The sequence below is a fragment of the Nyctibius grandis genome, chromosome 2 (assembly GCF_013368605.1).
Source record: "Nyctibius grandis isolate bNycGra1 chromosome 2, bNycGra1.pri, whole genome shotgun sequence".
NCBI lineage: Eukaryota > Metazoa > Chordata > Aves > Nyctibiiformes > Nyctibiidae > Nyctibius > Nyctibius grandis.
Genome location: NC_090659.1, coordinates 103,865,480 through 104,009,658, shown reverse-complemented (window position 1 = coordinate 104,009,658; position 144,179 = coordinate 103,865,480). Strand labels below are relative to the sequence as shown.

The window sequence follows — 144,179 nt, the reverse complement described above, 5'->3', positions numbered from 1 at the left end:
CCTTTTAGGTATGTACCTTAGATGCGTGCTCAGGTGAGCTCCCCGCTGACCTCTTCAGCCTGCAGATCCTTCTCATAAATTCTCATTCTTTAAGGGCAGAAGAGAACCACAAATCACCTGGGCAGACTGCCTGTCTGTCACAGGCTATTACATTTCACTTGCTTACCTCTGTCTGGAGCCCAATTACTTGTGTGGGAACACAGGCATCCGGCCGTGAGCTGGAGATAGCTGTTGCCTTTGGCACTGAGAGTTGATGGTTAAGCACCGTGGCTGGTGAAGGTCTGCGCTCCGCTCCCCAGCTGAATTTGTGTGACTGCGGCTTCGTTCCTTAGTTCTTGCTATGATTTTCTCCTCTATACCATGCAGTCCCTTTGCAACCCCTGTTTTCTCTCTGAACAAGTTCATACAAATTGTAGCAAGGTCAGCTCTCAGTGTCCTTTGTAAGCTCTTCAGGTTTTTCACAGCAGCATTTTCTCCAAGTCTTTGAATTGTATTTTTTAGGTAAATTCTTAAATAATGAAAATCTTCCAAAATTGCAGAGGCCAGAAGTGGATACAGTATTAGGGTCATCAACGTGCACGGTGTCACGGTTTAAAGCTGGGCTGACTATTAACCCAGTGGCAGACGCTCTCTGTTAACCCTCTCCCCCCCCACCCTAAGGGAAAGGGAAAAGGGAGAGAGACTTACAGGTTGGAAAGTTAAAACAGTTTTAATAAACTATAGTAATGAAAAAGAGTATAATAACAATAATAATAGAAATAATCAAATATATACAAATATATACAAAACCAAGATTGAGAGCTTGGAAATCCTCCTCAGGCAGAGCTGCTCCCCCCCAGCACAGGCAGAAGGGAAAATGCAGTAGCTCCCCCTGCCATCACACCTGCAGGCTTTTAACTGGAAAATTGGCAAAGCTGGTACCAATCAGTGGGAGACAGGAGGGCCCCTCCCTCCTGGGCCCCACCTCCAGGAGGCAGTGGGTTAGTGATAAATAGGAAAGTGAGAATGACGTGTATGGGATGGAATACCTTGTTGGTCAATCTTGGGTCACCTGCCCTGTCTGCTCCTCCCTGCAGGTGCGACCCCCCTTCGGCTCTTCATTTGTAAGCAGTGAGGAATTTAGCAGTGACCTTGGTTTTTCTAAGACTAATTGGCCTGGTTTGGGCCAAACCAGGACATTTCCACCCCTTATTCCATACCATTCACGTCATACTCAGATCACCACTACCTTTTCATTTTCAAATATATATACACATATCACTAGTTTATGATTCATCTTTATGCAAAAAGTTCATCAAGTTCATTTAGTTCAGGATTGTGGGTTTCCATCTGGCTAGCAGTCTCTCAGGGCAGGAGAGATGGTATGAGTTTTGTCATGGTTCATGCCCACGGGTTGCAGGTTCAAAATGTCAGTCTTGAGGAGGTTACTGGACGCCACTTGCAGCTAGCTCCGGTCTCATCACCACTGTCTTAACCTGAAAGACACTTATACAGCAACAACATACAGTTCAGAATTAAGTAGTCTCACCCAGAATCAGATCACCTTCAGGGACACACTGGACTTCACCATCTTGCAACATCACCCACCAAGTACATCCAGGTCCCTGAGCAAAAGCAATCCCACGAATGGGTTTACCTTTGCCCGTTGCAGGAAGAACCCAGACAGTTTTTCCCAATAGATTCCTTTCATGCACCACAGGGACTTTATCTCGTTCTACTGTATGTAGAAGGTCTGACTGAGCAGGGCCAGCTCGATTGATAGATCCCCTGGTGTTAACTAACCAGGTAGCTTGTGCCAGATGTTTATCCCAGTTTTTAAAGGTTCCACCCCCCATTGCTTTCAGGGTAGTTTTTAACAGCCCATTATACCGTTCAATTTTCCCAGAGGCTGGTGCATGATAGGGGATGTGATATACCCATTCGATGCCATGCTCTTTGGCCCAGTTGTCTATGAGACTGTTTTTGAAATGAGTCCCATTGTCCAACTCAATTCTCTCTGGCGTGCCGTGTCGCCACAAGATTTGCTTTTCAAGGCCCAGAATAGTGTTCCGGGCAGTGGCATGGGGCACAGAGTATGTTTCCAACCATCCGGTGGTCGCCTCCACCATGGTAAGCACATAGTGTTTACCCTGGCGGGTTTGAGGGAGTGTGATATAGTCAATTTGCCAGGCCTCCCCATATTTATATTTCAACCACCACCCCCCATACCACAAAGGTTTTAACCGTTTGGCTTGCTTAATTGCGGCGCATGTTTCACAATCATGGATAACCTGTGCAATAGAGTCCATAGTTAAGTCCACCCCTCGGTCACGAGCCCATCTGTATGTTGCATCTCTCCCTTGATGACCTGAAGTGTCATGAGCCCACTGAGCTAAAAATAGTTCACCTTTATGTTCCCAGTCCAAATCTATTTGGAACACTTTAGCAGCTTGATCCGCTTGTTGGTTGTTTCGATGTTCCTCAGTTGCCCGACTTTTAGGTACGTGAGCATCTACATGACGTACCTTCACGACTAGTTTCTCTAGCCGAGCAGCAATATCTTGCCACAATTCAGCAGCCCAAATAGGTTTACCTTTGTGCTGCCAGTTGCTTCGCTTCCACTGCTTTAACCACCCCCACAAGGCATTTGCTACCATCCATCGATGTCAGTATAAAGATACAGCCTTGGCCACTTTTCTCATTCAGCAGTGTCTAAAGCCAGCTGGATGGCTTTACCTCTGCGAATTGACTGATTCACCTTGTCCTTCTGTGGCTTCTGTGACTCGTCGTATGGGACTCCATACAGCAGCTTTCCACTTCCGATGCTTTCCTACAAGACAGCAGGATCCATCGGTGAACAGGGCATACTGCTTCTCATCCTCTGGTAGTTCATTATATGGTGGGGCTTCTTCAGCACGTGTCACCTCCTTTTCTGGTGGCATTCCGAAGTCTTTGCCTTCTGGCCAGTCCATGATCACTTCTAAGATTCCTGGGCGATTAGGGTTTCCTATTCGAGCCCTCTGTGTAATTAATGCAATCCATTTACTCCATGTAGCATCAGTTGCATGATGGGTAGTGGGAACCTTACCCTTGAACATCCAGCCTAGTACTGGTAATCGAGGGTGCCAGGAGAAGTTGTGGCTTCAGTACCAATTACCTCTGAAGCAGCTCTAACTCCTTCATATGTTGCCAGTATCTCTTTTTCAGTTGGGGTGTAATTGGCCTCAGAACCCTTGTATCCTCGACTCCAAAATCCTAGGGGTCGACCTCGAGTCTCCCCTGGTACTTTCTGCCAGAGGCTCCAGGTAGGGCCATTGTCCCCAGCTGAGGTGTAGAGCACATTTTTAACATCTTGTCCCATACAGACTGGTCCAAGGGCTACTGCATGCACAATCTCTTGTTTAATCTGTTCAAAAGCCTGTTGTTGTTCAGGGCCCCACTGAAAATCATTCTTCTTTCTGGTCACTTGATAAAGAGGGCGTACAATCTGGCTGTAATCTGGAATATGCATTCTCCAGAAACCCACAACGCCTAAGAAGGCTTGTGTTTCCTTTTTGTTAGTTGTTGGGGACATAGCTGTTATTTTGTTGATCACCTCTATCGGGATCTGGCAATGCCCATCGTGCCATTTAATCCCTAAAAACTGGATCTCCCGGGCAGGTCCCTTGACCTTGCCTCTTTTTATGGCAAAACCAGCTTTCAGAAGAATTTGGATTATTTTCTCCCCTTTGTCAAAAACTTCTGCTGCTGTATCACCCCACATAATGATGTCATCAATGTATTGCAAATGTTCTGGAGCTCCACCCTTTTCTAGTGCAGTCTGGATCAGTCCATGGCAAATAGTAGGACTGTGTTTCCACCCCTGGGGCAGTCGATTCCAGGTATACTGGATACCTCTCCAGGTAAAAGCAAACTGTGGCCTGCACTTTGGTGCCAAAGGAATAGAGAAAAATGCATTAGCTATGTCTATGGTGGCATACCACTTGGCTGCCTTTGACTCCAGTTCGTATTGAAGTTCTAGCATGTCTGGCACAGCAGCACTCAGTGGTGGCGTAACTTCATTTAGGCCACGATAGTCCACAGTTAATCTCCATTCTCCATCAGACTTTCGCACTGGTCATATAGGACTGTTAAAGGGTGAGCGAGTCTTGCCAATCACTCCTTGGTTTTCTAATTGTCTAATCAGTTTATGAATGGGGATCAGGGAGTCTCGATTGGTGCGATATTGTCGTCGGTGCACCGTGGTAGTAGCAATTGGCACCTGTTGTTCTTCAACCTTCAGCAACCCCACAACAGAAGGATCTTCTGAGAGGCCAGGCAAGGTAGACAGCTGTTTAATGTCCTCAGTCTCTACAGCTGCTATACCAAAGGCCCATCTATACCCTTTTGGGTCCTTAAAATACCCTCTCTTGAGGTAGTCTATGCCAAGGATGCACGGAGCATCTGGACCAGTCACAATGGGGTGCTTTTTCCATTCATTTTTAGTTAGGCTCACTTCGGCCTCCAATACAGATAACACTTGAGATCCTCCTGTTACTCCTGAAATACTGATAGATTCTGCCCCTTTATGATCCGATAGCATTAGGGTGCACTGTGCACCAGTGTCTACCAAGGCTCGATACCTTTGTGGTTTTGATGTGCCAGGCCATCGAATCCACACAGTCCAATAAACTCGGTTATCCCTCTCCTCCACCTGGCTGGAGGCAGGGTCCCCCTAATTAAGAAATGGATTCGTGCTACTCACAGGGACTGGACCTTCATTTCTCCTATTCACACTTGGGAAAAAGGAATTTGAGGCCCATCTACCCTGACTGGGGTCCTGCTCACTGGTAACTGGAGCAGCCATCCTTCTAGAAAAATTCTCTCTGGTATTTCTTTTAGCTTGCAACTCATGTACTCGTGCCTGTAGGGTACTGGTAGGTTGTCCATGCCATCTGCTCATGTCCTCCCCATAACCACGCAGGGCAAACCACAGGATACCTCGTGATGTGTTCCATTTCCTTTGAGCTGGTCCTGTAGGAGAGCGTTTTCTCCTAACGGCTGCAACGCGTGCCTGTGTAGGTAGAGTCAAGTTTATTCTCGATCATGGACAGTTTGTCTGACAGTTGTTTAAATGAGTCCTTGTTTTCCTTAGTCAGTTTTTCCACAGCCGAGATGCGTGCCTGCAGTGGGGAAGAAATACTATCTTCATACTGTCTCATACAGTTAGCCATTTTACCCACAGTAGAACGTGCCATATCATCTTCTCCCCATACTAATATTGACAATGTATGGGTATATGTCGGTGGAGCATTCTTCACAACCTTCCGGAACATGGATCGGTTGCATTCCACTTCATCAGGATCTACAGGATCTACAATGTCCCGTGGGTGTCTATAAATGATCTCTTGCACAGCTAGTTCTCTAAGGTAGTTAATACCTTTTTCTATAGTGGTCCATTTGCTTAGGTGGCTCATAACATCATCTTCATAGGGATACCTGCTCTTTACAGCTGACAAGAGTCACCTCCAGAGACTGATAGTGTTTGACTTTCTTGCAAGCGCCTTATCAATACCACCATCTCTGGACAGGGATCCCAACTGTCTGGCTTCTCTGCTATCTAATTGCATGCTATCTGCCCCATTATCCCAGCATCAGAGCAACCAGGTAATAATAGGTTCACCGTCATAACGGCTGAAGTCTTTCCTTATATTTCTCAGGTCCTTCAGGGATAAGGAGTGGTAGGTTATCTCTACTTCCGAGTCCGAGTCCTCCTCTTGTGATAGTTCTGCCGTAGAAGGACCTTTCTTCTGTGATGGGTCTGCTTTAAAAGGACGATGGAAGAAACCCCCATCTGTGTCAGGCCCTAACTCTGCCTGAGAAGGGCCCTCACCTGAGTCATATGATGGCTCTGCCTTAGAAGGCTCTGAGTCATCATCCTTCACTTTACTAGCTCATTTCTTTTGGTATTTCTTCCTGGTTACAGGAGCAATTGGTACAGATTCGATAGATGCTGGGGTCTGAGTAGATGCAGTGGCTGTCGTGGGAGTGCTGAGAGTCTGAGTAGCTGCAGTGGCCATCTTGGGGGGTGTAGCAGCTGTGGTGCAGGCTGCCGAGGTTTCAGTGGATTTAGTGGCTGGGGGGTGTAGCAGCTGTGGTGCAGGCTGCCGAGGTTTCAGTGGATTTAGTGGCTGTAGTGGCAGCACACGCTGTAGGGTCTGAGGTGGCTGCATAACACCTACAACTGTCCCTGCACTGATATTTGATCTTATCCCACATCAGAAACACATTCAGGACAACCGAAAATAAAAACATGCCACCTAGACAGCACCATCCTAATTTCGCAAAATCTAGTGGATTCAGCTTGGCAGAAAAGGAGAAGGTACTATTTCCCAAAGTAAAACTGGAAGTGTAATCATTAACAGAATCAGCTAAAGGACGCCTGGAGCGTGCAGATGAAGTTGCTGCTACTGGTTCGCGATTAAAGCTGCCCATCATTGTGTCTTAGAGATAAGAGATCAGAATATCAACTGCCCAGTTTATCACAGCATAAATCAGTATCAAAGCCCATACCAAAACAATACATTTCGACCAGCGCCCACTGCTAAACTGCATGTAAACATTCATAAGAAGCAAGCAATAACACAGTGCCCACGGCAGGTAAGGCATCATTGCAATACTCAATTGTGAAAGAAACTCTATAAAAAGACGAGATAACACAGCATTCAAAAATGACATCACCATCTTCACTATCTGTTTTAATTTCCAACCCCTCGTAAATCTCAAAGGAAGAAATCTGATACTCTCTCAGCTGAGCTCTCTGGGTCTCCTCCCACCAGAGCCAGGATTCAACTTATCAGAGCAACCTGTTGGAGCTTCTCTCGAGCCCCACGTTGGGCACCAATCAATCTGTCACAGTTTAAAGCTGGGCTGGCTATTAACCAGGTGGCAGATGCTCTCTGTTAACCCTCTCCCCCCCCACCCTAAGGGAAAGGGAAAAGGGAGAGAGACTTATGGGTTGGAAAGTTAAAACAGTTTTAATAAACTATAGTAATGAAAAAGAGTATAATAACAATAATAATAGAAATAATCAAATATATACAAATATATACAAAACCAAGATTGAGAGCTTGGAAATCCTCCTCAGGCAGAGCTGCTCCCCCCCAGCACAGGCAGAAGGGAAAATGCAGTAGCTCCCCCTGCCATCACACCTGCAGGCTTTTAACTGGAGAATTGGCAAAGCTGGTACCAATCAGTGGGAGACAGGAGGGCCCCTCCCTCCTGGGCCCCACCTCCAGGAGGCAGTGGGTTAGTGATAAATAGGAAAGTGAGAATGACGTGTATGGGATGGAATACCTTGTTGGTCAATCTTGGGTCACCTGCCCTGTCTGCTCCTCCCTGCAGGTGCGACCCCCCTTCGGCTCTTCACTTGTAAGCAGTGAGGAATTTAGCAGTGACCTTGGTTTCTCTAAGACTAATTGGCCTGGTTTGGGCCAAACCAGGACACACGGTTAAAATATCCCTTCCAGCCCCAGCTGGATATGCAGGGACCACAAGAGCCCTTTAGGCGCACAAGGGACATGTTTTCCCACTTTTCTCCTGAATTCCTCATCACTCATTGGACACAGTCCTGCTGTCCTGCTCCCTTCCCTACTGCTTCACCTCTGGCTCTGGGATTCAAAAGCCTTTTCTTTGTAGGGCTTGGCAGACTGAGAAGTCCAGCTTATGGGGCACTTCCATCCTGTGACTTCCACTGGTCCCTGGGCCACCGGGAAAGGTGCTGCTCTCCTGGCCACCAAGGAGACCACCAGGCCCTGCCGACTCCCAGCAAAGCACAGAATCACAGAATGTTAGGGATTGGAAGGGACCTCGAAAGATCATCTAGTCCAATCCCCCTGCCGGAGCACGATTACCTAGATCATACCACACAGGAACACGTCCAGGCGGGTTTTGAATGTCTCCAGAGAAGGAGACTCCACAACCTCTCTGGGCAGCCTGTTCCAGTGTTCAGTTACCCTCACCGTAAAGAAGTTTTTCCTCATATTTATGTGGAACCTCCTGTGTTCCAGCTTGCACCCATTGCCCCTTGTCCTGTCAATGGATGTCATTGAGAAGAGCCTGGCTCCATCCTCATGACACTTGCCCTTTCCATATTTCTAAACATTAATGAGGTCACCCCTCAGTCTCCTCTTCTCCAAGCTAAAGAGATCCAGCTCCCTCAGCCTCTCCTCATAAGGGAGATGTTCCACTCCCTTAATCATCTTCGTGGCTCTGCGCCGGACTCTCTCTAGCAGTTCCCTGTCCTTCTTGAACTGAGGGGCCCAGAACTGGACACAATATTCCAGATGCGGCCTCACCAGGGCAGAGTAGAGGGGGAGGAGAACCTCTCTTGACCTGCTAACCACACCCCTTCGAATACACCCCAGGATGCCATTGGCCTTCTTGGCCACAAGGACACACTGCTGGCTCATGGTCATCCTGCTGTCCACTAGGACCCCCAGGTCCCTTTCCCCTACGCTGCTCTCCAACAGGTCTGTTCCCAACTTGTACTCATACATGGGGTTGTTCTTGCCCAGATGCAGGACTCTACACTTGCCCTTGTTATATTTCATTAAATTTCTCCCCGCCCAACTCTCCAGCCTGTCCAGGTCTCTCTGAATGGCTGCGCAGCCTTCCATTGTGTCAGCCACTCCTCCCAGTTTTGTGTCATCAGCGAACTTGCTGACAGTGCACTCTATTCCCTCATCCAAGTCATTAATGAATATATTGACTAGTACTGGTCCCAGTACCGACCCTTGAGGGACTCCACTAGATACAGGCCTCCAACTGGACTCTGTCCCATCAACCACCACTCTCTGGCTTCTTTCCTTCAGCCGGTTCACAATCCACCTCACTACCCGATCATCCAGACCACACTTCCTCAGTTTAGCTGCGAGGATGCTGTGGGAGACTGTGTCAAACGCTTTACTGAAATCAAGATAGACCACATCCACTGCTTTACCATCATCTGTCCACTGGATTATGTCCTCATAAAAGGCTATCAAGTTGGTTAAGCATGACTTCCCCTTGGTGAAGCCATGTTGACTGCCCCTAATGATCCTCCTGTCCTTGATGTGCCTAGAGACAGCACCAAGGACAAGTTGTTCCATTACCTTTCCGGGGATGGAGGTGAGGCTGACCGGTCTATAGTTACCCGGGTCCTCCTTCTTGCCCTTTTTGAAGACTGGAGTGACATTCGCTTTCCTCCAGTCCTCAGGCACCTCTCCCGTTGCCCACGACTTAGCAAAGATGATGGAGAGTGGCCTAGCAATGACTTCCGCCAGCTCCCTCAGCACCCGCGGGTGCATCCCATCAGGGCCCATGGATTTATGGACGTCCAGGTTGCTTAATTGGTCCCTGACCCAGCCCTCATCTACCAAGACAGATTCCTCCTCTATCCTGACTTCTTCTGGGGCCTCAGGGGTCCAAGGCTCCTCAGGACAGCCTCCAGCAGTATAGACAGAGGCAAAGAAGGCATTCAGTAACTCCACCTTCTTTTTATCCTCTGTCTTCAGGGCACCCTATCCTGCATGCACTCGCCGAGTTCTCTGGCACTGCTGGCTGAGGGGTCAGCAGCTGACTCGTTACTCCTTTCAGGTGTGAAATTTAAAAAATAATTTCTAAGAAATTCCTTTTAGCATCTTTTAGAGATGGAGCGATGCAAATAGTCTGGCCAGAGAATGGAAAATGCAGGGCAAAGCACAAGGGCCAAAGATGGTAACAAGGCAGAAACAAAAGTGAAGGTCCCAAGGTCTCGAGCATATACCTGAGTGACCAAGCTCACCAAGCCCCTGCTGTGTGCTGGCTGCTGGGCTCCAGCTGCTCCTGGGTGAGCTTTTAGTCAATGGGCGTCATCAGGGAGAGTCTCGCCTTCCATGAGCGGTGGGAGAACAGGGTCAGAAAACTGCTGCAACCCAGATGGGATGGTGTAACCTGGCCCAGCACGCTTGCCTGGTTGGGTTTTACATCTGTCTCGGGGGCCTGAATAATTGCCCCCGGTAGCTGCTCCAGCAATTCATAAAAACATAGAATCATTTTGATTGGAAAGGACCTTTAAGATCTTCGAGTACAACCAGGCCCCTGCTCTGAGTGCCAAAGCACTGATTTAGGAGGTTACTGTAAAAACCCATTAAAAATCATCCCGGTCCAAGAGCTCACAGGACCTTTGCTCTTGCCCGTGCATCCCCACGGAGCCTGAGCATCTCCAGCCTTTGGAAGGAGCTGGGAGCAGGGTGGGCGATTCAGCCTTCCCTAAATTGATGGATGCATAGTCCATCGCAAGGACATTGAGCCACATTTGCACTGGTGCAAATAGATGCAGCTCCTGTTAAATTCAGTGCGAAACCAGGTATATAAACCAAAGCTGAATTTCAGTTGGAGTCCCTTTATTCTGTAATAAATTCCTAAATGGATTGTCAGATTTGATATTCTCTCATAAATGTCTAATTAAGGAAAAAGCAAACCTCTGCTTCATAAAATCCCTGACTGATAGTACTAATAAAATATCATAAATGCAATGAATGTTGTGATAATGCTTTTAGAGACTAATTGCCTTTCATTATCATTAGCACAGAACTGATCAGCACCCAGACTAAGATACGCGGTGCTGTAGTGGCATTGCCAGATGCAGGACAGGGACTGACCAGGAGAAAGAGGAGAAAGGAGAGGTCTTTGTGTCAGCGGCTGGGTTTGGTACCTTCCTCAGCTGGCCCTGGGCTGGCGACCACCTTGCAGCCCTGGGAGCAGGGAGCCCTGTCCCCAGGCCCTTGGGAGTTCATGAACGTGGGTAGTCCTCACTCACGGTCTGTCCTCTACCCTGCGGAGCATTACCCTTGCGGCAGGGAGCTGAGTGTGAGGATTGTGGCTTCCACCATGGCAATTTGGGGACCCCCCAGCTCAACCCCTCAGCTGTGTTTGAGGCAAGGAGGAGGATCCCGTCCTGACTCACATGCCCCCTGGCAGGGATGCAGGCAGAGCTTTGCTTTGCTACTCCCCCAGCATCACACCAGTGAGGTCTCCATGCATCCCACGCTCGCCCCCACACCCCAGCTGACCAGGGGCTTTAAAGTTGTAGATGGCTGCATGGAAATTATGTGCAAATATGCAAATTATTTCATTATGTCGCTGGCATGAAATGGCACACACAGAGTGGATAAAAGCTTAGCAGCTACAGAAATGGGGAAAGTGAAAAGGAGTTCAAAGAGGGATGCTAAGCTCCCTCATCCTCCTCTTGCCCTTCACATGAGTGAGCTGCGGAGGGAAAAAAGCTTCCAGGCTGGCCTGGGAAAGCGTGATATCTCCACCTACTTTTCCATGGCAGTCTCCATCATGCTTGGTTAATGCAGCTGAGCATGAACGCTTTGAATGGAATTTATTCACATATTGAGCCGCACCCATGCCGCGTTTGCAGTATGTGTGTATTCTTTCTGGCCTCGTCTAGTAAATCGTGAGTGGTGGAGAGATGGAGGGACCAGGAGCTTCTGTTTTCTTTATCCTCCAAAGCAAAAAGTCAAGACTGGCAGTAAGAAAAGATTTTTTTTGCATAATTTGTTGTCTAACAGAGCAGTGCTGGGGGTCAGGAAGGGATGAGACAGCACATGTGAAACACCTGGAGTTACAATGCCAAGGAAGTTTTGAAAGAATATGCATAAATCTTTCCAGCACACATATTTTCCCACCTCTGCCTGGTGTCACACTGGCTGCTGGTTAGATGGCTGCACCGATCTGAGACCAGAGGCTGCCAACTCTGACCGGCCGTCCCTCTCGCCCCGAGCGCCGCAGCTGACCCGGGAGCCTGCCTGCTCCAAAATCCTAACCCTGGCCGGCTTCTGTCGGCCATGTCCAGCCTCACGCTTGGAGCCTCAGCGATTAGATCATTTAATAAACCATCTTTTGTGTAAAGCATTTTACCTGGCTTTATTTCTCGCATTGCTTTGTATTCCTTCAAACTCCAACCCCGCAAATCGATGCAGTGCCGCTGTTGTTGCCTCTAAAATGTTTACTCCTGGCTCTCTTTAGGACCTAAAAGGCTGAAAACTGCATCGTAATTGCCCAATTAGTCCTAATGCTGTGTAGTGTTGACTGTTTAGTTACCATATATTGTGTACAGAACTAATTGTGGTGAAAGTAAATGAATGTGAAGGAAACAAACAACCTACTAGAAAATAATTACTTGGAGTGTTTCTTTTTAGTACCTGTACAGCAGATTTCATTATAGTCAACAGCTTCTAAAGCTGCTTGAAATAGCGGTATTTGTCATTTTCATAGAAACTTGATAATGACATTAATTTATCTTAATGGTCTGTTCTATTGTTATAAATAGTAAAATTAGCTTAAATTGTCTTGCTTTTGCTGGTTTTGGATGGCTCCAAAGGGCCCCACAACAGCAGATGAGTAGATAATTTGGTGTGCTTGACAGATTTCCAATAATTTGTTATGTGGAACATGAGGTAATGCTAGTACCATTAATGTTCATTTTCCTCTAAATTCATTACTGCCCTTTTCCCTTTTATCTTTTTTAATGTCTGGGCCATTTTTCTGTATTTCAAGTGGAGCTACAAAGCCTATTCATATTCAGCTATAGTAGCTATTAACATTCTGCACATAGAGAACATCATGTAGAAAAACAACTCTTTATGAAATGATGAGGCTATTTATGCTGGAAAGTAGACAAAATGGGTTGTTTGCTGGTATTAGGGATTGGCTGTAATTAAGTCAAATGTAATTTTAAAGAAATTTAAATGTTTTCATTTTTATAGCCAAGGTAAAACACAATTCAGGGAAATTCTAAGAAGGTGTAAATGCATTAATAAAAACTATTTTTCCTGTTTTCTGCCACTCCTGTTTAAACTTCACTGAGGATTTTATGCACGGCTGGGTATTTGCACAATATTTTCTACCCAATTTAAACCTAATTAGTCTTGGGAAAGTATTAAAATTAACGGTACTTTTATGTGGGTTTGCTGATATGGTAATGATCTGAACAAACAGGAGAGCTTTCCATAGGGGAAGAATTATTTTGGCTTCTTCTCCTTTTCTTTCTTTTTCCTTTTGTATCTAACCAGCTTTGGCATCCTCTTCCTCTCCAGGTGCAGAGCTGCAGAGCAATGGAAGGGGAGAAAGGGGATGAGGTTTCGCTGTCCATATCTTGCCAGCATGTACATAGCATATATGAAAACCCAAGCAGAAGCAGCGAGACACAAGGCTGGCTGCTACGGGGTGACTATGGAGGGATGTCCAACACCACAGCCATGTCCCCATCATGTGGCAGGGGACCAGGGGCAGGCCAAGAGGGGAGAGGGACTTTGGTCTGTAGGAGAATGCCCTTCCTTCAGCCCTGGCAGTGTTTCCCTGGTGAATGGTGGTGGTGGTGAACCCTTGTTCAGCGAGGTGGGATGGGGATGACCCTGTGGGCACTCCCTTTCCGCTGGAAAGCACTTGGTGAGCTGTAGATCTTGGCAGGCCAATGTGAGTGCTTCCACCAAAGCATGTCGTTTTGATGAAACTTCAAAGAGAAAGCGCTCCTGAGAGATGAAACTATTTTTGAAAATTGCCATTCTATGAAATCTCAGAGTCATCTCTCAGAAAAAGCTTCATCGGGAACATTCTTCATTTTTGTATTATTTTTAAAGAATCCCAGAATGGTTGAGGTTGGCAGGGACCTCTGGAGCTTATTTGGTCCAAACCCCCCCTGCACAAGCAAGGCCACTTCAAGCTGGTGGCCCAGGACCATGTCCAGATGGCTTTTGGATATCTCTAAGGTGGGAGCTGATATTTCTTCAGTTTAGGCAACATGCGCCTCTGAGAGACGACGAATTAACGTGATAGTCAAAACAATGTATTATTTTAAACTTGACTTTGAAATCAGCCACTGCTTATGTCTGATGTAAATGTCCACCCTTTAAGTCTACGTCCCAGCATTGCTGCTTGGTTGTAATGGTGTGACAATGGGACCGCCTCACCCAGGTTAACCCCCTCATTGTTCAGGTGGCATGAAAGGCTCCAGGGCTGGCCCAGCCCTTGCTTCGGCAACCATCTGAGTACATGGAGCGGCGCAGCAGCGAGAGCGACTTGAGGTTAGTGCGGGGGCGAGGGTGGCATCGGGCTGTAACCGGGCGGTTTTCGTACTCTTGACCCCCTGGAGCAGCAGCCCCGAGCTGCTTCCCCCCCCACCCCAGACCCGGAGGTTCCCGGCAACGAATCAGGAGAGGAGGGAGCGTTGCTGGAGGCACCGCGGGCGATTTAAACGCACCTCCCCCTGTTGATTGGGGGTGGTGATTGACTGGGTGATAAAAAGCCTCCTGGAGGACAGGGACTAGTCCCTGGCCAGAGGGGAGAGTGACTGGGTGTGTCCCAGGGCAGGAGAGGCTGCAGCCGTTTGCAGCTCGTTGGGGAGGGCGCTGACTCCCTCCAGTGCACAAGGCGAGGAAGGTGCCAAGGAGCTGTGAACCAGGGGTGTCACCAACAGGTATTTCCCAGCTCAGTGAAAGAACAATGGTATCTACCCGGCAGAAGAAGACCAAAATGGATGTGGGAACCCAGACAGAGCTCCCACGGAAGGAGGCGATGGTGCAGGTTGCCGGCTGCAGGGAATGCTACAGCGTCTCTGTGGTGACAGGGGGCTGTGTGCACTGTGAGCAGGTAGATGATCTGCTCGGCCAAGCGGCACAGCTGCAAAGCCAGGTTGAAAGGCTTCAAGCCGAAGTAGAAAGGCTTAGGAGCATTCGGGAGGCTGAAATGGAGATAGACCGGTGGAGCCAGGCTCTGCCCTCCCTGCAACAAAAATGGGAGCACCTGCCGGAGAGCTCCCAGGATCGAGGGACCCCTGTACTCTGCCCCTCTCAGGTGGAAAACAATAACCTAGAGGAGAGGAGTGAGTGGAGGCAAGTCTATGGCCGTGGCAAAAGGCGAGTGTCCTCCTTGCCTACCTTGCCTCCACAGGTGCCTCTGAGCAATAGATATGAAGCCCTAGTGGAATACAGCCGGTCCAATGGGGATGTGGTGGAGAGGCAACCTATATCAGAGGTCCCACCACAGTCAGAAAAACCTGACAGGCGTATAGCTACCTCCTCCACAAGGAGGAAGAGAAGAGTTTTAGTGGTTGGAGACTCCTTCCTAAAGGGTTCTGAGGGCCCAATATGCAGAGCTGACCTCCATCACAGGAGCTGACCTCCATCACTGCAGCCTGCCTGGAGCCCGAATCAGGGATATCACCAGGCAACTCCCCAACCTGGTGAAGGCCACAGACTACTACCCCCTGCTGATCTTCCAGACAGGTGGGGAAGAAGCTGCATCCCGTAGTCTGAGGGGGATGAAGAAAGACTACAAGGCCCTAGGACGGTTGGTGAAAGAGTCTGGGGCACAAGTTGTTTTCTCCTCCCTACTTCCATTTTCAGGTGATGACGTGGGATGGAATAGTAGGATTCTCTCTATTAATGCCTGGCTACGAGACTGGTGCTACAGGCAGGGCTTTGGGTTCTTTGATAATGCCTGGTTTTATAAGACACCAGGCGTGATGGTAATACATGGGAAAGGTTTATGTCGTAGGGGCAAAAGTGTTCTGGGACAGGAGTTAGCAGGGCTCATTCGGAGAGCTTTAAACTAGATTCGAAGGGGGATGGGGTAGTAGCTGGGCTTGCACCACTGGGGCAACGGTCTAGTGTTGAGGTAGACCAGGAGGCCTCCCATCCCCCTGGGGTGAAATCGGTGTGCTCAGCTCGCTCCCTGAAATGCCTGTACACCAATGCGCGCAGCATGGGGAATAAACAGGAGGAGTTGGAAATCCGTGTTCGGGTCGGGGGGGCTATGATCTAGTGGCAATTACAGAGACTTGGTGGGACGCCTCGCATGACTGGAATGTGGTCATGGATGGCTATGTCCTGTTCAGGAAAGACAGGCCAGTAAGGAGAGGTGGTGGAGTTGCTCTTTATGTGAGTGAGCAGCTAGAATGTATTGAGTTCTGTCCAGGGGCGGATCAGGAGCGAGTTGAGAGTTTGTGGGTGCGAATTAAGGGGCAGGCTGGCAGGGGTGATACTGTTGTGGGTGTCTATTACAGGCCACCGGATCAGGATGAGGAGGGTGATGAGGCCTTCTACAGGCAGCTGAGAGCAGTCTCGCAGTTACAGGGCCTGGTTGACGTGGGGGATTTCAACTACCCTGATATTTGCTGGGAGGCCTACTCAGCCAGCCATCCTCAGTCCAGGAGGTTCCTCCAGTGCATTGATGATAACTTTCTGATGCAAATGGTGGATGAGCCAACTAGGAGAGAAGCGCTGCTGGATCTTATCCTCACTAACAAGGAGGGTCTGGTTGAAGAGGTGAAGGTTGAGGGCAGCCTTGGTTGTAGTGACCATGAGATGGTAGAGATCAGGATCTCATGTGGCAGGAACAGAATAGCTAGCAGAATCACAACCCTGGACTTCAGGAGGGCCAACTTTGGCCTTTTCAAGCAATTGCTAGGGGAAATCCCATGGGACAGGGTACTAGAAGGTAAGGGGGCCCAAGATAGTTGGTTAGTATTCAAGGACTGCTTCTTCCGAGCTCAAGATCAGAGCATCCCAGCAGGTAGGAAGTCAAGGAAGGGTACCAGGAGACCTGCATGGTTAAACAGGGAACTGCTGGGCAAACTCAAGTGGAAGAAGAGGGTGTACAGATCATGGAAGGAGGGGCTGGCCACTTGGGAGGAATATAAGTCTGTTGTCAGAGGATGTAGGGAGCCAACTAGGAAAGCTAAGGCCTCCTTGGAATTAAGCCTTGCAAGAGAGGTCAAGGACAACAGAAAGGGCTTCATTCAAATACATTGCAGGTAAAGCCAACACTAGAGGCAATGTAGGCCCACTGATGAATGAGGTGGGGGCCCTGGAGACAGAGGATAAAAAGAAGGCGGAGTTACTGAATGCCTTCTTTGCCTCTGTCTATACTGTTGGAGGCTGTCCTGAGGAGCCCCGGACCCCTGCGGCCCCAGAAGAAGTCAGGACAGAGGAGGAATCTGTCTTGGTAGATGAGGGCTGGGTCAGGGACCAATTAAGCAACCTGGACGTCCATAAATCCATGGGCCCTGATGGGATGCACCCGCGGGTGCTGAAGGAGATGGCGGAAGTCATTGCTAGGCCACTCTCCATCATCTTTGCTAAGTCGTGGGCAACGGGAGAGGTGCCTGAGGACTGGAGGAAAGCGAATGTCACTCCAGTCTTCAAAAAAGGGCAAGAAGGAGGACCCGGGTAACTATAGACCGGTCAGCCTCACCTCCATCCCCGGAAAGGTGATGGAACAACTTGTCCTTGGTGCTGTCTCTAGGCACATCAAGGATAGGGGGATCATTAGGGGCACTCAGCATGGCTTCACCAAGGGGAAGTCATGCTTAACCAACCTGATAGCCTTTTATGAGGACATAACCCGGTGGATAGATGATGGTAAAGCTGTGGATGTGGTCTATCTTGATTTCAGTAAAGCGTTTGACACGGTCTCCCACAGCATCCTCGCAGCTAAACTGAGGAAGTGTGGTCTGGATGATCGGGTAGTGAGGTGGATTGTGAACTGGCTGAAGGAAAGAAGCCAGAGAGTGGTGGTCAATGGGACAGAGTCCAGTTGGAGGCCTGTGTCTAGCGGAGTCCCTCAAGGGTTGGTACTGGGACCAGTACTATTCAATATATTCATTAATGACTTGGATGAGGGAATAGAGTGCACTGGCAGCAAGTTCGCTGATGACACAAAAACAGGGAGGAGTGGCTGACACACCGGAAGGCTGCGCAGCCATTCAGAGAGACCTGGACAAGCTGGAGAGTTGGGCGGGGAGAAATTTAATGAAATATAACAAGGGCAAGTGTAGAGTCCTGCATCTGGGCAAGAACAACCCCATGTATGAGTACAAGTTGGGGGCAGACCTGTTGGAGCGCAGCGTAGGGGAAAGGGACCTGGGGGTCCTAGTGGACAGCAGGATGACCATGAGCCAGCAGTGTGCCCTTGTGGCCAAGAAGGCCAATGGCATCCTGGGGTGTATTCGAAGGGGTGTGGTTAGCAGGTCAAGAGAGGTTCTCCTCCCCCTCTACTCTGCCCTGGTGAGGCCGCATCTGGAATATTGTGTCCAGTTCTGGGCCCCTCAGTTCAAGAAGGACAGGGAACTGCTAGAGAGAGTCCAGCGCAGAGCCACGAAGATGATTAAGGGAGTGGAACATCTCCCTTATGAGGAGAGGCTGAGGGAGCTGGGTCTCTTTAGCTTAGAGAAGAGGAGACTGAGGGGTGACCTCATTAATGTTTATAAATATGTAAAGGGCAAGTGTCATGAGGATGGAGCCAGGCTCTTCTCAGTGACATCCCTTGACAGGACAAGGGGCAATGGGTGCAAGCTGGAACACAGGAGGTTCCACATAAATATGAGGAAAAACTTCTTTACGGTGAGGGTGACTGAACACTGGAACAGGCTGCCCAGAGAGGTTGTGGAGTCTCCTTCTCTGGAGACATTCAAAACCCGCCTGGACGCATTCCTGTGTGATATGGTCTAGGCAATCGTGCTCCGGCAGGGGGATTGGACTAGATGATTTTTCGAGGTCCCTTCCAATCCCTAACATTCTGTGATTCTGTGATTCTGTGATGGAGGGATCACCTTCCTGGCCTCCCTGCTGCTCATGGAGGCACAATTAGAGGAGATGCTCAGCCTCTGGGTGAGTGAAGTTGGCTGAGATGGGCCCTCCCCACAGCTGCCATTGAGCTGGATGGGCATTTTCCCTCCGTGAAACTGGGGGCCCCAAAGGTGGGTGCCCTAATGCCAGCTGACATTGCTGCCAGGCTCCCTGCAGCCAACAGCAGCCAGCAAGGGTGCAGGAACTTGCAGATGGTGGCTCGTTCCTGAGTTACCTGATGTTACCCCTAAAGAGGTCACATTTCCCTGACAGTCCCCAGACCACAGGCTTTGAGCTGGGTTTTGTCTGAGATGCATCATTTCCAACCCAGGAGTACCTTACAGGAAGTGGCTTGAGGCAATGGCTCCCCCAGCATGGACCTCCCTGAGTACCCCACCCCTTGGTACTCCCTGGGGTGCCCCATTTTTTATGTCTTACCATGTGTACTTAATGTTGTCCGATTCCACCTGCAACCCAGAAGGGGAGCTGAAATCTTCTTCATTGCTTAGATTTTCTTGACTGTTCTCAAAACCAGCCTCTCCCAGGGGCTTTACATCTGACTTATTTGGAAACTCCTCCTCCTGTCTATGGTAGGACCTACCTTTAGACACTACTGTGAGAAAGTCGGTACCTTGGCTGCTCATCCCCGCTCCGTTTCAAGACAGGGGAGAAAAAAAAAGCTATGCCTACGGTGTGAGTCATCTGATTTATTTTAGACAACTACATTAGGATGAGATGAACAGCACCTAAAAGTGCCAATTTCTCTCCATTAAGGAGAAAGGGAGCCCAAGCTCCTCAGTATAAACATTAGGTATCAACATGATGGATATCTGTGCTCAGGCAGAGCATCTCTACCCTCATGCCTCATATCCAGACCGTCGGCAGGAGAGACGCCCATCTGGTGAAGTTCTCCTCCATCATGAAGCTCCCAGGTAGCTCACAGACTGCACTGTTACAGCTGTGTTTTACTTCAAGGTATGGAAGCACAACGTAATTAGGCATTGCAAAGTCTTTCTGGACTTCCAAAACTTGTGTTTCTTTCCAAGTTTGGGCTGAAGCTTGCCTGCAGTATCCTCAAAGGTCTATTTTGCTATTCTGGTTTTATATATAAGAGTTCTAAATCTTTTTTTTTTTTAAAGTTGTACTTGTCTTATTTTAAATTCTGGAGATGTCACTGTGCACTTTGAATTTTAAGAAAATCCTTTTTGTCTGTCACTGCTCCTGTACTGAGAAATGTGTTGACCTGACTGAGCATTTATAATTAAAATATCTGATATTCAAAGCTTCCAAAGACTCAGCACTGAATGACAGTCAGACACACCTGGCTGAAGCTGGAAATGACACATTTTATCTGTTGTTTACAAGTGGCTGTCACAACATGCCAGGTTTGCTCCTTGCTCCCTGTTTAGGTTTTATCTGTTTGACAATGAAAAATCACACTAAACAAAGGGGAAATTTGCATCGCAAAGATGAATCTCTGTGCTCAGCCTTCCCTCCTCGTCATAAAGTTGATATGGTTTTCAATTTAGCATCACAACCCATACGACTGGTGAAAAAAACCACTGCCAAGCCCAGGTGAGCAGCTCCTTATTCTTTGCTGTGAGTGGGAGACCATGGGGGAGCGATGCAGTGTCTGAAGGACATGGCTGATGAAGTATTTACCCTCAACCGAGGAAGATGTCCATCTGGCTGTTCATTTGTAAAATTATAACCAAAGAATGAGTCGCAAGCCTCGCATCTTATTCACTCTGGTTGACTTTACCTGGAGTCCCTGAGAGAAAGCTGTGGCTGGTGCCCAGGGAGGCCCTGCCCGCCATGGCACCTGATGGCCCCCACGAGGCCACCAGTGTTGGGCAGCAGTGTGGTGGCTGGGCCAGACGTCAGAGTGGCTCTGAGCAGGGGGCTGTCAGCATCGCCACTAAAAGCTCCTCTTTTGAGGCTTTAACACACGTGTATAAAGGTTGGTTTGCTATGGAGCTCTGCACAGAGGAGTTTGTTTAGGGAGCAAGATTTAGGTTTAGTTGTATTTCAAAGGACAGGTAACTTGAATGCTCCAGCCATGGTCAACAGCAATAGCTGAGAAGCTGTGGCATGAATTAAGGCAAAGTCAAGCCATTACAGACACTTCTTGTCAATAATCCATGTGCAATAATCTCATGTAGCCCATGAGACCATAACACATGCAAAGATCTGGATGTAGTTGATCTATTTGCTAATAGAATTTACCAATTCTAGCAATAAATGAAGGATTTTCTAAAAGCAGATGAACGCAATAGGTTTCATTAGATTGGGGCAAGTGTTCCTTTGCCTCGTGCAGGATGGACGTGCAGCAGCAGCCGTCTGCCGAAAGACATTTCTGCAGCACTTCTCGATTGACTCCACTCCTGATTAAAAAATCCCTCCCCTGCCTTCCTCAACAACAAAAATAATGAGGCACAGAAATGAAATGAAATGAAATAAGCGTAGAGAGAAGCATAGCTGCTGGATGCCTTCAAAGCCTGCCCTGGGGTTCAATCCACCTGTCCTGGCTGTAGCTTGCAGCAGCAGTACTGGTCCAGGGTGGTGGGGTCAGTCTTTCACGGGTCTTGGTACTTTGGGAAAGGTATAGATTATATAAAAGGTGAGGGGAAGGTGAATTAGGAGAGGAGGAAGCAAAGGAAAAATGAGCGTGTGTGTGGTTTGTTTTTTTTTTTAACATAGCTAAGACAGATTTACAGCCGTGTAAGGAAGCAGAGCTGTGCCTCGAGGAGCCACGAGTCTGGAAGGAGAACAAGTGAAATTCAGTCTTGCCCATGCTGGGCCACCTGAAAGGCTGCAAACTTTTAGGTAATTATCTATAATTTGTTACCTATAACATATAGGTTGTTATAGTTAATTATATGGGTAATTATAATATATGGGTAATACATAACATATAGTTCATAAAAATATATTATCTATAAACTATGCTAGAAAATTACCTAGAATTTCCCTGTCCTGAGGTTCTGATTGATTATGCACCTTTGTTCCTGACCACATCCAGTGTTGCCTACCAGCTGGGAAGCAGGATGCTACCAAAACCCATCCTTGGGCAAGAACTGCTGTTGCAAGGGGCTCTGGGCCCAGGCCAAGGTGGGGTTTGAGCATGTTGTTGGAAATTGGTGCCACCCAGTCTCCGAGAGGGTACCTGAGGAGGCCACTGCAGTACAGGGTCACGTACATGGCCATTGACTGAGGAGATGTTTTCCTGTGAGTGTGTGAGTCCCAGGAGACTCAGTTGATGAAAAATATTTTTCTGTGGTTGATGTCTCACTAGATTTGTGGCAGATGCTTTTGGAGATAAAAAAAAATGGAGCAAGTGTTTCGTTCAAGAAGTTCCTTGCAAAATACAGTTTCTTTAGGTTCCAGTTCAGGTTGCTCTGGACAGCTGAGAGATATACTCTGAAAATACAACTGTTTTTGTTGTCAGAGAAAGTACTGAAACTCCCCTAGATGATGCTGTCAGCCAGGGCAGAGGCAGGAAAACTGGCAACACTGACATCTGAACACCCCCGTCAGGACACAGCGTGTGGGAGTGAGGGCTGACCCAGCAGCCCAGGGGGACAGCCCAAGGAGAGGACTTCTTGGGCAGGAGATGGGTGTGCTCGGGGCTCTTCCTGCCTTGCTAAATGAACCAGGACCGGGGAGCCAGCCCTGGCACCGGGCTGCCAGTGGCACTTGGCACCCACCCTGCTTTAGCTTCACAGTGCAAAGGTGTTCGCTGGATGGGAGATAAAAAATGTTCCTGGTTGCTCCTGGTGGTTATTCCCAGTGCTCTGGACCTCTGGTATCCCCAGTGTAGAGGAGCAGTGGGACTGGTTTCATCGTGGGAGGTGCAAAGTTTGATCCTGATCCATCCTCAGCCCAGTTCATATGCAAAAGGCACTGGGGAAAGAGAGACCACTCGCTTTTCCGCTCACCCAGAGGGTGATGTGCTGGAGGTACCTCTGCTCGACAGGCAAGGAGCTGTGAAAGGAGGCAAGTGCAGCAGAAGACACATGAGCTATTTTGCCCCTGCCTATGGGGCAGGTTAGCTGGAATGTCAGAGAGGGGCTGGCTGCTTTCTCCCTGAGGTCGGCTGCAACCCACCAGCAGAACTCCAAAATTTGCCAATTATCACAGCCTGAGTTTAACTGAGCCGAGCTGGAGATGGGGTAACTGAAATCCAACAAGTCTCAGAATATTTGCTGTTCTGCCCCTGCGTGAACTCACACAAATCTATTTTTCAATGGTAAAACCCATTCGCGCAGCTCAGGCCAGGCTGGAGCTCTTTTCTGCATCATTAATTCCTTGGCTTGTTTTTCTTTTTCCAAAGTTCTCTGCAGGTCATTCCCCCCAAGTGCAGCGAGGGAGGGAAGAGCACATTGAAATCATTATCAATAAACAGTTACATCTCGAAGCTACACAGAGCCATTATTTCACAAAGATGCAAACAAAATGGTTTTGCATCATGTGAATTATTTTCCTATTTGAAACACAGAATCTCTCTCAAATAACTTAAAAACCCGTATTGTAGTGAAGCATCCAGTTTGTTCCATTAACTACTCACAGAGTCAACTGGAGAACCACTGTTATTAATTTCAATGGAAAGCTAAAATGCAGTTCATTTTCTGTAATTGCAGGCCCATCACCTAAAGACCCAGAAAAAGCTTTTAATCCAAGGCATTTTTAGAAGGGTATGATTACATCACATATCTTCATAAGGTGCATAATTACCAGGGCGTCAATCACAAAGAAACACAAAGAGCCAAACTTCCCGGGCTGTTAGAGAGCAGTGCCCTCCCACCGCCCCGGTGCCGCACGGCTGTGCCAGTGTTGGGGGTGCTGCCGTGGGGTGCTGGAGGTGGGGGACCCCCTCCGGGACCCAGCCGCGATGCTTCCTCCGTGGTGAGGACAACCGCTGCGTTTGCTGCTCCTGGTGCCAGGCTGCACCCCCAGTGCCAAGGGTGGCAGAAGCGATGGAAAGCCCAAAGTACCCCTGAGGTCTCCCCGGCCGTGCACTACTTGTCAGAGGATGATGCAGAGAGACTGTGAGCCTGGAGGAAGCATTAGTGGGCTGGAAGATGCCTTGGAAAAAGCAGCACTTAAAGGGTTGTAGGGGAGCGGCCAAGCATCATGGCAGTGGGATGGGGGACAGGGAACATGCAAAAAGGTCAGAAAATGATGCAAACCTTAGGAAGAAAAATCTGGGGGTAAATGCTATTTAGTTTAAGGATGAGAAAGACCCTGTGAGTTGCAGAGTATTCATCAGAATAAATTTCACCCCAAGAGCACAAGAGAACCCACCACAGCTGGACAGCTGACCCAGGGCCCCGAGATGAGGGCTGCAGCGGTGTGGTGGCTCCTGTCCCGGCTGCCCTCAGGGACATTGTCCCGTGCCAAGCTGCCAGCCGCACTCACACCACAGACAGAAGGGACCGTGCCGTTTAAATTCGACATCTTTGCTACCTTGACTCTCTTCAATCAAACCAAATCGCACAGCTCCTCCAGCCTGCCTGTGGCAAGAGGAAACTCCAGCGGGAGGGAAGAAAGAAGGAAAACCTTTGGTTTTGTATTATTGCTTGGCCGTTTTGCTCAAGGAGGGACAGCCGTGACTGACCGCTGCGATTCCAAGCGGCTGCAGCCTGGAGGTGTGTTGGCAGAACTTGCAGCTGCGGGCAGAATATGAGCACAAGGCCACCATTTCCAAGGGGGGTCCTTTGTACTCAAACCTGAATCACGGAGGAAACTCAAATAAGTGGAAACACGTAGATGCCAGAAGACGGACCCACTTATCCTCAAGTTGCACCAGGGGAGGTTTAGATTGGGTAGTAGGAAAAATTTCTTCACTTAAGGGGTTATCAAGCATTGGAACAGGCTGCCCAGGGAAGTGGTGGAGTCACCATTCCTGTAGGTATTTAAAAGATGAGTAGACGTGGTGCTTACGGACATGGTTTAGCAGTGGACTTGGTAGTGCTGGGTCAACGGTTGGACTTGATGGTCTTAAAGGTCCTTTCCAACCAAAACAATTCTATGATTCTAAATCAGGCGTTTGACCTGCATTGACAGCGCCTTTTCTTCAGCTCTTCGCTCCAGTCCTCTCCTGCTTTAAGCGCTGGTGGATGCTGAGCAGTGGCTGCAATAGCAGAGTGTGACAGAGCTGAAGCTGTTTCTTTCCAGGGCCACTTCACCAGTAATGAGGAGACACCTCTTGCTGCATCCCCCAACGAGGGACCCTTTAATTGATTGCAAAAGGAGCTAAGTGTGCTTAGCACCTCGGTGGATGAGGACTAAGGTGGGTAATAGTGGAGGCAGAAGTAGCTGTTTGTGAAGCAATTTAATCAATAAAAAAGTAAGAAACAAAAAGGTCAAGCCTTGCCTCTGCTGTGCTGCTTTTAATCTGCACATGTACGCAGGACTTCAGGCTCCTGGGTGGTTTTTTTTTTGAGCTGGCACATTTCCCCAAACACGATAACATTTTTTAACTTTAGTGGATGACATTTTGTAATATGTTTAAGGATCTGTAATATTTTATGCTTGTAGCTTTTTGCGATTGTTGTTCCAATATGGCACTGATGCCGGCATTACAGTTTAATATGATTAGAAAGCTCAATTGTATAACCACGGGGTTATACTCTTTATCTATTCTAATCTGATTAAAATGCTTCTCTTCAGTAGCATTCTGCAATCGCTTTCCAGCAAAACCTGGGAGCAAAGCCACCAGCACTTTGGTTTGTCCCAGATCGAAAGAAATACCAAATGGTTTCCTTAATTGCATATTTCATTTGTTACTGTACAAAGCTGGGTCCAAACTGCAAACCCAGTTCTGTTTGGCTTTAGTGGAGCTGCTCACTGGGAAAGGGCTTGTGGAACCCGTCTGATGCCCGGGCTTGCCCTAAGACTGGTTGAGGTTCAATACCTGCCTGCTTTAGGGGCAGAAAAAAGGCATTTTGGGTCTTGCTGCCTGGTGCCGAGGTTGCTAAGCAATGAAGTCACTACAAGTAGCTAATGTCGCGGCTACATCTAAACCCCGTCATAGCATTAAATTCATCATTGTAATTAAATTCTCTCACTGCCTATGATACTATCGCCCTTACATGACATATTTTGTCCAGCCTAGTGGTAAACTAGTTAATGCAAGAGACCACATCCACCTCTAATTTCCATTGCCATTTAGTGCTCATATGCCACAATTTATTATCAACCTGAAGGCACGGTACAGAAAACGTGTTGCAGAGAATGCGATAGGCCATTAATAGGTAAAAGCATGAAGAGCGAGCTCTATTTTAGTAAAACTTAACCTCCTCTCCTCCAACTGTTCCTCTAATGATTACCAACACTGGTGTGGCAGAAGAGCTGTAGAAGACCAAACATAGCTGCTGAAATAGTGGTGGTTTTGCACCATCAGACACGCGCTTTGGGGGTAAAGCAGAGCTGCTAGATGAACCCCCCCCCCCAGCAGAGGTTCTTCTGTGTGCTGTAGATCTGTAGCGTTAGGCAAGCCTAACTCCAAGACCAGAGTTATACTGCTCCTGATGTGTTAGCATGAACCCTTGCAGCTGCATCATAGAAGGCAGGGGTGGTTTTGCAGACCACCTCCCTGTAAGGCGCCCAAGACCGAGTCACCCGAGACCATGACCGCTGACGCCAGCGTAGCCAAAGCTGGTATTCACCACCGCAGCAGGGTGCTGCCGGGTGCAAAGCAGCTTTGATGCCACTGCCTCTTCTCTCTAAATCTGAGCCATGGTTTCCACAGCTGCTTGCTGCAGCTAAAGCAGGGTAGGAAAGGTCTACGAGGGAAGTTGAGGTGTTTAAGGTAGCTACTACTACTTGGGAAGGAAGGTGAAGAGGGGCAGCCCCTCCTAGATGTGATATTTGCCCCTAAGAGTTGCAGAAGAGGTCTCCCCTTCCATCTCTTGCCCAATTCCTCCCCCTCCTGTGATGGGAGCTGTTAGCTCTCACTCCTCCTTTGGCAAAACAAACTTGGCTTTCCCCACTGAGGAGCGTGCTGTTTCTGCTTGGCTGTGCTTGCAACCCACAGATTCCTCCAGACAGCCTTTACCAGCATAGTTTAACAACAAAAACAACCCCAAAACCCAAACACATTCCTTTTCCTTCTAAAACAGCTTCAGGCGCAGTGAATGCCACGGCTGATGCCAAGCAGGCTGCACACCTTTGACTGGACTCTCAGACCTCTTTGATTTATGAGTTGTCTGAAGTTTTCTGCGTCACTCTAGAGAATGGAGTTCATCACCATCATATAAATTGCAATGCATCACTGACACAGGCATTGCATCCATACAGCACTGCTAATATTCAGGGGACCCATCCATGTGATATGACAACAAACAGAAGGACAACATCAACATTTAGCTAGAATTAAGCTTTCTTACCCATATAACAGTATTTAAATTGTCCCAGAGCATAAAGTCTAAGGCTTTCTCCATCCTCTGGGCAACAAGTAATCTAAGAATTGTTCTTCACTAGCTGGACACGTTTATGTCAGTTGCGATGAGGCCGTTGCAAATCATTTTCCGTCTCTCCTTTCTCTATGTGTCAGGGGAGATCCACTTTTTAGGTAGGTAAGCTTGCCTAGAAGTTGCCTGAGACAACTGGGATGAGGACGTTCACTGACCTTGCTTGGTGTTCTTCTTGGGCCATGTGGCATCAGACATGTGGGGCTTAACTCTGTGTTTGCCACCATTGCTTCCCTGCCCAGCATATTCATTCTTTTAACTCCTCAGGACCTCATACCTTAGTTAACAAATCTTCGTGATCTATTAAAATTGCATCAGAAGTAAATGGTCAAGTTTTTTAACTAAAAGGAGCTTCCAAGATTGTCTGTGACACACTGTATCTGAGAACCAGGCTTAGCTTTTCATTATACCCACTCCAAATCTATTAGGGAATTTGCAAATAAAAGAATTCTTAATTCTTTTGCGATGTTGAATTTTCCCCTCAGTTTTTCCTGACTCTGAATAGAAAGTTCAGAGCAGCAAATGAAATGTCTTCAAATTTCGCTCCATTGGCACACTGTGAAGCAGAATAAACTGTTTCACATTCTCTGCTGGAGATCCACAGGGTCGTTTGTGTTCCTTCCACAAAGCTCCAGCACACCGATGACCAGGTCCCAACGCCTCACACAACAGCTCTGTGCACCTTCAGCTGCAACAATGAATTCATTAACCTGCCTGTAAATCAAAACTCTGATGGTCTGGCTCTTACTTTACAAGAAGTACAAGAGCTAATAACCTACTGGCAGACGTGGCTGGTTTCTGTACATAGGCATGGTTTTGATTTAAAGGAAGTCGTCTGTTCATAACCCACTAACAACAGCAAGGAATAAGAATCCAGGTTCTGGGCAACTTGACTGCAAATCATTAAGCAACTGCTTTTAGACTCATTCCAGCTTTGCAGACATCTAAAGACAGAGCATACTTGCCTGCAGGAGATGGAGATGGGAACTGATTACCAGGAGGCTCAAGTTTCAGCTGTAAAACTGATGTTTCCAGCAAGACTATCTCCTCGCATCAAATCTATGATGTGAAAACATCCTCCAGCTGATCGGTACCAGCTGGCGTCGAGGAGGAAAGAGGAGATGCTGCTTGCAGCGAAGCACCACAAGGCGTAGATCTTACCTCCTCTTTAGAAACACTTCTCAGTGCGGCAATTAGTGGTTAAACAGCTGGTATGTTACCCTGGCTGGATGAGCATGCCCTCAGAGTCTTTTGGTACATTCCCTAACTGTAATTTATGATAAATCACAGCAGAAAATAAGTACCTTTAACCTGAGTCTTCTTTGAGCTACCCATATCTTTTGCAAAGAGCAAGACAATACTTTGAGTTATGACAATGAGTAGAATGAACTTTTATTTTCATTCATCCTTCATTAACACCATACAATTAGATAGCAATATCTGGAAAAAAAAAAAAATCTTGAAATAATTTAAAACAGAAGGGACAGAAAACCAAACCCAGCTATGCAGCTACAAGAGAAAGAGGGAAAATGACTCAGGAAGGGAATTAATTCAGAAAGGTTTTGTCGCTAGACATTCTGATCAAAAGCTACAACACACTGAAACAAAACCGCACAGTTTAAGCTAACCCACACTTTTGCTACAAACACATATAAAAGGAAAAAAAAATCTAAAAATCTGATTTTTGCAAGGTTTTGAATGAAAAGTGTAACTTTTAAAATAAAAAATGTTAAATCTAGTATGTATGTCAAAATCTTCCCTACAGTCTACGCTAAGATGTACTTTACAAAAAAATCTGCATTAAGAGCAAAGTGTACAGTTAAACAGCATCTGGAGATGGGAGGAAACTCGTTCTCAAATCAGTTAGAGTACCAAATAAGTTTGGTGTTTGCTTCAGAAACAAAGATTCTCAGTAGAGTAATATACTGCAGAGGACATTCTTTTGTATTTTAATATTAGGAAATTGATAGCAGACAACAGAGAGGAATAAAATCACTTCACTCATATGAGATTTTTACAATTTTTTTGCAAAAGAGTAACTTTATTTCTTTTGAAAATAAAGCTATTGGAATTAATGACATGCGATAATATGCCCCGATATTATACCGGCTTAGTTTGAAAATAAAATTCATGCTTCACAATTGAAATATGCTGTGATTCTCAAATACATTCTTGGTAATTAATAATACAATACAGAGGTCATTCATAAAATCAGTTCAGGTTGGGAACCTGGTTTATAAATGAAGCTCTTTTTCAAATATGCAGAACACTGACAACACAAAGGGTTTGCTCCAGGTCAGCACATTTCTTTCTGCGCTCCACTCCTCTTTTCTTAAACAAATGGGTGCTTAGCCTGCAAATATCATGGAAAGGCAAAGTCTAGAAGTTACAGGTTCGTTTGTAAAAATACTCAATACAATCCAAGATAAATAGCATTACTCTTACTGACAACTTAATAGCAGGTGCTCTCTAAAGGAAAAAGAAAAATATCCTGAAATACAAGAGAGATCGTTTCAGCATTTGATATGAAGGCATTTGCACATTTGTCAGGAGGTGACAGAATAAGAGTGAACTTTGCAGCTTACTTTGCAGTTGGACTTGAATTCAAAGAGCCTTCCTTCCAGCCTGCCCACCTGTAAACCATAACGTATGGTTTCTTAATAGCTTGCTTTTTTTCCTGGAAATAATTATCTCATTTAGAAAGTACAAGTCAAAGTATTGTCTCCACACATGAATAAAGAGAGCTGACAACTACAATAGAAACGGTAAAAATTATCTTTGTAAAAATGTTCCTCAAAATTCTCTGACATAGCAAAACATTCTTTTGTAAAGTCAAGTCTAATACTGCAAGCCATTCCCTCAAAGGTGACCTCGGGCACGTGTATTCTTGCAAGCGTTGCAACGGTAATTAATTCCATATTTCTTGTCATTGTAGGATACAAACTCTGTAATATATTAAAGTTTCCTAACAAAGAGTCCAGTTATTGCACTTTATAAAAATCCCAGTAATATCAGGCTTTTGTCCTACTTTTCTATGAACACTGATGCCCTGCAAGAAAAATCTGGGGGACCAAGTAATTTCTGAGGAGTAAGATGGATTTCTTGAATCAGTCTGAAATATTGAATCAAAAATGGAAAGGCTTATGAAATGAAGAGACGTACCTTTGGAAACAGATTTTGATTCATAGCAGCAGATAGATGGGTCACTGCGGTACTGATACACGTTCTCTTCACAGGGAAGAACGGGCACATGGCTATTAGGTTTATATACCACATATAACTTGAGGACTGTGCAGAGAAACCCAAAGAACCACTAAGTTCTTCTGCTGACTCTGCAGGCCTGATGGGGAAAGCTCAATGACAGCCATATTGGAGTAGGAGTTTCTCTGTGAGCTCGTATATATTTGCATTTGCGTCAGCTATAGCAAACAGAAATGGCTATTTCAGGATGGAAAGATACAGAGTGAGTCTGAGAGGCCTGTAAAAAAAGAAAATACAGCAGTTTTGGCCCTGCTTATAACCAGCTGTATCAACAGGGAAAAAAAGCCAGAGGAGATTTTTGTGCCAGCTATCTAGAAAAAGAAGCTGCTTGAACCAAAGTGATTCACAAAATCTATATGAGGCTTCCAGGCCAACAAATCACTGTTAAAGTCACTTTGTTCCTCTGCTCCTTCAGCATGGGAACGAGTGCAGAATGGCTCATTCCAACTGTGGATAGTCCATTTACAGCAACAATCATATCACCGCACCTAAAAACACAAGAAGAAAAAAAAAAACAAATGATGACTACTGCTCTGCAGTAACTAGTACACACCAACAAACAGCACTTCACCTCTGGGGTGATAGGTTTCCATCAGGTTGGAAGTGTAGCTAAAAAAATCCAAACGGTTCAATTTTAAGCTTGTTTTACTACTGAAACTAATCTGGTAAATTCCCAAATCACTGGGATTCAATTCTAATACAAAGATAGTTCTGCCTTAAGAGCTGACCTGTAGGGAAATGTGAGGAGAGAGCTGGAAAGATCTAGTGGAGTCAAGAGAAGATAGCGTGTGCGTGACAGAAGCATTTCTGTTTGTTTGTGTGGATTCTCACACATTTACACCAAACATGCCTTTACTGTAGGAGGTGTAAGCAAAGATACTTATGGTTACCAACCGCATTCCAACCGAGAACCTTGTTTTCAATGGCTTACGATTTTGTCAAATGTAACCATTTGGCTTGAAACCTCCCTCAGCAGATGGTTCAACTGAGAAGCTGTAGCATCTCTGTGTTTTGAAGCAGGGAATAGAAATTTGGGAGGATGCTGTTTGCCGGCCTTGAGAAAATTGACCTCGAAGGGTTACATTTCAGTTTTTACAAGCTCAAGAGAAACTTCAAAAAAGCACCTAAGTTCTTCCTACATTGACCATGCTCCATGTCCAAGTATCTCTTCCCTGTGACTTCAGTGTGTGTTTGACATCCCCCAGAGCAGTCAAATGTGACTCTGGACTTTTCCTGAAACTGATCCTCCCAGCTATTGGGGGCACCAAAATGGATGGCAAAAAGATGCTCTCCTGAGCTCTCCCGGTGCCCTCCACGAGGGCAGAGCAGAAAAAGAAGAGGAGGCATGACCAACACCGGTCAAATGTGCATTTGAAAGCCTTTGTCTGCCTGAACCAAGGTACCCCATCACCCAAACCACAATGCTGCAGTTCACTGAGTGGGGTCTCACTCACTCAGCCTTTCTGCTGAAACCACTTCACCTTCTATAAAATGACACCGGACAGATAACGTAGGCAGAAAATTGTCTTACCTATTGAACTCTGAAGTTATTTTCTCCCTTCCTCTCTAGGCTAGGAAAATATTTAGATAATTTAAACAAAATGGCTTCAAAAAGACCTGTCCCACGATAACTCATGGTGCAGGTTCTAAGGAGCTCTCCCTTGTTGATGGCCCATTTTTAAGTCCCTATTCTCAGTAGACAATATCACACAAAAGCATCTTTTCCATTCCTTACAAGGGGGTAAGTGTGACCACAACCACTCTTCCCCTCTTCTTAGGAATGATGCTTGAATTTCCATTTGTGAAGACTTCCAGTTATTAATTCCCCCATCTGAAATTATTTACTTTGGGTTGAACTGAAATCTTTCATTTAATCCAAACTGTTTCATAGTTGGCCAAAAAATATAATTTTGTGTTCAGCCAAGCTATTTTTTCATTTATTTATTTAGTCATTGAACTGAAAAATCAATTACTGGCAAGGCTCTAGGCATAAGTACATTTTCTCTTCAGTTACTTTGTAAGTAAATCTACATGTAAAAAACATGCCATAAGACTTCAAGTTGCATATTCTGTACTGCCACCTTCACAAAAACCCTCCAGTTTATGAACAAAAGAACCTTTAGCAGGAATTGTAAATTCTAATTCTGAACTAATCCTACACGAGGCTAAGATGTGTATATGCATACTAGACCTGGGGGTTGCATCCAAACGTAACATGTAAGTAGAATCATATAATCTTTAAGGTCAGAAGGGACCTCAGGAGGTCTCTAGTCCCACCTTCCGCTCAAAGCAAGGTCAGCTGTGAGATCTGACCAGGTCTCTCAGGGCTTTGTCCGGTCAGGTCTCAGAAACCTCCAAGGGCAGAGACCACGCAACTTGTGCCACTGCCTGACCATCCTCACAGGGAAATAGTTTCTCCTTATAACCAGTCTCAACCACTTTTGTTCAACTTGTGCCCATTGTCTTCTCACCTTGCACCACTGTGAAAAGCCTGGGCTCTGTCTCCTTGACAATCTCCTTGTAGGTACTAGAAGGGGCTGTTAGCTGCCCCTGAAGCCCTCTCCTTGTGGGGCAAGTGCTCCAGCTCCCACCATCTCAAGGGCCTCCACTGAATTTGCCTCATTTATCAGTGTCTTTCCTGCCAACTAATGACTCTCAGGCACTGGCATGGGGACTTGGTTCCTTAATGATCTTTTCAGAGATCTTTTTCATCTACTTTCTTGCCCTTCCATTAAAGCAGCAGCATCCATCTTCAGTACCAGATTTTCCAGCAGTGGCTTCAGAAGGCTATATGAAAGGATAAAGCAGTTTTCCCCACTTTACAGAAGTTCTAATTTTTCAGCTGTTCTCTAGGAAGACAAAAACGTTACGAACTAGCCAGTTCTGCACATACACATTTTGCAATGTCTCTTGACCTAAAGAAGAATTCAACAGGGAGATGGAGACAGCAGGCAACATCAGCACCGCAGCTTGGGAGGAGGACAGGAGATAGCAGAGGTGCCAGCACAAGCACCATCTCTGACAGATGCCCTTTCCCCAGCAGAAACACCCAGTATGTCCCTCCATCACACTCATCAGGGAGGCAAAGCACTACTGGGCTGCATGATCCCCCCCCAGCACAACATGCTACAGTGTATTTCATTAAGCAATTAGTTGCACCTGCATGTAACTATTTAAGAGTGTTTGTTATTATTACTGTTATTTTTGCTTACTTTAATCTTCCATCAAAGTACGCGGGAGTTCCAAGAACAATCGTCTTAATGAAGAAAGGCTGGTTCGTGTGGTTCTCCTCGTAGCCACCGACAATGCTGAAACCCCAGCTCCCTAAATTGCTCCGCCGCAGTACTACGTCATGGCAGCTATGTAGGCAGCTGTGGAATGGAAGCACAGGATAGCAAGAGAAAAAGCTGTGTATACCACATATAGATATTTTTATAGTTGGCACAATACCTGCTGTCTCATCACTAGCACACGCTAAGCGTGGAAGAGAAGGGGAGAGATGGTGATTAGGCTTCTGCTTCCAGAGTAATTTTGCAATATTCAAACCGATTACCAAAAAAACCCACAATCTTGAGACAGAAAAGTGTTTTAAAAGAAATAATGCAGTGCTAGAATAATTACTTAAACACAGTTAACTCTGTAAACTGACAGTAATGGAATGGCATTTTAGGGATTTCACAGGTGGCAAGAATGTGGGTGGCAAATGGATACTCAATGTGTTCAGGTTGCAAGTCAAAAATGCAGTGCGTTTTTCTTCCACCCCCAGCCAGTTTAGGCTTTTTCTACTTTAAGACCTAAAAATCTATGCATCATCTTCTCAACCTCTGAACTGATGCATCACCAGTAATGAAAATATAAATGATTAACCATTTTATTACACAGAATGTAAATAATCCAGATCATGCTTCACTAACTATACTGGTATATGTTATCTCCCTCAGTGAAAATTAATTCTTGCCAATGAAGTTGGCAATGACTGTAATTAAAAAAAAACAACAACATAGAAATTAACTTTTGGGTAAAAAAGATGCCAAGTTCTTTACTGATGTACAATGTAACTTTAGGAGCCACGCATGGGCATCTGTAGTACATCAGCAATAACCCATTGCTGAAGCATGGAAAGCAAGTGCATTTACCAAAACTGAGAGCTATTTATTGTGATTAGGTACTCATTAATACTTGAATGGAAGAGAAAATAATTGATAGTAAAACTTAGAAAATTAAATGAAAAATGTGAAATTTTTGGAGAGTCAACACATGGTTCTGGTACCTGCAACTGCAATCCTGCTACCAAGACATCTGGTTCTTCTTGTGGTTTTATGCTTGAACTACAGACCTGAGCCCGGTAACTCTATCAGAGAGAGAGGAATTAACCTGCATGCCCTGACTGAGCTTAATAACACTATTTACGCTGTAGTGGGTGCTCTTCTTGATAGCAAGCAATGCCAGAAAGAGCGTACAGCTGTACCCAGAGGACAGTGAAAAACAGGAGAGTAAAAATGAAACACGGTGATGTCCAGCAGACTGCAGATTAGTGAAGGGGAGGGAGCTCACTGCAAATCTTGAAGAGTTTTTGTGTCTGGCAGAGATGGTAGTTCTTGGAAAAAAAAACCCATGGGGATTTCTAACTACAGGCTCATACATGTGCAAGAGACCTGTGTGAAGAGCCTGTCAGAATGGCAAGTCTGATCCAATATTCTAAAGTTAGTGGGTAGTTACTACAGTTTGTGAAGGGACAAACCAAGTCTATTCATCTCCCAGTTTCCTAAGGAAACATTGCTCCTGTTCACAGTCCACTTTCTAAGCACACTTCCAGTGAAATATAGCTGAGATGGTCGGTCAGGCAGAAAAAAGGGCAGATGTGCTGCAACTAATAAAGTCTCTGCTTTTGTATCTCTCTCGGACTTAGCTTAAAACAGGTAACTAATCATCAATTAATTCCATACCTTGGAAGTCCCAGCCACATGACCCATGACGGTGACCAGCTGGCATCATATTCATTTTCATTGATGGTACTCAATTGTTCTTCATTAGCCTGGGGCTGTTCTTCTACAATCTGGACTTCCAGGGCTTTCAGGGCGACAACCGAAGAGGCAGCACTGGCTTTCAGCATGGCCACCGCCTCGCTGTGACTTAGGTTAGTCAAATCAATGCCATTGATGTTCAGCAGCACATCACCTGTTCAAAGGCACAAGTGAGAACACATCAGTCTGTCAGAGCCATTCCTACTGACAGCACCTCTCTCAACAGGGTTTTGTTCAATACTGTATTTTTTGGAGCCGAACTAACAGTCTGAACTAACAGGCTGGGAATGTGAATAGCTCTCAAGCTTTATACTGCTGGTTTGAAACATTAATGTATTGAGCTATTAAGCTGGATCAGTATCATTTATTTCCACATAACATATCAAATGCTGTGGCTTCCATGGTATATCGCCTTGAAAATATGAGATAGGAATTACCTAAGCACCTCACCATCTCAGCTGCAACTGCTATTGCAGATGCTACTAGATAATCGTTTCCCATGGTGGATCTCAGGTCCACCCTAACTCTAAAAGGGAAGGTAGAATGATGGAAGGAACAATACAGGCACCACAAAGTAACCAGCTCTTGTAGATAAGTGAGGCTCCACAGAGTGTTTTAGGTCTTCTGCTTTTTCTAACTTGTTACTTGTGAGAACAAAATGGAATTCAAAAACTACTGGAAAGGTTGGTACAAAAACCAGTCCAATTAGAAGAGCGCGCGAGCATCTCTACAAAGATAATCTGGAAAGAGTTGAAGCCACTAAAAAATAGTGATAATTTTTATTTTATTTCAGAGTATTTTTAAAAAGCCTCAGGATGAAAACAAGAATGTTATTTACTGTCCAAGCACTGGCAGTCTCCTCTTTCACACAATGTCTCACTTACTGATGAAAGCCAGAAAAACCAAAGCAAAAGTGCGAACATCTGGGTCACATTTGGAACGAGACCCGTTTTCTAAAAGCTTTTTCCTCCCAGGGAAAGCTAAAGTTGAGTTGCAGCTTAACTTGAAATCACTTTTCTTGCTGCCGTGGCTACTTTAATATTACACAATGAAAGTGCAATTGTGATTCTTCCATCAAGAGTGTTTTTCGTAGCAGTACAGAAAAAGAAAACATACCCGTTGATATGTGGGTGTAAATCTCCCTCTCTCAGAAGCATGTATGGATGCTCCCACAGTTTTTTTAAAATTTGCAATCATCTGTGAACCTTTTTTTCCTAAATTTCTTTCCTAAGATGATCTGTAATTCTGTGAACTCTTGAATTGCAGAGATCCCATAGGCAGTCTTTGTTTCACATATCGCACAGTATGTTTTAATCATCAAATGCTTTGCTATCAATCAGGCAGGACTGCCTTCACCTACACCGAGTCTAACCTCCACCTCCTGGCTCCCTTCTGCAAAGCCGAGGAACATGGATGGGTGCTGTAGCACTCCTGAAGACCAGCAAACCCAAGCTGTCCCAAAGGATAAAAAAGCATTCAGGAACCAGGGTCAACACTAATGTAGCTTCGGGGGTAAACTTAGCAACAGGTCAGCTGTGTCCTGTCATCAGAGCATCTCTGCTGTTCAGATATTACACTGAGGAGCAGAGATTCCTCGGGCAGAGATGGGGCCCAGCCCACCACACTGAACACAAAAACAGGATGTGTGCGCTACAGTACAAAGCATCGCACCAGACCCTCAGCTCAGGGGATTACCATCAGCTTTAAAGAATTTAACCACACATTTCGTGGTCTTATCTGCTTCCCCTGCTACCGTTCTCTAAACATCCCTTTCCTAGAAAAGGTGGAAGCGTGACACTAAATACTCTATTTCATTTACTGAAACATGAAGAGAAGCATCCATCAGCGCTTCTCTACATCTGTGAAGAGACTTTTTGACACCACCTGACTCCAGAAAATGTACTCATCAAACAGCAATCAGAGGCCACCCACCAGGAAAGCCAAGACCCACCTCGTTTAATCCTGCCATCTCTTGCCAAACACCCATGAGGCTGTACACTTGTCACAAAGATGGGCAGTTCGCCACTTTTGCTCCCTCTGCCTCCCGCCACTGTCATTCCCAGAGATTCATGTGGCTCTTTTTTCACAGTAATGTGCTTTTCTTGGCATGTAACACACTGGGAGAGATCCTGTTTGACAAGGATAAATAACATTGTTAAAACTTAAATAAACAGAACAAAACACAACTAAATACACCCCAAAGCTATACTTTGGCACTTTAACAGAATGGTTTAAAAGGACTAAGTAGCGCAAATTGGCTTCAGCTGGATTTCCTTCAGGTCAGAAAAAAAAAACCCACACAAAAAAAGCCACTCATGTAGATACTTAAATATAGACAGAAAGTTTATAAAGGCCCATCTTGAAAATCTTACTGCAGTTTTTCTTAGCATCCTACACTGGAATATGTGAAATTTTAGGACTGCGCTGCAAAACCACATGGTCAAAAGAGCGGACGCAAACCAGAAACAAATCTTTTGGTGTCTTGGTGAACATCAGAATTACCTCATGTGTCAGTAGAATATGGTCCAGAACTACAAAGAAGCTCCTAAGAAATGAAAACACATGTGTTTTCATGCTGACAAAGACCATTTAAAGCCCTTACACGTCACATTTTCTCTTGCAGCTGGTATGTAGAATCTCCCAGAGCACAAAGTAACTAAGGCCAATCAATGATATAGGCTGGTAATGGGTGCCTTGTGCTGACCCCCTAATGACTGCAACGAAGACCCAAACTTGAAGCAAGAAGAGATCCTGTATTTCATTTTCTAACAAACACCTGGATTATAAAGTTTAGCCTGTATTTAGTTTTGTCCCGTCAAAAGGACCCAAACCCAAATCAAAGTATATTTTATTTGCTGAAGCTCTTCGTCTTCAGGATATTTAGTGATACATTCAAACCCCTGCACGTATACCTATAGCAGCATCTTAAGTCGACAGAATACTTGCAAGGAATCCAAAATAACAGAAGAAATAACCTGGGAGATTCTTCCAACTACAAATACTTATTTATTCCTCTGCTTTCTCTTGGGAAATGGCAACACTGCTTTCCTTGACTTCCAGTGCCACATGCTCCTTCTGACTTACTCTGCTCCTCACATATACATGTTAATCACATATGTAGCTATACGTATACATACCATAGCTTATAAAGCAGCTCCTTCTCAAGTCTTTAGGCTTTAGGACTAACTGGCTGGTGCCATGCAATTACAGAAACATATTTTAAGCCACAAAACTTCTAAGCCAACTGTAGGTTAATGAGAGAGAGGCAAAGATAAATGGTGTGAAACATGGGAAATGTCCACTTGTGGTTACATGGGACTTCCCACTTTGAAAGAGCCCACAGGTGGTATTGATACTTGAGGGAAATTTGCTCAGCCAATCGATCAACTTTGGAACTGCGATATGAACACAACCCATGCTGGCAGATACAGATGAATATCTATATATATCTACACAGATATCAAGCTCTGATATAGATGAGCTGTAGTCATTGTGTTGATATGGCCTAACATTGTGGCAAGCACTAATGGCCACTAACTGTACTTAGGAGCCTCACTTTTGTCCCTCAGGAGGAAAACAAGCTTCCTAGAGCCTCACTTGTTCTTTTCTTAAATTATCCAAATTTTTAAAAGAAAATACTATCAACACATGTAAATCCTCCCAACAGAAGGATGACGTTAAACAGCGATGCCATCAGAATGGACAGGAGGAAAGGTGGCTTGGTTGACGTGGTCAACACGACAATTATTTCACAAAATCCACTTCTCAACAGTGAGAAGTCATATTTTCCTAACTGCAAGAACATCTCAAGCACAGGCTTTATTTCTGCAGGTCTTCTGGATAATGTGACACTAGCTTCACTAAAGTCCCTTCATTCTGCCTTTCTCTCCCAGCTGAACCCTACAGAACTCAGCGTGCTGTCTTGCAGCCAGCACTGCTGGCTCATGGAGGAGATGACACATCCCTCCAACATGCTTTTCATATGCTGGATGGTATGCACCACATCTCCTTTCCTTGCTGGTTACAGCCAGCACAGCAGCAACAAAAAATAACATTCCTGAATGACAGCTCTCCCATGCAGCAGTAACACATGAGCCACTGTCTTAGACAAGGTCTAACAACTATGGCTGTATAAGCTCAGAGAACTTGCTTCTTTCACTGCAGTCAGCAAATGCAAAAACTATTGAAAAGCTGTTGCATATCTTTTGTTCCCACTCCAGACATGATGCAGGGACTTGAGTACTTGGAGGTAATCTTTTTTTTCTTTTTTTTTTTAATAAAAGAAGTAAGTCAAAAAGAAGATATAACCCGTTCTTCCAATCTTGCCTTGCTACACACTTAGACCACCACACGACTAAAACTGTATTTATACCTCCTAGAAAGAGAAACACCAACCTTATGTGAGTTTGGTCTGCTGTGAAACAGCTGCTGGGACTGGTGTTGGTGTGGGTTGCTGTTGTGAGTTCCCGTGTCTCGAATAATACTGACCGTCTGTGACTTCAGGGGTCTAGAGATGATCAAATTCACTCTCTCCCCACTAGCCTGTTGAATATATAAAACAAAGTAATGATATTGATAGGATATTGGTTATTAGAAAAGAGGAAGGAAAATATGAGATGAAATATGAAACAAGATGACAGCAGAATTTGTTCTCAAATTCCTGGAGGTGCTTAGACTACACAGTCCCTTACTTGCTTCTTGCTGCAGTTCCCCCCAGCATGGAGGGGATATTAACATTCCTCCTTTTCCCCTGGGGTTACATCTGTATCAGCTGGAAATCCTTTGCAAAAAGGACTGTTTCTCACTTTGTGTTAGGAAGCCTCAAACATTAAAAATCACCTGATTCCATTTGCAGCCTCTGCAAACTTCTGCAACACGTAGCAATAAAAGAAAGAAATGCCCACGTGATGGCTCTAGGGTCTGCAGATTTTGGTCAAAAGCTCTGAACACCTCTGGTACTTCCCAAAGAGACTTCCAAGAAAGATGTTATATATGAGCAGACCATCAAATTCTGGAGTTTGGGGAATGTCAGGAGACTCAGATACCAGATGTTAAATGAAACATCAACTCTTTCTACTGCCGCAAAAACATACCTCTAGATAAAAGTTACCCTGTGTAAAATTCTGACGACTTCACTGTATCCAAAAACTAGGAAACTGAAATTACAGTTCCCAAGATTATTGTTATTTTCCTTTAACTGCAATGGAAGCTGTTAAAATGATACTTGAAAAAATATTTACTACTCAATTGTATCGCAGCTCTCTGTGCGGTGCTGGGTTAAGCAAAGACGACTGCACTAGACTGCAAGAACCTACTACTGGCCTATTCCAACTGTCCTAAAACCAGAGCAATTTTCACCAACATCCCGTCAGCAGGAAGCAGCAATGTGCTGCAGCTGTTTCCTTACAGACTGGGAGAAAGACACGGAGTCAAGGTTTTCCAGTGAGAACAGGGAGGGGTCATATGTCAGATGGCATCAAGCTTTGGGTAGTATTTGTGTCCAGAGCAGAGCTAGACATTTGGAATAGCGCTTTCTTAAACACCCAGAGAATGAGTTTTACTGCATGGGACTCATGGAAGGCCTTTTTTTTTTCTTCTTCCTAGATGCCACCTCTTGCCTCTATGAAGTCTGACAAATCACCTTCCTGTTTTAACCCCAATTCCATGCACAGGCAAATCAATACAAAACAAAGTCCACTTTTATAGAGCTTAGTGAGAGATTAAAACTACAGTACATACATGGATGTAATAATAATCCTATTTTTTTTTTTCTGCTAAGCTATTGGCTACTCTCCTTGCTCACATGAGCAGTCTTCTAACCTTCAGACTGTATGCCAGGGAAGACCAATGCAGTTTTCACTTCTAAGGAGGTAAAGTTCATCTGCTAGGTGCCAAAGCAGACCTGTTTTGCAGTATTACTTCCAGAACATAAATCACAGCAAACTGCATCGCTGCAGGCTCTTAGGCGTTACACAAGCTGTTCTGTCCAGGACAGACTCTACCCCAGGCTTTGCCCAAGAAATAAAGCTGAGCTAAGGACTCAGGTAGGGAATGCAAATTACCTGTATAACCTGAGCAGCAAGCTCAGGTGTCCCGTGCTTCAAGTCATGTCCATTGATTGCAAGTACACGGTCATTGCTGCAGAGCCTGCCATCTTGAGCAGCCAACCCCCCTTCCAAAAGGTCAAGAATAAAAACCCCTGGCTCATCTGTTCTGCGTACAAGTTTAATGCCAAGCTGCTCGCTGGAGTCGCGTTTATGCAGTGTCACTTGAAAGCTGTCTTCCCGCAGGGAGCTGGTGGTGTCCGTGTGGTTGTGCGTGCGGCTGCCGAACCGCCTCTCTCTCAGCACGGTGAGGTGCAGCACCGAGCAAGGCTGGGAAAGCACAGCTCGAGCATGGTTGTGGGACACGTTGCTTATGTCAAAGCTATTGACCTGCAAAACAAAAACAACAAAAAAGTCAGAATGATATTTTCACGTGTTTAGTTGTTCCTGGTTACAGAAAGAAAGTCCTTTCAAAATAATTTCAGAGCTCACTGCAAAGCCAACCTTGGAGCGACCTTTGTATCTGACCCTACCAGGCTTCCTCTCTTGTCCTTCCATCCTCTCCTGCAAACCCACTTTGGCTGCTCAGTCTACAAACCTATTTATAGAATCATAAAATCATAGAATCATTTGGGTTGGAAAAGACCTTTAAGATCACCGAGTCCAACCATTAACCTGACACTGTCAAGTCCACCACTAAACCATGTTCCTAAGCACCACACCTACATGTCTTTTAAATACCTCCAGGGATGGTGACTCCACCACTTCCCTGGGCAGCCTGTTCCAATGTTTGACAACCCTTTTGGTGAAGAAATTTTCCTTAATATCCAATCTAAACCTGCCCTGGCGCAACTTGAGGCTGTTTCCCACAAAGGTGACATCTCTCTAATAGTGAACACCCTCTGTCATCATAGTCCAGGGTTTTTCTGCTCTTAGTCTCCTACGCTTGTCTTCCTTAGACCTTTACATTGTTTATTCTCCAGGACAAGAGCTTTGCCTGTGCTTTCAGTGTGAAGCCTAGCATCACTTAAAACTGTAAAATAATAGCTATAAAAAGAATACATCCAAATCTCTGAAGAAAGCTCGTGCCTAACAATATGCAGAACTTCCAAGATGTGAAAAATTTAAAAACCCTTGAAATCCAGAATAAAGAGATTTGTTCACTAAGACAGTAGAAAAAGGTGGTTGTACTAGTTCTCAAGTCCCAGCATGAACTCAGGAGATTTTCCATTGACTTCAACTAGGTCAGTTTCAGACTTATAACCTGTATCACTCAAAATTCAGTTGTAAATGAAAAACAGATTAAACTTTCCCTCCCTATAAACAAGAATTGTGTTTGTTACATGGCCCACTGATACAAAGATCAGTAATCTTCAGTCATTTCTTGCACTATAAAGTTAAGATAAAAATTGACAGTGCAATAAGATGTGGCAGAAAAAAAAGGAGCGCCACAAAAACCAGCACAAAAGCTGGATTTGCCTTGTTCTGTAAGAAGGGATTCAAAGTGAACACTAAAACTTCATCCTTAGCATGGACTATTGTGCCCTGATGGAGGAACCCCTGCCCCATAATTTCAGCAGATAGAAACTAACACCAAATGGGCTATACTGACCTGCCTTACCTAAGCCTTTTAATGCTCCCCATTGCAACGTAAGTAAGTAAAAATATAAACTTGCAGCTTCCCACCATCTAATAGCAATATTAACACTTTTAAAAAAATAGGAAGAGAAAGGACCCTGAAATTTATGTACAATAGCCGCCACATTTACATCACGCATTTGAGCTGAGGGGCTCCGAGAGGGCAATGCCAAACCATTTGGCCGTGGTGGTTTCAGCACGATGAAGGGGTAGCCGTACCCTTGCTGAGCCACCTCTGCCTCCAGCCCTACGCCCAGTACAAAGCCTGTGCTTCCAGCAGCACCACAAGCTCAGACACCGAACCACAGCCATGTCCTGCTCTGCTAGTACCCTGAGACAGGCTGTAACCTTGGGCAGACAGAAAAGAGGCATAGCTAGGAGAAATAGCATTTAGAGCTGCCACCCACAAAACCCACTAGGGCTCATCCGTCAGAGCCCTTAAATTAAATCTAGTTTTATTTTTAGCTGTTGCTAGCTAAAGTAAATACATAAAATATGGAAGCATTCAAAGGGCACAGAAGAATCTATGCAATAAAATGCAATTCTTTCTACAAGGCAGTTCACAATTTCAGAATAAAACAACCTTAGCATTTCTTGGGGAAAGAGACTCTCATTAGGACATGTTTTACGTGAGTTACAGTCACAGTCCAGCACATAAAAAGGGACAATTTGTAGAGCACTTTGAAAATGTTATGCACCTATCTATACCTTGCAGACAACACACACTTTTATGTAGCTGTTACTAAATGCTGTTCCCTCAGATATTAAAAGGGTAGTACTTCTTGTTTGACTGGACAGGAAAATGCTGACTTTCACCTCGCAGTCCTTTCTGGCTTTCTTTTAGTCCTTTACTGCTCATAAAAGCCTCTGAAAACATTTTCAGAAATATCTGACTGAAGCGTGCATGCTGAGCTGCATCTAACTCTGCACTTAATTACAGCTGGCAGAGACTGAGCCTGGTCATTTTAATACAACAGATCAGCACGTGCACAGGTAAACTCAAAGCAATAAAGACATTGTATCTTCCAGAAAGTTTGGCTTTTCCCTCCTGTACCTCTCCCTCAGCGTGACAGAAGGACTCTCATGGACACTCCCGTCAGCATCTGACAGCCCCAGTGCCAGCACATTGATAGGGAAGACTCACTGCAGCTTATAAATCCTATTTATAGTCCATTTATTGCCACTTAGGGCTTTGGAAACTATAATTGCCACCTGCCCAAACAGCAAGAATTTCCAAAGCTTCACTGGAGCTCATGCTCCCTATTCTGGCAACCAAGGAGTGCCCTTGAGTATTGAAATAAATTAGGCAGCATTCAATCAGTGTCTGCAACTGCTCATTAAAAGGTCAACATTTTGGATACCTCTTGGGTTAATTTCTTGGCCAGCCACTATGTTAACACTCCAAGAGAGGAAAAAAGGCACGTTTCTCACAAGGGACTTTATTTTCTGAAGTGCAAACCAATTTCATTCCAAGAGTAACTACAGTATCTAAGCTACTTCTATCCACTTGATTTCCAAAAAAGTGAAATGAAAAAGGCTGATACTACTTTTGGAATGATCTTAGGCTATCAGATCAAAAGCAAACATTGTTACTGAAGTCATTTTGAAATGATGGTAATCTATTTGTTTCAGGTGGAATGATTAAAAATAGGAAAAAAGCTGGAGGACAGTCTTGTTTATGTAGAATTCAGTTCCTGCCATTCTTAAGAGTCCTATAAACAACCCCTTCCCCTAATATAAAATTAAAACTCAAAAATTAATAGAATTTTATCTTTTTACACTGTCCATGGCTAATTACTTAAAACAGTAACAAAAAGACACACTCGATCATAACCAACTTAAATTTTGTTTGTTTACTTTTTATGAAAAAATATTTAGAGCACCTTGCTTCAAATAATGCCAGTGAAGAATATCACTGACTCTTTTACACATACTGAAAGATGCAGGTCAACTGCCTAGGCTAGTGGAAGGTAAGTAAAGACAGATTAAAATAACAGTTTAGATTAAGTCAGCCTTACAATCCACAAATTGCTTTTTACATAGGACAAATTAGGCCAACTTGTTAGCCAGAAGTAACCTTGGGTTCCTTCGGAAAGCATGCATAAAGTTGAAATAAAGACCAAGCCCCGCAGCATTTAAAAACAGAAAAATAAACTCATATTTTAAACACTGATAAGAGACGCTACAGAGGAATAATAATTCCAGGGACTGGTCCAAAAAATAACATAATGCGTCACAGCCAAAAGTGCTAGAACAACAGGCTCTGCTCTGAATATTAATTTGCCTTCCAATGGATAATTGCAAAGCTAAGATGTACACAACGTAGCCTGACAAGTAAAATCTCCCATCTCTTTTAAGAGACAGTTCTGCAAGGAGTGACTGGAAAGCAAGCAGACAGAATATGTAATTAGGTTCCATACTTGAAGTATTTGGTCTCCAGCAAGAAGTCTTCCATCTCTGGCAATGATCCCGTCTCGATAAACCTCTTGAATGACAATGTTGATCAAAGGCGTTTCATTGCCACCCACTATGCTAATTCCTAATTCGATGTAAGGATTGGACCGATGAATTTCAATAGTAGTGATCTCTCCTTCAGGCAAGGTAGGTGGCTGTTGATTTGCTGCCAATTATTTTATAAAAAGAAAGATTATTAATATCTGTTATACCTCATTCACTTTCAATAAAGCAAATCACCAAAGGACAATGTAGACAGGCCACACGACAACAGTTTAACAAACTAAACAAGTGCAATTGGTTTAGTTCCACTACTTCTTGGAATACCTAGCTCATTAGAAACAGCTCTCTAATGACTTAGTAGCATCCACGCTTCTTGAAATGGGGTTATTTGTATTGAAAAAGGATATTCTGAACCCTTTGGATCCTGTTCTTTATAATTAATTTCATACACTTCATTTCCAATTGGGTCGCTTGTGTATTCACATTTGGTGATGATGATAAAAATCTGTTTTAGGGGTTCCCCCACGGCCCATGACTCGGTCATGCCTCTTCGTTAGCTGGTCTCACAACTGCACTAGGAGCTGCTATTGAGTTACTGGGTCAAGAGAAGGAGCCCATTTCTGAAGCAAACATAGAGACAACTGAAGAGGAAAAAGGGGGATGCTAAAGGATGGCAAATACAGAGGAGAAGGAAGGGGACAGGACCACCTTCCTCTGTGGTAAGGCTCAGCACTTCCTCTCTAAAATCCCAGATGCTAGAGACGTTACTGCTCGTTCGGTGCAGATGGATGCAGGAGCCACTCAGCTGCCTTTTCGTTCGAGCAGGACAGTACACCGTGGGTGGGAAGGCTGCTGATCCGGGAAGGGGGGGGAGGGGGAAAAGGGGAAAAGAAATCTCATCTTAGAAAACAACTTTTGTAATTTTACAGAAGATATGCTACTTCCATCTCACTGCGAGGCCAGCGCCACTAGTAGATTAACACGAACCATTACACCATGATATGATAAATGATACAACACCATGATATCTAGCATACACTCAAAGATATTTCTTTCCTTCCTAACTGTGACCTTATCCCAGTTGTATACTTGCACGCAGCAGAAATCCACTAATATTTCTCCAGGAATTGCAAGAGAAAAACTAGGAGATGAAGATGCGCATTCACAGTTGTCAAGAGGCAAGCTCTGACACCACAAGTGTTTCCACATCTGATAAAAAAGACTTGAGAATACAAGTGATGACATACTGTCTGCTACTGTGTTCTCTTCAAAAGGCGGATTGTCGATGCTGGGCTCGTCTGTCCATGTGGGAAGGGTGGGCGAGGTGAAGCTCTGCTCGGCTGACACTATTCCCTGATCTGCGTCTGGAGATAAACTGCTAGGCTGCTCCGTCCCACCAGGACCACTCTCACCCTCCGCTTCTGCTTGCAACTTGCTTGTTTTCCTTCTCTCCAGGGCTGCCCTTCGATGAGAAGCCCCAGGACACCTGCAAAGAAAACATTTATACCATGCTTCAAGCCTGCAGCAATGTTTGTAGCACAAAATGCCTGAGTACTCCATTAAACAAAATCAGCCTTCTTCAAAGCCACAGCTTTAAACTAATCTAAAAAAATATACGGATGCTGGATTTTAAGGCCAAAATACATTTTAGGCGACAGAACCCCAGAACAATACTGCCTTCTTCACAAGACTCCTACTACATAGTTTCTTGGCCATGAACTAAATGTGCTGTGTAATGTGGACTTACTCTGTTATGTACATTCCAGTTTCTGGAAGATAACCTTGCTGAAAAGATTAAACAGGACTGGCATAAAACTCCACATAAGAGAAGCCCCGTTCAAAGACACATCTGAAGACCCACTGAAGCAATCTCCATACACCTTAGTACGCTGAGAGAGAAGGAAGCATCACATTTTCCTGAGGTCATTTGCAGGAGGAAAGAGAGAGATGAACTTTTTAGCTATATTGCAATCTAAGTGTCAAAATAGTGAAAAAAAATTAGTCCTGTCTAGAAGTTTGTATGAAAGTTTAGCAAAAGTAACAGCTCTGCTCATCATCTCCTCTTGAATCAGTGGATGGTGTTTCATCCTCCTCCTGTCTCCCTTTTTAATTCTTGACTTCACACAAGAAGTGCAATTTTTTGCTTTCCCTCATGTAACTGTGCTCCATCAGCATTTTGTGCTTTTCACTGTAAATTCATTTTTGTGAGTTCCCATTATTCTTAATGCAATGATTTTTTTGCTTATGTTTAAAATCCTACAATAGTTTATTGCAAAGAAGGGCTGCAATGTTGCAAATTCATGGAAAGCCTTCATTTATTGGATGGTCTTACATTTATGTGTAGACAATTGGATGCAGACATCAATCTTACATCTGCCTGTGTGACAGTTTTGCCAGCGTCTGATATTTCCCTTCTTACAGTGTTTGATGTCCTTCTTAAAGTTCCTGCAGCTGCTGACCACCTAAAGATGCTTGTACTGTAGCAGTGTCAGAAAAAAAGGAACCGTGTTCTTCAAAGGACTCCCTGTTTGGGAACTTGACAGTTTGTTATAACAAAAGAAAAAATGCTTTATTTTCGCAACAGGAGCAGAAACGTTGTTAACAGAGTAAGAGAGAGCAGAAGTCTAACGATGTCCTAACTTGTTAAACCAGAATGTTTTCAGAATCACAGCTCTGTTCTGACATTCTGTGAAGGGGATTTGATAATTACATGGTTAGACTGTTTTGCCACGAGGGACTCGATGGGTTAGCCTCACACTCCTGCAAATCTTAGTACTGCCAATAGGAGAAAAATAAAAAGGATGAATCTCCAACATCACTCACTTCCGCAGCAACACGACAAGGGGTAAATGCTCTTGCAGAGGAAACCTCTTGTCTGCCGGGACCTCTGCCAGATGTGCTGCCCCACACTGATCTACAAGAGCTTAGGACAAAGCCACCCCAAGCTGCATGCCCTTGCTGTCCCTGAACTGCTCTACTATAGGAGAGGCGATTTTCACCAAAGAGGTGAATGAATAGCTCAAAAACTGTCACCGTCAGAGGACAATGCTTCAACCCCACCAAGCTTGTGCCACAGAGTCCAGCCTTACTGGACTACTTCTGTGAACCTGATACTTCCTTAGGTATATTCTACCAAAATACTGTGCTGTTGACTCTTATTCAGCCAGTTCACAAGGCCTGTGGATCCCAAAGGACTTGGTGTAGATGGCATAGCACCCCTTGGAAATTTATTATTTTTAAAAATGTATCAAACCAGGATGGAACAAAAATCATCCCTGGAAGTGTCCTATTTCTGTCAAAGTCTTCCCAACCACAGCCAGGTCCTCCTCCACCCTCCTTCACAGAGCACATTCCCCCATCATTACCTGGCAGGTGATGAAAGTCATCATGCAAAATATAAATAGATTTGAGGTTTATTTTTGCCAATGACATTCAATTATCATTTCAAAGGCTAATATGAAGAAACATAAACAGCCTCCTAAGCACGCCTACTCAGCTCTGTGGAATCCCTTTTTTGCAGCACTCTACAAGGCAAAGAAGGAAAAAAACCTCAGATTCTCCCCCAAATTAACCATAACTGTATCAGACTATGACTTTCAGCCTGGTATAGTGGAACTGCATTGCCAGGAAAGTAGCTGTCTGGTGGAGACATTAATTCATGGGATGCCAATTGCAAGGTCTTTAAACACGATATGCCACCTACCAAGCAGCAAAGCCCAGTATCGGTATTTGAGCACATCTGTAAGGAGATTTTTCATTTCCACTTGCAACACAAAAAGATTTTTATTGGCAGTAGGAATGTATTAATCACAAACAGCAAACCCATATAGCAGTTTTAACAGTTAACAAGCACCAATAAATCTCTAAAGGTGCATACCTTCACTAATACTGTTTTTGCCAAATATCTGGGATAAAGAGTGTTTTGGACTAAATCTTGCAACAAGTTATGTACTCAGATGGGCATCTTGGGATCAAAACGAGCATTGAAGAATGTTTTTACACGTACAGGAATCCATTCTCGTACAAGAAATTGCATAAATAAGGGTTGAAATGAGACTGAAATGCATCTTACAGGAACGGCATTTCATACATACATACAAAGTCAGAATATCTTGGCTAGAAGCAAGAAGAAAGGCAGGCATGTTTTTTAGAATTTCCAGAAATTATTTAATTTCTTTCATGAATCAAGATGCCCAAGAGTAGAGATACTGAAACAAACAGCTAAAGCAACTGAGCAATGTTATTTATCAGGAAATTCAAAGGGCAGTTGTTCTTGGGATGTAAAACAAGCTTCTGCTTCTATTCATCGACTCCCTCCTCTCCTTCCTTCAGCACCAGCTTTTCTGGATGATGACAAAGTGCAGCTTTTACCTTCAACTTCTCCTAATCCATATCAGAGAAGAAAAGTTTTGGTTTTTTTTGTTGGGTGTTTTTTTTTTTTTTTTTTTTTTTTTTTTTTACAGCCAAGTCTGCTGAGTTTCTCGTTTAAAAGCTGACTTCTTGGAACACTAGCAGCAATCCCTCTCTGCAGATAAACAGAGCTTTCATACAAAATTAAGATGTAGTTTACAGTGTATTTCGTGGAATAACAGTAGGGGCTCAAAAAACACATTTGCTCACTGACTATGGAAAAGAAAGATTTCATTGTAACTTAAGTCATCACCTTCTGCCCAGTCTAGAGGTTCGATAAAAGCAAACACACCGAATAGCCTCAAACCAGTTGCACTAAATAGTTTTCCAAGCAGGAGTTGAATTTAAGCAAAGACTGCAGAGAAGCAACCCAAATGCCTTTGCTATTGCTCATAAAACTTTACCAGCAAAGTGACCTTAAGTAGTAATTCTGGTAAGATTTACAGCTGCAACTCAGAGTGAAACATGGTGCTGCTTTGGAAAGTTAAGTGTTTGGGTCTTGGTTATTCTTTTGCCAGCCCAACAGAAAAAAAAAAAAAAAAGGAGGCACTAGGAGTCATCTAGATTTGGGAGAAGACTCAGGAAAAAAAAAAGTGGGTTTGTTGCACATTTCTCTTTCACATCCAGTGATCTGAGGAGCCTACAAGGAGCCAGGTGGCTTTGAAGCAAAGAACCACCACAGAAAGATCCTTCACCTTTCCAGCAATGGAAAGAGTCCGCATGGCATGCAGAAACTCTGAATCTGTTGCCTATCCACTACTCAGGTGTAAGAAAAAACCTGCCCAAAGAGGGTTAAATCTTACAGATTCTCTTCACTTCTGGTGCTACAAAGAGCAGGGTAAGGACAGTGCTTGCAGCTAACATGGGGCCGGGTGGGAAGAACAGGACTCAGCAGCACCATCATAAACACCAAAGCAACTGGGATTGCCAAGATTTTGAATAATAAAATTCTGTATTTATACAACTAATTTTCCCATGGATCTTGTAAAAATCTAAATCCATATGTTAAGCATGCTGACTGACATACAATAATTTCTTCAATTCCAGAAAATACAATCCTATATAAAGTTCAAACTTAACTTGACATAAAATTGGCTTGAGTGTTGGCCTTAAGGTTAAAACATTTGGAAAAATGTCTCCATCCAAAATAACTTAAACTACCATGGTTGAATACAGGAAGGGAAAACTGAAGCCCAGCTCAAAAGCAATATCGGAATACAATACCTAACCCTCTTATTAAAAAGTTGTATGAATTTCAGAGTATGTTTTCGTACAATGGAGTTTCTTCGGGTCTGAATAATCCATAAGAATTAACTGAATTAAGATCATACACAGAAAAGCTCAATAATTTTTTGTTGGATTTCCTTCTAATAAATTACCTTTAATATTTAGAAGTGGAATTGGCACCTACTTTAATAAACACGAACAATTTTCTATACTGGGAAAAAAAGTACAACTCAGCCTACTCATATATTTTTTTCCTTTAAATCAGATTGTGTGCATTGTCTTTAACTTTGAAAACCACAATTCCCAAGTGAACGTGATGAAACTGCAAGACTGATAAATCGATAATATTTTCTTTATGCAACGAGGTATCACAGAGTGCAATTAGTCACCACGAAATAATCAAGTTTGTATCTCCTGCCTCTCATCGCCTTGCTGGAGCAGCCTGAAGTAACCTTGCACTCCAAGGTGCCTGGTGGATATGGTGGCATTTTTTTCCAGCTTTTATGCTCAAATGGAGCCAGTTATAGCAACACTGGAAAACCGCAGTGTGAATGTTTTTAGACAGTGAAAACTAACCAACCACTGGCATTTCTTAGAAATACAAACTAGCTCATGTAAGGGCCTGCTGAGACTGGTTTATATTAATCTATGCTGAAAAATATAATAATAATGAATTTTATATTTCTTTCCTACATTAGTAGAATTTTATTGGATTCACTAATCCTTATAAAATCAAACTCAAACTACGCAGTTGCTGCCATCGTTTATGTCAGCAATGATAATTTACAGGTGTTCAGATGTTTGCAAATAAACTTAATTGAAAACTGTAAATCACCATATACTCAAAATGCGTATCGGCATCCCAAGACAACAGGAGGAATTGAAGATGAGCACCCTTCTGCAATGGAAAGCTTTTTTCCAGCCAACGAACAGGAAAAGCTAGTGACTCAGCTCACTTGGATTTCATAATAACCTTGTGCATTAAGTAAATGGATATTTCATATGTACCTGAAGTGAGCATACATAGTGTTCCATGTACAAATAAATTACATGGCTCTGTTGTAACCAGCCCTAATATCACTCAAAGGGATGCCAACCAAGGAAAACGGACTGAAAAGGTGAGGGAAATGACAGTGGGAAATCAGAAGATGAACCAAATAGGTAGTAGGAATCTTGCTAACATTTTGCCTTTTATTAAAATCAAATCAATTTAGTATAAGGATTATAAATTGAACAGTTAGCAGCCTCACCACACCCAAGTCATCATATAGATCAGAAATTACTTGCCTGGAGGAAACAAGCAAGAGCCTAAGCTAACATGGAAACCGTGCGGAGAAATAAAAAAGGGAAAAAGGCAAGAGAGAAAGGCTCCTTGTTAGTCCCCGTACCTCCCTGACATGGACACCACATGTGCACATTCATGCTATGGGTATAACAACCAGCAAAACCCAGGCACCTCTAGGCCCACCACAGTCTGTAGGGCTGCTGCATGTCCTGCATGCTGAAGGTCCTGGCTTTGAGGACCCAGGCTCTGAGTCCTGGAAGCCTTCAGGATGTGGGGAAGGAGGAAGAGGGTACACTGAAAATACACATGTGAACCAGCTGTTTCCAAGGCAGGTGGTCACTGCCCTCTTCCCTCTCTCTGCAGATCACTTGCCTGCACACCCCCCACACACTGCCTGACTCCCAAGCAATCTCCTCCGCAAGGTCAGCCTTCACCCATAGATGATCTCCATGAGTCTCCAACTGGACAAAGACCATGACGTGGAAAGAAGTTCATGTGGTAGATCCATGAACCTTTCAAATAAACCTTCCCATCTGGGTGGCCACCAGTGTCGCTGGAGCAGACCGAGGGCAGGCAGAGGAGGCACATAGCTAATATCGCCCTCCTTTTGGGCAGCGTGACAGCAAAGGAAACCTCTCCCCGTCCCACTGCAGCCACCACTGTCCCTCCCTCTGGGCCCAGGGTTTTCAGTCCCAAAGGGGAGGGCTCTTTGCCCAAAGAGCTGGCACAGATAAAACTACCAAACCATGAAATACCCTCATGAAATGGGCAACTGCTGAAGTTTATGCAGGCTGCTTTAAAAAATAAAGGGAAAAAAAAAAAAAAGAGTATCAACTTGAAAGAAAGCAAAGCAGGTAAGAACAAAGCCCATGATGAAACCATGGAAATGAAAGGATCTCATCTCAGCTGGTGACCGAGGAAACCAGAAAAGTCAGGACTCATACCATCCATTTTCACACAGAGTGGCCAGTCAATATGCTTGTTTTTACAAACGTTGCTGACAAAAACACTCACATATTGAATTGTATTTCCCTAGAGCCTTTTGTCTACGTACAATGGATATGCGCAGTGCTTATTCTTCTGGGTTTGATGCTTTTTTGCAGGGACAGTTACATACTTTTCTGAAACCTCTCTCTGCAAAACGAACATAGCTTTTCAGATAGCACTGAGTTGTATACAGGGAATATTTTCTGGTAGCAGATGCAATTCACCCGAACTGGATCCTTTGAAGTCAGATGCACTTCTTTTGAATACGTAATTTCCTTTTCTATGTAATTCTTCACTATACTCCTCATATAATTTCTTAAATCTCTAAACAGTTTAAAGTTAGCTGGTATAGATATGCATAAGATTTTTTTAGCCCTGACTCATTAATTCCACCATATTTTAGCTTTAAAATAAATGGTATGTCCAAGCTTTTGTTCTTAATTCATGTAATGAAATAGCTAATGATTAAAACAACCCTATCTGTTTATTTACTGAAAATATTCTCCAACCTATAGAGGAAACAAAAGAAGTCAAATGTACCCCTCAAAATAAGTTTAACATTTTTCCATTAAAAAAATGGCATTGCTTTACACAGACGAATGAAACATCTTCATGTAGCAGGGTACCGCGCACACAGTACAGAGGCAAATCCTTGGCTGGCAGAACAAAGTGCACTAGTCTGCCCAGTATGAAGTATCATTCTATATGAATTTGATAATCTTATTTCCCACTTTCTATCATGGCCTCCTTTCAATATTTAAAATATTTAGAGTAGGATGGCATAAAGCAGAATAAGTATAAAATTATTAATAAATCAAAATACATTCCATACACCTAAATGTTTAGGACCATATCTCTCTGACACAGAACCATTCACTATAGCTGCACCAAAACTTTCCACTGGTATAAAGGGACAAGTTTCTACCAAATTAACAGGATCTTGGAAGAGTTCTATAAGCAAATAAAACAAACAAACAAAAAAATCCTAGAAACAAACTAGAGCACACTCACATAACATACCATCGACTTGTTCAGTAAACAGATTTTTTTTAAAAAACAGGGAAAAATAGGTCTTGTAGGAGTCGCGAGAGATACCCTCTGCCTACCTCGAAGCACAATCAATTCTGCCATAACTGTTCCTGATAAAGGCTGGTTTAACATGTTCATAAACACTTCAGAAAGTGGGGAATACACTCTATGCCAGTGCCGGACTGTTCTAAAGCTTTTTTTCCCTAAAATTTGAACTACATCTCCTTTGTTCTTACTGCACTATTTCCTTCCTCTTCGCAGATGTGGTTTGTACATCTCTTATTTTACCTCAATCTTTTTTTCCCCTACCATAAACACCCCCCATTTTCTTTAACTTTTTCTGCTAAATCATGTTATCAAGACCTCTAATGAATCATGTTGTTCTCCCCATGACTAACTATTCCAGAAGTGCGATGTCCAAAACAGGATCCAGTGCTCCAGCTGCGCACAGTTACACACTGATCATTCCCCATGGTGTTCTACTGCAAATTTAAAAACCACCACCACCCCTCTCCCTCCTCCTGTCTCCAGTTTCTGCTGGTACACAAACTGGCCTACCAAGCATGTGAGGAACATGCAACGCAAGCATCTGCACCGCTCACCTGTTTTTGAGATGTGCTGCCAGGTCACATCGCTGCATGACTTCCTGACACACGGAAGAGAAGGGGCACAAAACAAATAGCTTGTCTAACAGTTTATGAACAAGAATGCTGGATTTTTTGCAGAGTTTAAAATGGAGTCTTTTTCGATCCAGCGGGCAGAAATCCTTCTCCTGCAGAAAGTTCCTTAGGCACTTGTAGCAGAAAGTGTGTCCACAAGGAGTGTCCAATGGCTGCAACAAGGGCTGAAGGCAAATGTGGCAGACCAAGTCATCATCCACTTCATTCTGGTAGTTGTAGAGGTGGTTCTCCCTTGTCCAGTGCTGCTGGCCGCACTCAAAGCACAGAGGGTTCAAGGAGGCATTCTGCTCCACTGAAGCCATGTCGTCACCTGTAGTCCCCATTGTACAGCTAAGGCGGCTGATGGATCCTCCTCCTCCTCATAGGATGGGGTCACTCACGTAAAGCTCAAATGGAAGCAACTTCTTCCAAGGTGACTTACACTCTTCAGGCAAGTGTCATTTTCTGCCACAAATAAAGAAATAAAAATTATTAATTTTGCATGAATTATGACAGTTCTTGGCAGAACTTTTGACTTCTGGGTTTACCAAAACACAACAGCTAGATACATTAAGAGAGTACTTCTGTTTTCTGTAAATCTGTCATAGAAGAGAGCAACAAAAAAAAAAATCTGTAAGTACGATTCCTTTTACAACATAAACGTTTTACGGCTTCATAACAGCTGCTGCACTGCACAGTTTTCACCTGCAAGATGACCAGTTTGTGACAGCAAGGACACCGCGTTATTCAATGTCACACTAGAAGCGTGCAATTAGCATCTAGCAAAAAATACCCTATTGTAGAATAATGGTTATGTGACCAAGTAATTAAATGTGTTCTTTAATATGAGATTATGATTTTAATCTGGTTCTACTCTTTTTTTGATTTTGACTATTAATGTAGAATATTACACATTAAAGGTCTAAATACTTTGCATTAAAAACAGCAACAAACTGCTTACCCTGTTCTTTCCATTAGTAATATTGCATATATGTCACCGCTCACCTTCAGGTTTTCTCTGTGGGTTGCTACACAGTAAGACGGACTGATTCTACCAAATAATCTACATTTGATTTTGTACAGACACCAGTAATAAAAATATGGAATGAACTAATCATATGGAGCTATCAGTTCCAAACAACTAACCTGTTTTGGTTTTTATTTAACAAAATTATAGCATACTCAATGTGACGATAATCATGTCAGTCAAAGGACTGTAGGTCTGTCACTGTAGGATTTATCTTCTAGACTTCATAAGTTATTAAACTTTACCCCTCTTAAAACAGCTACCTGGTCAGGAAACTGTGTGGCCATCAGTCTGCACTTTCAAACACTAAATCCTTACCCCCATCCCCAAACTTATTTACCCTTCTCTCCCTTACAAAATCACATTGCTTGACACTCATAACAGGATGATTCAGAAAAGAAAACAAATTTTCTCAAATTCTTAAGAGACCTCCTAATTCGTTAGTTTTGGCAAATGTTCTCATCAGTGTGGGGGGAGGGGAATCACATTTGAGCAATGTTTACTTTGTGCCTAAATTCTTTACTGCAGTTCAGCAAGCAACACTCATGACAGACACTTACTGTATTCTAGCAGAGTAGTAGCAAGCGTAAGGAGAAATGTAAACTGCTAGTCTAGGTACCAGCCCATCATCTTCATTTTTAGCTGCTGAAATGTCATCATAAGTATATTCTGAAATTCATGTGGAACACATGCATTTCACCATGTCTTACTTTTTAAGAGAATTCCTGTTCTGGTTTTTGTCCCTTAACCTCACACAGCCAAACAGAAGACTTAGAGCACATTTTACAAGGATTATTATATCCTTTGACGCAAAAAGGATTAAATAGTAATTTCTATTCTGCCATGGAAATTGATGCTCATCATTGCCCTGTCTCGTAGTAGATAATGTGCACCTTCTGGAAAGGATTTCACGAGGGAAGAGCGTAGCAGTTCTTTGTTACTGGAGACTAAGAATGCAAAATGAGACCTCAAAAGAGGTTACTCAAAAAACAGCCTTAAACATCTTATGTAAGAGTTCGAAGATTGGAGAGCAGATAAGGAGAGCCGCGCACGGGGCCCTCATGCTCAACCCGCAGCGCTCTCGCTCTGCATTCATGCTACTGGATTAACGCAGAAGGGATAAGACCCGTCTCAGGGCTGTCCTTTATGTAACACAAAATAAACCAGATAAGTGTTCTAGAAAAACACTGCATTGATTTGTGACTTTACTAAATTATTTTGCCACTTAGGGCACCAGGAAAGGAACACACGGCGCATGTCATATTGTACTTTGGGGTACCGGTAGCACCAACAGGCAGGGCAGAGGAAAGGGACATGCAGAACAGGCAGAGAAAGCCATTTTAAGAATGTGTTGCCCAAATGCTAGACCCACTCCTACTATTGACTACGACCAAGACTCTTCCTCCTTCTCCAAATAACCCAGGTCCCACGAAAGGAGTAAGTCCTATACCAGCAAGGCTACGGAAACACGCAGGACCACTCTGCATACTGCAGTTATGGAGCTCCAGTTATGGACCTCTGACAGCGAGCATCCTGGATTCGCCTTCTTGAAGGCTTCTAGCATTGCTGTTCTTTGAAGTCTACGTGACTCACGTGGCAGTCTGCTACAGAGCACCAGGCAGTGTCATACAGTAAGTATACCCGTGAGATACTTTGACCATATCCTTGCTATGGTCAAAGGTACCTGCATCTCTCTTTTGGAAGGCTGTAATTAAACTCTTTTTGTGTGTTAAAAGCTTTTTAAAATAGCTTACTATAAATTTTGAACAAAAAGTAAAATAAGAAAAGTTGAGATTAGACTTTTACTGTCATGTTTTAAATTATCATGACAAGCCTTCTTTCTTAGGAAAAGTATATCCAGAGACAAGCTCTATTTACTGAAATCACAAGAGTTTATCCTCAGTGAAACACAGGCAGTCACTCTCTGTTGCCCACGCCTGAAGGAAGTGAGCAGACAGACGTGTTCCTACCACTGCCCCATCCCAGTGCCCTTGGCTGTGCTTTGCTGCGGAGGTGCCACTTCAGGCCAGGGGCAGGCTGTTTCTGCAGGCTGCTGACATTGCCTTTAGCCACTTCTCAGTACTGCCAGTGCCCTGTCAGCTTAAACCATCAATAAATACCATATAAACTAACCCCACCACCTCTTCTGCTGCTGACATTGACTACCCTTCCACCACCTCTCTGCTGGCAGAGCTGTGGGAGAAATACATAGTGGATTACAACATGAAGATTAAAAAAAAAAAAAAAAAAAAAAATCACCAAACCCCCCTACCACCACCAAAAAAAACCCAACCCCAACCCCCCCCCAAAAAAAACCATCAAGATTTCTTCACTTTCGTGCTGCTGCCTGCCTCCTTCACTGCTGTGCTGCGTTTGGGGCAAGTCTGTTCCATAACTGAGGAATCAGTCACCAGGATTTGTATTGATTATACACCACAGCTGTCTAATTACCAATTGCAAGACTTTTTACAGGCTGTTCCCAGTGCAAAATACCAACTGATTTACAAAGCCCACAAACACAACATTTGTGGGCCAAGCAACAATTGGGATGGCAGGCAGGGCCTAAATGTCACTGATGTAAAGCGCTATATCCCTGAAATCCACACCACCAGAGCACTGTCATTTATAATGCCCTACTTCAACCCTCTTTATGCATCCCTTATATTATTTGCTGTATCCCTTATCACTGCAGATCACCAGCTCCACAGGAGAGTATCAGCCCAGGGAAGCTGCAAACAGGAAAAATAGTCTGAATTATAAAAAATATAAAGAGGGTGAAAGAGCCAGACAGGCCTGTTATTCAAATCATATAATTCCCTAGGAAATAATTCTCACGGGACTTCATTACGACAGCAGAACAGTGCAGGTGGTGCCCTGCTTTCAGTTTTAAATCACAATCCACTTGGGAACTGGGCAAGACTAGACATCCAACTGTGCAATTTTTTATTTTATTTTTTTTAAGTAGAGTGTGCATGAGAGCGATTTTAGACTGAAAAAGACAGCCTTATCCTTAGGCCTCCTCTAGTTCTGACTTATTGATTCAACTAACATTCTTTGCAGAAGCTTGACATGCTTTTAAAAAAGCATAAGATGTCAGGCTTCATACCTACATCAGATTTCACGATGTTTATTCCTTCTGTCTGAATAGGCACTACAAAAAAAAAAAACAAACAACCAAACACAAGCAAACCGGAATTGTAGCAGTAACTTAGCCCTTTTACTATGGTTGTCTTTTTTCACATAAGTCACAAATAATTAACACTAGTTTCAGTTTGAAGTTGATAGAAATATATATCTTACGAATGCTCTTAGACATTTAAGTGATCTAATTCTAAACTCCCTCATTAAAATCCTGGAGATTTAGAGCCCATTAACTGACTGTTCAAAATTTTACACAAAAATCTGACTATACTCCAGAAACAAACAACTAAGGAAAATACCCACCTTACCAACTAATCCTTGTAAAAATTATCTTTAACCATAGAATCATAGAATTGGTTTGGTTGGAAAAACACCTTAAGATCACCAAGTCCAACCATTATCCTAGCACTGCCAAGTCCACCACTAAACCATGTCCCTAAGCACCACATCTACAGGTCTTTTAAATACCTCCAGGGACGGTGACTCCACCACTTCCCTGGGCAGCCTGTTCCAATGCTTGACAAACCTTTCCATGAAGAAATTTTTCCTAATATCCAATCTAAACCTCCCCAAGGCCATTTCCTCTCGTCCTATCACTTGTTACTTGGGAGAAGAGACCAACACCTGCCTCACTACAACCTCCTTTCAGGTACTTGTAGAGACTGATAAGGTCTCCCCTCAACCTCCTTTTCTCCAGGCTAAACAGCCCCAGTTCCCTAAGCTGCTCCTCATAAGACTTGTGCTCTAGACCCTTCACCAGCTTCATTGCCCTTCTTCGGACTTGCTCCAGCACCTCAATGTCTTTCTTGTAGTGAAGGGCCTAGAACTGAACACAGTATTCGAGGTGTGGCCTCACCAGTGCTGAGTACAGAGGGACGATCACTTCCCTAGTCCTGCTGGCCACACTATTTCTGATATAAGCCAGGATGCTGTTTGCCTTCTTGGCCACCTGGGCACACTGCTGGCTGATATTGAGACAGCTATTGACCAACCCCCCCAGGTCCTTTTCCACCAGGCAGCTTTCCAGCCACTCTTCCCCAAGCCTGTAGCGGTGCATGGGGTTGTTGTGACCCAAGTGCAGGACCTGACACTTGGCCTTCTTGAACCTCATACAGTGGCCTCGACCCACCTATCTAACCTGTCCAGATCCCTCTGCAGAGCCTTCCTACCCTCAAGCAGATCAACACTCCTGCCCAACTTGGTGTCGTCTGCGAATTTACTGAGGGTGCGCTTGATACCCTCATCCAGATCATTGATAAAGATATTAAAGAGAACTATATATACCACAATTTTCTATTTTGTTTACTACCCCACGCAATTTCCTCAACCAAAAGCACAGGTCAAAAGAACACCCTGTGATGAATGACACCCTTGTTCCTTTGCTGGACTCCAGTGTCCCTGTACCCCAAAACAGCTGGGATGCAGATCTCTCAGTTCTGTGGCTAACAACCCTCTACACCAGAATGGACATCTCCTGAGATGTATCTAACCACTGAATCAATGTTTAATTTATACTGTGTAGCTTAAACCAACTGCAGGTGAGAAAATGTCCACCTTTATTTCCTCTCGATTCAATGCCACCAGGTGCTGGCTGCTGCTTCTCATCCCAGAGGGCTCAAAATTTTGCTGCCTGCTGGCAGCACAGGGATGCCTCAGCATATCCCTTTCTTATCCCTCTGCAGTGGGGAAGAGGAGGATAATGGAAAGTAGTTATAACAGCTATGGTGAAGGTTTCATATGACCCTGAACTCAGGCAGTCCTTTGCTGGTCAGTCAGATTTGTACTTGCAAGGCAACACGTAACATATATCGATCAATAGCTCTTGAACAACAGTATGGTCATCACCCTGGATTTCAGGAAAGGCTGGCTTAATTTTAAAATGTCACAGGATTTCTGAAGTCTGTTCTCCATGACCTGAGTGCCCAAGCTAGCTAGGAAGGATCTCAGGGTACTCAAATTCCCCCGCCTTGTTCAAACGCCAGGGCTGTGAACAGGATCTCTTAGCAGCCAGGCGTGGATCAACACAAGCCCCAGGAGAGGGAAACTAGACAGTGGTTACATTGCTCAAAACCACATCATAACCAATTAAAAATTATTTTAGTTCCCAGTCCAGTATCCTTCACAGGAATTACAGCATCAGGCTGATGATTCATAACTGTTTTCAAAGCAGACTCTAGCTTGAGTGGAAGAATAAAGATAGCAGAAACTGTAATAAAAAACATGATGAGAATAAATAGCTGGCACACAGCACTAGAGGGGAAAAGTATTATTCCACATCTTCCAATAAGCGTCACCTGGCTCATTAGATACAATCTCTGCTTTAATATTAAAGCCATACAGCAAACAAGTGAAGCAGAACTAGCAACTTGTATTGACTCTACAATATCCATGCTAATTATACTGATATTTGAGGGCTGCACTGTCTTCAAACACCAAATCCCACTTCGATTCTAGACCAAGTTTATGAGAAAGCAATCCTGTTAGATCTTCCTCTTTTGACAATGCAAAGAACTGAAAGTGTTGTCAAAAGATGGCATCTGGCAGCTCAAAGTCAGGAAAAAACCTACGAAAGATGGGCAGAGCACAGCAGTTAGGCTGGGACAGATTTCTGCTAATGCTGCAGCCACACTGTCATCGCATGCCAATTATCCAGTACACCTATTTTTTGTACCAATGAGCAACCTTTTCCATGTTTTTTTAAGTCGTTCAGCAGAATTGTGCCTGAATGGTGACTTTGTTCCACTGAACCACAACCAGGCAAGGCTGGGCTTGCAGTAAAGCTGTCTCTCCACTGATTACTTCTTTGCCTCTGTGCTTGTCTTTTTGCTCCATCAAAGCAATGCCCACACAGTGAAAGTGTCAGCCCTATACCAGATGTTGACATGGCATCATCGCTGCAAAGGCAGTGGGTCGCAGGTGATGCTTCTCCTTCCCCACCTCAGAAGTGCAGGTTTTTACATGCAACATCCCAAAAAAAGACGTGCACACACACTCCCCTTGCTGGGTAATTCTGGAATATGGCATTTTTCCAGGTTGCGAAATGAAACCCTGCTTAAATCTGGCGAATAAGGAGCGTTTGGGAAAATTAACAGGACAGCAAGTTGTGTTCAGTATTTGTGGAGCGCTGCGTTTCCGTGGCAACGGGGGGCTACAGGCTTTAATTACTGCCGCACCGTTAAGGGCACCCGCTGTACAGCGGCGTGCGTAAGACACGTGCTGCCAGGCAGGGGAGCCGGCAGGAGGGATGCCTGCGCCGTCGTCTCTGCCCCGTGGCTGCCTGCGGAGCTTGGGGGGGTCCCAGCAATGATGTCACCGGGGAAGGAAAAGATGTAAAGAAAGGGGAAACCAAGGGGAAGCACAAGAGCATCCAACCTTAGGAGAGTCAAGATGGATGATGCCCGCCTCCCAGAACTGGCACCTCAAACCCAGAGATGCTCGACACCAGAGGATGACAGGAGGAAAGAGAAGGATGCGGTGTCTGGAGATAAAACAAGTGGCCAGAAGGTTTTGCTCAAATACATGAAGATCATCCTGCAGCCGTTTTCCACAGCACAGATGGAATGGCTTCTATTTTGGGACCAGAAGATTAAAATAGCATTACTTTAGTCAAATCAGTCTCAAATGAGGCATGGAAGATGAGGACTGTGACCCTACGGAGCTCTCTGCCCCGAAATATCCATTCTTTATAGCAAATACAGAGCTACATCTGAAAAATCACCTCAGAACTGAAGAAAAGGAGACAAGAGTATGAATCTTTAATGAAGACACATCTACAGATTAAACTTTGCATGTTCCTACTGAAGAAGAGGAGCGCTGAAAATGGAAGAGGTAAAACGCACAAGCCAAGCTAAACAAGAGCCACCCAGGTTCAGATGGCTGGGTCACTCTCCTGGCCTGCAGGAAGTCTGAACCCACAAGAGAAAGGACTTGAACGTGCACCCCCTCCTCCACAGGCACGGCAGCCACCGCTGCCCACCTTACCCAAAGTCTCACTCACAAGTATTTGCCCTTCTCTGTCTTCCTGTTTCACAAGAGAGGCTGCCTTTACAATTTGCAAGAAGATCCATTTTCCGTGGGTACATTCAATTTTCTGCTAAGTGGAAAGAGAAAAACCTCTTTCTGGGGGCTAACCCTGCTTGGTTTCAGAAGCCACCCCACCACAGGAACCCCCAATTGTGGGACAAGCACCTGGGGGCTCGAGATGCTCCCAGCTCTCCCAACAGAGCAGGGTTGCAACTTTTAGGCATGAGGGTATAAAAAAATTCTCCATGAAACCTCCTTCAAGCTCCTAAAACCCTAAAAAAAAAAAAAAAAAAGAAGCAAAGTGAAATGAAAGTGAAAACCACCCACACTTACCTGCCGGTAGAGCCAAAGACAAATCTCCTTCCTAGCGCAAAGAGCGTAACGAAAGCAGTATCTCATCACTGCTGTTGTAACCCGTGGGCTTTTATATCCAGTCAGAGGAAAAAAAAAGTACCCCAGCAGTCAAAAATCCACCACAAGGAGACAATTAGCAAGGCTTTCTTCTCACTGATGGAGCAGAGAGGAAAGGCAAGAAAGAGTAAAACATTTGCTTCTCCAACATGGTTATTTTCTGCAGTGCAATCTGTCCACCAGCCCTTGCCATATGTGCCGCCTTTTCTGTTTGGAGAAATGAAGGCAGCAGAAGGCTGTCCATCAGGATGCTAAACCTTCTGGAAAGCCCTCCCCTGCACACTTTGCCCTCAAACAGGGACTTTTGTGGATGAACAGGAAACACTTAACTAGATTGAATGTAGCTGGTTCCTGGGTATGCACAGAGACAATCTGATCTTATTAATTCAAATTTTAAGGAGCTGAAGCGATTCAAATAAAATAAAGAAGGAAGTGGTGAGCTATGTTCCCTTTTTCTGCTCTTCTGTATAACCAGCCCCCATCCCTACAGGTGCACAGGGAAAAAATTCAGGGAGACAACGCTTGGATTAATCACAAAATGGCTTTGATGACAGAGAGAAGCTGGCGGTGGAGGGGTGGAAAGAAGGATAAAAGAACTTTCTGGGTAGTTAAATCACAGGACTAACTAATTTCAGGGAGAAACACCAGCCCCACCTCTTCCTTCAGGTGTATGCCACCTTGTGTAACGTGTTACAGCTGGTTTCCCCCATCAATCACAACCCAAGTGATGGCAGAAAGCTATTTTGAAGAGTAAACTATGCTCTTACTAACTAGTTCTTTAACTCAGTCACACCATGAAAAAAATGAAGCTACCCCCTGCTAAGCTAACAAAAAAGAACAATCTCTTTCAAAACAAGGATTTCTGAGATCTGTGCGAGACGGAGCCAAGAGGACACGCTTTAGAGACAGCTCAGGTAAATGATAAGCCATACGCTGTCATTGCTCTGCATGAAGCAGGCATAGTCCTCTGCAGGAGCCAGTGCCAGTTGGCTGCGAGGAACCCACGACAGCCTATGGCCAGAGGAAGAAACCTGTAAGTACAGGAGAAAGAGTGCAGAGGATGGTCTAGACAGAAGGTTTGTGCCTTCAGCCTCCGGCCTCAACCTGCCAAACAGCACCCCGGCAGCTCAGGAGCATCACTCGAGGAGCTAAGTCAATTCCCTAAACCAGTCTGCCCAGCCTCGAGACTGCTTATTTTCTCCCTAATGAAAGACAACAAATATCACCACATCAGGACTCTTCAACAAAGAAGAAAATAAAAGCCTTCTTAAGCCCACAGTCAAAACAGTGTTTCATTCGGGCTACCTACCTGCAGGCCACATTAGCCAGAAGACATGACTTGCTCGTGAGCATGGGTACTGCATGCAGAGTGACTGGTTCATGGGCAAAACTACCCCACTTGGTCTGCAGCCCAGTGCGACCAGGGAGCAAGGGAAACTGTGCTGGCTCCAGACACCCCTTGGCAAGCAGGTGCCTCGTGCTGACAGCACCATGCCCGAGCAGCCCCTGCCTGTGCCTGTGAGTGACATTAGGATGCCACCCACTACCTGTCACTTGAATTAACTCTACAATAAAGGCAAGTTCTTTGATTCTTAATCACTGAATCACAGAATGTTAGGGATTGGAAGGGACCTCGAAAGATCATCTAGTCCAATCCCCCTGCCGGAGCACGATTACCTAGATCATATCGCACAGGAACACGTCCAGGCGGGTTTTGAATGTCTCCAGAGAAGGAGACTCCACAACCTCCCTGGGCAGCCTGTTCCAGTGTTCAGCTACCCTCACTGTAAAGAAGTTTTTCCTCATATTTATGTGGAACCTCCTGTGTTCCAGCTTGCACCCATTGCCCCTTGTCCTGTCAAGGGATGTCACTGAGAAGAGCCTGGCTCCATCCTCATGACACTTGCCCTTTACATATTTCTAAACATTAATGAGGTCACCCCTCAGTCTCCTCTTCTCCAAGCTAAAGAGACCCAGCTCCCTCAGCCTCTCCTCATAAGGGAGATGTTCCACTCCCTTAATCATCTTCGTGGCTCTGCGCTGGACTCTCTCTAGCAGTTCCCTGTCCTTCTTGAACTGAGGGGCCCAGAACTGGACACAATATTCCAGATGTGGCCTCACCAGGGCAGAGTAGAGGGGGAGGAGAACCTCGACCTACTAACCACACCCCGTCTACTACACCCCAGGATGCCATTGCTTTAGGGTGATGATTGCGCCTCTCCCTATTAACTCTGCTAAAGACATTTCACTTTGCTGCTGTAGGTAACTTAATTTCCACCTAATTTCCAGGGAGACCCTTCTGATCCACACAAAAAGGTTCTTATCACAGCCAGCTGCCTGACCCAGCTTTGAGCACACAGGAAAGGCAAAATGCGACTTGTCCTCATGCTCTTGTATATTTGTGCAAAATACACTCATATTGTTTTATAGGACACTAGTTAAAAAATAAAAACTTCACATTCAGATCTTCTGCTTATACTCTCTATATGCACAAGTACGGTACCTCAGACACAGGTACTCTGTACACAGATACTGAAAATAAATGGCTCCATCCATCATCAGAGTTTACGTAACAAGAACATGTTAGAGCTAGAAGTTGTAGTCTTAAATATACAAATATGATCTTAAATTTAAAAAAATAAAATATTTTGTATGTAAACAGGTCTTTACAGTAGACTAGTACTTGATCTGGGGCCTCCAGACAGGATTCAGAGAGGGAAGTGGACATTGAGTTGGCGATGTAAATTCAAGTCTGGTTATACAAATTTGACAAAGACAAAGAACATGGAAGCAAAGACAGCACTGCCTTTGTTTTTAGTCCAACTGTAGGAATCATATATTCTTTGCTTCAGCCCTTGTAATACCACAGCGACCAAGAAAGAGTGGAGACAACATTTGTGGAATGAAAAAAACCAACAAAAGCCCCCAAACATTCTTCCTAAAACATTTCTCTATTCCCTAACCATGTTTGCCAGCTGTTTATTTTAATTACTTTTCGTATTAGCTTGGCTGACTGCATGTTAAATAGATAAATATATATCTATAAAATTAAAAAATAGAATTTCAGCACCTATTAGATAGGGAGGAGTTTACAGTGCAGCTGTTTATCTACCTGAGGTGCAAAGTTTGGCTGCTGCAGTGTCTCCCCTGAATCCTGTTAGTGTTCTTAGAAAGTAAGTACTTCAGTAGGAGCACTGTTGAAAAACAGTCCTTTAAGATTCAAGTGAAAATGTTAGCAAAGATGCATAGTAACACACCGTAAGCCAACAGGTCCTGGTATGTATTCTCACATGAGTGACAGGCTAAATATTAAGCAGCAATCTTCTACCACCTCCTTGCAGAATGAATAATGTGGAGGAGTGAGTGCTGAACTGCTGTTACAACATTTCTGTCCGCTTCCCTCAGTAGTCTTGTTCTCTTTGTTTAAAAAAAAAAAGATTCCTAAACAAAGGCAGACAAATGAAAATCATTACCTTCTAAGTGAGTAGTACAAATTAAAATAAAATCAAAGAAAAAAATGACACTAAAGACACGTAAGTGGTAGCACCCACGTAAAACACGGCACTGGTAGCCATATGCAGAAATTATAAAGAACATATATATTTATATAACTGTAAATGAAAAATAAACAAGAAATTGTCCAATAAAAGCACAAGAGGGTTAATTACTCACACAAGGATACTGGTCCTACAAGCAAACAGGGGGAAGGGTCAGAAATTTGGTGGGGTGGGGAGGCACCAGGGCTCCAACTGCTATGCTTGTCTAGCAAACAAAAGCAGAGTTGTTAAAAAAATGAAGCCCTAGAATTATGAAAGAAAAATGCATTTCAGTTCTCAGATACTTAATCATGAACTTGCAAAACACACAGAAGACATTTACTCACATCAGTAGGGAATTCTGGTTCACCACATTTCGGGAAGAGAGTGGGAAAGGAGTGATGCACCGTAGAGCCCCACCATGTAGGACGTTCAGATTCCTAACTTCAGGCACCACTTTTCTGCATCCGTGGTCAAAATGGCTCCAGCAACAGAGGCTGACAGAAGCATGCTCCACTGGGAAGGAGCCAACCTTCTCCTCCTCCTCTCCTCCCTGTCCAATCTCTTCTCAGTACACTGAGATTTTGCATTTGAGAGTCTGTGGGGGATGATACAATTTTCACTTCCTCATTTATTGTATGTATTGAACCCTTAAAAGCTAGCTCTTAAAATACCAGTCTTGCTTTGAAGGATATTACTTCATTAGCATTGCTTTTGGAAAAAAAAAGGTCTTTAAGAGGCAGACGATTCACCCTCAGGAATGCCCATCTTCTTTGCACTCCCTAACCACAATGCTCATTTTCCCAGACCAAGCACTCCTCAGCAAGTTAGGTTAGGTTCATAGACATAAAAAATTCAAACTCTCATTTACTTCCATACTTTTTTGTTTCACTCCTAACCCATGCTAAACACTTTCACATGTTTTATGCCAGATACTTACACAAAACATTTTTTAAACTTTATAACCCTTTTTTTTTTTTTCAATTACTATATTTGTCCAAGAGCCAGAAACCATCACAGACAATGCTCCTACTGCACTGGGAGCCATGCAAATGAACCCAAAAGATAACATTGTCTCTGTGAGACAAAGATTCACATTCCCATGGGATATATCTCTTTTTCATAAAAAGGAAGCAGCGCTGTGCACCAAGACGATGAGATCCCAGAAATGCCACACAAGGTCCAGTGCTGCTGTAGATGCTTGCTGACCCTTCCCACAGAAGAAGCCACAATAGCAGCTGTGTTGATAAGGCCAGGTTAACTTACTGCAATGGTACTAGCATGCGATGGAGCATTTGGAAAGAACATACTTCCAAGCTTCTCTGCTCCTGTCAGTAACGATGGGGATTCAAGGAATTAGTCAGAAGTTCACCTGCAAACTGCAAGTTCATAAAAGCCAGATCTTGTAAGAAATGACTCAAACTTACTATCAAGTTCAGAGCAGTCCAGCGGCTCATGGGAACAGGGCCTAGTGGGTCAAAGAGACTACGCCACAAGTCATCTTCACCTGTCAGAGCCACTAAAAAGCTAAGGAATACCTAGAAAATGAGTGCAAACTTTATCCTGAGAAGGGTCCCTTCTGCATCAAGCTTGTAATATAGGGAATTATGAGGGAATCCACACAAAAAAATTAGTCTGCTCTATAGTTATTAGTTTCCATGTAGACACAGACATTTGGGTCAGAAAAACAACATTTCACATTTCTGTAAAGAACTGTTTAATGTTGCAATAAAAAACAGCCTTGATTTTCACTGGCTTTGAGAGTTACAAACCAAATCGTTCCAATTTAATGAACCACGAAGTGGGCAAACAGGGTAATTAAAAGCCCTCATCCTGTCTTTTCTGTCTGCAATCTGAAAACCAGAAGTGCAGTCAAGAACATGATGAGATTTTCATTCAAAGGAGACATCTTACTTTAAAAGCAGTAGACTCAGCTACAAGCAACACTGTCTCTTATTATCAGTCATAGGGGATGAGAACAGAGAAACAATAAAAGGCAACTAGTCTGCTCTGTATATTGAGTGAATGTACAGAAAATATATAGGGAAAAGGAAAGAGTCCCAAAAAAGGCCATCCTAGCTGAACAATTTTAAGATGGAAAAGGTAAAACCTTTCACAGAACCAAGAAGTTACACTAGAAAGCTATTGCAATAATATAACATATTTTGTCTAAAAGGAGTAATTTGCATACTGTCCTGGTTTGGCCTAAACCAGGCCAATTTTCCTTTCAGTGATTTTTACTTTCAGCTAAGTCTCCTCTAAGTAACTGCACTTTCTGAAACTAACTGCATGTTTTGCAGACAGTGTCTGCTTCCAGGACTGATAACGCTCGAAGTTTGTAGTTATTGCTGAGGCACCGGTAGGGATGTTGTGCAGTAAGGCTCTTGCTGTACTTGTTCTTAGAGAAACCAAGGTCACTGCTGAATTCCTCACTGCTTACGAGTGAAGAGCCGAAGGGGGGTCGCAGCTGCAGGGGGGAGCGGACAGGACAGGTGACCCAAAATTGACCAACGAAGGTATTCCATCCCATACACGTCATTCTCAGTATAAAGCAGGGGGATCACGAGGGTCTCGCTCTCTTTCTGCTATGGCCGGTGTCCAAGGAGGACTCCGTCTGTTTTCCTGCTGCCCCCGATCCCGATCCGTGCATTCCTGAATCCAGCTCTCGACCGTCGCTAGGCCCAGCCTGGGCCTTCCCGGAGCCTGCCCTGCAGTGCCGGTGGTGACGTGGCTGACTTCAGGGGAGCTCAATCTTGGTTTTGTATATATATTTGATTATTTCTATTATTGTTATTATACTCTTTTTCATTATTATAGTTTATTAAAACTGTTTTAACTTTCCAACCCGGAAGTCTCTCTCCCTTTTCCCTTTCCCTTTGGGGGGAGGGGGGGGATAACAGAGAGCATCTGCCACAGGTTTAATAGCTGGCCCAGCTTTAAACCATGACACATAGATTTCCCTTTATGAACTTCAGAACAGGAACTATATGAACTTGGATTTACTGCTTGTCCATACAGACCGGTTTAACTGAAAATGAAGTTTCAGTAAGGTTAAATTCTGAACTGATACTTATTTTGATGTTAAAGCATGTTGTGTTGCTTTAGCTTCAGCCAATCCCTGTGGAAGACCCTCAGCCCCTTGCCGCCCGCCGCAAATCCCTACTACTAAATGGAAGTAAATATAAAACTAAAAGGGTTTACAAAGAGTCTTGTTTTTTTTTCACTAAGTGTATGAAAATAATCACTGCAACTTTCCCATACGCAATAGGAAATGGATTTTTTTTGGATGCTGGATTTGGAGAACAGCTCATCTGCTGGGGCTGTGGCTGGCTGGAGACCCACGTTCTCCACTGCCCTCCTGCCCCCCTTCAGACTTGTGAATGCAACCGAGGGGATGCTTTGGCTCAGAGATTCCTATTTAGCTGCAAACTGGGGGTCAAAGCATGCGATGAACTAGCTATAAAACCTTGTCCCAAGTAATTATTGTAAACATTAGTACACAGCATGCTTAGGGTAAGAAAATACACAAACAAAACTGCTGAACCTCACCAACAATTTCAAATCTTCAAATAAAAAACCTCCTAACAGCCAGACCTGACACCTCACTTGCTTTCCCATTTTTCTCTCCCCCTCCTTCCCCTCCCCAAATCCTGGAAAAACAGAGAAACAGGAATTATTCTTCTGGGACAAACATTTCCACTTGAAAACATTAAGTACAGTTATTTCAAAATACCTACACACTGGAGATATTAACTTTTATTTTTCTACCAAAAACTCCTGAAAGTAAACAGATATAGTAAAAAGAAGGAGCAAATGCATGAAAGATCTGTTTCTCATTCTGTTTTTAGAAGTATATAATCCCTTTTTGTTTTTTAAAAAAGTCTTAACAAGAGAACTCGTGTTACTTAAAGTTTGTGTGCACTGCACAAGGCCCAACGACATGAGAAGCCTTTTTTGCACGGTGGTTATAAACGCTATCTGGAAGTTTACCAGGGTTTCTAGGATGCCTATTGGAAAACCTTATGGATAACTGTACAACTCTTACTACATACGTATCCTAGGAGACCAAAGAGCTTTTGCATTTAAGAGCTTATTTCCCAGGCACCCTCTCGATACACATGTCATGCATTTATAAATAATACAAATAGCCGTGAGGAAGGAGGACGTTGGTTTAAATTCAGCTAGAATGTACACTGACCTCTGCTTATATCAGCATAAATGTTTAATTTTATTTCACTTCTCCTTCTTTCTCACCTTCTGACTACAAAGATGTCAGAAATCTCACGTAATTAATGGTGTTTTTAAACTTGAATTTTACAACTGAGCAAAGCCAAAAATTTTTAATCTTTAAAAATTCATATACATACATGCAAATCACCGGAAAGAGGCTTTTGTATTAATGCAAGTGAAATTTAGATTCCCAACCACAACATTTTGCAAAACATCAACCTGTTAAATACAACATATCAGAGAACCATATAATTTAGGAAAAACCCTCAGAAAGAGAAAAAAAAATTAAACAAGAAGAACAAACCAGCTAATTCAAAAGAGACTCACTTTACACTGTGGGTTAGAATAGCCTATTCATTTGAAACAAGACGAATCGAAAGCATTCCCTTCTTTTCTTGTTTATAATTCGCATCACAGGGTCTAACCTGCAATTAAGCACTCGGCGCCCAGCCTCTGAAGAACATCTTCAAAATGCAGAGCGGAGCCCTGGAGACACCCAGGTACGATTCCTCGGCAGCCGGCACCGAGGATCTGTTACAAACCCTGCAACACAGAGCACGACAGCCCCTTCCCTTCCTCACCTTTTTAATCTACATTTCTTACCCTTCCATCCCAGCAGAGGCGAGAGGGAGCACAGCATACCTGCCCGACATAAAGGAAAAGAAGAATACACTGTTGTTCTCCTGGAGGAGGGGATATCACATGGCAACAGGGAACTTCAAGGAAAAAGGTTGTCGGCATGCCGGTATACACAAATTAATTCACTGGTGGGTAATTAAAACAGGAGCAGCCCCTCCTATAACCACTACAGCAGCTCTTGGGGTTTGATTTCCTGAAAGCAGTAAATTCATCTAACCACCTGACCTCGCACGAATACGAGTGAAGCCCTAGTAGCTGTGGCTCAGTAAATACTAACCGGAGCAGAAGCCAGCGTAAAAGATCTGCAGGCGCTCTCTGACGCTGCATCCTTTTCAAATCCTAAACCTAACATTAAAATTAACCGCAGGCTAAAACGTCGCCAGCGATTTCTCATGAATGCATAATGAAACGGTGCTACTACATCTAGCACACCACAGGTTTGTAAGCACACCCGGCGAGCATGTGCGGGTATCACACACAGAGGAATCCTTACACTAACTCCACATATATAGCAGCTTTACAACACACACAGAACATTTCAAGCCCCTGTCATGCCCTCCACGTGCTATGTGCTATGAATATTACGTAAAGCAACACAATGTTTGCACGAAAAACAACAAATTAGATTATATAATGTTATTTTTCTTTCCTCCCCTCCTCTATTTAAGAAAACTCTGCTTTTTAAAAAAGAAAATTAAAATGAAATGTTGAAAACTGTTCTCAAAACTGCATATACTCTCTGAAAAAGTCTCAATTTCTGTATATCAGTATCTCAATACTAGAGGGGTTTTCAGTGCAGAAAGTCAGTTTTACATCCTGAAATTACTTTGCTTTTGTGAATTAAAAAAAAAAAAGAAAAAAAGAGTATTCTGTTTTTCTTTCAAATGAACTAACTTCCTGGCTTTCTGAATCCTAGATATACTGCATATTTGCAGACTCTCAAACTACAAACCACTATCTTCCATGGCAGCTTTTATAAAGTCCAGTATACTGGAGTTCAATAATTCCACTTTCAAATTGAATACTTAAGTATTATTTTTCCATTATACTGGTCATAATACAAATGACACGCAGGAGAGTCTACAGCCAGCTAAATGTGATAACCACCATATTCCTCAAGACACTGTCCTCTCCCTTCGCTTAGTTCCATGAAGTGGATGAAAAAACCTCTAAACCTTCAAACACCACCATAAATCAGCAGTAGACAAATACACTCCAGCAGTGAAGGGTTCAGTTAGAGGTCTCAGCGGATGCTTCAGAAGACGTCAGGGTGGTCTTTATACCATCCTCCACTTGAGAAAACACAATTGCAAAGTAAATTACCCACCTGAAAAAGTACCAAAACTGTTTTTCGTGACTCTTCTTGTCTTGGCGTGGTCTGAAAGAAACAGGCTTGGATAAACAGCATAATGAAGAGGACTGTGTCCTTCTGGTTCATAGGAGAGCACAGACAAGACATCACCTTTGGTGAGGCCACCAGACTAGTTAAATTGTCCAATCAGAAGTGAGGCCCATTCTGCTCCTTCCCATGAGATAAAACCTGCCATGGCATTTCAAAGACCTAGAGAGTGCTGTGGAAACTTTTGACCTCTGCTACAGACATTTCCAACAGCACTACAACGACGATGTCAATGATATTTATGCTGGGTTTGGGGCGTTTTCTTTGGGTCTGAGCATTTGCCAGTAATACACCATTTCATCTGGGGCACCAACATAAACCAATCCTGGCAGAAGCGTTTCTCTGTCAGCTCACCTACACGGGCTGCCTTTAGTAAGCAAGTGTCGTTAACTAACATAAAAAGAAAAGTCATGGCTGTAAATGGGATTTGCTAAGATACCAAGATTTTCAGCACAAGGATCTTCTCCGTACTGTGAAACGTCACAGTGAAACTCCGCACAGCGAAGAACGGGGGTAAAAGCAGAGCCCTTGCCCTGCTGCACGAAAGTTGCTCACCAGCCCAGCCCTGCCACCGCAAGGGTCTCTCCGGACCCCCAAACACCAGCACTGCTCTCACTGCACATGGGGACAGCCAGGATCTGCCTGGGGTCCTCCCTCACAAGGTTCCCTCCGAACCCCCAAACACCAGCACTCCTCTCACTGCTGATGAAGGCAGGACAGCCAGGATCTGCCTGGCTCGGCCAACAGGCTGAACCGAAATTCTGGGTTTGAACCCCAAAATGGCCTTCAGGAGCCATGTCTTCAAAAGTCCTGAAGGAAGCATGTTCTCCTCCTGAGTGATGACCCTATTCCCTCCATCAATGTGGGGTTTAACACACAGACTCCACAGTTTTAGCAGTGCTCTGCAGCAGGAAAATGAAGATTTTAAGATTTGATTTCAACTAAGCATGCCACATGATCGCAATGAGCAGCTGAATAATGAGATTTTATTGTAAAGAAAGAAAAACCCACCACAAAACCCCATATTATATTAACCTCAAGAAAAAAAATACATATTTCCAAAGCAAGAGGTAAACAACTTTTACCCTCATTAAAAAGCTGAGAAATGTGCACACCACCACTAAAATATAATTAATACACAGCCTTCAGAAGAGTCCAAAGGAGCAATTTAATTAACCACACGCTGATTTCATCAATGACAAGAACACACAAAGGTAATGCCACCTTATAATTGAAAATGTCCTGTTTATTTAGCTGAGCAATTGTGCTGTTCTACATTGTGCATAAATATGAGGAAACACTTTTTGAACTCGTGACATTTTAACTTTGTAAGGTAAGGTGTGACAGAACAACGTACTGCCCATGATACAGTCACTGTATACTCTGCTTATTTAATGCCTTTACCTAAGAATCTCAAAGCCACCGACAACCATAAAGGTCTTAAACTTTACGAACCGTTCTGACAGGCTTTTTCCATGCTCTTCAAAAACACAGAAGAGCTGCGAGGGAAAAAACCCCAATTTTATTGGCATGCCACTTCAAACAAAGTACCGCTTCATGTAGGTACTTAGTTTATATCTGTAGTTCTCTCACTTACTTTCATACAAAGGGATCCTCTGTAAGCCCCATGAAATATTTCTGTTGAAGAATTGGTAAACTCATTTTGCAATTTCTCACCCTTTTCCTTCACGTGGGAAAAGCTTCCTTTCAGCTACTACATCCTTTATTAAAGCTGAAGAGAAGCAGCTCTTACCCAGGTAGGAAAACAACGTAACAAAATATGTGAAAGGCTCTTCCTCATTTTTTTCATTGAACTTTTCAGGATAAAGCTGAACTGAGCTAGTACTCCTTCTTGCATTCACAAAACTCAAAATGCCTTTGTGCTGCTACATTACAACCATCAAAGTCTATTTGACTGAACATGAAACAGAACAACATCTGAATTTATGAGCTGTCAATCTCCCTGTCTAATGGACACACCAGGAGCATGCATTTATACCTGCTTTGGGGCATACATAATTTAAAATAACAGACTGAAGAGATTCTTCAAGCATAGCGGTCTCCACTGGAAGGATGATTGCCAGACTAAGAGACTTTCCTTACAGGACTCAACAACGTACCATAAAATGAACCTCGGCGGTCCGACACCACAGCAGCCGTGGCACGCAAGGATGGATGCGGCTGCCTTGTACACTGGTCTCAGGATCTCTGGTCCCACCTGTCCCCGCTATCAGCAGCCCTGGGACGACATCAATGATGTTCTGTAGCGTTGGGTCCCTGCCCATCTACTACAGGAAAGGCATTCCTTAAGAGAAAATGTACCATTAAGTGCTGATCCCAACAGCACTGCTGTACGATGTACCCAGCTGAAGCGATTAGTTTGTGTGTACACATTAAATACACATTTCTGCACTTTTGCATCCAACGGTGACATCTTTATTTATTGGTATTACCTAGTCATGTTTACTGTTCCTGAGGGTTTCCTATCCTTAGTGTTTATGGTATTTACTCAGTTTATGATATCTACTCAGTCTGTAGCAAACCATTACCAGGCATACGCAGCTGTATCAGCTGCCTGTCAGTGATACCACCAGATACGTAAACATCTCTTTAAAATGAAACCTCCCATTACTTTTATGCACTATAGTTTATTTACCAATTAGATGAGGAAAGAAGGGTTCTTGAAGGGTTCGACAGCGGCGGCAGCAACGACAGCAGCAGCAGCGACTTGAGGTTAGTGCGGGGGCGAGGGCGACATCGGGCTGTAACTGGGCGGTTTTCGTACTCTGGGCCCCCCCCCCGAGCCCCCCGTGAGCATCAGCCCCGAGCTGCTTCCCCCCCACCCCAGACCCGGAGGTTCCCGGCAACGAATCAGGAGAGGAGGGGGCGTAGCCGGAGGCACCGCGGGCGATTTAAACGCACCACCCCCTGTGATCGGGTGATAAAAAGCCTCCTGGAGGACAGGGACTAGTCCCTGGCCTGAAGGGAGAGGGAGACTCAGCTGTGACTGGTGTGTCCCAGGGCGGGAGAGGCCGCAGCCGTTTGCAGCTCGTTGGGGAGGGCGCTGACTCCCTCCCAGTGCACAAGGCGAGGAAGGTGCCAAGGAGCTGTGAACCAGGGGTGTCACCAACAGGTATTTCCCAGCTCAGTGAAAGAACAATGATATCTACCCAGCAGAAGAAGACCAAAATGGATGTGGGAACCCAGACAGAGCTCCCACGGAAGGAGGCGATGGTGCAGGTCGCAGGCTGCAGGGAATGCTACAGCGTCTCTGTGGTGACAGGGGGCTGTGTGCGCTGTGAGCAGGTAGATGATCTGCTCGGCCGAGCGGCACAGCTGCAAAGCCAGGTTGAAAGGCTTCAAGCCGAAGTAGAAAGGCTTAGGAGCATTTGGGAGGCTGAAATGGAGATAGACTGGTGGAGCCAGGCTCTGCCCTCCCTGCAACAAAAATGGGAGCACCTGCCGGAGAGCTCCCAGGATCGAGGGACCCCTGTACTCTGCCCCTCTCAGGTGGAAAACAATAACCTAGAGGAGAGGAGTGAGTGGAGGCAAGTCTATGGCCGTGGCAAAAGGCGAGTGCCCTCCTTGCCTACCTTGCCTCCACAGGTGCCTCTGAGCAATAGATATGAAGCCCTAGTGGAATACAGCCGGTCCAATGGGGATGTGGTGAAGAGGCAACCTATATCAGAGGTCCCACCACAGTCAGAAAAACCTGACAGGCGTATAGCTACCTCCTCCACAAGGAGGAAGAGAAGAGTTTTAGTGGTTGGAGACTCCTTCCTAAAGGGATCTGAGGGCCCAATATGCAGAGCTGACCCCCATCACAGGGAGGTCTGCAGCCTGCCTGGAGCCTGAATCAGGGATATCACCAGGCAACTCCTCAACCTGGTGAAGGCCACAGACTACTACCCCCTGCTGATCTTCCAGACAGGTGGGGAAGAAGCTGCATCCCGTAGTCTGAGGGGGATGAAGAAAGACTACAAGGCCCTAGGACGGTTGGTGAAAGAGTCTGGGGCACAAGTTGTTTTCTCCTCCCTACTTCCATTTTCAGGTGATGATGTGGGATGGAATAGTAGGATTCTCTCTATTAATGCCTGGCTACGAGACTGGTGCTACAGGCAGGGCTTTGGGTTCTTTGATAATGCCTGGTTTTATAAGACACCATTCGTGACTGTAATACATGGGAAAGGTTTATGTCGTAGGGAAAAGGGTTCTGGGACAGGAATTAGCAGGGCTCATTCGGAGAGCTTTAAACTAGATTCGAAGGGGAATGGGGTAGTAGCTGGGCTTGCACAACTGGGGCAACGCTCTAGTGTTGAGGTAGACCAGGAGGCCTCCCATCCCCCTGGGGTGAAATCGGTGTGCTCAGCTCGCTCCCTGAAATGCCTGTACACCAATGCACGCAGCATGGGGAATAAACAAGAGGAGTTAGAAATCCGTGTTCGGTCGGGGGGCTATGATCTAGTGGCAATTACAGAGACTTGGTGGGACGCCTCACATGACTGGAATGTGGTCATGGATGGCTATGTCTTGTTCAGGAAAGACAGGCCGCTAAGGAGAGGTGGTGGAGTTGCTCTTTATGTGAGTGAGCAGCTAGAATGTATTGAGTTCTGTCCAGGGGCGGATCAGGAGCGAGTTGAGAGTTTGTGGGTGCGAATTAAGGGGCAGGCTGGCAGGGGTGATACTGTTGTGGGTGTCTATTACAGGCCACCGGATCAGGATGAGGAGGGTGATGAGGCCTTCTACAGGCAGCTGAGAGCGGTCTCTCAGTTACAGGGCCTGGTTGTCATGGGGGATTTCAACTACCCTGATATTTGCTGGGAGGCCTACTCAGCCAGCCATCCTCAGTCCAGGAGGTTCCTCCAGTGCATTGATGATAACTTTCTGATGCAAATGGTGGATGAGCCAACTAGGAGAAGAGCGCTGCTGGATCTTATCCTCACTAACAAGGAGGGTCTGGTTGAAGAGGTGAAGGTTGAGGGCAGCCTTGGTTGTAGCGACCATGAGATGGTAGAGTTCAGGATCTCATGTGGCAGGAACAGAATAGCTAGCAGAATTGCAACCCTGGACTTCAGGAGGGCCAACTTTGGCCTTTTCAAGCAATTGCTAGGGGAAATCCCATGGGACAGGGTACTAGAAGGTAAGGGGGCCCAAGATAGTTGGTTAGTATTCAAGGACTGCTTCTTCCGAGCTCAAGATCAGAGCATCCCAACAAGTAGGAAGTCAAGGAAGGGTACCAGGAGACCTGCATGGTTAAACAGGGAACTGCTGGGCAAACTCAAGTGGAAGAAGAGGGTGTACAGATCATGGAAGGAGGGGCTGGCCGCTTGGGAGGAATATAAGTCTGTTGTCAGGGGATGTAGGGAGCCAACTAGGAAAGCTAAGGCCTCCTTGGAATTAAACCTTGCAAGAGAGGTCAAGGACAACAGAAAGGGCTTCTTCAAATACATTGCAGGTAAAACCAACACTAGAGGCAATGTAGGCCCACTGATGAATGAGGTGGGGGCCCTGGAGACAGAGGATAAAAAGAAGGCGGAGTTACTGAATGCCTTCTTTGCCTCTGTCTATACTGCTGGAGGCTGTCCTGAGGAGCCCCAGACCCCTGAGGCCCCAGAAGAAGTCAGGACAGAGGAGGAATCTGTCTTGGTAGATGAGGGCTGGGTCAGGGACCAATTAGGCAATCTGGACGTCCATAAATCCATGGGCCCTGATGGGATGCATCCGCGGGTGCTGAGGGAGCTGGCGGAAGTCATTGCTAGGCCACTCTCCATCATCTTTGCTAAGTCGTGGGCAACGGGAGAGGTGCCTGAGGACTGGAGGAAAGCGAATGTCACTCCAGTCTTCAAAAAGGGCAAGAAGGAGGACCCGGGTAACTATAGACCGGTCAGCCTCACCTCCATCCCCGGAAAGGTGATGGAACAACTTGTTCTTGATGCTGTCTCTAGGCACATCAAGGATAGGGGGATCATTAGGGGCACTCAGCATGGCTTCACCAAGGGGAAGTCATGCTTAACCAACTTGATAGCCTTTTATGAGGACGTAACCCGGTGGATAGATGATGGTAAAGCTGTGGATGTGGTCTATCTTGATTTCAGTAAAGCGTTTGACACGGTCTCCCACAGCATCCTCACAGCTAAACTGAGGAAGTGTGGTCTGGATGATCCACACTTTGAGGTGAGGTGGATTGTGAACTGGCTGAAGGAAAGAAGCCAGAGAGTGGTGGTCAATGGGACAGAGTCCAGTTGGAGGCCTGTGTCTAGCGGAGTCCCTCAAGGGTCGGTACTGGGACCAGTACTATTCAATATATTCATTAATGACTTGGATGAGGGAATAGAGTGCACTGTCAGCAAGTTCGCTGATGACACAAAACTGGGAGGAGTGGCTGAGATGCCGGAAGGCTGCGCAGCCATTCAGAGAGACCTGGACAAGCTGGAGAGTTGGGCGGGGAGAAATTTAATGAAATATAACAAGGGCAAGTGTAGAGTCCTGCATCTGGGCAAGAACAACCCCATGTACCAGTACAAGTTGGGGACAGACCTGTTGGAGACGAGCGTAAGGGAAAGGGACCTGGGGGGCCTAGTGGACAGCAGGATGACCATGAGCCAGCAATGTGCCCTTGTGGCCAAGAAGGCCAATGGCATCCTGGGGTGTATTAGAAGGGGTGTGGTTAGTAGGTCGAGAGAGGTTCTCCTCCCCCTCTACTCTGCCCTGGTGAGGCCGCATCTGGAATGTTGTGTCCAGTTCTGGGCCCCTCAGTTCAAGAAGGACAGGGAACTGCTAGAGAGAGTCCAGTGCAGAGCCACAAAGATGATTAAGGGAGTGGAACATCTCCCTTATGAGGAGAGGCTGAGGAAGCTGGGTCTCTTTAGCTTGGAGAAGAGGAGACTGAGGGGTGACCTCATTAATGTTTATAAATATGGAAAGGGCAAGTGTCATGAGGATGGAGCCAGGCTCTTCTCAGTGACATCCCTTGACAGGACAAGGGGCAATGGGTGCAAGGTGGAACACAGGAGGTTCCACATAAATATGAGGAAAAACTTCTTTACGGTGAGGGTGACCGAACATTGGAACAGGCTGCCCAGAGAGGTTGTGGAGTCTCCTTCTCTGGAGACATTCAAAACCCGCCTGGACGCGTTCCTGTGTGATATGGTCTAGGCAATCCTGCTCCGGCAGGGGGATTGGACTAGATGATCTTTCGAGGTCCCTTCCAATCCCTAAGATTCTGTGATTCTGTGATTCTGTAATAAATACCATAAAGCAGCCTCTAATAGTTTTATAACTTTTTTTTTAAAGTCTTTCCAGCTTTCATGTGTTAACTCTTTAAGAGCATTCACACCAGAAACCAGCAGGTCCCAGGTACCACCTGTGCCCCATACCCCAGCAATAGAACCTTTGGGTTCCTTGTTAATATCCCCTTACATATCCTTCCTTGAAGGACTGTTAGGCATCTTACCGCAGAGCTGAACACAGAGCTGTTTTCTATTGCTTAATCATGATGTCTCCTACATGTTTCCAGGATGCACTCACCCTGTGAAAATGGTTTAGGTCTTCTGCTTCTAAATGTTATAGAAAATATATTGCTTAAATTGTAATATAACATTCAACTGCCTGCAGCTTCCAAAATGCTCAGTTTTGCTGATCTGTTTCTAACATTTACTATCTGTTTCTAACATTTACTATCGCAATAAACTTTATCAGAAACACTTGCGTTCTTCCATGCCACTAATACATTTTGAAAGAAAACGATGCTCCACGACCCCTTGAAAGAACTCCACTTACCCATCATATTCCTCCCTAACAACTGCATTCGAGGTTTCTCGAGTGGTCTTACCTGCATTAAGAGCACGTCCATGGTACACAGGTTTCCCTCTGCTAGGTTAGCTAGGTAACAAGCATTACAAAAGAGACTAACCACAGCTAGAGAAAGGCCTAATCACACAAATGTTTGTTACAAGTGTCATGTCCTCCTAGCAAAAGCTCTCAGAGATAAATGGTGTTTGTGTAACTCGCTGAAAGTGTCACGGGGGATGCAGGACAGGGGAAAAGGAACAGGAAGACCTCAGTAGCCCAGGAGAGCTCCGAATTTTTCACTTCAGTGAAAATTCAGCTGTGAATTTTTCACAAAACATCAAAACTTGCTATTGAAGAGAGCAAAAATACCAGATCTTGAAGATGACCTTCCTCAAAACCTGCCTGTAGGAATTCCTGTACTGCTCGTTCGTTTCTTTTTAAATGGGTTAAATGCTGCCTATTTTCCCCTATTGAGAAGCAGATTATTTTTCCCTTTATAACCATTCTCCCAAGTTTTCTGCTACAGAAGTTTGAAGAGCCAGAGCTGTGGTGGTCTGCAGCTTATTTATGAAACTGGCCCTTACTGTCTCCACGGGCAGGCTGCAGGAGCAGGCAGCAGCCAGCCGGCCAGCCTCCCTCCTGCCTCCTGGTGATCCCGGAGCCCACTTCTATGGGGATGCAGGGTGGATGTGAGGAGATAAGTTATTAAATGATGAAAATACCTGCAGAAAAATAATTTGGTTTACATATTACACAGGGGAAGTAAGTAGTTTATTAATTGCATCTTCTAGATTAATTTCTGCTTCCATTAGGTCATGGCACAGTGAAGTAATTTAAATCAAGGGATTTACAGAACTTTGAATTAGTTTAATGCTAAAGCTTACTGTATATATTCAAGTATTTAACTCGCAAGAAATACCTTTTTCACTATTTTATAAGATTAGTTTAAAAATCAAATGTATTTCATTACCATTCCTGGTAGAGACCCTTATTTAAATTTTACAAGAATAATGAAAATAAACAATACCATTTCATGTTTAAATACAACTTAAAACTTTTAAACTTAAAAATATTCACTTAAATTATACTGCTTATCACTACAAAGTTACTGCTTTCAGTGCAGTAATATTGCCTTTTTGCCTTCCTGCCACCAAAGGCAGCTTATGTTTGATCTCTACCGCTGAGCAGCCCTTCCATTCGCTGGTATTTCACCACTGAACATAATTTTGGAAGTGGCAGAGTCTTGCCTTGAGCTTGAATTATTGATGCCAAAAATCTCATCCTTACAAAATTTCCTTTGCATTCTCAAAATTAGGATGAATAGAAAATAAAGTACGGTCAAAAGTGGTTTTCAGGCTTCTCTGCACATCAGCAGCTCGACTGCCCCAACACGGATGTCTCTGCACAGGACCCACTTTCATCCAGCCCACCTAGATTCAACCCAACAGCTCAAACAACATTTGTTATCTTCTAGCAAACACCTGCTACTGACTATTTGCATTTCACAGGCTTTCCTATAGTTTCTGGTTGTAAGAGCAACAACCTTCAGGGTGGCTTTCACTAGCTCTGTCTCATTTCACATTTCAACACACCAGGAGAACATGGATGCTCAGCTTCCAGGGCTCAGACAATGCAACTTCTAGCTCACAAAACCAAAACTTCTTATGCCATCTCCCTACACCTCTACTAGCATCACAGCTAGAGGGTTATTTTTAAAAAGTATTATGTATGTGTACTACCTGTTTTTAATGAAATAAAAAAATACAATAAAATTATTAAAACAAAATATGCAGACTATCTGCCATAAAACTGACCTGGCAAACAACCTCAGAATTCCTTAAGGACCAAATGTCCTTAAACTCAATTTTCTGAATTGAGAGGAACCCACTGTACTGCTACAGTTCCTAAGTAATTTCTTATAGAAGAATCACACTAGGAGCTGAGGACAAATGTAGTTCTTTCCACACCAAAGCCTGCATTCACTTCATGGCTTTATAAACTCCAAAATCGCTAAATACATGTAAACCTCTTAAATAAATAACTAAAGCACTGAGAAAATTTTTCTTCCAGAATTACTTTGCAGTGTAACTAGAATGGTACTTCTTCTTTGCTGCAATATTATGTTGTGGTACTAACTCAAAAGTTGAAACCGTTTTCATTTCTTTATTACCAGTAGCAATCTAGGAAATGCTGCCATCAATAGTAAATCTACATGAAGTCACACTCCTCTGGAGCATTTTGTGCATAGCAATCAGTTCATAACACAATCTTGTGTTGTTTAAAATTCAGTTTATTCTTCAATTACTCTGCTAGCCTGACTCTAATTTATTATATTTTCTGGTACATTTGATTTTGGATATTATGACATCCTGGCTCGTGCCATTAGAGAGGAAACATAAAATGGTGAGGATGTCTAGGGACAGCTGAGAGTAAGACAGCAACAGCCTGGAAAATTAACAATATCACTGTCTCTGTGCTCAGCTAGACCTCTCCTGCATTAGTGCTAAAAAAAATTTGGCAGTATTTCTCCAATACAGACTTAGACACCCAGGAATAGCCTCAGAGGTACCATAAAACCTCAGCTCAGGTGGCTGGGAGGGCAGATGGCAGCCTCTGAGCCCGCCAGGGCAGCTGAGCTGCAGCAGAAATGAAACAGAGGCCCTGCTGCTGCTTGGACCCCACCAAAGAAACCACTGTGCTTCTCAATGCCACCAATACTATACATATTGATTTTTTTCTTTTTTTTTTTTAGCCTTGCATTGTCTTGGTCCTAGCTACCATTTCTTTCTCCCAGCACCCAAGGTGAAATGAGAGGCAGCAGCCAGAAGCCTTCTCAGAGCATCTTTCTTGAGAACCCCGGCAGAAGGGAGGGCCTTGCCTCCCCCTCCAGCTTGGCGACCGACAACATTAACCTTCAGGGCACGCTGCCAGCCCCACCTGCTTACTCAGGCTTTTGCCAGCAAGGGAAGCTCTCACCACACTGATTCGTCCTTCAAAGACGCATCCTCTTTTGCTTCCTTCTTACTTCCCCCTACGACATTTGGTGTTTGAACTCCTGCATCCAGAAGATGGAGGGGCAGTCATGATGGGGAAACATCAGGCTCCTGTATTCACATCTGACCTTTTTCCCTACAACAGATTCTGACAACTTCAGAGATGAAAAATCCTCATGTGCCTGCACAGCTTGCTCTGTCCCAAGAAATTCCACATTGGGTTTTGAAAAAATTTATATTTCCCTCCTTTTGTCTGTTCTTCAGAAAGCCTGAAGACAACTTGCCAAAACGATACCCAAGAGTGAACACTTTGTAGAGAAACCCAGGCAGCTGGACCCGTGAGAGGCTGCCAGCGTGGGAAAGAACTTGCCATGGGGGAAACCTGGCTGAACCCAAATCCTCACTGATCATTTTGTCCTCCAGAAAAAATAAGCGTGACAACTTTTCATCTACAGGATAATAAAGTTTTCTCCTGTCTCTAAGCCATCTTGTAGCTCAGGCAGTATTGCCAGCTCCTTCTAAACCTCATAAGCAGTAAGGATTTTACTAACGATGTAGTTGCTGCAACTGTTGCAGTCATTTAAAAAGATAATGTCAAAAATTACATGTAGCAATGTTTAAACATGATGAATCAGGCTGCAAGCTAATTTACAAAATTAAGAAATGCCACTTTTTAGCTTACCCACTGCCTTTCAGTCTTCCCCACCCCTCCTGAACCTGTGTTGTAACCCAGTTGCCGGTTTCTGTTCAGAAGCTTTTTCCCCAGCAGCCCAGTCCCGTGCAAAGGATGGACACAAAAGGGAGTAGCATGAGGGATGCACAAGCACATTTCCAATGTTAGGTTGCTTGATTTCACACTCAAAAAATGCTACTGAAAGAAAGTTATTGGTGCATGAGAAATATGGAGTATAATTTTAGCTTGTGAAGTCTGATGGAGTCAGAGCACATCAGATCAGGCCACACTTCGTGGGATGGAGAACTTGGACGAAGGGGGTCTTCCCTCCTGTTAAGTGCTATCCCATGCCCCAGTGTAATGAAATATCACCACCGTGATGAGAGAAAATAGCTCCTCATTTTGGTGTATGGGCACCAGGAAAACATATTGAACAAGTTCTTGAAAAGCACAGGACAACTTCAGCTCCAACCCTTTTCTCTTCTCAGTCCCATATGCTCTTAAGTAGTCTATGCTTATGCTGCAAATCAATGCACGCACTCCAGTGTCTCCCTGCAGCTGCTCTCATGACCCTACGTTTGAAACACAAACATACGTTTTTCCCACAGCATCCTCCTAGACAAACTGGCTGCCCGGGGCTTGGATGGGTGGACTCTTAAATGGGTTAAAAACTGGCTGGATGGCCAAGCCCAGAGAGTGGTGGTGAATGGGGCAAAGTCCAACTGGCAGCCGGTCACTAGCGGTGTTCCCCAGGGCTCAGTTCTGGGGCCGGTGCTGTTCAATATCTTTCTAGATGATCTAGACGTAGGGATTGAGTGCACCCTCAGCAAATTTGCAGATGACACCAAGCTGGGTGGGAGTGTCGATCTGCTGGAGGGTAGGAAGGCCCTACAGAGGGATCTGGACAGGTTAGATAGATGGGCCGAGACCAACGGCATGAGGTTCAACAAGAACAAGTGCCGGGTCTTACACTTCGGCCACAACAACCCCATGCAGCGCTACAGGCTCGGGGAAGAGTGGTTAGAAAGCAGCCCGGCGGAAAGAGACCTGGGGGTGCTGATCGACAGCCGGCTAAACATGAGCCAGCAGTGTGCCCAGGTGGCCAAGAAGGCCAATGGCATCCTGGCCTCTATTAGGAATAGTGTAGCCAGCCGGTCTAGGGAAGTGATCGTCCCTCTGTACTCGGCACTGGTGAGGCCGCACCTTGAGTACTGTGTCCAGTTCTGGGCCCCGCACTTCAAGAAAGATGTTGAGGTGTTGGAGCGAGTCCAGAGGAGGGCGACCAAGCTGGTGAAGGGTCTGGAGGGTCTGACCTACGAGGAACGGCTGAGGGAGCTGGGGTTGTTTAGCCTGGAGAAGAGGAGGCTCCGAGGTGACCTTATTGCAGTCTACAACTACCTGAAGGGAGGTTGTAGTGAAGTGGGAGTTGGCCTCTTCTCCCGGGCAACTAGCGATAAGACAAGAGGGCACAGCCTCAAGCTTCGCCAGGGGAGGTTCAGGTTGGACATTAGGAAGAATTTCTTTTCAGAAAGGGTTATTAGACATTGGAATGGGCTGCCCAGGGAGGTGGTGGAGTCACCATCTCTGGATGTGTTTAAGAAAAGACTGGACATGGCACTTAGTGCTATGGTCTAGTTGACAGGGTGGTGTCAGGGCAACGGTTGGACTCGATGATCCCTGAGGTCTCTTCCAACCTGCTTGATTCTGTGATTCTGTGAAACAAACCATAAATCGAGACCGGAGACTCAATTACACTTCCCAGCGCGCAAAGAATAATAATCAATAATTGATGTCAGTCAGCTTCATTTGGGGCACTGCCTTGGGCATGCAATGGAGACTTATGGTATGCACCAAGAAAAGGATTTGTATATAAAATTATTTGATAATCTGAAAAAATCCCTCAGTAAACAAAGGAAGTTTACAGATAATCGTATTAAAGATTAGAGTTGTTTTAAAACAATGCAGAATGTATTCGAGAACATCTGGGAAGATGGTAGTTTTAAAAGTAAAACCTTGGGGAAAAAAATTTTTCCCCCTCAAACAGAAAAGAGTAATTCACTTTATTAAATTCTAATCCTCTTCAATTCATGTTAAGGCAGAGCATTTTTCCAATAAAGAGCTTTAAATGCAATTTTATAAATAAATAAAAATTTAAATATATTTAAATACAGTTTTAATATCTGGTTAAATGATTGCTTATTCCACATTTTTTGATTGCTTCCACTTTATTTCGAATTTGAGAAACAGGATAATTTTAAGTCAGAAAACTGAGTAAGTTTATTATTAAATAAGGATAGAACTTAACCTCTGGACTATAGAAAAATATATTATATCATGACAGAAAAGCAATCTGATGTCTGTCTTTTTATATGCACCTACTCATCAGCTGGAAAATTAAGAAAATAACTCCTTCTATCTTATAAATGTTATTATTTTTCCATCACTCATTTACTGTTTTCCAAACCTTTGTTGTGGTGATTTATGTGAAAATCCCCCCAATGAAACTCATAAATTGTTCATGATATTTCCTATAATCAGTGTTGATAATCAATAATATTTATACAGATTTTCTATTTAAACAACACATTCCTGAAGCTTCTTACTGCTATAACTGCTGACAGCACCAGAAGAATAAAGTTACTCCACAACTAAGAAGTAAAAGCAAAAACTACAGAACTGAACAATAATTAAAGTGGTAAAAACATATTGGATCAGATTTCTATAATGTCTTTACCTACTGTATTTCAACTCCATTCTTCCATAAAAAATGCTTAATGTTAAAGCTAAATTTGGAAGGATTTCTAAGTTAAGATCTGAAAAGAAAGAGCAAAAAAAAATGTTGAAAGAAAAGAATAAGTACAGGGTTTGTTTTTTTCCTTTTTATACTGTTTTATTTATTTATACATAGAAATTAATTTTATATATATACACATATATGTAAATTCAGTTCAATGACAAGCAGACTGCTAACCAGATTTGTACCAGCAGCAACTGATTCCTAGCAAAGAAATCCCATAAGAGATGCTTTGCTATAACCACATCATCACAGCTGTGGTGAATTCAGTGACTGCCTTGGGAGCAGAAGCAGGCAGAAGGACTCTCATGCCCACAAAGGACTTCATGGACTAACCGCTGCAGATTCAATTGTACAGTCAAGCTGTAGGGACGGCTAAGTAGGACTCTGTATGTGATTCATCATCTGAAAAATAGCATATACGAGATAGCAACTGTTCCTAACACGTGTGGGTGCCTTGTAGTGCAGTCCCTTCTCTCCTGCATTTCAACTTAACCTGCTCAGCAGGTTTTCAGGTATACACAGCCTCATCTATATCAATGCTTTAGAACAAATCATCTTCTTTATCCTCAAAGTCAGTATCACAGCTAAAACAGAAATCTTTCCTCTTTGATCCTTTGAGGCAAAATAAGAAAATCACGGCACAGTGTTGACATTACTGTGTAAAATAAGCTGCCTTCACTAAACTTGAGACTTACTTAAAGACAAATGATACCTGTTGTGAAATCCGTATGGTTCTGATCATTGGTAGGAGGTAACATGTCAAGCTGTACCCAGAAGTTCATCAAGTACCTTCCATTTCATCATGGCATGACACTTAGTTATGAACATCTCCTGGCTTCACAGCTTTCAAACTTTTCAAAATATGACTTAGGAAAGCATTACACTTCTACAGCATTTCTCCAGTCGATGGCATGCATCCCTTACTGCAGAAGAAAGAACTGTAACAGTTTCATTTCACACTCCAGCAACCCAAAATTCTGCATTACCACTCGTTTTAGTGTTAATTTTCCCATAGATTCTCTTTTTCTGCTTACATTGCAAGACAGCTCAGGTCAAGTGCACAGACAGGCTGTGCTGCTGATTCTCCTTTTTACCAGCACTGAATCACCTTCACTTTTGCTTCACCGGAAAGTTATTTTCCCTGCAGAAAGCAGGAGAGCCACAGTCAATAGATAAGTCAGCTGCTATCGGTCAAAATGGATTTCAAGGTGGTAAAAACACCTCCCCGCAACTAAAACTTCAAGTATTATTTATGCAGGACCATGCCCATGCTGTATAAATATACCACGACAGGTATATTTGCTGCTGTACATGCGGTGAAGACTAATTCAGCTCGTGTCACTTCCAGCTATAGACGGACACGTATCAGAAGCTAGAATATAAAAGTATCAGCACCGAACATACATACTGAGCCATGCCCCAGATAACAGGAATGAAGAGTGGTTATTTTGCCAGACGAAGTAGAAAGATAACCTTTTTTTACTGGTGATTTGAAAAAGAAACACATTTGTTGGTTGTCACTGAATTCTTATGAATGTTTGTAATGTGTATATAAAGATCTAACTTACAGACCTTGTGAAGACATTCGGATGAAATGCGTGATAGATCCACAAGTACACAAACATATCTGTATTTTTAGCCTAATATAACCTGGATGAGATTAGATTTACCTTTAGCATTTAAAAGGAATTAAAACAGTTAAGAAGCAAACCTAAATTCTGAAGGTATTAAATAGTGAACGAATTGCATTTTATACTGGTTTACTATAAGGCAGGAAACTCTGATTTTTAAAGCTTCAGTCTTCATCAGAAGCAGCAATGACAGCTTAGTAATCGACTACTTGTAAAAATAGTCCAGGAATTGACTTGTACTCATTTTTAATTAACATAAATGCAAGATCTAGCACAGACACGGAACTATTTTACTAATTCACTGGGTGAGCCTTCATTAGCTTCTGCCAGTAACAATACATGGCTGAGGGAACCCCTCTAGAGCAAACCAGACATAAAGATGGGAAAAAGAGGCTGGACAGAAGGAAATCCTCATCAACCTGCTCTGGAAGAAGCTTGACTGAAAAAGTTTTTTTAAAAGTTTAAAAAACAAGTTACTTCAATTAACAGTCGGGGTAGCCTCACGGAGCGGCAGGGGTTTGGATGGTGAATATGGTGCATATGTACCGTACCAAGGATATGGTTAGAGCTGCATGATCATAATGGGGTTTACAGAAAACCCTTTGAACATGACCAGGAAGTTTTATACAACACATTAGGATCTATGTGGTCTTGGGATGGATCAATCAACTTTCACTTACAGCTATTTCAGTCTGGTTACAAACAAATTTTAAACAACTTGATTAAAAAAAATAAAGGAGAAAACGATGATATGGGGCAGGGGATCAGATCTAATAAAAAGCGGCAAGAACACAAGGAAGGATGGCCTGTTGGTAAACAAATGCATGAACTTGGAAGTAACAATAAGGCATCCTCCTCTGCATGAAGTGGCAATAGCTGTTACTGATTTTTTTCTATAAATTTTAACCTCCTAACATGTAGAAGCAACTTAATACAGCTCATATTTAAGTATTTAATCTATTGCAGATATTCAGTGCACTATCCATGAGGCACATACAGAAATTAATATCTCCAGTGTCCTTGAAATGTGCCTTGCTCTAGATGTAGGCTACCCAGCCACAACATGGACTTTGAACGTACTGTTCTGCACAGACTGTTACTGAAGGCAGCAGAAGAATCAACTGTGTTGAAGACAAAACGTGGTTAACTTAAGAGCCTTGTGGGGGTTGTGGGTTTTCTTGTTGTTGTTGTTTTGTTTTTGCTGGTGTAGCAGGTAGCGATGTCAATTAGGGGAATGATTTGGATGACATCGCTATACCCACAGAAAACCCCAGTACAGGCTCTGTTCTGCTGCCCTAAGAGTACGTTGCTGATACAGCTCATTTTGCCTGGGGACTAATACAAGGTACACAGACAAAAGCACATTCACATTATGACGAAGTAAAATGCATCAACAAAGAAGGCTTGCTGATAGCAGCCATGCTTTTTTTTTTTTCAAATGAAGACCTTGTTCAGGAATGCCAACCAAAACTTGATAGCCAGAAAAATCACGACACGCCTAGATTCTGAAATGTTGCTTTGTGTCAGAAAAAAAACCCCATGGGTTGGTCCTTTCAAAGCAAACACAACATTCCTGTGGCAGAACACGACAGCTTATCCAAGCACAATATAGCAACCACTGAAAATTGCTTTCCATGAACTGGTTTCAGTACACAAGTCAATGACATTTTATCTCCGTTAGCTTTGCTTGAATTTCCATTTGCTTCTGTTGTGCCAAAAACCTCTGCTGCACCAGGTTTCTTTTTCCTATGTATGAACTCAGAAACGAGGATTAGCACCAATCTGAAGAACAAAGCAAGCCACAGGAAGGTAAGAGCTTAAAATCCTCCATCATTAGTATTCTTTGGCCTTTCAGGGCCAAAATTTTGAAAATGACACTGCATTAAGAGAGGGTTGTCTGTGGAGGAGAGCTCAGATTCGAGCAAAAATTTCATGCAAAGAAAAAAAAACCTACACGATGAGTGCAACTGCAAGAGTCGATAAAAGTGTCAACATATGGGAACACTGACTTGAACCCAATAATAAACTGTGGTTATTCCCAATTTTCTTCTCACCAGCCAGCCCCTGGGAATGCACGACGCTGGCATCCTGACACCTTCCACTGGGCTTGTGCAACCTCTTCAGAGAAGGTCATGGGAACACGCAGTGGCAGTGCTGTCTTGGGGGTTGGGGCGGAGAGTACAGCCTACAGCACGCTTCAAAATCGCTCCCGCTGCAAAGAATGTACCAATGCAGCAGTAGGTAGCTTGTCACTCATTTTTCCCCATTGTGCTGAATAATATCTGACAGCGCTACGCCACTCCAGGCAACCTGGTCCAAAAGCCCTGCTTTGCCTTTCTTCAGCTACTGGGTTCCTCCCTTCGCCCAGACACATACAGGTTCTCCTTTAACGTGTGCCACTTTCCACTGTGCTCTATTGCTAGAAAAAAGATAAATAAGGCACAGTTCCTTCTTCTTCATTATCTAGAACTACTTATTACTACCATTTACAACATTTTAAAACCGGATCAGTTCACATATTGGATTTACTCTTTGATCAAATTGCATTTTGCTCTACAAACAAGAGTTCTTCATAAAAATTCTGTACACCCTATCAAATGGTGGTTAAGCATGACAAATCTCTGCAATGAAATACAAAAACACATTCTTCTCTGGGGAATGAAGGAAAAACAGCCAGGCAATATGTAACATCTATCACTCCATCCCGAAGTAAACCAACTCTGCCTGTGCAAAAATTAAATTTTATATAATGTTGAGCTGACACATTTATAACCTCATAATTACTTTCTTACCCAATTTGGTCTGTTTTGCTGTGATGACAGTAAGAAAATTCTAGACATTCTTAACAAAATACCACAACCCCAGAGCAACGTGACAACTTGCTTACTTAAAATTAAAATGAGTCTGCAAATATTGAGCTACATCACCCCAATGTTTCATTTTTAAAATAAAAATAGTTCCCATTAACTGGGTGGAAAAATCACAGAAATGCAAAACAATTTAAACTCCCGCATGTTTGCAAGTTACCTGATTTTATATCGAACAGCTGCATACTTAAGCTTTTCTTTTCACCATCTAGTGCACAGCTCAGTGCAAGAGACTCAGCCAAGAGACTCCCCTCCTCTTCCAGCCCCCAAATTACTTGTAAAACTAACATCAATTGAAATAAGCATCTACAAGAATAAAAAGGATTGACATCTACACACATCTATATCAGTAAAAATACTTTAGAAATAAAAGAGATGCCTGTAGCATTGCAAAGCACGTTGCAAGGATAAAGGCAGCTCAGGTACAGCACTGTAACGCAGCAGCAGGGCTGGGAGCATCCCTTTACGTGTCAGTAGATAAATCAGCCTCCACTTCCAAAGCAGAAGTCAGCTACCGACATCATCTCATGCAGAATACAGAACAGTCAGGATGAAAACACTTGACAGGTTTATCCCATGAACTTTGCGAACATAAATCCTGACCCTGAAAACATTTACATGCAGGCTTAACATTAAGCCTAAGAACAGACCTCCTAATTCCAAAAGAAATACTTGGTGTTTAATATTAAACACATGTAAGCGCAAACATCTACAGAATTGGGGCCACAGAAAACAAAAAGAACACACCACCACATTATTATTTTTTATTGCTCTGTAGACATCATGACCCAACAATTACATAATTTAATATTGATATTTAAAAGCATTTTCATCTTTGAAAGGCACTAGAATTCCTAAACAACAAACTCCATTGACCTAATAAAGCAATCAAGCAGCATGCAATTCAATGGGGTCACATTAAAATTGCTTCTGCAAACCAAATGAGCAAAGAATTTTCAAGTATCAGAGACAAGACACTGCTGTATCACATAGGCAACTAGTTTCCTCTGGTGCCTTCTACATCAGGGAGCATTTTAACACTGAATGAATGCTGTTATCTTATTAGTTACAGCTCTTAATATCTATCAGCTATTTAAATAAGCAGCATCTTGCTGATTTACGACATTAATTTTTTGACATTTGTTTTTTTGTGGGTGGTTTTTTTCTGTGATTCTGTGATTCTGTGATTTTTTAACCTGTCTCAAGAGAACAGTACTTTTCTACCCAATCACCAGCTTACATTCCTCTTGAAAAGTTTCATCCCTAAATCGTTTCTTATTTTTTTTTTTTTAATAGAAGATTCAAGTCCTGCGTTAGGAAATCATGCTGTGTTTGCAAATCTCAGACCTGAGTCCAAGGCCTTGGGCTATCTCTTGACGAAGTCACTAGGCAGAGTTAAGGGTCAGTACAGTTAGAAATTCAGGACTGAAAACTGTCATGGTAAAATTATGCTTTGTTTTTTGTGGGTGTTTTTTTCAATATCCAGAGATTTTAGAATTGTAATAATACAAGCACTTTAAAACATAACATTACACACTTTTTTTATTTAAAAAAAAAAAAATCCAACTGGGCACAATGGTGTTCTTTGCAGCCTGCTGAATTTGGAGTTAATCACCGCTATAGCACTGTGTTCAGGAAAGAGGATCCCTCAGTGAGCTGATCGTTTAAAAAAAAAAAAAAAAAAAGTAAATGATAAAGGACCCTATTAACTCTTATGGTTCTAGCAAATACGCTGACATACCTCGTTTCCATTTTGAAGTTCAATAAAGTCAGGGCAGCATATGGTACTAACACGTTTATTTACCAAGCGGTAGAGACACTAACCGAAACCATCTGATGTTTCTTCCTAAGCCTCCTTGATCTGCTGCTGGATTGCAGCTTAGAATAAAGCATCGCGAAGCCAAAAGAAATTGGGTAGAGGAACAAAAAAAAAAAAAAATCAGTAATTCAAAGTGTTTATTTAATGAGAGCCTAGCTCAGAACAGTTTCTCTTTTGAACAGAAGCTCAAATGCATTTATGATTCGAAATGTATTTCCAGAGACTATCAAACGTATCCCCAAGCTAATCCCTAACAGGCAAATTTCACTTTGCACAGAGACAAAAGCAAACCCACGATATCATGTAATTAAAAAAGGAATTAAATGAAGCTCAGAAGTACTTAATAGTGGATTTCTACACAAGTAAACCATCAGCGCTATGCATTAGGAACATGGTAAGAAAAGTCACAAGGGACCGTCAGACTTGTCACTACCACAGCTCCAGCAATTGGTTTCTCAATTAGTTGACTGAGTACTAATATTCTGTCAAGAGCAACGATGATTTTAAAGTATGCCTTGTTAAAGTTCAAAAGACACGAGGTTTTAAGTTTTTAAACCACATTTTCAGTGAGAAGAGCTAACGGGGGAAAAAAAGGAGAGCCTAGGTCAGAGCACCGAGGACTGGAGTTAACATTTTGGAATAGCTGCCAGCTCCATAGGCTTCAGGGACATTTTACATATAGCTGAGTTCCTCCGGCGCAGCTGTAAAACACAACCTGAAACCAGCAGCGGGGGTTTTGCTTGCAGCTGTTCTCCTGCCTCCCCCGCACGCAGTAATCCGACTCCTTTTCAGGCAGCAGCTTCTTTAATAAAGCTATACGAGAGCAGCGTTAAGTGCATTTAGCGACCCCAAGCAGGCGCCTTTGGAGCAGGTCCCCAGCACCGCAGCTCAGCATCGCAAAGACGCGCTGGGGCTCCCGGCGCAGCCGCCGCTCACCTCCGGCGGGCACATACCCGCCGCGGGCGCTCGGCTCTCAGCGACACCCGCTCTCCCGGGGAGGAACCCCCGCTCCTCCCGAGCGAGGGCACGCCAGGGCCGCGCCGCTCCCGCCGGGGCTCCGGGGCGGGGGACCCTGCCCACAAGCGCACACGCTTCAGCCCCGTCCGGCGGCTCCCGGGCCCCAGCCCCGCTCCCGGACTTGTTGCCCCTTCAGGGCGGCCCAGCCCGGCGTCCGCAGCAGGCCCGGCCCCGCCGCCCCCGCGGGGAGCCCCCCGGCGCCGCTGCTGAGAGGAAGAGACAGGGCGCGGCCGCCGCCCTGCCCGGCGGCCCTACCGCCGCCGGTGGCTGAGGGGACGCTGAGCCGCCCGGCGCCGCGGCGGGGCAGGGAAGTTACTCACCGCCGCCGGCTCCGCGCCGCGCTCTCCTCAGCCGCCGCCGCGCCCCTCAGCCGAGCCGACTGTGCCCGCCCGCCCGCTCCGCCTGGCGGGAGGCGAACTCCGGGCAGCGCTTGGCAGAGCGCTTCTCCGCCGGCCGGCGCTCCCGCCTCCGCCCCGGGCAGCGGCGCGGCCCAAGTGACAATCGCGCTCCGCCACTCCGGCGGCAGCCCCGAGCGCGGGGCCGGGCGGCGGGGCACGCCACAGCCTATGGGAGCGGGGCCGGGGCGGGCCGCGGCGGAGCCCCGGGCCGGGGTGTCCCCGCCACTCGCCTGATCGCAGCGGGCCCGGGGGCGGTGGGGGGTGCGGGCGGGGCCGGGGCGGAGGAGGGGCTGGCTGGGGAGCTGCCTGCGCGGGCTGTGCCCTGCCCTGTCCTGCCCGGAGAGCTGTCCCCGCCCGCCCGAGATGCGCGGCCTTGCCGCGGGGCAAACCCCGGGGGTCCCGCCGCTAACGGGAGGCGGCAGCCTCACTCCCGCCTCCTTGGCGCTGCCGCCGAGCCCGCTCCCGCCCGCCCCCGCTCAGCCACGGGCGAGAGAGCGGTGACCGCCCCACGCTTCCTTCCCCCGGCGCGGGGCCTGTAGCGCTCCCGCCGCCGGGGTGGAGGTTGATGGTGGGTCCCGCCAGCATGCAGCGGGGCTGGCGGGAGCCCACTGGGCCGGCTGTCACCCCTGCTCCCCCCTTAGGATGGGGGTCCGGGTGCGGCCGCAAGTGCCCGGCGGGGTGTGGCGGTGGCCCGGCTCGCACCGCCCCGGCTCCTCCCCCGCCGGGGTCCTCGCCGTCCTCTGCGCCTGCCCCGGCGCTCCGCTCCGCCCCGAGCGGGGCATGGCGCCGGTCTTCGCTTGAGGAGCTGGGCCGCAGTGGGAGAGAGCGGGCACCGCCATGGAGGAGGACCCGGAGCTGGAGAGGTGAGGGGCGGGCGGCGGCTGAGCGGCCCCGGGAGTTCACGGCCTCGGCGTGGCCTCTCCGCCGACCAGAGCTCGGTGTCGCCTCCTACCCTGCAGGGCCTGGGCAGTGCTGGTCTGGGGCCGCCCGGGACGGGCCCCCAGGGTCTGCGGATCTGGAGGCTGGGCCCCGGCTGGCTGCGGCCGTGGGACGGCCCCTTCCCGGCGGAGGGCCTCGGCCGGCGGGCGTGCGGCGGCGGGTGGCCCGGGAGGCGGCGGCGGAGAGGAAGGCCCTGAGCCCGGCCCGGCCCCCCCGCGGCCCCTCGGGCGGCGGTGAGGGTGCGCTCCGAGGGGTGCGCGGCCTGGAGCTGGCTTGCGCCGTGTCCTCGGGACAAGGCTTTGGAGCCTGTGCTGGGGGAGTTGCGGTAGAAAATAAGTCTTCCCGTATAATGGGAAAAACATCCATTATTTAAATAATAAAAAACCCCAGTTATTCTTGTGATGTATGCTGATACCATTTAGAAACAAGGTTAAGAAATGCTAGGTGGCTCATCTTCCATCAGTTATAAATTGGTGATTAGGTGTACTTGGTAAAATTAAAAAAAAAAAAAGTTAAACTTCTGTTCTTAAGAATTTTGATTTTCAGTATTGGAGATGTGCCAGTTGACTAATTATTAAAATTGCCCTGTTCCTTGTATGGGATGATACAAAATGCTTGGCAGTTATTTTGTCAAAAAATAAAATTGCTTTCTACCTTGCATTTTGTTGGGACAAGAGGACTAATCTCACTGTGAGTACTGAGTTACAGTATTCCTGAGCAAACATTGAGGGTTAAAAAACAGATTTCTATATTTAGATATTCAATCACAGCAGGCCTCTCTTTTGCTTTTTAACTTGTTCCTGCTTGTATCTGGCAAGTATTTTAAATGGGACAAAAGTGATAGCACTGGGGTGGTGGAAGGCATAATGCTTTCTAAAAGGCCTTTAATGCTTGGTAAACTACTTGTGCTCTCAGATCATCAGTTTAATAATTAAAGCTGCTTTCTATATATGCATGAATGTTATTTTTACTAGTGTCATTCCAAACTTAAACCTTTTTCATTCATAGCAAGTTGAAACCATCTCACTGTTCTTTCATGCTGTCTGTCTTCTGGCTGCTATTGCCGTGCTGGGGACTTGGGGTGCCCCGGGCAGTTCAGGGCATAGCCGCTCGCTCACTGGTTATTGCTCCATGGTCTCCTTCCCAGGAACCAGATTTGAAGTTTTATCCTGCCTCATCGCTTCAAGCTGAGTTGGGATTTGCTATTCCTTTTCCATGGCAGCATGGTAGATGATGGGGATGAAGCTCAGTATTACTTAGAGTGGTACACGGTAGGGTTTAGCTGTCTGGTGTCTTCAATCCATGCTACCATTCACCTCCGTACATGTTTAATGGTCTCTGTACACATTATAGGTACAATATAGTGTACTTGATGATTATCACTTTCTGTCCTGCATCCACCTATCATTAGTTACTTTTTCACATCCTCAGCTTTCATAACAGCTTGCTTTGCTAGTAGCACCCTGAATTCAGTTCATGCTATATGCATTTAGATGTCATATTTGGGTATTTCTTAGTCTAAACATGCTTCTCTGTACAGTCTTCAAGAGTCTAATACAGACCTTTCTTTATCCTTTGGTTTACAGACATTACTCATTCGTTTCATAATCACCGACCTGGTGATCATACTTTCCTGTCAGTAGCACAGCAATGGTAGTTAGGTTTTATAATTTTTAGGGTCTTTATAATATGGCTTTAGCATATAAATAGTGGCATTTCTGTTCTGTAGCCACAGTGTTAACTATTTTAGGTAGATTTTTAGTGTTTAAAAATGTTTTTATTTGGAGTATTTTCAGTAGTCTCTGCATTGCAAGACAAGTCTGAATTCAGAAGTCTTAAATAACAGCTTAAGGGGTTTTTCTATGTATGTTTATTTAATCTACCACAGGGGAAAAAGAAGTGTAACTGGTTTTGTGCATGTTTTTTCAGGTCTGAAGCGAATTTTTTTTCCCACCATTCTAAACAGTGATCTGTTAAGTCAGTCGTCCTATTTTTTTTTGGTTATTATCTAGGGAGAGGTCTCTTCATCTTGCTTGTTCTATTTTGTCCTTACTGCCGCATTTTCCTGCTATTATTTTTCAGTTTTACTGTGTCTGACTCTCACTTGACCTTGCATTTGATGTTTTCCTCACTTTAATAGGAAGTGATAGTCGCCACTGAAGCTGAATACTAACTCGCAAGTTACCATGTGACTCTTGCGTACTCTGGATTTTAAAACTCTAAAAGCTATAAATATCACAGGTGTGTAAAACAGTAATATTTGCTACATTCTAATGAATTATATCCTCTGCTCCATCTCACCCAATAACTTTTGTTGGAGGTATGAAGTGGCATTTTTTCCTGTGAACTTGCTGGTACGTCAGTGGAGACCTAGAGTCTTGAGATAAGTGTGATTCTAAGAAAATTCTAGGCTAAGTTCTGTTAAGACGTAATTAATGGTATTGTGAAGATATGACCGAAGAGTGAGTAGGAAAAAAAAAAGGTTACAAATCAGCTACTAGGATCTGTTTAGTTTGTTTCCCCTGCAAGCACGTGTACTTGTTTTTCCTACTTAATTTCAACTGAATATCCTTTGGCATATTACAGAGGTCATCGTTTTAATCCCTATGTAAAACAATCTTTTTCCCCCCCCTCCCCTTCCTAAATTGTCTTCATGGTTGTTCTGTGTGTTTGAAGCACAGAAAATACATTTGTTTCTCTGAAAATATAAAGGAAGTGGCTTTGCTATACTGTGTGTCCAAATCCTTCCATAATCCCTTCTGTCTTTCAAGAGCTATAAATATTTCACAACCTTGGATACCATACTTTACTAGAGGTGACTACCAAGCTTGTTTGGAGCATCATTTACTTGGAATTAACTGTTTCCTAAGGAGATGCTGCTCTGAATCACAAGGACTGCTATAATTCTGTAACGAGGCCTGTAGTGGAGTTCAGAATCAATAGTCTAATATTTTTGCAGCACAGGCATCCCAATTACACTTTTTAACAAGTAAGCTTTGTGCCTTGGAGAAATTAATTGATAGTTCTTACTATTGTTTTTAACAGTTAAAATCGAAGTGTCAGGATTCAATGTGCCATTCTTTCCCGTATTTGTGGCAAAAAAGTGCTCTGCAAGCTAAAACTGCTGTGTGAAATGGAGTGCTATGTTTGCAACTCAAGCTGGTGAGTGTATCAGTATAGAAATGTGCTGCAAATAGCAGTCATGGGACTGACAAATAGAATGTTTAAATAAGTAAGAAACCTGATGGACAAAGAATGAGAGCATTCACATGCCCTACGTGGAGTGTCTTTGCCTTTGAAAAAATGTTAGAAAGTTTGTGGCATATTTGTGCCTTTGTTTCATTCTTGCTCTTTATGTTGTATTAACAGCTCACAGCAGTTGATTATAAATAACACTGGCCTTCATTCACATTCCTTTATTGTAGAAGGCAGTATCTTTAGTCCTTTACTTGACTGAAGGTCTTGATATTAATTATTCAGATGTAATCAGAATACCAGCATCCACTTCTATTTCCAGTCCTGTGCAAGGTTAAAAATAAGTTGTATAGTCAGCATAAAACTACTTTGAGAAAATTCATTTTAAAAACTGCTATTTTTTTCCTGGGCTTGCAGCTTGCTGTCAGGACCTAGAGTGACTCGGAAGGTAGGTTTAAGCATGATTTTGGGGATCGCAGTAGCCGAGAAGCCTAGCCTTGGAGCTTGCATAGTAGTGGTATAGACTGCAAGCAGTTAGTAATACTGTGAAGGTCTTTCACGAAGATGTGTTTGGTAAAGATGTCCCTTCTCTGACTCTGGGAGATGTTGAATATGAATGCTGCCCTCCTGCTCCAGGTCTGTGCACTTCTGTAGCCGATTGCATGCTGTGGAGCAATTCCAGTAGGTGTATTTTCATTAAAGTTCTCATGGGGATCTTTAATGAGATGATGATGTGGGTGGAGATAACCTAAGAAATTCTTCCTATGTGCCAAAAACTCCTGGGCACACCCACAGAGGACTAAAGAGAGACGATGGTGGATGGGGGAGCCCAAATAATGCCCAGCCCTGCCTTCTCCCAGGCCCATCCCAGGAGCCACCAGCCCATCAGAGGTCCATCTCCGTGAGCCCAGAAGAGCATGGGGGCAGGTGGGAACCCACCCTAAGGACTCGGAGGAATGAGCGTCTTCTCTGGGCCTCTCCCAGGGCTGGTCCCAGGAAACAGCCCTGGCCTCCAGGCATGACGCTCATCAAGATGAGTCAATTCTGGAGCGCTTTTGGGACTTAAGGATGTTGCTGCCTAGGGGTGTGGGATGCATTATGGGATGCAGGAGATGAGCATTTTGAGATTGCACAAGGCTTATTATGAGATGTGTAGGGGAGGAACCAAAGGTTGGGAAAGGGATGGGATCAGGTGATTTGGGGAGGAGCAAGAGTGGCAAAACAGAGGAATAAGGGGATAAAAAGGTCTGGTCGTGTGTAAATAGGCTGCTGGTTGGTACACTTGTCTGGCTGTGCCCTGCACGTGATCAGTGCAGTCTGTCCTGTCTTCCTGTTAAATTCCTTTCTAACTCTTTCTTGGGTGAGGGACTCTATTTGAGGGCAGAGGGTGTGCATCTCAGTGCCAGCAACTAGAGTCAAACAATGGGTCGGAGGGACCATGTGTCTGTGGTGCCAGCAACTGAAGTGAGTGCAGGTGTGGATGCCAGCAGTTGGGCTGGGACCGTGGGCTGGAGGGCTGTATGCCAGCAACTGGAGAGACCTCATGGGGTGAGTGAAACTAAGTGTCAGCCACTGAAGTGGGGCTGGGGACCCATTTATCTGTGCTGCAGCAGTGGAGGAAGTGTGGGTGTGTGACAGAGTGCGTGGCTGCTAGTAAAGAGCAAGTCAGATCAGCTGGTGAGTGGGTGAATGAGGTGGGAGCTGGGGAGTGTCTATCTCTAAGGGCAAGACTACAAGAGGGGCTAGTTGTTGGAGGCATCAGGGAGTCCTGGCCAGTTGCTGGAGAGGTCAGGGGCCCTCCAGGGGCGAGACACGTGTGCGTGCCCATCTGTCTTTACAGGCAAGACTGCAGTGGGGTTGGGTACTGGTGAACCAGAGGAGTCCCAGCCAGCTCTGTGTGATGGTCTGTACCAGCAACTGAAGTTGGGCTGAGGCCTTGGGGGCTCCTATGCCAGGCCAGAGAGAAGAGCAGGATGAAGATGTTGGTGCGAGTGTCCTGTGTGTCTGTGATCGGTGTGGCCAGTGGTGTATACGTGTGGGGTGTGCGTGCGCCTGGTGGGTGTAGGTTTTCAGCCTTGCTACTGGTTGAACCTGGGCATGGAGCTGCGGCTGCCTGGCCACTCTTGGCTGTAGGATCCAGCGTGATATGTCTTCTCCTAACAGAATGGTCTATAATTAAAAAATTGGGTGGTCTCTGTAATGATGTGGCATTTTCATTGCCTGTAACTGTATCAGACATACCTCTTTATTGCTAATTATTCATTTTTCAGTCTATCTATTTGATCTTTTGGAAAAAAATATTAAGGCCTTTCCCTGAGTGAGGAACAGAAAACATACCTGTTTTTTCCTGACTTTGGAGCCTTTAACTTTCTCCAGTTCTTGGGCACATGCATTTGTGATGCAAGTTGTTAGGATTTATGCAACGGGAGCTTTGCCTGTAACCTTGGAATATAGAGGAAAAAGTTTAATCCCTCAGAAATGTGCGTAGGTCTTGGACCATACTCTTGAAGATAAACACATCACTGCTTATACCTTCGTGTTGCTGTAATTCTGCAGCTAAGCTTGATGGCTCAAAAAGAATTGCCACAGCAAGTTTTAAGTGGTACTTTCTGTAAAAGAAACCAGAATGATGACAGTCTTCTTAAATGTGCCCCTGTCCCTAATTTTCCCTCCTATCAATCCCCCAGTGTTTGGGTTCTTCTCACGTAAAAGTCGCATGCTGTGTTGCCTTTGCTCATGCTGCTGTTCTTGGAGTTGAAGCTGGCAGCCACAGCACTGTTTGTATTGTAACCAAGCTGTAAAAATGAAGAGAGCAAGGAATGCTGAGTCCCAAGAGGCCTCTAAAAGCAAATGGAAAAACCTTGTTTGCATAGCTTTTAAGCTTTTGGCTTACTTGTGTAGAGGATATAAGTTCAGTGAGTGGAAATGAATTATTTGAAAGAGGATTTGAGCATTTTTTCATTTGTCTGTGCAAGTCAAAAGGGCTTTGTAAAGGTGAGTGAGTAAGAGTGATGTTGAAAGATCAATATTAGGAAACAATGTTTGATAAGAAAGGAAGATGTCGACTTATAAGGCTGCTAAGATGGATGCCAAGCCAGTCTGGTCTTTGATACAACAAGTGCAAAATAAATGTCTCAAATGCTTAATGGCTTATAATTCCTACCTAAGTTAATAGAATTGGTGTCACTGTATTAATGTATTATGATGTTTCCCCTAAAACTGAATCGTAGCTGTTTAAAATATGTATGTGTGTGTATTTTATTAGTGCTTTGTAGCTCAGATACTTTGGGTTATGATTTTAATTATAAAATAATAACACATATAGTGGCTTTTAATCTCCTTCCTAGTCAGGTTTCTCAAAACAGAATCACTAAGTTTGGTAACTGTGGTAAGTAAAAGTCAGAAGCTTTTTTTTCCTCTTTCCTCCTCTTTGTCCGATGTTGTTGTTTGAAGGCTCAGGACAAGCTTTTATAAAGGTCACATGTTCCTGCTGTCATCAATGTACACTAGCTCAGGCTGCTCAGATAGCAAATTCGGGGTCTGCACAAAAAATAAATTTTGCCATAATTTCATGGAGACCTGTATATGCAACATCTCCCTTGTTCCAGTGGTAGAGCCTCTGTTTCTTACCCTTTTTTTTTTTTTCTTTTCTTGGCAGTAGCTGTCCTATATACCCCGCTGCTCCTACCTGGGAAGGCAGCAGTAGCTGGCGAGGCTGCTGACACTGTACTTAGCATCTAGGTGCAAGTAACTCAAACAGGTGACAGTTTACCTGGGCAGATACTCCGTTTCCATGAATGCCCGTGCTATGACTGGATATGCAACATGTCCTTGCAATCAGATGTATGCTTAAAAAAGTATTTGAAGTACCTCAAGCCCAGCTGCTACTGAGATCTAGAGCACAAGTCTTATGAGGAGTGGCTGAGGGAACTCGGTTCATTTAGTCTGGAGAAAAGGAGGCTTAGGGGAGACCTTATTGTTCTCTACAACTACCTGAAAGGAGGTTGTAGTGAGGTAGGTGTTGGTCTCTTCTCCCAGGTAACAAGTGATAGGACAAGAGGAAACAGCCTCAAGTTGTGCCAGGGGAGGTTTAGATTGGATATCAGGAAAAATTTCTTCACCAAAAGGGTTGTCAAGCATTGGAACAGGCTGCCCAGGGAAGTGGTGGAGTCACCATTCCTGGAGGTATTTAAAAGATGAGTAGATGTGGTGCTTAGGGACACGGTTTAGTGGTGGACTTGGCAGTGTTAGGTTAATGGTTGGACTTGATGATCTTAAAGGTCCTTTTCCAACACAAACAATTCTATGATTCTATCATACTAATAACCTTATATGACAGAGACTTCTGTGAGGAACCTTAAACCAATGTGCCATTAATAGACTAGCACACAGAGAAGCAATACTACAATTTTTGGTGCGTTTCTCTACTGTTGTTTCTGTAGAAGTCTTGGACACTTTCCTCTGGAAAGCTTTTCAAATGCAAACTCTCAAAGGAAAAGTTACGACCTGTGAGTATTTGCATGTCTGTCTGGCACAGATCTCATCTTTTGCTGGATGGAATGGTTTCCCCTTGGAACAAATGAATATATATGTATATAAGTTGATCAAGGATTATTTGTACATTGTTTGGGGACTTGTGACCAATTCTGGAGGCTTGTTTAGGAATCTTTAGCTGAAGTATTGCTTGCTGGAAATTACTGTAACGTGAGGAAGTAGTTCTGTGATAGCTGGTTGTAAGTATAAAATATGAAAACTATATTCAAGCAGAACTGCAGAGTAACTGTAGAAAGAGTAGCTACACCTTGGTGTACATTACACTTGTACTTATTTGGCACTGGTCTGTTTTCTGTTGCCAGGGAAAACCAAAGCATGCCCAAAAGCAATACAGACAGAAGAAAAAGTGCTTCTGTGTTTATAAAATGTCACCAGCCTATCCTAATGAATGAGCAAATCCACAATCACCAAGATGATGATTGTGGTGTTCACATAGTCCAAATGCCATCAGCCATTGTGGCACATCATAACAATAAATACCCTCTTTATTACTTCCTACCTTCAGTTCTTCAAGCCTTGAGTGTTACCCGTGTCCATGTTAATGCTTAGCTTCACATACTGGGTATTACGGCCAGGTACATAGCTTTCCTTTTCTGTCTTGCAGTTATTTTTGGTTGACATATATAGTTGCTTACAGTTAACTATGAAATTGTTTATGCATCCAATTTATATAATAAATGGCTCACATTATCCGTTCATTGGTTTTCCCATTAACTTCAACCATGTACTGTAGAGCAGTTACTTAACTTTTATTCAAGATTGAAATTAATTCATAAAGAGAACTGAAAGACTGACATTGCAGGAATTACCTATAATTTGCATAATTTACACTCTCAGATGACTTTTTTTATGTGAGCATAGTTATTTAATTGCTTTAGTGTTAGTCTGGCCAGTTTGTTCTAGAAGATACTGATAATGTAAAGGTTGGTCGTTTTGAATGGTGGTGAATCAGAGTCACAAAGGTGAGCTCTTTTCTTCCATTGTTACACAAAGTCAGTGCAATTTGACAATGGTAGTTGCAGTGATTTTACTGTCATGTGACTGCTTGCTATTTTACTGGTGGTGTTTAACTGTGCTCGAAATAAGTCTGCTGTGGTTGAAAGACTTGAGGAAGAACCTAAGTGAAGTGATAGCAGGGAAGAGCATTTCCAAGGTGAAGTGATAGGGGTTGTGCTTTTCAGTCTAGTACACCAGTTTTGCACACTTTGTTTTTATACTCTTTGATTAGTATTGCAATTATTTTATTTGCAACAGCTTTAATTGCTTTTAGTATGTCAAAATGTTTCTTTTTAAACTTGGTGCATAGGAATCTGCATTATCTTAATAAGAAAGTCAAGGTGATTTTAGGAGCTGCTTTATTGCTTAATTCATTACAGTGAAGAAGCTCTCCACTTTATTTACATAAGTGTATAAAGTGGCAAGTTCTTGTGTTCCACAAGTGGTAACTTTTTTCTTTTCCTCATATTCAGGAAGGCTGTGGAAGAGTTACTTAAAGAAGCAAAACGTGGGAGAACCAGAGCTGAAACAATGGGAGCTATGGGTTGGTAAGTTGTGTCAAAAGGAAATGAATGCTATGACCGATGCCAAAAGAAATTTTACATTTAATGCGTGACAGAAGTCTCTACCTTTTAATTTGCTACATGTTTAAATAATTTGTCTTCATCCAGATGTTAATTTGGGCAAAAATTTGAGTCCAGACAAGAAAGAACGTTGAAGTAAATTCTGCCTGCATGAAATTGCTTGACTGAATGTGTTGAAGTCAAAGCAACTGGAAAACTAGGAGCAGCTTCTGTAATAGTGTTTCCTTATAATAGATGGAATTGCAAAGTTTGAATTGGAACCTTGTGAGTCTTTAAAATACTGGGTAGCTTCAATGTGCATGTGCTTACATACTGGCTACATGTTACTGGGTTAGATTCTGTGTAAGTTAAAAGAATTCATAGCCTGACAAAGAAACCTAAACCCTTAAAACAATAAAAATCATAAATGATCCTCTAGTAGAGAATTCATGTGTAAATTGCACCCAAAAATGAACTCAAAGTCTAATCCAATTTTGGAAGGAGGTATTTTTTAATACTTAAAAAAAAAAAAACTAAACCCCCAGGGCTAATTTGTATAGCAAGTGGGAAAAGAATCACAGTATTTAAATCTTAAGTGAAATACAGTATTAATTCTTCAATGCACTATTTCAGTTTTTACAGCTAGATTATCATGGAATGTAATGCATGTAATTGTAATTAAAGAAGTAATAACATGCTGAGAAGAGTAGTTCATCTTAAAATAATGTATATGACATGGATAAGAAGCTATGGGATCTAGGGATGTTCACACAAGTAGTACACCAGTTGACTATGTTAAACTCATTTGTAGATAAGGTTTAGCTTCCTCCACCAACAGTGGTAAAAGATAAGCCTGCACAGTTAATGAAATTCTGAGCTGATTTCTTGGCTATGTTTGTTTTAGTAGCTCTGAAGAGGTTAAAAATAGTGTCTTGCTGAAAAAGTTAATCTTTTATGTTTTTTTTTTTAATTTTGTGGGTTTTTTATATATTTTACCCAGTGTTTCTGCTAGGGATGCAGTTTATACCCTTAATGTTAAAAGAGCTAACTTGGTTTAATCCCCCAGAGTGGTTATAGCTATACTGATACAGCATGCTTTTACCCTGTCAGCCTTGCCAAACAGCCAGAGAAACCAGTGCAGATAATTAGCACCATGAAGTGTTACATGCATCCAGTTACTGTGAATTTACAAGTTAAGATTGAAGATGAAGACTAAAGATTTCTGTTAGGAGAGATCCAAGTGTCCCTGTGCAACTTCGCTGCTGCTTGTGCAGTCTGGAATACCTGCCAGGAGTGTATATGGGCTTCTACTCCTGGCTCTGGCTACTTCTTATTCCTTGTCTGTAAAAGAGTAGTGGTCCTGCTCAGCTGGCTGTGATGATCAGCTGGGGGTAACATGCAGTTTGCTAATGCCTGATGCCCAAGACCTGCCAGAGGAAGGGATAGCCAAGGGTTACCTGTTCTTCAGAGGAGCTACAGATTCCACTAGAGTGAAATAGTGCCTGGCTAGGCCAGGGTTGGTTAAAGGTGTAGGAGGAGAGGATTGTCAAGAAGGCTTCGGGTGGAGGAAGGCTGTTGGTGTAGGGATTGGCATGGTGATATCCTGAACTGAGACTGTTGAAGTAAGGATCCTTTCAGCTGCAGAGGAACATGAGAATAGCTATACTGGGTCAAACAAATGATCTGTCTCTGCAGTGCCCTGTCTCCATCAGTGGCCGATAGCCAGTGCGTAGGAAATGGAGGAAGAAAAGTACAAGATAGTAGCAGTACTTCCTCAAGGTACTATCCCAGCTTCTGCAGCTCGGGATGTGCTGCACTCAGAGATGATTTTTTTTTTGTGTATGATGCTTCTCCAGGGATTTTTTCCCTCTCTGAAATTGTCTATAGGGAGACTGGTAGCAATCCCATTTGTCACAAGTCTGCTGCTGTAGAGTTTGACATAGGCTAGTGTACAGCTGGTGTATGTTGCCGTAAGGAAGGTATAAAGCCCCCCACAGGCAGACTCCCACTAAGTCTTTGGTGTCTAGTTCTGCAAGCCCAAGAGACAGAACAGCAGCTGGAAGCTGCCACTGCTCTCTTGCCTTTAGTATTTTTTGTGCCCCATTGTGCTGTTCTGGTCCTTCTGAACTGGCCCAACAATTAGGTATTGCATATATACATGGGAGATGAGATAACCGCTAAGATATTTGGAATGAAACTTAACTATGCTTAGTTGAGTATCACACTCCAGCAAAATGCCATTGGATGTAACTGATGTTACGGTAAACCCTGAAGGGCTTCAGAGATTAGATCTAGGACTGACATGTAACCTTGCAGCTGTAAACTACTGAGAGGAAGGTAACTGATGCTCTGAGCTTTGTGGATACCAAATGAAATGAGCAGAGAAGTTAGTTCATGAAAATGTGTATCAGTAGACAAAATCCAGGAGAGCATAACTGGTAGAAGCAAAGAGACAAGGTCATCACCAACTTGTCTAAAAGCACAGTCTTAATGGGTAAAATGCAAAACCTTCCTTCCTTGCCAAACTCAAAATGCTTACAGGTGTTTCATGAGGACTTCTGGGATTTCCTCAGCCCTTTGTCAGAGGAGTCCTGGAGAAGAGATGCACAAACCCTGGAGACATCTAGTGTAAGGCCATCAATCCTGCATTGGCACTGGATAGTTGAAGCAACTCGGCCTGTGAAGAAAAGATTTGTTCTGCCATCTGTCTTTGGGTAAGGAGAAGCAGAGGCTGCTGCTGCTCATACTTCGCTGATTCCAGTTTATGTTGATCTCCAGCAGCTGTTGGATACTGGGAAGTACGTTTCTGGAGTCAGTGGCATTTGACAGGAATTGGTTAAAGGGAGGTGTGTGGGGAGGTGGCATTCCTGGGGAACAATGTTGTGCATACCATTACAAAGGAGTAATGTCTCCTGATGGGTGTTGATGGCAGCAAAACCTTAGCCAGCAAGCCTCTGAGCACAGTTTTGGGACTGCTTTCAGGTTCAAACCGCTGCTCCATTACTATCCAGAGTGATTAGTTCTCCATAGCTCAAGTGCACTGCTTGAAGAAGTTCCCCAAGCACCCCTACCTAACTTCTTGCTGTCTTCCTGTGTGATGGGAGGAGCCACTCAAGCACACACACACCATTCTAGGAGTTGCACACACACCACCTGAGTCTTTCCTGCTAGGACCGGAGTCCATTTGCAGTGGGCAACTCCAGTGAGCTGACGGGTGCCTGTTTTGACTCCTTTCATACACACACATCCTCACTCTCGAGTGCTTCTCTTTTCCTCAGGTTCGGCCCTAGGTTTCCTGTAGCAGAATATCAGGTATCAAATTTTATTAAAAAAAATATTCAGATGGTACAGCAGAAAAACAGCTCGAGCTGGGTGCCTCCAGGGAGGGACTTTGAACAAAGAAATCCCTGGTCAATTACACCCTTACAATCTATGCACCTGCCCCTCATGTGCTCTTCATGTGCCTTTTGGTTCAATGATGATTTCTGGTCTGGGATCTTCTAACAGCCTATTGGATTCCATCTCTGTCTCCAGGCAGGCCATTAACTGTTCTTACCTTGTCGAGTTGCAGCTTCTGCCAGCAGAAGCCTCCTTATCTTCTGGAATGTGCTTCTTGTGCACCTGCTTGCTGACAGAGCGTGGGAAGCTGAAAAGTCCTTGACTTAGGATAAGCACTACTTAGCAACAACTAAAACATCAGCGTGTTATCAACATTATTCTCATACTAAATCCAAAACACAGCACTGTACCAGCTACAAGGAAAAAATTAACTCTATCCAAGCCAAAAGCATATCTAGGTGAAAGTTATAGAATCATGGAATCATAGAATGGTTTGGGTTGGAAGGGACCTTAAAGGTCATCTAGTTCCAACACCATTGCCACAGGCAGGGACACCTTTCCTCTAGACCAGGTTGCTCAAAGCCCCATCCAACCTGGCCTTGAACACTGTCAGGGAGGGGGCAGCCACAACTTCTCTGGGCAACCTGTGCCAGTGTCTCACCACCCTCACAGTAAAGAATTTCTTCCTAATATCTAATCTAAATCTATGCTCTTTCAGTTTAAAACCATTCCCCCTCATCCTGTCACTACTTGCCCTTGTAAAAAGTCCCTCTCCTGCTTTCCTGTAGGCCCCGTTCAGGTACTGGAAGGCTGCTAGAAGGTCTCCCCGGAGCCTTCTCTTCTCCAGGCTGAAGAGCCCCAACTGTCTCAGCCTGTCTTCATAGGAGAGGTGCTCCAGCCCTCTGATCATCTTCGGGGCCCTCCTCTGGACTTGTTCCAACAGCTCCATGTCCTTCTTATGTTGGGGGCCCCAGAGCTGGATGCAGTAGTCCAGGTGGGGTCTCACGAGAGCAGAGTAAAGGGGCAGAATCACCTCCCTCGACCTGCTGGCCACGCTTCTTTTGATGCAGCCCAGGATGCGGTTGGCCTTCTGGGCTGCAAACGCACATTGCCAGCTCACGTTGAGCTTCTCCTCAACCATCACCCCGAAGTCCTTCTCCTCAGGGCTGCTCTCAATCCATTCTCTGTCCAGCCTGTATTTGTGCTTGGGATTGCCCCAACCCACATGCAGGACCTTGCACTTGGCGTTGTTGAACTTCATGCGGTTTGCACAGGCCCAGGCTTCAGCAAATCTAGGTACTCAGGCTGAGTAAGTAATGCTAAACAAACAGTATACCAAATCACACAACATTATGCTGTAACCCTTGTGTCCTAATGCTAAATGATCGAGTGATTCATTCTATTTCAAAATTACTTATTTAAGCTAAATGACTAGTATTTTTTAACAGTGAGATGGATAGTCAGCTGCTGTTTGAGCTGAAGTTGCAAGCCTCCAAGCTAGCATAGCTGACAGGTACAGAAAAAGTGTACCAAGCGGTCATCCTTTAGTCCATGGTCTCTGATACAAAGACTCAGCCTTGAAATATAGAATCGTTTTGGTTGGAAAGGACCTTTAAGATCATCAAGTCCAACTGTTAACCCAGCACTGCCAAGTCCACCACTAAACCATGTCCCTAAGCACCACATCTACACGTCTTTTAAACACCTCCAGGGATGGTGACTCAACCACTTTCCTGGGCAGCCTGTTCCAATGCTTGACAACCCTTTCGGTGAAGACATTTTTCCTGATATCGAATCTGAACCTCCCCTGACACAATTTGAGGCCATTTCCTCTCATCCTATCACTTGTTACTTGGGAGAAGAAATTAACACCCTCCTCATTACAACCTCCTTTCAGGTAGTTGTAGACAATGATAAGGTCTCCCCTGAGCCTCCTTTTCTCCAGACTAAACAGCCCTGGTTCGCTCAGCTGCTCCTCATAAGACTTGTTCTCTAGACCCTTCACCAGCTTCGTTGCTCTTCTTTGGACATACTCCACATGGGACAGTGTTGCTAAGTATTTCTTCCAGTTTGGGAATGTTTTGCCAGTGTTACATTGTCTTACAAGTTTGCTGTGAATAACATGGGTAGGTGCTGCAGCCTGTAGGGATTAGATGCTAGTAGAAGAAAGGCTTGTCCTGTACAGGAAGGTTGGCGGTGATATCTGGAAAGAGCGTATGCAGGAAGGGAAATTATCTGAGACTCTGGACATGCAGCAACTGTCAGTATTCAGTTGTTCTTTGGATGTCCTCAAGATCCCTGCTCTCAACACTGCAGTATTTCTTGTTCCTGGAGTGCTCCTTTTGTATGTACTCTATGGCCATAGTGATTCTTGTTGGGGATCTCTTACATCCTTATGATACCACATGATACAGATCCTTCTGATGATGTATCTGATTCAAGCATTAGTGGAGCTAATCACAAGTAAGAAAATGTGTGAGAGAAGGGTAAATGAGGATCCTCTTCTGGAGGTGTCTTAATCCTGGAAACATTGAGGGAAAGAGCAGAATCTGTGGCTAAATCTCAGTGATCCTGCTGTGATGCTGGAACTTTTGAGATAAGACATCAGAGCAGCTGTTGGAAAGTTAACACTTAAAGGGCCAGCTGGATCCAGGATAGGAAGTTGTGGACAAGTAGTGTAAGAACTTTTGAAACAGGTAGATAAATGCATCCTTGATTCATCAGATGGAATAAAGCTGTAAGATATTGGGATTTCCATTGTGTGTCTAGGTAAAATGAAGCTAAAAGCTCAGCTTTCCTTAAGTGGTTTTGTTGGTCCTATGTACATAATTCATAAGCTTCTTACAGCAGTGGAGTTAGGTCCCAGTTTAAGGGGTTGTTCGGCTTTAATTGAGAAAGGCAGTTAAAATGCCACAAAAGCTACTGTGTGGACAAGTTCTAGAGGCTATTATTTTTTTTTCTCCAGTGTATAGGTCTGGTCTTCAAAAATGCTGGTAGCAAGTGAGCTAAGGCTGAACTAAATGTCATCTTCTCGGCTTCCTTTAACAACTTATCTAAAATAAGATGAAAACCAAGATATTTTGGGATGGTTTGTTCAGCTCTGCATTGTAAGAGCAGATGAAATTGCAAAAAGATGATAAATGTTGGAAGCATTAGGTTATTTTTAACTCTGTTGTAAAGCAATCCTAAAATTCCTTTCATTCCTATGATAGCTTTCCGTTTAATATCAAATCTGTTAGTCAGAAGTACTTCAGAGTACAAAATAATGAAGATGAGGCTGAAGGGTTTGAGAGCACTGGAACAGTGAAATGCTGTATTGCATCTTGTCTTTGAATGGGTGTTGCATGACTGTGCAGAAACACTGCAATGTGATTCCACTACATCTCTTTCATTTGAATGTGAAGAGGAGGAGAAACAGGGCACGGACAGAGGTTACAAGGGAAATATGTTAAAATCTTGTGATCGGAGCACCGGTTCCCATCCAAAGTCCTGTCAGCAGTATCAGCTGCCAAGGCCGTACATAAAAGCTTGCAGTGTCATCCCAGGCATCCTCTTTTGTGAGACCCCCTGTGAAAGGATAACAGCCTAGATTAGTTGGTTTGGCAAAAACAACCTCTAGCTGCTTTTTTTTTTTTGTTTTGCCTTCAGTTATTGTTCTGTTAAGTACCGCATTTTCCATGGCAGTTTGGAAGTGGTAGAAATGTACCTGTAAGTTCATGTATTACGAATTTTGTCTCCTGGAAAGATCTGATTTACACTGTATGCTGAGGCTGACTGTGCCAAGCCTGTTTGATGTGTCCAGTTACTCAGCAGAGAAGAGACTGTGACGCATGGCACTATGCTCGTGTCTTAAATGGTGTCAGCATGTTTCACTGTTAAGAACTTGTGTGGTATGCTTCTGTGCTGAACTGCACTGCTACACTTGATGACACGTATTGCCTGGAAATTCTGTGTTATTGCACAGAAGTTGGCTTAAAACGTCAAAAGTAGAGTTAAGATTTGACCTATGTTTGCAATAATGGATTTTATCTTTTTTTCTTGCTCAAAATGTGATGTTGACACTTAGTCATCGCATAGTAGAGAGATTTTGGGGCATGTGGGTCTTATCTGTTGGAAGGGGACGAGGTTCTGTGGGTAAGAATAGCTTGGTTTAGCTTACGGGAGCATGCAAAGCAAAAAGTGAATCCTTACATTGAGTGAATACATTGCTGCAGTACTGGAGTCGGTTTTGTAGACGAGACTGCTCTAGAATTGCAGGTTGCATGCCTGCCTTGGTCACACCTGCGGCCCTGCTTCAGGCATGCTTCGGTTCGGAACTTTAATGTTCTTCTAACATGTCTTTTACGTATTTTTTTCTTAAAAGCTTTTAAGATATGTTCTGTGGCGCTGTTCAGTAGTCAGCAGTATTGCGTTGCACGTTGCATAGGCTCAGCTTGCCTCCCAGCCCTTCAGAACTTACACTGAAGGCAAAGCCATCATTGAATTGAGCGTTGCAGGATCAGACCTACAGCAAGCCAAAGGCTTGTCTTCAGGGAGGTCAACTGTAGACGTATTCTACAATTTTCTCACCATTAGAAATACTCTCAAAGATATCAGTGGATTAATGCAGTTCACTTTTAATCTTCGCAGTCCCATACATACCATGGATATATGTAAACATGATGGGCTTGTGTGTGCATGTGTAATATAGCACGTGCCATACCTCTCATTTCCTTTAAGACCTAAAGGCAGAATTTGCTTTGTTGAAGTCTGAGGTCAATAAAACTAAGGACTGATGTTTCTTTTCAGTGCCATAACTTACTGCTGCTCCATGAAAGCCCAGTGGCTCGCTTTTATCACTGTATGATGGTGAACTAATGGCATCTTTTAGCTGACTCTGAAGCTCTGCATTTCTCATCAGTTTTCATTCTTAGTATAGCTCAGGCAGCACTCATAGTGCCAAAAAGAAATAAATACTTCAGCAAGGTGAATTTATTTAGGGCAGATTGTCTCATTCTGATGCTATATATATTGGTGCTTAATCAATGCATTAGCTTTTAAGAAAAAGCAAGAGGAATGAGGCAAATGTGAAACAGCTTTGCCTGGATGCAGCCTAGAGAAGGCTGCCCTCCTTGTTAGGAAGTGTTGAGGTACAACAGTTTAATGCTGCCATAAGACATACAGAGGACTTAAATGTTGGCTGTTTGGTGTTATGTCTTGAGCATAACCTGTGCCATGGCATGTCCAGCACTGTGTTTGTAGTTGATGTAGCTTGAGGTAGAAACACTGCTCTACTGACATATGTTAGCCTTGTATTTTTACTTAGTAATACAGTTAATGGATACATACTGTCTCCCTAATTTACAAAACAGCTATACTAGATAAAAATCTAGACCTTTTTAAAATTTTTTAACAAGGATTTGAACAAAGCAATGTAGGTTTATATGAGGAAAGTTTAGAAAACTCTAAAGCTAGTTATGCGTAGAAACGTGTCGAGAAATACCTAGAGGAAATAAAACAGTGTGGCTGTTTAATGTATACTTCTAAAATGACTCCCATAAGTTCTTTGAGGATTTAGGACAAGAACAGTTATCAGTAATGCTTAGTAGGCGGACCTGAACCAAAACGCCATGGTAAGTGCCGTGTCCAGGTAGAAATCATGAAGTATGCGAAATCATCAGACAGAATCTGCGTTACAATTTTCTTGTTGTTCTGATACCTCTGATTATTCAGAGGTGTCAAAGGTTTTTAAATGTCAGGGTATAGTTTCTGCGCTTACACAAAATATTGAAGTAGAATAGAGGATCTTAACGTGATGGTGTTAGGATTCATTAACTCCATAGTTGATTCAGTAAGTGACACTGCGGTCTCCAACAGCTCTGCTTTTTTAGGGTAATCCCATAGCTTCTCCATTAGCATGCGGACTCAAAAATGTTGTGAAGACAAACACCACAGTGGCTCCCACTGTAAACAAAGTCTTCAGAGTGATTTCTGCTTACTTCAGGAATGTATTCAAACTTGTTTTTTTCTCATTCCATTCTCTAAGAGATGATAAATTGGGAATAAGTAGAGTACAGCTGATACCAACAAGATAAATGAAATGTACAGTACTTGTTTACTAAAACTAGCTGATAAATTATGTGCAGAAGTGTTAAGCTGCAAGAGGAGAAAGTCCGAAACAGTGGAAAAGAGTTGGATAAGTATCCTTTCTGTTTAAGAAAAAGAAATAAAACATTTTGTTTGGTGGTTACCAGATATAAGTTAAAATTGGTTTGTCCCATGTATATGTTTTATCACTACAGCTATTTGGTTTCTTCATGCAAGTGTATCTTTTAATTTCTGAATATCTCAGTTTACTAAAGTCAGCATTATTTAACAGATTATGATCTTGTAAACCACTCCAATTTGACTTAGAATATGTTACTAAATATTTGCTTCCTGAATACCTAAGTTAAGCACCATCAACCTTAAAACATACTGTCATCCTCTGCTTCCCCCTGCACACAGTACCTTGTGAAAATCACGTGGATTTTCACTGTGTTGAAGTAGAATAATTTTCATCCTATAAAGAGTAAGGTAAAAGGAGAATGGAGACAACCTTGAGCATATCTTTCTGTACTTAGAGCTTACACTAGGTGGCATGCAAGGAAAGACAAAAGCAAAAACCTGTCTTAAAATTACTGAAGTTAAAATCTCAGACTTGTTTCAGGAAGTTTTCATCTTGTCTTTTGATCATTTTTAAATGTCTTTACAGGCTGAAATGTCCTCTTGCTGGTACAAATAAAAGATTTCTTATTAATACCATCAAAAACACATTACCATCTCAAAAAGAACAAGACCAAGAACGTGAGCAAAAGGAAGACAGTAAGGAGCCGGAGCCAAACAAAAGCAGGAAAGAAGAAAAACCAAAGAAACGCAGAATTCACCCATATACACCCAGCTTTCAGTCCAGAAGGGGAGTCAGCTACTCTCCTCCAAGGTACCGAAACAGGAACCAGCACGCAAAGGATAAGCATGAAAAGCGATCAAGCAAACGATGAGGAGAGGAGAGTGACTAATATGTGTTGTTACAAGCCAGGAATGTCATTAAGTCTCAGACTGCAGGGATCTCTCAATTTTTCAGGAAAAAGATGCTGTTCAAAATTGAATTTTGAACTGAATTGCTTATGTGAGAAGTAACCTTGAGATAGCTTTAGAAAACCTTTCTTTGGGACCTTTAAGAGAAAAGCAAAGTGCAGCGTAAATATTTCAGTTGTTTTAGAACAGACATTCCTTTCCCTTTGCTCCATTCCTCTCTCCCCTTCTGACTAAGCTTAGGGTCTTGGTGATGGAGCGCAATACATGTGTCACTGTCCAATAGAACTTGTTTACTCATGTCAGTCTTTTGGAAAGAAAATTAAATTAAGCAGAAATCTATTTATTGTGTAAAGTTGGCAGAACTTCTTTGCTGCTAACTGATAAAGAAGTTTTGCGTGTTTGTGGTAGTTTAATTTTACAGAATTTAGAAGAAGGGAAAGCTGGTCAGTGCCTGGCCAAGCACTTACATTTTGTATAGAATATAAGAGTTTGCTTTCTTTAGTATAAAAAGAACAGATTTAACATGGGCGATGCTGGTTTTGCTTTCCAGGAGGAACTACCAGGAAATACTGATTTTGCTTGTTACTGTATGTTCACAAAGCTGTCGTAGATAATAATAAACATTACCCCTAAAAAGCCATAACTGCAATAATTGTCTCTGTTTAGACTTCCCTCTGTAAGGAAGTAGTTTGAACAGTCTGTTGTCATGGTGCTTTCAAAACAAACCTTAGAGACAAAATTACCGTGTTCTCTGTCCACTGCTAGGAAGTTTCCAAGTAAACGTGTAATACTAGAAATGCAGAGATGATACTTAAAAACAGTCAACTGCTCACTTTCCAAGCCTGTGTGACAATTCTGTAGTGGTACAGTTCTTAAACTTGTGATGACTTGGAGCACATATAATACGCATCGGCATATTCTGTGTCTCACTTCTGTTTGTGTTACAACAACAAACTTCCTTGTGAAATATTTTGTATTTCAGTATTCTCAAAAATAATTGTTTTGAACATAGGTTTCTGTTTTTAAGTGTGTTGACAATAAAAGCGAAAATGTTCATTAAAAGTGCTTTGTGGTATTAATGCTTTTAATGGGTTTCTTAACTGACTTGGGCTTCTCCTCTAAGGGAAAGGAGGACCAGCGCTTCGTGGTCCTTCAGTGTTGTGTCAGGGCAAGAGTGCCACCTATAGGCTTATCTATATGTCATCTTGTTGTGTTTACCTGGCTCTCTTGGAAAGATCATGTTAGCTAGGAGATGGGAAGACCGAAGTGGAGATCTGCTGTGACTGAATTTTGATACATGAGCTGGGAATTACTCTTCTGAGTAATGAGAAGGTAGTTCAGCAGGCGTTGAGGCCACCAGTGGCTGCCAGGGTCAGCATATCCAACAAAGTGGGATACTTCCACATTTCCACTGAGGAGCTGTGCATAGTTTGTCTGTTTTCCTGCAGGAACCATAGCGCTGTAATAGAAGTCCCAGCCTTTCAGAAAACATCCAACGAATTAAGTGAGATCAAGGAAAAAGTAGTATCTTTGGAGAATGTGGGTTGTCTTTGGTTTAAATAAACAGATGTTGTTTGCAGTCCTTATTTTGCTGGACACTGCTTGTGTTCTCCTTAATAATCCTTTTTGGAAGGACAGCACCTATAGCGCCAGCCAGGCTCTGCTGCAGTGGCAGTGCTGGATGGATGTGGCTTTGCAGCAGAGAATTCATCTCGCCATTCATCAGGACTGGCACTGGAGATGTTTCAGAGGACAAATCCCCGTGAAGTCTTACTGCTCTAGGCTTGCGGTGATAATATGGTGTCCAGAGAGCTTTCCGCACTCAGGCCTTCGAACAGCCCTTTAGGATAAGTGCTGCTGTTGATTCTACATTAGTTTAAGCCCAGCTTTCAGGTAGGGAAAGTGATTATGCTTTCACGAGTCTGGATTGTTGATAGTGCTTCTGTACTAGAAATGCTCAGCTGGAGGATCTGACATGGCCTAAACCAGACAGCTGGAGAAAGCCTGTCTTCATCAGTTGTGGTAGGTTCAGATCTAATTCCACTTTTTTTCTGACTTACAGAACATATGTGAATTATTAATCTTTCATTGGTTGATTCCATATTTTGGTGCTGTTGTTCATAAGTGTACATAATAAAAACAAAACCTCTGCTGCTCATTAACTGTTCTTAAGGCAAATCTTCACCTGCTGATCACTTTTTAAATAAAAGATTGGATGCATAAAGCCACTTTTGTATTGTGTCTGCAGTTGTTCATATTGTGCAGCACCTGCATCATGTTTATAAGGTATCTTTAAAAGGTAGGTTTTAAACCCTGGAAATCAAAGCTGAACGTGACTTTTCAAAATATGTTATTAACTCCTGTAACTCAGAACACTTGTTACTCATTAAAGTGCCTAGTCCTTAAAATAAATAAAAGCATAAATAAATAAATAGTGTGCTCTTGGTCTCAGCTTCCCATAGTAGTGCATTGCAGCTTAGTTACATGGGAGGGGAATGTACCTTACGTTGATCTTGCTGCAGTGATACTTCAAAGGTGTTTCTTGTTTATCTGTGAGCTACTAATGTTGTCTTTGTTTAGTTTCTGTGCACATTGTATGGATAACAGAGTTTATTCAGGTTAGGCTGTTCTCTTGCCATAGCCACAAGAACTTGTTGACTTTATTATTATGTTGGACAGAAATCCTCCAAAATGTTCATTTTCATCAACGTGATACTGAATGTAGATCACAAAACAACACGAAAGAGGAGGAGAAAGCATATGATTTGGCTTTATGAAATACTTCTATTAGTTTTGACTGTCAGGGATATGGTAACCTGCAGTTCTTAAGTTCATTGTACAGCCTCTTCTCTTTTGTAAATCCAATTTGAATTATTTACAATGAATCATGAACGTCCAAGAAAAGCCAAACAGATTTGACATATAACATGGCTTAAGGGCAAAAACAGACCCTGTTTTTTAGACTGATCCGAGTTTACCTCACAGAAGTTTCTTGAGGTGCAGTTGTAAGAGCGTTCCTTAGTGATTATAAAATTTCTACAGCAAACTAGTTAACAAAGGAAATGTAAATGTTTGTAGATCAATGGAATAATGTAGCAGGAGGGGGTTGCTTTTCCTGCACAAACAGAACTAGTTTTTGTGTTGTGGCTGCAAGTTGATCACTGAGAAGAATGTTTCCTCTCCTGCCCCATCGGAGCTCTCATTAATAATTATGTGTTTTCAGTTAATTAAACTGGAACAACACAAAAGTAGACTTGCTTGGATAAGTAGCAAGAAAACATATTGGATTGTGTTTGGAGAAGGATTTTATTCATTTTATCAGTGGAGTCACTGATCCACCAAATCTTTATTCATGTGAGTGATCTTTGCACTTGCAAATAATCCTGTTGTAGCTCACCGTCTATGAATGAAACTCTCATCTGCATTAATATACACTCTTTGTTTTAGTGGCTGTCAATAGGAAATAGTCAAGAGTAGATGTTAAAGAGGGCATAGCTCCAATTAAAAAAAAAAGAGCCTTAAAAATTTTGCAAACTATATATATCCGCACCCTCATTCCAGGGTGGAAACAACAGTCTTAAGACAGAAAAAACCTCAAATACTTTTATGCCAAATATTTAGCAGCCTCTCAATGTCTCAGTTGAACACTGTGGATATATCTTCCTTACTTATGTATTTGTTCAGTATTGCTTAGACTCTACATTTATCAAATGCAGAAGCACTGCAGACCTCTCAGGCCATTACCCTCCACCTTACAAAATGCTTCTAGAAGGCTGCAGCTATATTGAATCTCAAAACATTGAATCTCCATCTGTATGCAACAAAAATAAACTTTTGTTTGTAAGGGAAAGCAAGAAGAATATGCTATTTTTACACAAAGTTGCTGTTCACACAATATTCACTGCTGTCCAAAATGATGAGCCTTGCATTATGACTGAAATGTTGAGCCAAATACCTTAGGCTAAGGAGTGGTGCAAGTTCCGTGTAGTTCTCCCGAGAGCGTCCCATGTCTTTTCCATTGCGATTGCATAGGGCTAACTGCACAAGTGTTGTGTGGGAAGTGGCGTGGTGCCCTGGAGAGGGGATGCAGTGCCCTGTAATGGTGTAGGTCTCTGGAGAAGAGTTTGATTCCCCATCTACCGCTTCCTTGTAGGATCTTAGGTAGGTTTTCTCATTCCTCTAGATATGTCTGTACCATATAGAATAGGTTTCGCATGGTTGTAAGCACTGTAGGCTGTGTTTCTCACCCACCTTCTGTCCTCTTGGCTGCTCTGCAGATGGCCATCAGCTTCCCAGTGTGGCCGTGTTTGATAAGGTCCCAGGGGCTTGTGCAGCCCTGTGTCCTCCAGACCCACTAGCCACCACTACCATGAGCCTTGACAGTGGATGTGGGCAAGCCAAGGCCATCGTGGCTTTGGCAGTGAGCAGGGCAGAATTGGAGCTTAGTTTCTTCTCTATAAATGGGGATTTGAGATGTACGAATACCCAACATAGATACGCAGGGGTGCTTTGAGAATATCGCATCACAGCCTCGTGTCTATAACCTCAGGCACTCCGTATTGCCCGTGAAGCACTGTTATGGTCTGGAGTATGGCATGACAAACAGGCTCGTGTTCTGCCTTCTCAGTGTCATCGTCACATGGGACATGGTCACAAAAAGAGCGTTACTACAGGCACAGAGGCAAAAATCAAAACTTTGTCAGAAAGTGAAGGCAATAGCCGTGGCTACATGTTCCCTTGGGTGGCAGACGCAGGTCAATGAAAGAGTCTTCCCTGCTCCCTCATCGGTCCTGACCCATCTCAGGTCTGTGCTGAGATGGCAAAGATCCTTAATGTTTGTCAGCTTGAAGGCTAAAGGCACAAGCCCTGGAACTTGGTAGAGTTGACTCTGATGCTTGTCAAAAATATACTGCAATTAGAATAGTAAAGGAAAACTAACATATACTGTAGCTACTTAATCACTGATCCTTTTAAACTGTATGTTTTGCAGTTTCATTAAAGTTCACCTTGTGGAGGTCCTCCCGTGGTTTGTGCCTGCATGGTCACAGCTCGAGCAGGTTGGCCACTGCAGGGCTCCAGCTTGGGGGAGTTCAATTTTGTTGTGGAGGATCTGCAAGAGGAGCATGAACATGGGACCATGGTATGAAAGGGAGAATGCAGGGACATGGCCTGGTGTTTGCTTGGGCAATCAGCAGCTGGAGTGGACTTAGCATGGTGTCCTCCTGCCAAGCAGGAGCACACCCATTCACCTCCAGCCAGCCGTGTCCCTGGTCCTCCACTCGCCATGAAACCCACGGCCCGGCCAGGCTGTCTGTGCTTTCCTGGGGCACAGGGACAGGAATGGGGAAAGACTGCAGAAAACTCAGCAGCAGCAGTATTACACACAGCTTAATATCAATTGTGAACATACAACGCAGGTTTGGTTTTGGGAAACGTGGGTGGGCATTCTGCTCGAGACTCTGTGTCGTCTTATTTCTCCAGCTTTTCTCAGACAGGAACTGCCTGTGTCTTTTAAAACATCCCATGAGGGATGAAACTTTGCCCAATGCTAGTCATTCAAAATGTCTCAGAGAGAAGAATGCCAGCAAACAGCTAATTCATCAGGAGCAACGACAGACGGTTCCTGGTAATGAGCCATTGTTGAAGTTCAATAATAATATTAAGAAAGGAGTACAACACATGAAGAAAACCAAGGCTCAATGTGAGCTATTGCTTTGTCTTAATTCTGTATATTATGTTCAAATTCGGTCTTCTCTCCCCACCATATTAGCAGACATCAGAGTAATAGCAAAAGCCAAAAGAAAGGTAAGCAAAATAGTTGGCATTGTCAATCTGGATGTCTACACTTGGGCAACTCTACCCACAGCAGACCCCTAAATTAGAACGTCGCTTTTCAGCATAATCTACTGTGTTGCTAAGCACTGCAGAGGCGGTGTTGCTGGGATTTCATGGCATTGCTGGTTCAGTTTCTAATGCTCCTTCCAGCAGTGCTGGGTGGTTAGCGCCTCTCTGAACCCCTCCATGCAGAGAAGGCTCTTGCAAAGTCCTTGGAGGACAGAATGTCTTTTGTCCAGAAAAGAGTTTGACTCTGAGTTTTACCTCCTTCTTTCTCTCCTGGTCTCAGTTTACTGAGCTGGGGGATGCCTGGAGGAGAGGTGAGTGGCATTTCCTATCGTCTGGCCCTGCACCTGCCTCCCCAAGGACCCCGGCAGGGTGCTGTGTGGGGCAAGGCTACCACAAGGACCTCCTTCAGGTCGAACACATGGGCCATGGCTACCACAAGGACCCCCTTCACGTCAAACACCTGAGACTGTTCTGGTTAAATAAGTCTATGGGAGAAAACATAGGCTACTAGGAAAGCAGGTGGTACCATATCTATAAGTAAATTCTCATCTGCTATGAATCCTTGAAGTTGTGCTGCCGTTGGCAGAGCTGGGCTGGTTTGCGCCATTCAAAGCAGATAATCCCTGTACTAAAAGGGAAAGGGGCTGCAAATGTATTTTCCCTCCCTATCATCAGGCTTATATTTAGGTTGGTTATTACCTTATTGAAAATTTTGGATCCAGAATGTGGTTTGCAAATATGTACAAGGAATTCCAGTCCTCCATGCTAACACCTGGCTTCAGCAGGGTGTTGGGCCAGAGCAGGGTGAAGCAGCTCAGGCTCGGTGCTGCACTAGCACGGCTTTTGGTTTGTCCTGAGCTCCTGCGCACACCCGGCCTGCAAGAAGCACTGCAGACATGCAGATAGATGTGCAGCTTCTCGTGACGTCTGCCTGGTGAAAGGACCGAAGATCAGCCCCGCCGCGGGGGAATCCCTTCCCGAGGGTGGCTCTGGGTCTGCCTCACCAACGGGTCCGATTTGGACTTGGATCCCTGCAGGAATCTTCTTGCAACAAGGAAGGGACTGGAAGGCACAGCTCTGCCTTTCCGTAGCAGGACCTATTGCATCCTGCCCAGTAGGCTCCCTGCTGTCTGAGAAATGAATTAAACTAGCAATAAAAGTCCACAGGAATGAATTTTACCTAAACTTCATTTTTCTTTGCCCATTGAAAATCATTTCCCAGGCACCCCCGCCCTCGGCAGGGAGCAGAGAGCCCCCACCGCGCTCTCGTTACTCAAGATTCACCTCCAGCCGCCGCTGCCAACTTTTTTTCCTTTTTTCTCCTTTCTAGGTTGAGGTCTTTAATAATTTTGTGTCTCTTTCAGCCTAGGCTCCAGCCTGGGAAAAACAAACCTGCTAGCTTGGCGAAAGCCAAACACACACAGCCCAATTACCAGCTTCCCCACTGTTCCTTTGGGCGGGCTGGTATTCTCCCTGCCTTTGTTCGGCTGCCTGCTCCCTGCCTCAGAGCAGCTTCCTTTGACTCCACTCCATGCAGCCGGGCAGAATGAGATCCAGCAGGTAAACTGAGGAAGGGCTATTGTCCGGCCACCCTGCGCCTGCGGACCGCTGTGATTTGTCTGCTGTCAGAGCTTCACGCGGGCGTACCTCTGTAAAGAGCTGCTTTGCTTTTTAATTAGGGGAAAATGTGTTGTTCCTTTGCACTTAAAATCCTCATTCCTTGTGCATGGGGAAGGCAGCATTGACGTGTCTCGGTGAGAGCAGACCCTGTATCACGGATTGGGTGCTGGGTGTGGGTCGCATTGTTTCGCCTCTCTCTGTGTGGTTGTTGTCTGTCCGGGCAGCCTGTGCCTTGGCTGCTGCTCATCCTGGCAGCCTTGGGAAGAGCTGGGGAGGATGGATGGGGCTGCCTCCACGGCCGTGTGCTCCCACAGCTCTCCGGGACAAGGGAAGGTGTGTGGGAGCAGCACTGTGAGGACCTGGCCTGGCTGTCCTGTGACAGGGAGAGACTGATGCCTGTTGTTACCTGTCAGCACAATTTGGGAGGTGAGAACTGGCAGGGATGAGCCACTGCCAGCCCCTAGAGTAGGTGCTCACCACGCCATCAATAAGCTCCTCCTCTGCAGCTGCAGCAGCATCCACCTCACATTTTAGAGGAGGGAAAACTGTTCCCCAAACATGCTGCATCAACTGGGGTCCCCAGAAGAGCTCCTGGGGGTGAGGAGCAGGAGTGGCCAGTCCCTTTCTGAGGCAGCACCAGCTTATCCCTCTGCCCTGGCTATCCCATCTTGCTGTGACCCAAGCACCCGTGGAGCCCCAAGCTGTCCAGGTGATGAGGACCAACTCTCCACAGTCACATCTGTGTGGTCCTCCAGCCCCAGGGCTGCCAACTCACGTCTGTCCAGCTGCAGTCCCTTAAGCAGGGCAGCCCCAGGCAACCTGCCCATGCTGAGCCTGGACACCCTCCGGGGTGATGCTAACTGGTGGGGCCAAAGCTGTGCCAGGGTGGCACCAACCGAAGGTAGTGCTAAAGATACAAGGTTGGAGTTCAGCTGGTTTCTCCCACTGACTCAGTGGAGTAGCATAAAGGTGCGAGGTGTGGGGCACACAGCTGGGCATTGGTACCTGCCCTCAAGAGCAGGATGCTTCGGGAGATGCGGTGGATGCCCTGAGACAGAGTCCCTGGGATGCTCAGCGGCTGCTCTTTGAGATAGCAACTAAAAATCAATTTTGACGGGTGAGAACTAACTGGAAACAACATATCATCCCCATCTTTCATTAGCACGGTGGTAGCTACGAATGCAGTCGCCCTGCTTGAAGGATTTACAGTTCACGAAGGATTTGTGTGTGGGGAGCGAGCTGGCGAGGGGAGCACTGGGGAGAAGCTTAAAAGTGAATTGTTAGAACATATCTCCATCTCAGCGCTCAGTTCATAAAACAAATTCTTCAGGCAGGTGCTTGAATTCACAGCCTCTTTAGAGGGAATTTATCAGCCCCAGGAATATACTGGTTAAGAAAAAAAAAAAAACCCATCGCCATCAGCTGCTAGGAGGGAAAAGCTAATCATCTAAACTTTGCTGCGGGAGAGGTGCAGCTGTCAAAGCAATAAGGTAAATGAGTCTGAGGCTGAAATGGTTTTTGCAGCAGAACTCTGCTCCCTGCTAAATAGGGGAGATTGAACTATAGCACCATTCCACTATTGCCTGGTAATGCACCATTTTGGGGCTGACTGGGTGGTCTTAAGTCCATTGCCACAGTGGCTATATCGCTGATACCAATCAAGGCCCCGCAGCTGAGACCCTTGGTGACCTGCTTCAGCAGCTTTTTTCAAACCCCAATTCACTCATTTGTGTGGGATGCTTTTCTGCTACTTTATTTATGGGATTACATAAATGAGCCATTAAAAATGTAAATCTTCAGAACAGTTGAATAATAAAGATTTAAACAATAAGCTCAGGGCGGTACAGTACAGAAACTTTCCCGAACCAGCAGTACTGCACCATCGTGGCTATGGCAACAATAGCGGGTTAAGGGAAAGAGAGAGCAAGGAGGAAAATAAAATGTCCCGGCATTGTTACAGTCACTGGCACCACAGAAAGATTAGGGATTTTTTTTTTTTTTTGCAGAGTATTAGAACAATAATGAAGATGTGCCATTATGCGCCACAAAGGAGACCATGCCATCCCTCACATAGTGCAGGTGTCAAAACAATCGGGCTGGCCACAGAATTGAGTTTAAGTGAAGTTTGTCCCACCTCACCACAAGGCGTTTAACCCTTCCCGGGCCAGACCCAGCTACAGACATGCCATGACTAGCGCAGCCTCTTTTCTCTCTCCTGTGCCATTAGGCATCTGGTCTGAGCATCTTTCTTCATCGGCAAGGGCAACAAAGCTGTACACTTTGCACCTTGCTGAGGAGTTGGCTGCAGGTTTTATTTGGCTTTCCTTGTGCTTGTATCATGTTATAATGCCTGGCGAGGCAATAACACAGTGAAGAGTTGTACTAAGGTTTAGTTAAGTCCCACTGCAGCCTTCTCTCTGCAAAGGATAAAATGATGGAAGTAGCTTCTAAGCTCTGTTCAAAATTTGTGAGAGAAATAGCAGTAAACTGATTTTGTGAGCCTTGTGAAACTTCATCTCACAAATTTTGAGAGATGAAATGGCAGTTTCACAAGGCTCACAAAAGCAGTTTACTGCTATTTCATCTCACAAATTTTAACAGAGCTGATTTTCCCTGTACAGCTGTGTGGTTTAGGTGTCCCGTAATAATCTTTGTATGGCAGCTGTAGTGAAGAAGACTGAGATTCCACTGGCGTTTTAGACATACACACCTTGAAGACAAGCTCTGAGCCACACCAGTGCTCTCCCTAGAAGCGGATTACACCATGTGGTGCACTGTTTTAATAAGTTTTTCCTATCGCTCAGTTCTGGGAACTGCACAGAGGTACTTTGTAAGTAAGTACATTTGGGGAAGTAAATTTGGGGATTTATATAAAATTCCAGAGTAAATTTGGGAATTTATATAAAAGACATATTACCTCCCTATTTCAAAGGTCACCACCCTTTGGATTTTTATATTTCTAACCTAAAGGCAAATGTATACCCTTACCATCCTAATTCCTATGCTGTAAGCAGGGTGAGGCGAGGGGCCAGCATCCATTGCTGCCCAGTGAATCGTGACTCACTCACAGAAAATACAGTGATCCCATCAAACCTGAGCCTGACCATGATGAAAACAGCTACATTCAGATTCATTTTTAATTTTGGGGGCTTGTAAAACTTATAAATTAAGTGCCACATAAAAAAAAAAAGCTAAATTTTTCTGCAAATAACGTAAGTAGGCATGGAATGGCATGGCATGCAAATGAAGTCTTCTACAACAACAGGTTTTCATGCATCACTGTATTTGACTGACCTTTAAAACATCTTATATCAGAACTATGGGACTTGGGCAGGATTCCCTTCTTACATCTGTACAAATCCATAGACAGCAGAAGATTTATTGTGAATTCATGCTGGTGAAAATTAGAAGTGAAGCTGTTTCATAGTCTCTCTTATCCTTAAAGTTCAACATCCTTTGCCGATTCTTGCTATCTTTACTTTCTGAAGACTGTTTACAGTAGTGTACCAATGTCACAATGAGTTTTTAGCAATATTATAACAGCCAGCATTCAACTTAGCATCACAGAGGGGTTCAAGTTGGAAGGCACCTCTGGAGGTCACCTGGTCCAACCTTCCTGCTCAAGTAGGGCCACCTAGAGCTGGTTGCCCAGGACCATGTCCAGACAGCTTCTGAGTATCTCCAAGGAGTTATGAGTATCTCTAGGCATCCTAGCATTACATTAGCATATTGTGATGATTTATTATAGGTGCAACTTCTATTGATAACAATAGGGCTGATTTTACTGTGTGTAGACAATGGACACCATAAAAGCATGCCAACCCCCTGAAGTTTTTTACCTGCTGTAAGAGGAGAGGAAGAATTCCTGGTAGTGGAAATAGAGAAATATTTAAAGAATACAGTAATGTCAGCTATGATAGCATGATGAAGTTTATTTTCTAAACGGTGGCTCTCCCAATGGGGGTTGTATGTTTGGGGCAAGAGAAAAGTGACATGAAAGGGGAAAATGGATTTATTGGCAAAGTAGAGAGGCCACAAGAAAGCAGGATGTAGACAGCTTTGTGTTAATAAGGAAAGTCTTCCTCTGGGTTGCATATGAGACTTTTTGAGATCACTGACTTTATCTCAGGACAGAACTTGGATTTTAGGATGGATAGATCCTGCCCTCAGTCAGAGTGGTGAACTTAGTGGTATTTCCAGATGCTTCTGCCTTACTGTGTGTGATTCACTTAGGTACAGGTGGTTACAGTATTGTCTTGTACAGCTGTGGGCACGAAGAAGACACGTCAAGGACTGCAGCCCCATCCAGTCCCAGAGCAGAATGACCCGCCATGCCTGCTCCAAGCCAACTGCCTGTGCATGGCAGAAGTGCTCTCATATGGAGCAGGAGGAGGTAATTCACATCTGAAGCTTATTCTGTGTTGCATTTAGTTTCTGCATTCATTTGCCAAATTTGAGTCTCAAGCGAGCAAGCTCATGCAATGGGCGATGGCTGCTGCAATCCAGCCCAAAAGTGGCTTTGTGCAGTGCCACCCACCAGGCAGGAAGCACATACAGGAGAAATGCACATGTTGGGCAACCCCTTCAGAAGTCCCCACATTTGCTTTTCCACCTCTGTGCACAGTGAGGGGGCAGCACAGAGGAGAGCTGGCCTTGAGGAAAAACTTCCATGGGTTAAGGAGTCATGTGTGTGTTCAGTCTTCTCCTAGGCTTTGCTCCCATTATGGCCTGAGTAATCTGGATCCAGGTCCTTAAACATATTTTAAAGCGTAGTCATGGGCTGCAATTCGGTTTGCTTCAGGGAGATAGCTGAATATTAAACTTAACCTTTTCAATCTGAAAGCAGGTGCTTCATGGAAAATAGAGACTTAAGATCAGCCTCTCCATCATCCTAATGTACGTTATTTTCTTTTGTCTTCATTCTACATCAGCTTAATTCGTTTGTTTTTGAGAGGGACAAAAAGCTGATCCTGCAGTAAATGCAACTGAAGAAATTTTTCCAATGTCTTATCTATGAACTCTTGGTGGCCAGTGATCCTAATCCTGGTTCTGGTTCTTAGTGGTGCGACTTGTAAGTGCCTGCGAGAAGGGCAGGGCCACGGGGTGAGCTGGCGAGCAACCCTGGCACAGGGCGCCGCCTTTCCCAGGGCTTGGCTGGGTGAGTAACCACAGAGGCTGTCAGCTGCTGGGAACCACCAGTTCATCAGGCATTTCCGTGGTCAAACAGCTCAAATGGGTCATGGCTGTGCTGGCACTCCAGCCTGGTTAAGGCTGAATCCATGTGGCAAGATGGGACATACCCACCAGTCTCACAGCTGTGAATCCACTCAGGAATGGAAAAGCAAAATAAACCACATAAATTCCAATTCAATTATCAACATACCACTTGCAGGAAAAGTCCCTCTTTGAACCACCAGATTTGGTTGCTGATGGTTTTGAGGCTTCAGTCTCTATATGAAAGCAAATGATTTTATTTAATTTCCAAAGCTGATAAAAACGTAACTGCAGTCTTCATTGGCCTTTCCTACATCTCACTGGCAAGCCAGGGATTGGACCCTGAAGATACTAGGACACAGGGCTGAGGAAGTTCTGGTTTGCACAAATGGTTTACAAGGTGGAGTGCACAATGGATTAAACATTTCTCAGTAGTTCATGTGTCTAAGTCAGACTGTAGCCCCTCTGGTATCCCAGGTGGTTCTCCTTTTCATTCCCTCAGTCACCAGCACTGAAGGAAGCTTTCAGGTCCTATCTGACTTGAAACCGCTTTTATGATGTAGGAATGAAAAGCTTGGACCTCATCATGAGGAAAGGAGGAAGCTTTTTTAAAGATCTGATATGGCATGAGACAGCTTGTCTCCTTCAGGCAGGATCTGATACCAAGCTCCAGGTCTTTGCTGTGCCGGTGTCACCAGCAGCATTCTCCTTTCTCCCACCCCATCTTGCTTCTTCTTCAGGCAGCTGTGAGGCTCTACAGAGGATCACTTGCACTCATAAGGAGGATCCACCAAACTGCTTCATGCTGCCATCCTGGATTGGGAAAGCTCATAAATGTGAGCTTCAGTGGGGGAATAAGATCAGGGTGACTGTCTCCTCTAGGAAATATTTCAGGAAAAAGAAAAGCCAAATTTCACCTCTGGCTTTGTAGAAGGGAAGCTTAACCCTTTCAGCCTTCTCAATCTGCCCGATTTTAAGTACTTTTTGGTTAGTATTTAAATGGAGCTGGAAGTCTTCAATGAATGCGGAGTCCTAGGTTGGAGAGGTGCATTAAGATAGGTCTGGGAGTCTCTCGAAGCACCACTGCAGGAGCAGGGAAGTCAGGAGAGGAGCTGGTGGGACACATGGGACTTGCATCCGTGTCCCAAGTTCCTTGGAGAATTCAGGGCAGCCCTGGCCTCAGGGCTGTCCTGTGAGGGTGGGGATGGGGAGGGAGGGCTAACACTCTCCCCTGCCCAGAGCTACGGTAGCAAACTGCAGCCCTGGTCATGATTCACACTGGTCTTTCTCCTTTGCATTATCTCAGACACGAGAACAATTGCTACCTGACTAAACAGAGAATGTCCTCTGCTTACCTGACACCAGCGCGAGTGCTCACCAGGGCCAAAGACCATAAGACTCACAGTTTCAGAGCTCCCCTGCATCCTCCTGGTGGAAAACCTGCTGCCAGGGTCAACACGGTCCTCACTTTTTTTCACTTGCTTCAGGTTAAAAATGCAAACCAATGCAACAAGCCCTTTTGGGGGTATAAAGGAATGAGGGATGAAGGGTGTCTCTCAGCCTCATCACTACTGCTCAGGTGGGTCAGTCCTTTCACTACAGCCCTGAGGTGCTCAGTAGAAAGCATGACCATCAAGTAGCAGAAAATTGAAGTCCCTCTGAAATCGATAGATTGAAGGAACTTCCCCATAAGCTGTTATTTTCCTTCTCCTGCCTGCATCAGTGCATCTGCCTCCAGTCCTCTGCTAGGACCCACTGCAGAAGATGGCCAGGAGCTGAGGTCAGGAGAATCGTGGCCTGGTTAAAGCTGGGGTGCTTTGGAGTAGCAGCAGCCTGGCTGGGAAGGCCTGGGGGTGAGCACAGAAAGCACCATTCGCAGGGAGAGGTGGTGTCTGCCATAGCCTGGAAAAATGGGAAGCTCTTGGAGCAGCGAATCCTTCTTCTGACCCAGAAAGAAGGCGGAAACTTGAACCTGAAGGTTGTGGCTCCTGTAGGTTGTGGTCTGAAGAAAAGCTCCTAAGCCTGAAAGTTTGTTTCTCCGTCTCTATCTACGGGTCTAATAAAAAGCTTCCACTATACTGACATAAGATGCTTGCTTTCCTTCTTTCTCCTTTTTCTTTTTAACCTGCTTGCCCCCAAATGAAAGTGATAATTTGACACCCCAAATAAAGCTGGATTTTCTCCTGTCATAAACTGTGAATATAATTGCAGGAACAATGTTAACTATCACCACACGCTTAAAAAAAAAAAAAAGGAATCAAACAAGCAAAAATAACCAGTGTGAATTCAAAGCAAAAATGAATGGAGTCTGCCTCATTCATAAATGTCATACGAGACTTTGGCTAAAAAGGCAAGCCTGTCATCCCAAGGCCAGCAGCTGTTGTTATGTTGAACAAAATGGATACAAATGGGTATTATTTTAAAGCTAAATGCTTAATCCCAGGCCTAACAAGCCCACTGTCCTCTCTGTAACCCTATGTCATCCAAGCCATGATCTCCAGTAGAGGGCTTGATTGCACAGGAAATAAAATTCCCTGGCTGTGCCCTACCAAACCAACAAACACCCTGGCAATGTTTGAGTTACTATGGCAATCACAAAATAGGAAGGCCTTTTCTTCTTTTCCCCATCTCTGCATGCAGCCGCAGGCTGCTCCTGAATAGCTCACATCTGCAAAAAGTTTTAACACGGTACTCAGATAAAGAAAAGGATCCCAAAAATGGGCATTGACCCGTCTCAAAAAATGTTGCAAATTTTATATACAAGAATTGGGGGAGCTGTGCCACTTTGCGCAGGTTATGTCATAATGTGAACAAAAAGGGATAAAAGCTGATGAAGGCTTTTGCTGTCAAATATGGAGAGAGGGGAAAAAGCAGAAGTAAATGACAGCTTTAATGCAGATGTAAGAAGAAAAGTCAAAGATGGGTGACAGAAAGTTGCTGGTCAATGAATAAGGGAAAATTTTCGAACACAAAAACCAGACAAAAGAGTAAAATACAATAAAAATCTCGCTATAGAGAATACTGAGAAAAGTCCCAAAAGCACAGTGAGCAAAATCTTGGAGCTATCAAACCATGTGAAACGGACATGTGGTTCTTTAGAGCGGCCCATTTCAGGCATTAATAGCTCCCATTATAAAGGGGGAACCTGATCTCTGGCCTGGAAAGCTTTCAAGAAGCAGACTTTTTACAACAAAATTGAAAACCAAAACAAAACTGAACCTGTCTCCCTTACACAAATTAACTAGGATTTTGGTCTTTCTAGACAAATTTGGTGCTGCATAATGAACTATTACACATTTTACCAGTTTTACTTGAACAAATGCTTTCTAGTAATGAAGAATAATTATGTATTTAAATGGAGATTTGCTTTCTGGCAGATCTTACAATTGTGCGTTTCCTGACAGTACACTTTCCACCATTAAAATATCTTTATTGGCAATGATAGAAACTTATCTTTACCAACAAGCTGATTTCAACCACCTAATTTAGATGCTTGTGTAGGGTACATGAATGTGTGTTAAGTGAAGTGCCTGATGGTCTCATCACGCTGTTTAATCCCAGTGAGAGGAAAGGTATGAATCCAGAATTTAATATACAGGTCTGCTGCTCTGCACTAGTTTTGCCTTAGATGTCTGGGTCTGTGGTGTGGGAGCTGGACAGTGCCACCACCACCTCCACGTACATTAGCTCCATCTCACAAGAAGATTCAGTAAGAGTAAATTTACCTTTAATTTGTTCTTAATCTTAGGTTAGATTGACACGTTATAGCTTCTGAAAGTATCATTGCACTTTAAAAGCTCTTACTGACAAGTCACATTAATCACTAGTGTCTGAGAAAGGCTTAATGTGGGGAAATGAATGAAAATGGCATAAACAGTTCACAAAAAAAAGTCCAAAGGGCCAAAAGAAGCCCCAAATCCAGTAAAAGTGGGACTGCATTATACATTCATTGACTCTTGTTCTTTTGGGGGTGTTTTGGTATGAAAAGAAAGAGACAATAGAAGACAATAGCGGTACCTTATCAAAGTTCATTCAAGCAGCTATTTCAAATACTTTTAACGGCTTGTCACTGGGTCTTGCAAGTCTCCGAAAGTCTAAACACTCTGTCACATTTGTGTACTAACCACTTAACGTACTGCTAAAGCCTTTTGACCTGGACTGACTCTCCTTTATCTAGGTCAAAATGCAAGGCAAAGCCTTTGTGTTCCACGGCCTTCATTAAATTCATTGATTTGACCTGTATTTTAAAGACCAAAAGTCAAATGGAATGGGAAGTTAAAGTTCCCATACAAAATCTTCCACCGAGCACTTCACTGCCTCCTTGAACTATGTAACATTCAGAAAAGGCCATCTCACGGCCATTTGAAGTGTGGGCTATAGCTGGAGTGGCAGTTTTGTCCAGTTTTTTTCAAGAGCATTGAAGAGATTCATCAGAGCTTTCCCTCACTTAAATGAGGACAAAAAAGTTGAAGCTTGCAGAGTCCCACTGACCATTTTTTTCTTGCTCCGAGTCATCTGTTCAACAGGGCATAGCAAAGTTCAGGGGTAGATAAATATTATTTAAATCCCTTTAGACAGGCAGGGGTGAGGTTTGTTGCTTTACATTAGACCCTTAATGTGCTCATGGTCAACTGGACTATCAAGGAAAAAGAAGCAATCAGCTTTTACATGTCAAGAAATAAACCCTCTTCTGCATTTGGAGACCAGATTTCAGAACTAGTGTTTACTTCTTCTGGGAATACAGCAGAAAACCCAAGGTCTTTAGAGGATAAACTTAGGGTTTAAGTCTTAGTTTAGTTTTCAACTAGGACTCAGACATTGAAAAGCTTGAAACCTGAGGGTTTCATTCATCCCTAACAAAGAGTATAGTCTTGGACCAAGAGGTGTTTCTGCGTGTGGCTGACCCAGCTGATGATGTGGGTCTGAGAAGGAAGAGACTGCTTGTAAACTGCCAGGGGCAACCCAGGTTGACCAGGGCGACGGGTCCTGCCCTGTGGGGATGTGGACAAGAGGAGATGCTAAGGGCCCTGGCTGGCCTCTGGGCTGTGCTTGTGCAAAGCTGGAGCAGGCTGGTCACCTTGTCTTGCCTGGCTGAGGTTCACGGCTTATTTACAACAGGAAGAGTGGAGTGAAAGAAAAATAAATTACAGATATGAAAGTAAACTTTAGCCAAATGACAAGCCACACAGATCTTCAAAAACAGCAACTTGCCTTGAGAAGATCTGCAAGTTTATAATGTCAATGAAAAGGACGATGCATGATCCAAGTATTTGGCACAGTTTTCCAGAAACTGTAATTTCCATGACTGGCATTAGGAGTGGGATTCAGCTGCCTAGAGAAATTAGGTTATGTGACTAAAGGCTCATCTCTGCTAACAGGAAAAAGCACAGAGGAACAGTGATGACAAGGGAGGAACCTCCATAAGCTAACCAAGGTAAGTAGTTGAGAAATCTTGCCTTTCCCAAGGCTGTCACAGACAAGCCATCAGCCCCATGGTCTGGGGGTAATAGCCCCTGACCGAGAGGCTCCCTGCTCACTTTACAGACTGAGGGAGTTTAGTGCCTACAGGGGCATGGGACTCAGTATGACAAGAGGGGAAAGAGCATTTTGGGATTGAACAGAACTTTCTGTGGACTATGTAAGGGAAAGACTAAAGGTGGGGACAGAGAGGGATGGAGGTGCTTTGGATAAACAAGTGTGGGAAAACAGAGGGAAAGAATAAAAAGGGCTGGTTGTGTGTAACGAAGCTACTGGTCGGTCTGTGTGCCTGATCACCACAGTCTGAGTCCCATCTTCTCATTAAACTCTGTTTGTAGCTCCTTTCCTGGGCACAGGGGCCCTGGATGCCTGGGTGTGCCTGGATGTCTGAGCACCAGCAACCAGAGTGGTGCTGTGAGCCTCACATGCCCATGTGCCAGCAACTGCAGAGGCCTCTCAGATAGTCCTAGACACCTGAGTTAGGCACTTGGATAAAGCCCTTTAGGTATCTGAGTGTAGTGCCAAATGCTGAATGCATATCTCCTCCTTTCAGCAAAGCCAAGTGGCTCACTGACATTTCCACTCCCAGGACCTGGGGTGGCTCACACATCGAGCTTGCACATCACCCTGCACACGGAGTGACTTATGAGCAGGAAGGCATGGGATGAATGTGTTTCAGAAAGGTGGGTGATCCTTACTGCTGAAGAAATCAGCTGGAGCCTGAAGAGGGTGGCTCTCGGAGTATATTTCCACAGGATCTGGAGAAGCAGATTTTTTTTTCCACAGACCTGAGCATTCGTTTTTCACATCTTTCCTGCTTGAACTTTGAGAGCTGTTTACAGGAATGAACAACTATGAAGTTAAGAGATGTTAAGGCAGTGCAGAGTCCAGAGACATGGTGATGGGAAGATGGCAGAAGGAATGGGTGGAGGGGAGAGGTGTGGGCTGGTGTTGTGTTTGGATTCCTTCTCAGCAAAAGTTTGGCCATCCCACTCTGTCTCCTTTTCCTCACTGAACACAGCTATCTGCTCTTGGTCTCCTTGGAGCAGCAATGCTCTCAGGAGCTGTGAAGTGTTTAAAATGCTTTCTCAGGTACTTCCAGCAGACTGCATCCAGCTCCAAGCTGATAGAGAACCAGGGCAAACAGAGTGCTTTAATCCATAATACAAATGAACTCAGTAAACACGGCAGCTCACACAGGGAACACTGATGAATTTAAATGCTCAAAAGAAAGTCCAGAAACAGGTAAAATCCTCTTGATCTAGCAGTAAGTCTCTGAAAGAGTAGGTTCTACTTCTGTTTCTGGGTTCACATAATTATGTGAAACACCTAATCTCACCACCTAAAAGATTTAGAGGAAAGGAAGCAGCAGAAACAACACATGGAAAGACTTCAGTGTTGGGTAGTGACAGGATATATAAAAAGGCTGGCTAGAAAAATAGAGGAATAAAGGCTTTAGCTTTTGGATTACTTGTCCTTAAAAAGAAGAGGTTCTGTATTTCCCAGAAAGGTCAGTCTGACATCTTCCAAGGGCATAGTGTTCATTCAAAAGTAGCAACTGCAAACTCAAGGAAAAAACCCAACCCAGATCTAAACCAGACAGCCCTTTGAGACATTATTTTCTGTGATTCCAATTTTGTAGAAAATCTAGATTCTAAAAGCTATAACAGGACTCTTAACCAAGGTTAGTTTGTTTGAGATTGTCTTGTTTGCAAAATTGTCTGTAAAAGGATTTTACTTGTCTTATTTACTATTCACCTGTAGCGATTTGCTCAGGAGTTGGGCAGTCTCTGGATTGTCTGCAGACTCCTTGTCTATTGCTCTGTGCATTCCTAAGATGCTTTTTTTATGTTTTGTGACTGGGCCATAATTGGTAACTTGGAGACACTTTTTCTCTGATGTCAAATTGGGCAATTCCTGGAGCTTTGAAGATTTACCAGATGATCCTTTCCTACTGTGACTCTTCATGCAGGAGCATGTTTGCCAGAGGCTCTGTGTCCATGAACATCCTAGTAAACCATATTCCCCTCACATCTCTGGAAAGGAATGAGATGAAGGAGTTGAATGCCACCAAAGCAGACTGATTATTTTGTATTTGTGAAAATATTTGCGAAAATCTGTTTGGAGTTGTCTGTAACAGAGTCCCTCTAAAACAGTGTCTCTATTAAAGGGGTATTGTTCCTGGCCACCAAAGCAGAATAAAAGTAACTAACTCCAGGACCACATTCAGAGATGTGAGAACCATCTAGTCCATGGCATGCTCTCCCTTCCTGCCAGCCCATGGTGGTCCCTTTGCAGTGAGGGCTTTCTTTGGGTTCTGGGGGGAGCAAGAAGCTATTGGAGGAGAAACTGCAGAAGGTGAGCTTGAGAAACACCCTACTGGGTCAGAGCAGTGGTCCCCTATCCCCCTTCTCTGTCTCCATTGGTGGCAGTAGGAGCTGCTAGGAGGGAGAGCACAGGAGTTTCACTGCTCGCTGTGGTCCATTCGCACTGCTGGGAGTCTGCAGCCTCAGAGTTGGTGGGATGTTAGTGGGAGCTACCTGCACAGGCTCCTGAGTACCACCTCATGGACCTGCTGTCCACAAATGTGTCTAATTCCCTTATGAACCTGCTGATACCATTCACCTTTGTGGCCTCCCATGGACATGACTTCCAGATATTTGCTACCAGCCATGTCCTGTCCTGTGTCTGTTTTAAACAGATCTCCCTGAGTTTCCCTGAGTGCTCTCTGGTGCATGTGTTAAGGGATTTGGTGAACAGCAGTTCCATGTTTGCCTTATCCATCACTCTCATGGTTGTGTGAACTTTGTACATATCCCTTCAACCTTCTCTCCTCTAATCTGAGGAGTCTTTTTAGTCTCTCCACATAAAGTGGCCGCTTCACCCTGCAGTAATTTTCAATGCCTTTTTCTATGTCTTTTGACTTTACTACATCTTTCTTGAGATGCAGAGACCCGATCTGCACCCAATACTCAATGTATGGGAGAAATAAGATTTTCAGCCTCTCTTCATTCTAAAAAGAAAATGAAAAAGAAGACAAAGCTTGAGTTAAATGTAAATCACATTATGCACTAATTAGAATCATAGAATCATAGAGCAACTCTGGTTGGAAAGGACCTTCAAGATCATCAAGTCCAACTGTTAACCTAGCACGGCCAAGTCCACCTCTAAACCATGTCCCTAAGCACCACATCTACATGTCTTTTAAATACCTCCAGGGATGATGATTCCACCACTTCCCTGGGCAGCCTGTTCCAATGCTTGACAGCCCTTTCACTGAAGAATTTTTTCCTGATATCCAATCTAATTAAAGAGGCTTATGTTATACCATGAACATACCATGAATATACCATTTTATGCCATGAACACCATAGTCATCTCACTAGTGGTGTCCTGTGAGTAGCCTTGCTCCCAGTGGGAGAGATTTTGCCCACATGAAGTCTGCCAGGTGCTCTGGTGGCTGCAGCACACGAAGGCTACCTCCTGAGGCAGAGGCTGCTTAAAAATATGAGCCTGAATAACAAGATATGAGCTTAGGTCGCCCATCTCTGAAGTACAGATGCATGGGTACGGCTCACACACTCCCCAGGCAGGATGCATAGCCAATAGGCTAAGATTATTTATCCATTTAAGATAACAATTTTGATGTGTCTATTTACTTTAGTACTTGCTGTCTTTACTTGGAAGTTTGAAGTCTACAAGCTGTGAAGATTACAGCTAATTTAAACTATGGCTATTCAAGGGGCAGAAAGGAAAAAATAAAGCATTTAAGTCTCATTTTGCTCTGACAAACCAGTCAGTGCTAGAAGCATGTTATGCTGATTCAAACATGTAGCAGGAAACTTTCCCTGCTTGAAGAACTTGCAACTAAAATGGGCAAAGGAGGAAGGGGAACAGGACCAGCGAGGTGATGGGTGATGCTACTTGGGGGACCAGAGAGATGTAAAACCTGGCTCTTTTCTTTCCAGGTTTATAGTTTTGAGAAGAAAAATTTTTCACACAAGGAAAGTATCTTCAAACACCCCTACCCTTTCCTCCCTGCCCGCTCCCCAATCTCCTTCTCAAAGCATCTCACAGCTCTTTAGAAATGTTCATTTGCTCTCAGGAGTCGCCTGGTGAGTATCCCACAGTTATTCCTGCTTTGCAGAAACACCCAGTGAAACGACTCACCCGGGGTGGAACTGTAGCTCAGACTGCTAACTCCCTTCATCCAAAAATGCAGCACTGACAGGTCCGGTTCCCGGCTCCCCAGGCTCAGTTGCCACCCCAGTGCGGGCCAGCGTGATCTTGCAGCAGGGAAGTGGCTCTTGGCCACCACATCCACCCTCCGCTCTGCTGGCGTGAAGGTGGGGGTCACCTTTGAAACCACACAGTGCTTCCCAGGGGACCCGACATGGCAAACAGCACACGGGACCATAGTGGCAGTGGTCACAGGGGTAACTGAACCACCAGTGTCTCTGGGTTTGCTGTGGGCTTGTACCAGTGTTAGCAGAACAAGATTTTAGCTCTTCACAGACCCTTAGAGCTTTCTCAGTCTCCTGCTGAGGACTGGTCCTTGGGTTTCGCTTCCCTTTTCAGTCCCTCTCCAATACTATATGATTGTACTTACACAAACTGCCATCAGCTGTGTACAAAAAAGGACCGTCCTCTGCAGTATCCTGAAAGATGAGGGAATAGCTTACATTTTCGGTGCATCAACAAAGCAACAGTGCTTGAATGCAAACATAAGCACCTGAAATGGTTCTTTCAGGCTCTGCTGCCATTGTGGGAGTTCCCTTAGCTCCAGCTTCCCCGTGCGCATCCTCCCAGGCCGCCAGTGGCAGCTGCAATGAAAGCCCAAGAGATATGGCAGAAATGCAAAGCCCAGTTATTATACCTTGTCACGTGGGCATTCACAAGGGGAAGGCGCTCCCTGCAAAGCACCCTGCTCGAGCCTCAACAGGTGGGAGCCCGTGGCTTTTTGTATTAAGGAGCCCAGGAGAGTTGCATTAGTCCACTGAATGGCCACGTCATCTGACAGCCTTGTTTGCCAAGCTGCGAGCGAGCGTGCGGCACGAAGAGTACCAAAACCTAATGATGTACTACCAACATCCACGCCAAAGACAAGGCCATTTAAAGCAGAGAGACAAGCTGAGTTAGCATAAAAGAAGAGGCATCAATCACCATTCCCCCATGACAATGGTGATAATTTAATGGCTGTTTTTTAAGAAGAACTGACACTGTACAAAGATTGAGGAGAAAGGTCTGGTAGGCTTCACCTGCAGCTGAGAGCTATTTGTTCCCATTGTGCCAACCAGAGCGAGGTTTGAAATGGCAATTTCTGCAGCTGGCATCGTGTGCATCAAGTTATGCTTGCAACTAAAGATTTACTTTAAACTGCTAGATTTTCTGGCTCAGGCTGTTATTTGTCAAGCGTGAGTGACTTTACTAATGAATTAACTTTCTGTTGAATTTTAAACTGATCTACAGAGTTCTGTAGCACGATTTTTCTTCTGTTAAAATAATTTAGCTCATTGGAATTATTTCCCTGTAATTTACTAGTTCTATGACACTTTTTCTGTAGGGTTCACAGAGATCGAATTCAGACTTAGGATAACTGTTTGCAAAACCATTGTATTTAACTGAGTTGTATCCACATACTACAGCCCTATATTTGACACTATTTTGTTTTTCAGAGAGATGAACCAATGCAAACATCCTTACGCATGGTGTAAGGCAACTCTGCATAATCAAACCACAGAATCACAGAATCACAGAATCAAGCAGGTTGGAAGAGACCTCAGGGATCATCGAGTCCAACCGTTGCCCTGACACCACCCTGTCAACTAGACCATGGCACTAAGTGCCATGTCCAGTCTTTTCTTAAACACATCCAGAGATGGTGACTCCACCACCTCCCTGGGCAGCCCATTCCAATGTCTAATAACCCTTTCTGAAAAGAAATTCTTCCTAATGTCCAACCTGAACCTCCCCTGTTGAAGCTTGAGGCTGTGTCCTCTTGTCCTATCGCTAGTTGCCCGGGAGAAGAGGCCAACTCCCACTTCACTACAACCTCCCTTCAGGTAGTTGTAGACTGCAATAAGGTCACCTCTGAGCCTCCTCTTCTCCAGGCTAAACAACCCCAGCTCCCTTAGCCGTTCCTCGTAGGTCAGACCCTCCAGACCCTTCACCAGCTTGGTCGCCCTCCTCTGGACTCGCTCCAACACCTCAACATCTTTCTTGAAGTGCAGGGCCCAGAACTGGACACAGTACTCAAGGTGCGGCCTCACCAGTGCCGAGTACAGAGGGACGATCACTTCCCTAGACCGGCTGGCTACACTATTCCTAATAGAGGCCAGGATGCCATTGGCCTTCTTGGCCACCTGGGCACACTGCTGGCTCATGTTTAGCCGGCTGTCGATCAGCACCCCCAGGTCTCTTTCCACCGGGCCGCTTTCTAACCACTCTTCCCCCAGCTTGTAGCGCTGCATGGGGTTGTTGTGGCCAAAGTGTAAGACCTGGCACTTGTTCTTGTTGAACCTCATGCCGTTGGTCTCGGCATGTCCAGATCCCTCTGTAGGGCCTTCCTACCCTCCAGCAGATCGACACTCCCACCCAGCTTGGTGTCATCTGCAAATTTACTGAGGGTGCACTCAATCCCTATGTCTAGATCATCTAGAAAGATATTGAACAGCACCGGCCCCAGAACTGAGCCCTGGGGAACACCGCTAGTGACCGGCCGCCAGATAGACTTTGCCCCATTCACCACCACTCTCTGGGCTTGGCCATCCAGCCAGTTTTTAACCCATCGAAGAGTCCACCCATCCAAGCCCCGGGCAGCCAGTTTGTCTAGGAGGATGCTGTGAGAGACAGCAAAAGTATCCACAGAGCTGAAGTCATCAAAGTAAATTCACTCTGAAAAGTTACAGAAAAGCAAAGTATCTGAATAAGGCTGGAGGGGTTTTCAAGCAGTCTTTTAGTCCAGACCATTGCCACAGGACAGGATCACCCTTACCTGTCACATGGAGGTTTCTCCAAGCTGTTCTTAAAGATGTCCTGTGATGGACAGCACACACTTTTCTAGCACAACTCCACTCCTTCACCGTCCATACCATCAGCAAGTGTTTCTAGTGTCTTACTGGAACCTCCTCACTGCACCTAAGTGTATTATTTCTTGTTCTATATGGGCACTTGTTCTATATGAAGAGCATTTGCTCCTTCTTTGCAGCAGCTCTTGGCATATTTGAAAAATATTATCAAGAGATCCCTGGCATACACCAGAGCAACCCCTGTTCTTTTGTTGTATATCCCACTTTCTGGATTTACTATCATTCTCCTTGTCCTGCTTTGGGCTCTCTGTTTTGCCTGCAGCTTCCCAGATGTGCAGATCCCGGGCTAAGCCCCAGCACAGCGCACACAAGTGCTGAGCGGGGAGGGAAAGTTAGCCAAGGTCCAGTTCAGCTTGTAGCTCTCCTTGGCAGACATTTGAATAAATATTTCCTGTTTTGCCTGAGACCTTCTCAGAATTTCACCATAAACAAGAAATTTTGGCTTTGCAGTCTTCAAGGAAAATGTGGTAAGGACACTAAAATGCTTTGAAATAAACTATCTGAGAAACTAGCAGTGCTTAGGGTCCTGCAGTGAGAGCCGACTTGACTCACCAGTCCCAGGACTGCATTTAGTTTATCTGACAGCTTTTAGTTTTATTCCTAACTGTTCTTCTGAGAGCTACGCTTCATACTTTGAACGGAGTCTTTCCATTTCCTCCAGCAGCTACGTCTTCTGCTCTGGTAACCCTTATTAGTGACAACTGCTGAAAAGTGTGCCAAGAAAATAGCAAGCCTCTTTAACCATACTGAATGATTTCTAAAGAAGTTGCTGGTTTTCGCAGGTGTTTTCATTTTTTTTCAGGTTTTAACTTCCATTTCTACTCTGCTCATCTAAACTCTTCCAGCATGAACTTCATGAGCATGATGGGTGAGAGAGCAAGATCTGTCTGTCATCTGGCCTGATATGGCTGTGGGCATCCTGCAGTACTCACGAGTGGGATTCACAAGGCCCTGCAGGCTGGTGCCCTCATGTATGGTACATTGAATTCAGTCCACCTACACACCACAGCTACCCCAGACAGAGAGTGGAAATAACAAGGCGATTTCATGCAACGTTGAAATGTGAAACAGGCAACTTGGCAGTGAGCATCTCATCCCCACTGCAGATGGGACAGCACTGGGTCAGCAGTGGTACAGCTACAATTAAAAAGCTCCAAGTTCGCCTCAAATTTTTTTCTTCTGCCTTGTCAGTATGAAGAGGGGGCAATTTTGGTTTTACATCTGGGTTTCAGGCACCAATCGAAATGTAGCTTAGGCACTGCCTTGGCACCAGGGCCTGTCACACTCAGTTCTAGCACTGAGCCCCTATTCAGTTGCAAAGTTGGATTGTATCTGCACTGAGAAGACTCCAGAGGAGACAGAAACACCCATATGTGTGAGTAAGTTTGTCCAAGTGATGCTGAATGTCCATCCAGATCTTTCTAAGCCCTTTACTCCGTTTCATTGCTGAGCCCACTGCTATTCCCAGGGGAGCATCCTGCAGTGGTGCCATTGCTACCTGCACTGGGAAGAGCTGTTTTAAACTTCCCCAGGGGCTTCTCATGTGCTTTAGGGTTTAATGTAAGTAGTGCATCATCTGAATGATTCAGCCCTCCATATTTTCTCTCAGGTCTATCAAGTCCTCTCACCTTCAGGCTCCTAAGTGAATAGAAGGATGCATGCAAATAATAGTCTTTCTTAACCAGCTTGTTCATTCAAGCAAGCCCAGAGCACTTCTATACAGTGTGCTCAGCCCCTGTGAGAGATATATTGCCCACAGTCAACATCCTTCCCTTCTACCGTGGAGGGCAAGCAGGGATATTGGAAGCCACAACAAAAGTACTGATCTCTTCCTGTCTTCCAGGGAAGATGATTCAAGGGCTTGCAGTGCCAGAAGCTCCTTCAGTCACCTTCAGTGTGGACAGTGGCTATGCATGCTGCCTTATGGTTTTCAGGTATGATTTTAAGGTGTTTTATCTTGAGTATTTGGTCTTCAGAACCACATAAATCTTGCCTCCCTTACAAATATTTGTCCTATAAATTGCCCTAGGTTTCTGAATAGGCCACAGCCAGATCAAGAAATGGAGCTAATGACCTATTTTTCTTCCATTCTTTCTTAGCTACTGAACTGCTAACAGGGACATTAGGAGCAGTTTGGGACTTCTGACTGTGTTGGAAATGTAAATTATCCCAATCTGCTTGGCAAAGAGGGCTGTGGACAAGTGCTTTATGTGAGTTTTATAAAATCAAAGCTCAAGTGTGACTGTCATAACCATGAGAAGGAACAATCCTTGAGGTAACTCATGGCTGAGTCACTGATGCCTTGGAAGACAAAGACCAGGTCTCTGTCTGGCTGGTAGCAGGGACCACGTGGTATGTTTGGGTCACCTTGGTGGTGTACTCACGCAGCTGCTTAGCAGTTGAGCTGCCACAAGTTGAACCAACTCTAAGTCCTCAGAGAACCAGAAGGATCTGAAAAATCTCAGATCTTTCCATTCCTGCATGAGCTGTCACACTGCCCACACCGTCGTGTGGTTTTGTGGCTATCTCAGGCTCTTTTTATCACATTTCCCCAAAGACAGAATGAAAACAAAAGCCAGTGTCAGCCCAGTAATCCAAGGGTTTAGTCCAAATTTACACACACTTTTATATAAGTGCAAATCAGAAACAATTCCACAGAAGCTGCTGAGTTTGATACCCCAGAACTTGCACTGGGAAGACTCATTTGCACGTGTTCAATAACTATCCAGACCAGAGGGATTAGCACACTGCTGTTTGAGGCAATAAGACCATCTGGAAATACAGCTTGTACA

At 44.2% G+C, this 144,179-nt stretch overlaps 2 protein-coding genes across 3 annotated transcripts; one reads left to right on the top strand and one right to left on the bottom strand.

The window, feature by feature from the left end:
* Window positions 1-29,158: 29,158 nt before the first annotated feature.
* Window positions 29,159-95,608, bottom strand: LNX2 (ligand of numb-protein X 2). Of its 2 annotated transcripts, none has more exons than XM_068423697.1 (10): window positions 95,424-95,608; window positions 55,053-55,574; window positions 46,760-46,998; window positions 45,476-45,675; window positions 41,436-41,807; window positions 39,769-39,915; window positions 37,325-37,502; window positions 35,296-35,527; window positions 33,562-33,720; window positions 29,159-30,837 (listed from the first exon to the last, which is right to left on the bottom strand). In XM_068423697.1, the coding sequence occupies exons 2-10, from the start codon at window positions 55,451-55,453 to the stop codon at window positions 30,702-30,704; spliced, it is 2,064 nt and encodes a 687-aa protein (XP_068279798.1). In that variant the 5' UTR covers window positions 55,454-55,574; window positions 95,424-95,608; the 3' UTR covers window positions 29,159-30,701. The 2 variants fall into 2 exon arrangements, with proteins under 2 accessions (XP_068279798.1, XP_068279808.1); XM_068423707.1 differs by having other exon boundaries at window positions 41,595-41,807.
* A 622-nt stretch (window positions 95,609-96,230) lies between these two features.
* Window positions 96,231-117,205, top strand: POLR1D (RNA polymerase I and III subunit D). The gene is made up of 3 exons (XM_068425295.1): window positions 96,231-96,364; window positions 105,659-105,733; window positions 115,821-117,205. The coding sequence occupies exons 1-3, from the start codon at window positions 96,339-96,341 to the stop codon at window positions 116,104-116,106; spliced, it is 387 nt and encodes a 128-aa protein (XP_068281396.1). The 5' UTR covers window positions 96,231-96,338; the 3' UTR covers window positions 116,107-117,205.
* The last annotated feature ends 26,974 nt before the right edge of the window (window positions 117,206-144,179 follow it).

Excerpts from the sequence above, each read along its gene's own strand:
- POLR1D (XM_068425295.1), top strand. The coding sequence starts at position 96,339 with ATGGAGGAGGACCCGGAGCTGGAGAG. Across the intron at positions 96,365-105,658 it reads GAGGACCCGGAGCTGGAGAG|GAAGGCTGTGGAAGAGTTAC; the intron begins GTGAGGGGCGGG and ends CCTCATATTCAG. Across the intron at positions 105,734-115,820 it reads ACAATGGGAGCTATGGGTTG|GCTGAAATGTCCTCTTGCTG; the intron begins GTAAGTTGTGTC and ends ATGTCTTTACAG.
- LNX2 (XM_068423697.1), bottom strand. The coding sequence starts at position 55,453 with ATGGGGACTACAGGTGACGACATGGCTTCAGTGGAGCAGAATGCCTCC. Across the intron at positions 46,999-55,052 it reads GCAGCACATCTCAAAAACAG|GTGTCCTGGGGCTTCTCATC; the intron begins GTGAGCGGTGCA and ends TTTTCTTTGCAG. Across the intron at positions 33,721-35,295 it reads ATGTGGCTGGGACTTCCAAG|CTGCCTACATAGCTGCCATG; the intron begins GTATGGAATTAA and ends TCCATTCCACAG.